Source organism: Anser anser (genome assembly GCF_964211835.1).
Source record: "Anser anser genome assembly, chromosome: 1".
NCBI lineage: Eukaryota > Metazoa > Chordata > Aves > Anseriformes > Anatidae > Anser > Anser anser.
Window position 1 is genome coordinate 144572270 of NC_139720.1, and position 132190 is coordinate 144704459.

The 132190-nt window shown below is 42.4% G+C and overlaps 1 protein-coding gene across 3 annotated transcripts; it reads left to right on the forward strand.

Moving 5' to 3' along the window:
* The first annotated feature begins 18211 nt into the window (after window positions 1–18211).
* NCK2 (NCK adaptor protein 2) lies at window positions 18212–103458 on the forward strand. 3 transcript variants are annotated; one of them, XM_083819371.1, is made up of 6 exons: window positions 18212–18525; window positions 20087–20179; window positions 50028–50099; window positions 73196–73437; window positions 93908–94629; window positions 102094–103458. In XM_083819371.1, the coding sequence occupies exons 4-6, from the start codon at window positions 73212–73214 to the stop codon at window positions 102286–102288; spliced, it is 1143 nt and encodes a 380-aa protein (XP_083675497.1). In that variant the 5' UTR covers window positions 18212–18525; window positions 20087–20179; window positions 50028–50099; window positions 73196–73211; the 3' UTR covers window positions 102289–103458. The 3 variants fall into 3 exon arrangements, with proteins under 3 accessions (XP_083675497.1, XP_083675496.1, XP_083675498.1); XM_083819370.1 differs by lacking the exon at window positions 20087–20179; XM_083819372.1 differs by lacking the exons at window positions 18212–18525; window positions 20087–20179; window positions 50028–50099 and adding an exon at window positions 57523–59177.
* Window positions 103459–132190: the final 28732 nt, after the last annotated feature.

Consider the following 132190-nt stretch of genomic DNA (forward strand, 5'->3'; position numbering starts at 1 on the left):
AGAAGCTGCACAAACAAATTAGGCATACAACTATACAGACCTCGTTCAAAAAACAAAATGGGCCATGTGTGGGTGTGTGCATCTAAATATTTTACAAGCTAAACAATCACCCTGGAGAATTTTAGGTTAGAGACAGATAAATTATACGTCCATCTGAATCTTCGTGTAAGCAAAGGTTCAAGGATGAACACGCATAAAAGCACTCGATCGCCATACTCTGAGGCGGTCAGGTTTGCTGGCACCCTCTGTGTCCTTCCTGGAGTGCTGTGCTCGACAGGGCTTCCTGCTTTTGCAGCTCATTTCTATGAAAAAAAAGCACCCGTAAGGTTAGTGCAGGTTAAGATATTAACTAAAAATATTTCTAGTAATCTATTTAACTGCTGCAGTACAGCAAACCTTAACAGTGGCATGAGCTACACCGGTAGGTTTGGCTGGGGAAGGCTTCACTGGCCAAATCAAGGCATCAGCGGTGCCTAAGACAGAGGCTTTCAAAGCTGTGGTTTTTGACCTAGGCATCTATATTCAACCATTTATTTATTTATTTTTTCTGAATCCAGGGCTTTCTCTTTTTGCATTATGTTACAGTTACAGGAACGGAGCTACAGCACCATGAAGTGGGCTGTCAAAGGCCAGTCTACAGCTAAGCAATGGACAGAATTTGTGGGCTGAGGCACATGCCGTGACTTAGCCCACAGCACATCGTTTGTTTTCCAGCTGCAGACAGCAGCCTAGCCTCACTTTCTGAGAGGCCTCTCAGGGTTTCCCAGATGACTAACGTTACCTCCTGGTGTTAAGAGCTTCCCTGCTGTACTAAGTCCTACCACGAGGCTAGTCTTCCGTATCCGCTTGAGATGATTATGGCTAGTATTGGAACACTCCCTTCTAATTAATGGGAGGGTTGATGATCTCATGTGTTTATCTGCAAGCAGTTTTGTTACTTTTTAATAAGCGGAGGCCTAGAGTGATGCAAAGCCACCGCGTCAAATGACTGCGGCTCTCCGTCACCTCCAACGGAGGACTGGGCTGTGGCCTGGGGACAGGCAGAAGGAGACGTGCTCAGCCGCGCTGCTGGTAACGTACACAGCCAGTTAGCAACTCCTGGAGTCAGGTCCAGCAAATCCCTTTGAAAGACGAACAATCAAGTAGCAGCTTTTCGCATGACACACCTATAAGCAAGCCTCCTTCATTCCCAAGATGCTGGCAGATTACCACAGTGATTCTTGCTGGCTTTCTTTCTTAGCAATTATGAATTTCTGTTCTCTTCTTTAACAACAGAAAATTTTCTGTTTTTCTAACATGAAGAAGGATCCCATGAACATCTTTAGATTTCAATTTCTGCTCATCTTTATCACAATGGGGATGTGAGTGTGTGGAAAGAAAGAGAGGAGAGGAGAGGAGAGGAGAGGAGAGGAGAGGAGAGGAGAGGAGAGGAGAGGAGAGGAGAGGAGAGGAGAGGAGAGGAGAGGAGAGGAGAGGAGAGGAGAGGAGAGGAGAGGAGAGGAGAGGAGAGGAGAGGAGAGGAGAGGAGAGGAGAGGAGAGGAGAGGAGAGGAGAGGAGAGGAGAGGAGAGGAGAGGAGAGGAGAGGAGAGGAGACACGACAAACATCTCCCTTTTTGCATTTCTCAGTGGTGGTGTCTGAAACAGCATATATCAAGCCCAGAAGTACAGCAGACTGGCCTCAGTACGGAAGCTGGAGCATCCTTGTAGAAATCTGTGAACTAGAAACTATGCACTTCCTTGTTTTGTTTTCTTTTGGGATTGCTAAGTAGATTGCCTCGTGCATTATGGTGCCAATGAGGCAGATAATTCTCTCTCTGGTTAAGCCCCATGCAGAGGGTTGTTAATGCAACCAGACAAAACATCATGTGGCGCAACCTGGCTGATCCTAAGAAGCAGCCCATGCCCACGAAGGGCTTCAGGAGGCTTGAACCTACAGCTTGAACCTACAGCAGCAGAGTGCACCAGAGCTGACTCTGAACTACTGGTCTTACAGCTCTCCTAGCATCATTACTAGGCAGTTTCTCTGTCCAGAACGTCCCCAAACCACCAAGGTTGGGAAACCCTGCGGGAGAAGCAAATCAAGCCCAAGCCCAAATATCTGCCTAAGTGATCCCTATGGGCAGCACCTGTGCAGGTGCCTCGCCACTTCTTCCTGCCCTGCCGACCCCAAAGATGCTCAGCCTCGTCCGTGGGGCTGGCCTCGTGGAGGAGGCTGAGCATCTTTTGTGCGTGGGAGGAATGTGGTCCGTCCGGAGAGGCTGCCTCCATTTATAGATCTCAGAAAGCATGTTTTCTTCATCAGTAAACAAACTATGAGTCACTGACAGTCACATGGGAGAAGATGAGATTACAAAGAATGTATAAGTAAATAAATTAGCTCCCTTTAGTCATGGCAACAACTCAGTGTTTCCACCCAAATGTTTTATTCCAATTCATCTTTCTGGCTTTATTTTTGTAACACTGTTGCCCTCATACTTTGGGAAAACAAAATTCTAATAAAGATTGTGCAGAAATGTATATTTCAAAATGTGGTTCTTGTGTTTGACCGCATTTGAAGGCCCGGTCTTTATTTTTTGACACCTATGTGCTGGGGGGATCTATAGGGGAAGGAACAGAGATTTGAGACCCCCCTCTTTCCTGGAGGTGCTGCGGGTGTTGCACGGGGCGTTTGTCACTTGACCTGGGAAAGGACCTTTTACCCTGTGGATAGCTCTTGTTCAGTGTCCCCCGTGTCATGTCCCCCTCCCCTCCAAAAAAAAAACCATGTGTATGAAGCTCTTTTTTACAGATACCACCCATAAGAATAGCTTTTGAGGTTTGCCCTGCCCCCAAGCACAGATGAAAGAATATTGCAGTCCCAAGAACCATGTATCTCTGGGGACATCTCTATCTATTTAAAAACGCTCTTCTGTTCCGATCCTTCTCCATTACATCTGAATTTTAGACTAGTCGATGCAAAATACTCTGTTTTCCACAAATCCTGCAAAGACAGAAATCTTGTGGGAGAGCTGGGTTTCTCTCCTTGTTTTAAGTTCTGTTCTTTGACAGGTTCTGCTACTAGGTAGTAAATAGTCTAAAAATTGTGTAAGCTCTTGAATAAATTGAATATTTATTACACCTCCTATAACCTCAGTCCATGTCAGAAGTGCTCTCTGAGGCATGGGAAGTTGGAAATAGTTGGAATCACATCCTGATTTAAATGTCTCTTAGCACAGTCCTCATCTATAGGCTGCCCCAAGTGGATGTTACATTTTTCAATATGATGGGGAAAAGACTTCAGAGACCGTTCTAGAGAACTGAATTATTTAAATATTACTTTTATTCATACATTTTCCCAAAGCAATTTTCCCATCAATTTTGTCCCTCTTTATGTGAGATTGAAGAAATTTAGGTAGATTGAAGAAATTTGGGGAGGTGCACAGCCACTTATTCTAGTACACTCTCCAATGTTTCCAGTGAAAGTAACGCTTCATTATAGAGTAATAATAATTTTTTTACTACGACTGCTTTCATATCTGAGAGATGTTGTTGCTTATGTGTCTTCTTACCATAGAACTCACTTGATGCTATTCCAAGCAGTTCAAGCGACGGTATTTTCTTGGTAAGAGAGACTGCGGAAGTATGCATGCAGCCAGCACAAATAACATAAATCTCTTCGTACTGTAAATGAGTCAGTTCGATTTGGTTTGAGTTTTCAGGTCAGTGCACTAAAAATATACATTCACCTTTCGTTCTGCTGTATTTCCCTTATTTCCGATGGCAGCGTTTTATTGAAAATATTGTTTTCAGCCACCGAGAAGAGATGATGGGAGGGGAGGAGAAGGAAAACAGAAGCACGGAAGGGGCTTTAGCCCCCGTGAGTATCATCAGCTAGCGCAGTATTTGCAAACGTAGCAGGTAATGGGCCTGCAGCTGTCTCTTCCCTGCCATTTAGACAAGGAGTCTTGTTATTCCCGGTCTTGTAAAGATCTTTAGGCTGCAATAAATTAAAACTACCCTGTCAAACTCTGAAAGCTCTCAAAACCGGGAGACAATGTTAGTAAAGGTTTAAACCAGGCACATAAGAGATTATTCATGCAGGAAACTTAAAAGGCTGTGGGATTTGTTCCAGTATGGTAGATAACTTTTTTCATTATTGGTGGTAGCAATAATCATCATCTTAGTTCCATGGTTCAGTTTATGGCGGTCATAATTTATGATGAAAGAGTTTACTTTGAACAATAAAAGTGAGGGGACAGCAAAATTCTGCTAAAGGTAATTAACTCCAGCCATGCAGAGCTGAAGGCCACACTGCAGAGCGCAGTATGAGTAGTGAAGGAAAAAAATCTATATGGATGATGGGTTTTATCCCCTTTCTGCTGAGGAGGTTAACTTTAAGGTGTCTTTATTTATTTATTTTTTATTGACGGTCTGGATGAAACAATTTAAATACTACAAAACCATGTTTAGTTCCTGTTATTGTTGATGACAAGGACATCTGACAACGAAATCTGAACAAGAACAGGTCAGGCGGAGCAATGTGTGGGTGAAAGCACTTCCTCTACCCAGAGCGGAGTAAGACAGACTGTGTGTAAACAAGTGATGATTCATTGTCTTTTCTTTGAATGAAAGGAGCTAATTTGGCTCTAAATTCTCCGTGCTTCAGTTTTGAGTGAAGAACTGATTCTCCGGCACTGCGAGATGCCTTCCTGGCAGACTGCAGCTGTTTGGACCCTCGGAGGGGACCAGACTGAATAAATCACAGATCCTGCTTTGCTGCTTGTTCTTTGCTTTTATTTAGATTTTATTTTTCTTTCAGGGACGGAAAATAGATCTTTATAAAGGAGTCTCAGGGAGGAAAAAATAAATTAATACATTTAAGGCAATCCATCTGATTTGAGCTGTTCATTTAATAGAGAGGAAAGAGATTAAAAACAAACTCTCCAAAGGCTGGCTCTGGTAGATCAAGGAGGTAAGACTTTATCCGTCTCTGCTTGTCAAGAGCTGATGCTATTAGACTCCATGCTGCTATATAACACATATGTGACATTAGTGGTTAAGGGATGGCTATTATCATTCATTTAGATTACAGATCAGGTAAGAAACTGATGGCTGAGTTTCTTTTCTGGAATACTTCTGAACTGCGAAAATCACTTGTAGCAAAAATAATTTTAATTCTCATCCTATAAATGTAGAATTATTTATCTTCCTGTTAAGACAACGGATGGGAGCAGTGGAATAAGGAGCTTTGCGGTGAATTTCATGTCTAATAATGAACTGCTTTCTGATCAAAGGCAACTCTCCTAACTGCTGTATGCCACAATTTCTTTGTCCTAAATGGAGCTCTTTATAAAGTACACCTGCCTCATGGGAAGCTCCAGGAGAGAGCAGAACTGTATATACTGAAAATACTGCATTAGTGCTATTATAGCTGATATTCAGGTTGATATTTTCTAGCCTAAGCATCTGAAACACTTTCCCCATTATTTTTTTTTGTCCTTATATGCGGCCTGTCCAGGCAGAATCAGTCAAACATTGACACTGAAAGAAACAGAGGTGTTTATGGTACAGTCACCAAAAAGACCAAGGTTTCTATATAAATATATATTTAAAATCATTTGTAGATTTCATTTTTATAAGGCTCTGGTATTTGCAGAATGTCTGGAAGAGTTTTGTGCTTCCCTATATTTTGTCTATCTCAAGGTGTTATATAGGATGTAAATGTACAAGCTATTTTCTGAGATTCCTGGACAGTCACAACATAGGGCAAAGGCCACCGTTAGTTACACTGGAAATGTAAAAACTTGTTGGCCTCTAAGTATTTGTTTAAGTAAGGAAAGTTTATGCACCTTATGGAAGAATAACTCTGCAAGGAAATTCAATTTCTGTAGCTTTTTTATCTCATTTCCTCAGTTACCCTGTCCTCCCCTGAGTTCTACCCTTTCTTTAGGAGCCCAGAGCAAACAGGGAAAAGTGTATTGAATTTAATGGTTGACTTGGGAAATTCTTCCAGAAAGGAATGTTTGTCCATTATAAGCGGCTGTGTGCCGCATTTATTTTATTTTATTTTGTTTTACTGGCTGGAAGGACATGGGTACTTAAATATCCTCTCTTTCTCAAAATATTGTGGTTTGGCTGAGTGTTTCAGACTAAACCGAGGGGTTATATCGGTACTACAGATGAGCATTTGTTTTGGTCCTTTCACCTGGGTGTTTCAGGCTGCATCCCTAACGTGAGCATCAGCTCTGCCAAGCAGCGAGTGCTGGGGCACGAGGATGTGCTCACTGCCTCTTCCTCTGCCCAGACCCAAAATCATCTGCAAAAGCTGCCACGAGGGGAAATTTGGAGATCGGTATTTCTGTGCTGCTTCTGCAGAATGCTTCTGCATTGTGCCTGGTGATCTCCTTTTCCCTCCCAAGTTCTCAATGTGTATGTGTTCGTCTTATGCAATAGGTTTAACATTTTATACCTGGTCCATCATCCTAATATCTGAACTAGTGAGCACTTAACCCTGAAGCCAAATTTTCCTATGTATGAATAAGACATGCATAGTTCCAGGATATATATCAAATGTAGAGGTGTCTTTTCTCTCTGCCTGCCTGAGCTGTATGAGATGTATCTGAAGTTTACGGTCATGTTTTATAGCAGATATATTTTATCTCCTCAGATTCAGTAAAAATGAATACAGCAATCAGTAATCATATTTGATTAATCATTTATATCCCAAATGGCAGCACTGCATCATATGGAATAGGAGGCAACATACCTAAAAAAGAAAAGCCAAAGTAAATTGCTTCTTGTATATATACTATTTATTCTAAGTCTGTCCTAGTGCGAACATCCCTCTTGAACGCTTTCTTTTATCAGACATACTGATTACATTGTTCATTCAGCAAGCAGTAAATGAATAGAAGTGTTATTAAACTCATTTGTTATATCAAAGCATTCAGATGGCGATATATCTTCTCTAAAAAATGAATGCTGGGAAGAACATTTTTTGAGTAGCAGCGAACAGATGAACTTTGCATGAGAAGTTTGACTTTCCAGCTGGACGCAGACGCGATGCTCTGGCACTTTGGGGCTCCCTGAATACCCGGGACAAGGCTGGGATGCCTGCTCAGATGGGTCATGGCATTGCAGGGGGCAAAGCAAGCCGCAAGCAAGCAGGCGGGTAGGGTTACCGCCTGCTTCCTCTCATTCCCAGAATTAGGGTCAGCCATGTTCCACTGACTTATTTGTAGGAGAGGAGTTAGGGAAATTCATTTGCTAATCCTGCCCTCAGCCTCCCTCTTCTTTGGCTCCAATCTTCCCATAATTTCCGGATATAGGCTCTACCTCCCTCTCTACAGCTGTTTTTTGTATTTTTTATTTTTGCTAACAAAATGCTGCTCCCGAAGGCTGATGCTCAGACTATTGTTTCTTCATCAAATCCACTTCCACCTAAAGTACGCAAAGGATTTGTTCCCAATACACGAGAATCTGTAAAATAAGACACTTGTGCTAGATTTTTCCTTGTCTAAATACAACTGTCAATTTAATCTGAAGAAATTAGACAGCTGCTCAAATAGGACACCAAATGTTCAAGAAAACTAGGGGGAATAGGAAGGTTGATTCTCCAGTCAGTCGCGAATGACAAGCATGTACCTTACTTTCCAGTAGCTGTGAAACAGTTGGCAGAAGTCATTTTTGGGCAGGATTTCTTACCATGCTCTCGCAGGTAATCAGCAGGGACAAGGTGGGGGCAGTGACTCTACAGGACATTGCTTTGGCTTCCTGATTGCATAAATGGAGCTAAATGACATGCTTAGGGCTGGACCCAATGAAAGGCTTAAGTGACTAACAAAAGACTCGTGTGTTATTAAGGTGCCTACACTCAGCATCCAAATCCACACCTTGCTGTCTGACTCCAGGACACCGCCAGCTCCGTGCCCAGGATGTCCCTGATGCTTTGTCTCTGAAGGCAAGGGCAAGATTTATGGGGCCAGAGTACGGGTGTGTGGTGTCATCGTTTAATGTACCAGGCCCTCACGTGGAAAAGAGTCAATAAAATGCACGTGAAAACAGAGATGGATCCTAAGATGCCCATCTGCTCATCCGCAAAACAAGTTTGTGCTCCCTTCAGTTTGGCTGGAGGAACAGGGGTGGGATCGTCAGGAGATCCCTGTGCCTCCAGGAGCTCCCTGCAGACAGTGCTGGCTGAGGACATCCTTACTGTCACCCTTTGCCCCAAGGATTTGGTTTCACAAGTCCTGGGGAGCCAAATAACCGCTTGGTGACCCCAAAGCCAGAGGTCCCACCCATGGACACCGCACAGTCCCACTCGGCATCTTGCAGTGACGCTGGTGCTCGTGTGTCGGCTCTGCACTTGAACCACTTCAGTTCAACAGCCTGGAAGAAAACAAAGCAAACGCAAACAGCAGCAAACCCCGTGCAGATTTACGCCTCACAAATGAGTCAGTGAGGAACAGTTAGGATGATGAACCAGGGGGACAGAGATGCCAGCCCTCTCCCCTTTCTTCTGAGCCGAGCATTTCGGTGGCTGCATCCACAGCCTCGCACCGAGGCTCCGACGTGTGACGAATGTTGGTACAACTTTATTAAAAAAAGATGAACGAGCATTTTCCTGAATGTAGGCAGCTGTCCAAGTAGTGACATACGGCCTAGATGGCGGCTGCTGGGGGATATGTCCGTACTGGATACGTTCCCTCCGAGCTTCAAATAAACTTTTCATCCCAGAGTATAAACATTTACAATTTAATCTAGGAATTAGCCCTAGGGAAACCACAAATGTCTAGAGTAAAGTTTTCATTTGTTTCAGATAATCAATTGTTGTTGGTCAGCAAATAATTAATCTGAATTAAAGAGGACTCGGTGTATTTGGGCTGAACACACGGCTTTGCACTGCTGCAGGAAAAGAATTAGGACCAAAATACAGCTCTGAACAGGGCAGGCTGTTCAGAAAAGGAAAAAAAAGAAAAAAGAAAAAAGAAAAAAGAAAAAAGAAAAAAGAAAAAAGAAAAAAGAAAAAAGAAAAAAGAAAAAAGAAAAAAGAAAAAAGAAAAAAGAAAGAAGAAAGAAGAAAAAAGAAAAAAGAGAAAAGAGAAAAGAGAAAAAAAAGAAAAAAGGAAAAAGAAAAAGAAAAAGAAAAGGAAAAAGAAAAAGAAAAAGAAAAAGAAAAAGAAAAAGAAAAAGAAAAAGAAAAAGAAAAAGAAAAAGAAAAAGAAAAAGAAAAAGAAAAAGAAAAAGAAAAAGAAAAAGAAAAAGAAAAAGAAAAAGAAAAAGAAAAAGAAAAAGAAAAAGAAAAAGAAAAAGAAAAAGAAAAAGAAAGAAGACTGTTGTGAGTTAATTCTTCAGCCATTTTCCTCTGTTTCTGAGCTGGCACTCCGTGATAGCATTTCCATTATGTGCTGTCCCTGGTGTATTGCTATCAAAGCACACAGAATTTTCCCATTGAGTGGAAAACTGGCAAGGCTTTCTTGTTTACAACTGCAAAGGTAACAACTCTGATAAAGTAATGGCCATAGTTAGGCCACTTTTAGCCAAATTGTGGGAAAAATAACTTACCCTTCTGTTAGCCTGGCCAGTGGAGCTGAATGTGTTGTTCTCAAAACCGGGATGGATTTTGCTTTTCAGAGACATCACCACTCAGAGGGCTGCACTCACTTAGTGACTTCCTGGCTCCAGCACATCAAAAAGCAGAAGGGGTTCCCCTGCAAGCATAGTTCATTTTTTTCACTGTAATCGGTGCTCTCCATAGGCTCGGCTTTGGCAGAAGAGCATGAAGCTGACTTCATTTCTGCACCACATGTTGAGGCAGAAAGTGAAATGTTGGGCTAGAGGGTGGCCAGGTGGTGGTAGAGATCTCAGAAGACTCCCACCACAGTCCCTTCTGGCCCTGCTTTCTGTTCCTTCTTCAGACCTAGGCTATTCAAAAGCACTTGAAGAAACACAGCATTGCCATTCCTTCAATGCTTTCCCTTTGTGGATGTCAAAGTGCTTCACAGACATTTGTTGAGCCTCAAAACCCTGCTGCAAGGGGTTAAAACATCGATGCTCTAATGATGAGCTAATGCAGTTTCTGGGTTTCCACATGGAGATACCTGGAAATTCTGAGCAACCAAACACCCAGACTGTCAACCACCACTATTCGGAGCTCATGACCCCAAATAAGCACTGTTAAAAGTGTGATGGGGGACTTATTTTTACTTATCTCCTAGTAAAAAAAAAAAAAAGTGCCAGTGATGTCCTGCACCTGGCAAAGAACAGCGTGGGGGCCAGCTCTTTAGGTCTCCATAAACAATACCATCGAGACCCAAGGCACAATTCATTCCCTCCAGCCTGGCTACCTCCCAGGAATTCCTCTCCCGTGGGTATTTTGGTGGGGAGGGCCCGGTGACTGGGAGGTTTGGGGCAGGAATGGGGAGAATGCAGCCACTCCCCGTTATCGTTTTGCCTGCCCGCCCTCCCACGGCGTGAAGCCTTCCTCCCACAGGAGCTCCGGCATCGGCAGCTGGCTACAGCTGTGCTGACAGGGATTTTGGGGACTGGGGGGGTGGGAGGGGGTGCTGCAGAGGCAAAGGACCTCCAGCTCTCTGCAGGTTTCCCTGTGGCCTGCAGGGAAGCTCCCGTGGTCAATGAACCTACTGCTTTGTGGGGTGTGGGGAAAGGACACGGGCTGTTGGCTGATTGATCTGAGAAAGAACCATCGAGGCTTATTGGTATTGATATAAAGTAAACGAGCTGCAATTAAAGTTGCTTCACAATGTGCCCTGCCAGCTAGGGACCTCACCAACCACGGCTAAAACCCCAGGAGAGCAGAACGATACTGTGGTGGCGAGCTCTGCAGAAACCCCTCCAGCAGGCCAAGAGGAAAACACCACGTGGATGCTTGTGAGAAACAACTCACGTCACGTACATTTAAATGTTAACGGGTTGGTGACTGAAAACTGAGAATAGACCCAGTCATTAGTATTAGGTCAAACAGATCCTAAATGCATTGGACCATTGCATTTTCTTTCTGGTGTTTTGAGTATTGCAGCACCTGCTCCGTGTCCCTCCTGCCTGATGGCTGAACCCACGGTCTCTGCTGAAGAGGAGTTTGGCACTGAAAGAGTCGTGGTATTTCAAATCGGGAATCTGCAGAACCATGTCGACCATTTGCCCAGAGTTGCCTATTTCTTGCCAGCAGCAGGATTTGTTCTAAGGAGCGCTGTCAGCTTCTCCTCCTCCTTTGGGAGATGGCAACGGCGCAGACGCACGTCCAGAATCTTCTTGTTTCATGCGCCCATCTAAGTTCACACGCTACAGTTCAACACAGCTTGACTTACATTAGTATGACAAAAGTATTTGCCTAATGAGTGTCAAAACTATAAATTCAAAAGATCCACCCCATATTTTTTTTTAAAAAGCACCTGACACACATCAGCTGAGTGCAGAAATTTTCAGCTAAATCAGAATTGACTGAGCTGCTGCAAGTCATAACACTAAAATATACTACCTGTATACAACACCCACCGTGCTTTACATCTACAAATTAGCCCTCCATCATCCCAGTGAACTATAATCATATAAAAGAGCGCTCCTATATGTAATCATATAGGAGGGCTAAACTGCCAAAGCTTTACTGACTAAGCTAAAGCTATACAGCAGTTTGGTGACAGTGACAGATAGAAAACAAAGCCCAGGAACACTGATTTCTGAATTATTTCTCTTGTCTCTAGACAATACCTGTGTGTAATAGAGATCAGCTAAAAGAATTGTAGTGGAGCAGATCTGAGGTTAGATATGCTCAACCATTTGCTGTAGCCAGGTTGCTGTCTCTGCAATAGCTGTTGAAAAATGGATTGGTTTAAAGCTAAAAAAAAAACGCCCACAAACAACAACAGCAAAAAAAGAAGAAACCTGTAACCACATTTTGCAACCTGATTATTTTTTCCAGCTCTTTTGTGACAACTAAAAAATAAATTTGTTCCTTAAAATAATTAAGCATACAGAGCATGAGTTCCATTTAAAATACAATCAACATTTAAAATAAATCTTACTTTGTCTTGATTTCAGTTAACAACCTATATTTATCATTTTGTATAGCTTAAAAGTCTCACCATAGTCAATTTAACAATTCAGTGTTTCTAGATTCTTTTACATAATATTTGTATTTGACCAGTGATTTTTACACTGCTGTCTTGTATTCAGTTTTCCTATTATGTATAATCATTCAGCAATTTAAATTATAACTGATGGAGTCACAGGACAATTTCTGCTTCAATCGCGTTAGTTCCTTATACTAGTTTTCTTTCAGCTAATTCTAATTTTAATTAGTTACAGCAGCAATTGATTGTGCTGATGTACTATTCAATTAATTCCGCAGTGGTGACTGAGGTTATTTGCTGAGTGACAGCAAAATACCAGAGTACACAGTATTTGACAATAATTATGTACCAGTTCTACTGGAAACAGCAGTATATCATCTTGTATATCCAAGTGATGCTTTTAAAGTCACACCTAGTTACACTCACTTCGAATGTTTCCCTGTGTAACAAACCTTGCTTAAAAACATCCTTGACAAAAGATGTGACAGACGTTACATTTGTCATACATTGTCTTCCTCCAATCTTTTAAAACAATTTTCTCATTAGAAAACAAGGATGACTTCATTTGTTAAGTGTGGAGATTGTAAGCTCTGTAAGATTAAGAAACAACTTTAAAAACTGGCCAAGCGATTCATCTTGAAGTCAAGTTTTTCATCAGAGGCAGGTGCAGTCTTGGTTTGTTACTACATATCCCTGGTGTTTTAGCTCTTGTTACTATAGATCTTGTAGATGCAGGGAAAATCATACTTTCCACTATCACCTTACAGTTACGGGCTTTTTGTCTTTTCATTCTAGATTGAAATGTAAAATATAGATTGCAGTTTCATATTGCCTGAATCAGACAAAGCAGATATGGCTATGACCTGTGCAGACCCTAGATGATGTTTGACATGTGTAGATCTGTGTGGATCGCAGACTAAAATGCTGTGTGCCATTTGGTAACAGTCCGCGTTACACGTTCAGATACAAAACGTTGCATGAAGCTAAATTTCATAGCCAGCCTGTAACAGCAGAAAAACACTTTCACTCTCTGACCTGATTCAGAATCACCAACCTCAAATACTCAAAATTCAGTCAGGACACCAACCATGAGACCAACATAAAGTCCTCATTTAAAAGCCCATTGATTTTTCTTTTATCTACAGGTTTCTAAGTTCATAGGGATATTAGGTTTCCAGACTTACCCTGTCAGTCATGGAGGATAAAAATATTTTTTTGAAAGTTGAGCTTCTCGCATACCCTTATGCTTCTTGGAGCTGGGGCTCTAGGAGACGCCAAATATTATGTATAACAATGGCAATACTACAATTGGTGATGCAGTTTTCAAAGGCGGGGCCATCATTTTTTATAAAAGACATGGGAAGGCTAAGAAGGAGTATTGTTTTCCGTCTCTGCAGTCTAAAGGTAAAGCTAAGGCCGAGTCACCTCACAGGAGTGCCCAGTTGCCCTTGCTCACAACCTGCAGCTGCTTTTCCAACCTCTCGGCCTGCACCGCTGCCACCATCCCTCTGCTCCGTGTGCCCGGGGCCCTGAGGTGACGGGACCAACCAAGGTATGTATGGACCTGCCATAGCCCTCCTGCCCAGCCCACAGCTGCCACACCAAAGTTAGGGGGGGCAGAGAAGTCCTTCCCATGCCCACGGCTGCTGCAGGGCTGCGGCTGGTGGTCCCCGAGCAATCCGTGGAGGGGGGGAGGCTTGGCAAAGGCCCACCACCAGCTTGCGCTTTGCCCTCCATCAGTAGGGGTACGCACACACACACACGCTGACAAATAAACGCTCCTTGCAAAGAAACGCACCGCTGGGCACATGCAACCTCTAGATCAGTCAGGCAGCCTGCTGGGGCTCCGAGTGAGGTGTGACCTGCTCTGTTTCTCTTCCGTTGCTTCTCCCTGCCTGTTTTTCCCCTCGAGAAGGAACTACCAGCCTCCGGCCTCAAGAAAAGTCCAGCGTGGCTAATAGCATTTCACCAACATCACCCACCTTGGTGGCAGGGCTCCACGTCCCGCGCAGCTTGCTCTCGACTCTTGCACGGTGCTGCCACGTGTCGGGGTCATTCTCCTCCCTCGAGAGGAGGCTGGAAGATGCAGTGCCCGAGTCGCTGCAGCCTGCCGAGCAGCCAGCTCTGGACAGGACTTGGTATTTAAATGCAAAGCGGAGATTACGCTGCAGAGTCAAACCATTTAGCAGCAGTATTTTGAATTTCAGAGCTATATGAAAGATCAGTTTTAACCTTTGAAAGGAGTTCAAAAGGCATCCCTCAGCACGCTTCCACTTTTAAATAAACAGTGGAATCAAGGGCCCTGACATTTCCAAAGCCCACAACACGGGTTTGTTTTCCTTGCAGAAATACACTGAATCTTAGCAACTGTCTACAAAAGATAACGATAGAATTTGTCATAATAAAATGTGATCTGCTGATAGATTTAGCTTGCAGTTTTACAGCACCTTTGGGTAGCTTTGGTCCATTGAATAGAAGAATTTGGATGTATGTGGAGCTCTGAGGACACGTTTTCCCCCTCAATGTTTTTTGTAAATGTCATTGAAGATGCAGCAGTCATGCAGCAACTGCGAAAAGCAGCCGTGTTACTGTCAGGCTGAATTAGAATCATTGTGCAAATACACTTAAGTGACTCAGCAGTAACTAATTGAGTATTTGGGATCTATTCTCCCTTGGTAGTGGTCTTGTAATTCCTCATCATGTACAGGGGAATCAAGCAGATGCTTCAAGTAGAAACTATGATGTGTAGCAATGTAAACCCTTTAAAGAGATGTTTTTTTTTTGAGGGAGAGAAAACACACTGATACTGCTTTCAGTATTTTAAAATTTACTTAATCGTAAGCTGGTATTTTTTCTTAAAGGTGTTATTAAAATGAACCTTATTTTCTTTTCAAATTAAAGAGAATTAGAAGCCACCCTGTGGTGTTTTTTTTTTTTTTTTTGACAGAGTACCTTGTGCTCCTTCACCTCTCCATCACAGTATTACAACACTGCATGTATATATGGAGTTTACTAAAATACTGTTGCCTTTAAAAGGCAGTTTTGTAAAGCAGGAGTAACAGTTTTTGAAAGAGGTGTACTTGGATTTAGGTGTATTTTCTCTGCAGTGAACTAACACAGAGGGGCAAAATGCCTTTGCTGTCCATATCTGATCTGGGCTATGCCGTTTTCCAGATTTTAACAGAAAGTTCTTCCTTCTGACATCCTCGCACGAATTTCTCACACCGGCCTTCAGGAACATGTATTAACTCAGAGTCTAGACCGGGCAGCTGAGAACTGAAGTATCTGGGTAAAGGGTGAGTGACTTGTGCAGAACGAGGAAGGAGACTTATCTCAGAGACAGCAATCCCATCCATGTCTCTCTGAGTTGTAAATGCATGACATCTGCAGGATTGGAGTTCGTGGCAGAGATTACAGCTGCATCACAGTCCTGGGGAACCTACGGCTCTGCTGGGCAATACAGCACAGGTAGCATTACACAGGGAATGAAAATGGGTGGTCAAAAAGATAAGAAAGGTAAATAAAAAAAATAAAAAAAAAAGCAAAAAGAAAAGAATATGGTTTTCCAGTGTCTTGTGCAAATCACTGCCATTAAGTAGTCACCTTTAGATCTGTAGTTTGCACGTAACCCTATTCTGAGTAGTGTGAGGCAGACTGCTTCTTCAACCAAGATGGAGAGACATCTTCCTATTGCTTAACCATTTTTTCTTTTATTTTTACTATACAGTTATAGCCTTAGGCTGGGAGAAATATTCATGCTGTTCTCTCCTGTGTATATAGTTTCTAAGGACTGTGCCACTCTTATGCATATGCAAAAGTATATGTTTTGCATATTTACTTTCTTTATACAAAATAGCATGCCCACCGCATCATGTACTGCTTTCACTTCTGTGCACATTCCCCCAAATTTATCATCTTCTCATATTTAGAACATAATTCTCATTAGAATCACAAGCAGTCAGATCTGTTTAATAACAGTTATTCCAGAGATAAGAGCTAATTATGATATTTCAAAAAGTGTACATTAATATTTCAGTAGGCTCAACATTTTGAAATACTACTCAAAGAAACATCATGGTCTTTTTTTGTTGGCGAAACAAAAGGATACTTCCAGCAGGCAATCTGAGCACCCTTCAACATACCACTCCTATCCCTTTCTACGGTGTCCTCTGTTTGTCATAAGCCACAGTATGGAAAAACCAGCTTTAATGGATCATTTCTTAACGTAATTAAATATATTTAACAACAGTATGCTTCAGAGTCCTCAAATTAGTCCTTTGCCTGAAGACAATGTCTTCATTCAAATCCTGTCTCAGAACATTTTTCGTCCATAAATCCTATTAGCATTAATCTGCCTGAGCTAGGTGTGCTTCATCGTTTTTATTTTATTTTTTGTTTCTTTAGGTACCTGGGAAGCTTTGAGCTCTACTGCCCTACTCTACTGCCACACTCTACTGGTGTGTTATGCTGCTGGACACTTTTGGAGGTCTCTTTTGGACTGGAGACTTGGCACCGTTCTGCCATCCTCCCCTGCACAACCTCAGCTCAGCAGCATTGTAGAAAAAATGACAAAAAAGGAGATTCTTGCATGATGAAATTAGCAAGTTGTGGTAAGGAGGGACAAAACTAAAAAAAAAAAAAAAAAAAACAAAAAAAAAACAAACCAAAACAAAAAAAAAAACAACAAAAAAAAACTGATTGTGCATTATAAATGTGAACTAGAGCTGGGTTATTCACCTCTCTACTATTGCCCCTACAGTGTATTTTATTCCAGGAACAAAGGACGTGTTTCCAAAAGTACTTCAACAGCCAGTTTCATCTAAATTTGGTGTAATCCTTCGCAGGCTGAAGCCTGGAGGGAGGCTGGAGCGAGGCCTCACCTCATGGTGAGGTGGAGGCTGTGGAGCAGAGTGCAATTCCCCTTCCTGGGACCCCAAATATTTCCCAGCTCTCAAAAAGCACGGTCAGATTATTGTTCAGAAGGGGAGATTAACAACCCTCTGAATCAGTCAAATGTGTGTACAAAAGGGCTTGAGTCTTTCTGTCCCTCCCTGAGGTGCACACTAAGTCTTGGAAGAAACAAGAGGCCACGCTTTTCTTTCGGTTTTATCTAGCAGGCATGCAAAAGGCAACCAAGGCTGCCGAAACCATCAATTAAACGCTGTAAGAACATGTAAAAGTTAAGAAGGGGAAGAGGGAATTATTCAAAGATTTCTGAACTATTTCAAATAGAAACACAGGTCAGTCTCGGGACATGTATTTCTGTAACTGGTATATGTAGAGTTGAAAATCTGCATGAGGTTATCCCCACTTTTTTTTTTTTTTTTCCTTGGTCGGGGAAAGCAGGACAGCGGTTTCTCGGCACTGATGAGTGTATTTTGGATTTGCATGTGGCTTTCTACCTGCTGGACCCCGTGGCCACCTCCACAAGGCCAAACCTTTCGTAGCTCACCACCTCACAGACCCACCCCGGGGTGGAGGTGCCCCATTTCTGGAGGTGTTCAAGGCCAGGCTGGATGGGGGCTTTGGGCAACCTGGTCTGGTGGGAGGTGTCCCTGCCCATGGCAGGGGGGTTGGAGTTGGGTGATCTTTGGGGTCCCTTCCAACCCAAACTACTCTGTGGATCTGTGGGGGTGGGATGGGGCTGGCAGCACGACAGAGGCCGTACCTGGCACCGCCATCTCATCCCTCCACATCACCCTTTCGACATCTGTGAGACCTCCCACGTTTGGCCACTGGTGGATGACCCACACCACGGTGTGCGGCGGCTTTTGGGATGACCACAAGCCTGCGGCTGGGGCTTTTTTTTTTGGCCAAGCCCCCCTCAACTTCGAGGGGGTGTCGGGGCGTCAACTTCAACACGGGGGGGGATGGTTGAGGGGGGTGCGTGTGCCGCGGTGCCCCCCTCAACTCGAGCGCTCCCGGGGGGGCACGGAGCCGCCCTGCCCGGCTCGGCACGGCTCGGCACGGCTCGTCCGGGCCTTCCTGCGGGGGGAGGAAGGGCGGCGCTCCCGCAGCGCCAGGGGGAGCCCGGGGAGCTCCTCCCGCGCCATCCCGGCAGCGGCAGCGGCAGGAAGGGCCGGGCGGGGGCGGGGGCTGGGGCCGGGGCTGTGCCTGTGCCGGGGGGGGGGCGGGCGGGCGGCTGCCGGAGGAGGGGCCGGGGACGGGGCCGCCGCCGGGCGCTGCGGGCAGGGAGCGGAGGAGCCGGAGCCGCCGAGGGCCGGGGCCTTGGACGCGTCCGGAGGAGGAAGAGGGAAGGGGGGAGCCGGCCCCCAGCGGAGCACGCAGCCCGCATCCGCTCCGGGGAAGGGAAGAGGGAAGCGGAGGGGGGGGAGCGAGCGAGCGGGCACCGCCGCCGAGGAGACAAAGAAGCGGAGCCCGCCCGGGCTGGGAGCCTCCTCCCCGCCCCGCTCCGCTCCGCTCCGCTCCCCGCCGCCCGGGCCGGGCCGAGCCGAGGTAAGCGCGGTGGCGGCGGTGCGGGACGGGCCCCGCGCCGCAAACTTGTGGCGAACGGGGGGGGGGGGGGGGCATGGCGGCGGGGGGAGGGGTGGGTGTCACCCTTGGGGGGGGCAGGCGGGCGGTGACCCCCCCCCCCCATCCCGATCCTAATCCTAATCCCAGTCTCCATCCCCCGACAGCCGCCGCTTTGTGTCCGGGGGAGGCGAGTGGAGTTGGCCCGGGGGGGTTGGGGGGTCCTTTGGGTGCGGGACCGGCCGCCGTCCCCCTAAAAGTTCCCGTGAGGGGGACCCCGATGGGGCCGTGTCCTCGACCCAGGGGTGAAAGGCGGCGGGCGGTGGGGAATATTCTCGCAATGCCCACCCCCCCCCCCCAGCCCCCCAGCCCTCTCTCCATCCCCTAGCTTCCACTTCAGAAGCCCGAAAAAGCAATGAGCGGGACAACGTACGACCCAAAATCGTGGGGTTTTGCCGTGAGCGGGACGACAGAAAGCTTTAAAACCCCAAAAGTTAACAGCCCCCCCCCCCCCCCCCCAGGGCAAGGCACGGGCAGGGTGCCCCACCGCCTCGCTGGGTTTTGAGGTGCCTCCGTGGATTAAATGCGGCACCCGCTCACCGCCGTCTTGTTCTTTTGTTAGTTTCAAACTTGATCGCTTCCCAGCGTGCCTCCCCTAGCCGGACTCCGCTCCTTTTGTGTGCCGTGAGGCAATATTTGCTCCCTGGGAACACGCCGCCTTCGTGGCCGGCCGACGGAGGAGAGCTGGGCTCGTCGTCCACGAGTGGCCTTTATAAACACGGACCTCCCCGGCCTAGCCACGCGTGCCTTATGTCATCGAGAGCCGGGGCCGGGAGCTTAACATGGAGGAATCTGAAAGGGCTGGCAGGGCAGGAGCTCGGCAGGAATGTCTCCCTGAGAGCGCTGCTTCTCCTCCTGCTTTTGAGGAATCTTCAGCAGCCAGCACCGCGTAGATGGTGGCAGGGGCACAGCGTGTGCGGGAGGGAGGATTAGAGCTTCTGGAGGAAAATTACTTTGTAGCTTCTCAGAAATACCCGGGTTTACAGCTCTGGATATTGAAGTCTCAGGGCTGGCCCCGGTCGATTTAAGCGGTCTTGTCCTCGTAGCTGACTTTCTTGAAACTTTGACAGAAGATGTCGCTTTTGGGAGCAGCGAGTAAACGTAGAGACAGAAGGCACCTGTACTGCTAAGATCAAGACAGTAATTAGCAAATATTTTAATATAGGCCATGAAACAGATATAGACTCATTGCAACGTTAGCTCTCCTTGCAGCTTTTCTGTCACTGCGCTGTTAGCTGCTGTACTAGCCTTTTACCTCTGCTAGATGATATTTCTGATCTCTGTTGTGGTACGGTGGGACTCAGGATCTCTTTTGCTGTTTTTCTCCAAAACCAACAGCAGAGTTAGTCACTGATGGATGGATGGTTGATTTTATTATGTCCTTGCTGCTGAATATATGATAAATCCCAAACTTCAGCCTTTGCCTTGCTGCTGCAATGGAAAGGGAACTTATCCCTTTTTTCTCCTTCCTCTCTTTTCTCTATAGTTTCCTGCCTAGCTGCTTGGGAGCGTTAAGGAAAGGTATTTGCTCTCTTATGTGTCACGTCACATCAACTGTGTGCTAAAGAAGAAGGACAAGGTCAGCAGCATCTGCTTTGTTTCCAGCCTTTGTATTTTTTTTTATCTTGGTGTTGCTATTGACATTTGTTATTCCTTTTCTCATGGTGCTCATGGCTTTCCTTAGCAGTTACAGTAGTGACTCAAAAGCGATGTTTGGGCAGTATCGTTTGCTGGTCATAGCCTCGAGCAGCAGCAGAACTACCTGAAGTGTCCTTCTTTTTCATGCCATACAAGCATAAAACCTGCTCCAGACTCACAGAGGCAGGTGCTCTATCAATTTACTTGCTGCAGGATCAAAATCAAAACCAAGATGTCTATGAATCTGATGGTTACGGATGTTCTAGAAAATGATTTCTGTTTGAGAGGACTTGTGGTTTCTCAGCCATGGCTCTTCCCTTCCCTCTCCTGTCCCCTGTGCTCTCCGAAAGGGGGGGTTGCTGGCGGGAGTTAGCAGAGATGTTTGAAAGAAGGTACCAACAAAACCAAGATGCTGCCGTATTTTGGTTAGTGTGGTCAGACCTGAGGTAAGGTGCTGGACACACCGCTGAGCTGAAGTAGGTCATTGCGCGTGGTCTGGTCTGCCTGTGCTGTGAGCTGAGGCGCGCTGCAGGCAAGCTGCTGTCTGCTTCTGCTGAAATAATAAACTTACAGACAATACCCTTTATCCTTCTATTTACCAGGCATACAGAAATGTTGCAAAACGATAGCTCCCCCAGAGCCTGAGAGTCAAGGATCCCTAGGAGTTCCTGGATTGGAAGGCCTTCACAGACAACAGGGGTGGCGTTTGTGATGTGGCAGATAGGCAGATAGCATTGTTTCTTCCTCCTAAAGCACACAGATGAGGCCTATACAATTAATTTAACTAGCGTACTCTCATGTGGTCTTTTGAAAAAGATGCTGGATGAGACCTGGTGACTTCTGCCTTTTGAAAAATAGCTTTTCTGTTTATTTTGCTTTGCAAGTACATGAAGGTTGGCCAGCCCAGGTATCCTAAGCTGTTTCCTGTTTTAAGGTGCTCCATTTAATTTTTTTCTTGCCTATTCAATTAGATCCACTAGTTTCCTCATTGTAACGTAGTCATCGGTGTTCTGCCCGGTTAAACTGTTGCTCTGTTTAGTGGTGGGTAAAGCGATTCTTTCAAGTGTTGTTTTTTTTTTTCCTAGAGTAATCTTTTTCCCCCCGTCATGAGCATTTTTAATTATTTCATAAATGCTAATGAAGTGAGTAAATTGGAAGTGCATTGACATATGAAATATATATTTTTATATCCCATTAAATATATATGACGCAACAAATGAATTTGTCTCTCTCCGTTAACAAACTGAGTACCTGTTTTAAAACCAGCATAAATAACTTGGTGTGCAGTGAGGTGGCTTGGCGGCGTACATTCTTAAGCCTTGGTAGAGTATTGTAAATTTAGGGAATTCCTACGCAGAGAAATAAATCTTGATTAGAGAACAGCGACCCATTGCATTTTACATTATTACAGGTATTGCACAATAAACCGCTGTCGGTGAAGTTTTAGAAATACTCCTGTTGAGAAAAACGTCTGTTAGAGTGGAAGCTCAGACGTGGCAGCATGTCCAATATCTGTTCAGAGGGGTAGAAACACACTGCGTGGCTTAGAGGCTTTTTCCCTCTATAGGTTTGTTGCCCTGCTTTTGGTCCTGATCTCGTTAACAAGTGTTAATATGGTAACATGTAACTAATGGTCATTATTCTCCGAAGCACAATGGAGTGAACGTGCTGGAAATTTTGCTAGATACCTGAATTCTGAAAAATGTTGCATCTCTCTTAGTCATGAGAATACAGATGCAAAATGAATGCAATACAGGTGCATTTTTAATCTAAGCTGACGAAACTTGATCCAGTTTTACTCAACCTTGACTCATTTAAGTTATTGTCTGCAGACAGCTCACAGCTATATAAATAGCTATGGAAATGTGAAAACAGGTGTTGAGAGATACCACAGGTAGAGTGTAGCTGAAACTTTACTATAGAAAACCTACTATATTTAGGACGTTTACAAAATCTGATAGTAACGTGAAGCAAAAGTCAAACAAAATACATTTTTAAAATTAAAAATGGTTTTGGAATGAAAGTGCAGTTAGATGGTAGCTCATTACCTCATAGGGTTTCAGGAGGCTGTGCTGAAACACATTTGATAGGTAGGACATTTTCTTTGTCTGTCACTTAGCAGGGACCTAAAGCATCATCTATGGAAGAGTGTGGATAATGTTTGCTGTGTCAGGGCCGGAGCGTTTAGCCAAAATGGATTAATAACCAAAAATAAATGAGCAGGCCTTCAGATTTTTTTTCCTTTTGTGGAAAGTCAAATTTTAGCCTTAACCCTTTTACGGTTCTTGAGGTCTAGAGTGTTCAGAGTATTTGTGGGGGCTGTAATAAGGAGAAATGTCAGGGATATGAAAGCAGACAGCCCAGTTTGCGAGAGGAGGATGCTGAGGCCCCTTGGTGAAGCAGGAGCGCTGAGGCATGTCCTGTTAGGGTGCGAGGAGCTGCTCTGAGGCTGCTTGGCTGCCTTTTTGTATGGGTTACGCTAGGTCAGCTTGGTGCAAATCTGGGGAAGCAGTCCAACTGCAGGACAGTGGGAGCAAGGTTAGCAAAAAGGTCTGGTCTGCATGGTGGTTTGGCCTTTTTTGTGTGCATTTTTATTTAAAGAAGATAAAAGCTGTTAAAAATAAGTCTAGTTCTCTTATGATTTAACTTCATTGTCCTTAAAGAGTAGTCGCTGAGCATGGTTTTAGAACTTACCCTTCGGAAAGAGAACAGATCATTGCAGGTTGGGAATGCTTTAGAAAGGAATTGCGTTTATTAAGTAAGCAAAATATAGGTTAAGTCTATGGTTGTAAATATAGGATTTTCTAACTTGTCCTTGTCCAATTTAAGATGACCAAAGTCATGCTTTTTTGTATACTGATTAAGTTACTTCACTATGTAGGAAAATAGTAGTCCCTTCTCAGGTTTAGGACAGAAAGAGGAAAAGAAGAGAAGGACAGAAGAAGAACACTAAGTCCAGCTAAAACTTACTGTACACATAGGGAGTTAAATCGTTGTATAACTCTGGATTTCTTTAGGGCATTCTGGACTAATCAAACATTTCAAGGAACAGCAATAAATTAAGCCGCCTGTTTAGCAAAGCCTGGCACTGATAACAGCAGGGAGGGATCCCAGGTATCGATCGGCACGACCTCCTGCCTTTAATGCACGGGGAGCACCCTCGGCACGGCGTGGTGTGGCTGTTTTTCCTTCCTGTCCTTGCAATAGCAGAGCGTTGGTTACCTTCGTTTTCTCCCCCGCCCATTGTGGGTCCTGACGTGGTTCCAGTGCCGCCTTGGGCTGCTGCTGCTGGTGATGAAGTTACTTCTGAGCTGACATCCTAACGCTGTTGTGGATGGAGGCGAGGGAATTATTTTGAACTTTGTAACGTGGAAGGAAAGATACGCAGCTGTATGATAAGATACGTTCTTGTGGTGAATTGTGATAGCTGTCACGACAACAAATCACATGCTCATTTCTCTGAATGGATGGTGTGCCTCCAAACATACGAGGGGTGTTACCCAATTTGACAGGTCTGGAAGGATGACGTGCCGGGGACCCTGGAGGCTGGGGCTGGATGAATGTTCCGTCTGGCTTCACAAAACTTATTGCAGGTTTTCCTTGGTTTTGAGCTCAGGTAAAAAAAACGAGTGCCCTTTGGGTTTCTTTTGTTTGTTTGTTTTGTTTTTTTGAATAGATTTAGTGTTTGTTGAAAAGTTACTTAGTAATTTAAGTTTGAGAGTTTGCCAAATTAACAGAAGAGAAAACATATTTGTACGTCATCTGGTCACTTTAAAGATCAGTACGCTTCGAATGCTTTCAGTGTTCTTATTAAGAACTTCAACAAAACCAGAAGGACAAGCGTTGAGTCCAGAGCAAGCACTTTATTTACTGATCTTTATTTTGTTTTTTCAGGTAGTGTTCCTGCTGTCTTGCCAGGGAGCGTGCAAACACCCGTGCTAGGAGCGCTGCGGAGTGCAGGGCAGGGAGCTCACACCTGTATAGATGGGCTGGGAGAGCAGGGACGGTGGCACAGACGTTTGGTTTGGTTTATTTTTGGCCTCGGCTCTTGTTTATTCATAACGTTGCACTTTCAGTTAGACAGCTGGTTTTGGTTTAACCAGACTCCAGAAGTCTTGTCAAGCTGAATACAAACCTGTAAATATTGATTGTGTGTATTTAGGTTGGGAATGTTATGCTGGGTTATAATCCTTAAGTATCTAGCACCCTGTGGTAGCCCTGACTCAACTGATATGCAAGCAGCAGTTTTTAATGAGTAGTATTTGACTTTTTTATTATTTTCTATTTTTTTATTTTGAGTAGTGCTTTGTGGTTTTTTTAGCAACACTGTCTGTGCCTGTACCACAAAAGAATTAAAAATAGGTATTTAGCTGCTGAAAAAGGCACCATTTTCGTATCCTTAGTCTTTCCTACCAGAACTGCACAGAACCCTGTTGATGCAGTAACTTTGGTACCGTAAGCTAAGGCACAGCATTTTTCCCAGTGAGTATTGAAATTTTGTGAAAGTCCATGCTATTTTTGGAGCTTTGTGGTTTTAATTAAGAATGTTTTTGTTCCAGTCATAAAAGAAATTGGCTACAGTATATCTTGCTTAAATTTGTTTTCCTTTAATCATTACGTCTTGAATAAAAAAATATGTAGATGGTGTTTGTAGGTATAAAGGCTGAAACTTTTTACATCAAAAGAGTGTAAGCCTTTTAGAGCAAAACATATTGAGCTTCACTGTGTCTGTCTTTTAAAAAGAAAAAAAAGGTTGAAAGAAAAACAATGATCAATATCCTTCCTTTATGTTTTCAGTTTGTAGGCACTCTTTCTGCTAGTGCTGTGGGGATAACAGAAATAATTATATTGTGGACTATTCATAAATTCACACTGTTTTGAATTCCATTTAATTCAAATAGAGAAAGAAGTTAATGCTAATATCCCAAATAATTAATGCAATAATAAAGGATCTGCCTTCCACTTGACACTGAATGACTTATGTTCCATTACATCAAAAGGCTTGAATCATTTTGAGCATTCAATATTAAAAATCTAGTTCATGAATATTAGAAATTTCATCAGATATCTCTCAGTGAGGACTGTGTGGATTGTATTGGGTTTAAACATGGGTAATAATAAAGCTTGTGTTTAGCACGAGTATCAAAATATGACACATCGTTTTTATGAGCTCTGAGGCTCTTAAGGGATGAGCGGGGAATCGTAATGAACTGTTACAGGCCTCCTATGACAGGAAACTATTGAAGTCTATGCAATGTTGTTCTTGGGGCTTTGTGAGCCTTCTGCCGCGAGTACTACCTTGTCATACTGACGGCTGTACTCCGCTAGGGCCTTTTCCATTTCTGCTGATCAGAGGTCCTGGCTGTTTATTTTGTTCAGATATTCCTTTTGTCGACCCGGAATGCCAGGAAGACAAGTTGTTAGAGCTTAGTCACAATGTTTTTTGTTTTTTTTTTGGATCCCAACTTTTCCTGTTGTTTCTGCGGCCCTGTGAAAATGCAGGCATGTGCTTAGCTACTGCTAGTGGTCCTATTGAAACGCCTGTCTGTATTTACAAAACACGAAGCTAAGCCCGTGAGTATGTCTTCTCGAGTCAAGAACCAAAATTGCATTGCCGGTCATCTATTTTTTTTTAAGCTATACATTCTTTAACTTGTCAAGACATGCATGTTAAATTATGTGCTGAACTCCTGTCTGCAGTGTCATACAGCCAGACTCAACACCTGTCCGCTAACTAATGACATAACCCTAAGCATTTCCATAAAATTAGTGGGGCTGCTGGTAGTTTAGCCTTATTTAATGAACGACAATACTGAGATATAAAAACAGGGATGAATCAGGCAGTGGTTGATGGAACGCCTGCTGAAGGTGATGGACAAAGGAAAGTCTTCACTGGGAAGAACAAGGAATAGTTTAGTTTGGTGTTTAATTTTAAAATATGGAAAGCTAGAACTGAAAACAGAAAAGCAGATTGTATGAAAGCAAGAAAAAAAAAGTAAAAAGCACAGTGCAAGAAAAGCCCTGAAATGCTTTGAGAATTCTCTCTTTTGGAGGAATTGAGATGTGTGTTAATGCTGATTGGGGAAAGTTTTAAAAACTACTTATTTCAACACATTTTAACTATAATACATTGTTTAATGGTGTAACTAGACATAGTTGATAAGTCTTTTCAGGTTGTCCTTGTGATTTATCTGCTGTGTTCTTTGGTTTTCTTACTTCTGGATGGATAATTTTAGTGGACAAGTAGTTGGGCATCTGGGTTCCTTGGAGGTAACACAAGCTACGTACTCATGTTTAAAAGATGATACCACCTGTAACTGCAAATTATGGTATCTGGACGAATGGATATTGTCTTGCTCTTCTGCAAAAATGGCATTCGTATGTTAGTAAGCATGCGTGTGTAGCATCAGAAGCAGCTTTAGTATTCAGTATGCTGTGCTTGCTAAGTAGCTAGTGTAATTTTAAATGCTGCATTCTTCAAAGATGGAAATCCTGAGGTTGATGCCAGAAAATCATGAATGCAGGTAGTCAAGGTGGAGTTTTACCAGACAAGATTATTTTTCTGATAGTTCAGGCAGAGCACCTGTTGCTATTTTATCAAGTCCCTTCAGCTACCAACAAATCTAGTAGGGGGTTGCTGTGCTGTGGCAAGTGCTTCCATTAAAAGTGGTGCATTCACTCAAAATGGCTTATGGTTTTAGATGTGTATGTGTCAAAGTACTTCAGCATGTTAAAATAAAATAACTTGAATATATAAATATAAGGTCAGAATATGGGTACTACAGGTTAACTTTGTTAATACTATTTCTGTAGTCTTTATTAAGCTTTTGAAAAATGGAAATCTCGATTTACAAGCAGTCATAAACTGTTTTCATAACTGCCCTATTTAACAGGTAATACCTAAAAATGGAAATACAGTGCATTTTAGATGCAACTATTCAAGGTCTTGGCTAGAATCGTGCTTACGTATTTAAATAGTCATCTTTCTTTACCTCCACTTTCTGCTTGTGTCTTTAGCTAACTGCAGAAAGAACGCATTTTTGAGATGCCAGTACCAGCCTGGGAAGGCGTGTGCGCTTCAGCAAAATAATTGTCGGCTACCCGGAGGTTGTAAAGTCTCTTTTGCCGTTGACTATGTAAAGAACAGCTTGGCATTTCGAGTTAGTTCCAGGTGCAGCTGGCAGTTTAAAAGTTGTTTTCCAGTGTACAAACTAGATGTGTTTGACAAAGGAGTGGTTGGGAATCAGTAACCGTGGGACTGCTGCGTGTCACCTCTGGTGTTCTCTGCTTATGTGGGAGGTGCCTGTGAAGGTCCAGGGCAGGGTTTGTAAGCTGCCAGCAGTTCAAAAACCAAGATCACGAAACATAGCATCACACAGCTTCAGTCACATCCCCCAGCCAGCTGCCACCCACCAGCTCTCAGCCCAGCTGGCTTGGGCCGGGGGGAAATAAATCCTATTTTGCCTTTCAGCTTGGGGAGTTTGTGAGTCTCTTCCTTCCTGCTTTTCCATTTTGTGGTGTTTTTGTACGTAGCTTTGAGTGGGAATAGACTTGAAAGCGAGTGCATATATTTTGGAGTTGTCTATATTCCATTCATATGGCGGAAATATTTTAGCAATTAAAAAAAATCATTAAATGAAACTAAAAACCAACCAACCAAAAAAACCCCTTATATCTAGCGTAGCATATTTCTGCTCATTTAAAAAGTAAATCAGCAAGAGCTGACTCAAACGCCACAGTTAAAATTTGTTAAAAAAAAAATAAAAATGCAGTGGGTGAGGTTTCTGAAATGAGCACAGCTTATCCACACTTTTGAACCCTTGTTTGCAACATTTCTGTAGAATTGTTTTAAGTTGGCTTCTTCTTCCTTTAATGTCTTCTGGCAGTGCAGCAGGACGTTGGGTTGGGCTCAGCTGGAAGGTGAGTTCCCACACGCTTCAGTCAATAAAAGGTTTTCACCAAATAAAAAGAAGCACTTTCACACTGAGGAAAAATCGTAAGGTTTTGCGTCGGTTTTGTATCGTTTTCAGTGCAATTGTTTTAAAACGGCAGTAAATTTGCAGACAGCTGAAACGAGGAGTGCTGTGTTTTTGTAGCAGTCCCGGGGAGAAGGCTGTGTGGCTCTGCAGCTGCGGTGCGAGCGCCGTGGCAGGACATTGTCTTTCCTCCCACCCCCTGCGGAAATCCCGCAGCCCCGTGCCCTAACCCCTCTTTCAGAGCATCCGTGTGTGCCTCCTGCCCCCAGCCTCCCTTCTGTTTCCTCCGCAGTCCCATGTGGGCGCTGGGCATCGCCTTAGAAATGCACGTGTTGGGATTAATTCACTTTCCGAGTGGCTGTCGAGTAGCTGAATGGCATCCTGCTGGCGTGTCAGAAGCCCCTTGTCCAACAGCCCCCTCATAAAGTCTCTGTAGAGGCTGTTACTCGTATATCCTTCACGTCCAGGGAGTCATTCCTTGAAATTAACAGCTGCAAAGAGGATTTGGCTGAAGATATTTTTGTTCTTGCTGTGATGGCTCACTATGCTAAGCCTGTAGTGCCACACCAGCCACAAAAGCACGGTCGTCCGCTTGCTTCATCTGTTTGGGATGGGAGTAAGTACGTGGTGCCTTATGGATTTTTCTGTCGGATATTGTACTTTTCTATTTTCTACTATTTCTACCGTATTTTCTATTTTCTACCTACATATGTGCATGCCCACAGCCTGGTATTTGGGAATGATTTGGTAAATCTGAACTGAATTTTTTAATATCCCTGTGGCCCATCTGGGGATAGGATTTAGCAGTGTGAACTGGCTTTGGGCTAAAATGGACCATAAACCCAACTTTCCCTCCCTCGGCAATGTCCGTCTCCTGCTTACCCACTCTCAGCAATTTTGTTGAGGTCCAGCTCTGGGTCTCAGTGCGATAGGGAGTTGCAGGAACAACAGATATGGTCTTGCCTAAGTATTTCTGTTTTCCAATAGCTAGATGTTCATTTCTTAGTAATATTCCTCATAACATTGTTGTTATGAAAAGTCTGTTCTTTGGTACTGAAACGTAGCCTTAGGTTTTCAGCTTGTATATGGGCTTTAATGTGCTTTGTGCCAGTCGCTGAGGATCCTTAGTGCACTCTGAAACTTTATTTCTAAGGGTAGGTACAGGAAAGTGAGATGGAGACTATAAAACTTGAGCTTAAAGAGACTGAAAAGAGGGATTCATGATTTACACTCATTAGTATTAAATCATTTTGTAGCTTAAAAAAAAAAGTGTGAGCGTACTTCTAAGACTGTTTTCTTCTATATTTATAAAAGATGATTCTTGGTGTGTACCATCTTTCACTGCAAAGTAGGCACAAGGCAGGTGGCTAAGCTGTTGACCCTTGTAATCAACAACTTATATATCTTCAGCTAGTTTAGCTTGGGAAGAAGCAGTAGAAAAGTGATTTTTATATGAAATCACTAGGTGAATAAACTTGTTCGTGAAGGAAGGGCTTTAATTTTTCTCTGGTATGTCTAATTTTTTATCATTATGTGTGGACTTACAGAATGTGCTCAGCTGAGATTGATCACTGGTGTGTGAAATGACCAAATTATAACAATGGAGAGTTTTCTGAGGTGGGTAATATATTTTCATATGTAGCTTCCAGCAATGAGTTTAATACACTGAAGGCCACATTTTCAGTGCTTCTGTTATTGAAATGTAGTGCTCTGATCGTTTTTCTACTGAACTTCAATTTAGAGCTTGATCTGGAAAACATCCAAGGAAAAAAGCATCAAAGGAAAATAGTAAGAATTGTCTCAGAATGCAGGAAGATCTTTAAGTGTAAAATTAAAATATGCAGAAAGCTTAAAAAAAATTGCACAGAACACCTTAAAGGCTAAATCTGTAAGTGAGAAAGGAAAATAGCTTTACTGGCTTGTACCTTGAAGTTGTAACAGTTTGCTAACCTTGGGCCCAGGAAGTGAACTTCTGCGTTCTTACTGTTTATGCCTTCATTTCCCATCTTGAATCTTCTGGCTTTGCTTCAGCTAAGGGGTTGTTACCATTTTAATGATAGATCCCCAAGGAGTATATTATTACTTGCAGAGCTCTGGTTTGGTTCTCTGCTTCAGTTCAAAGCCACCAGTCGAACTCTTCCAAAAATGTAATAAACCGAGTTAGGAAACTTAAACCACTTACGCATGAATATATTTAGTTAACTTTTCAGAGACTTAGATTTGGGACTTTGGGAAGAAAAAATATATGTGAAGAAGAAAACAGTGATTGAAAGAAGAGTATGCATAGCTGAGAATCAGTGCCGTCTTCTTAACGTTTTAGTTGTGACATTGTAAGAATTGTTTTTCTAGATATTTCTGTCTAGGATAGGTCCTTAGGACCCAGGCAAGTCCTGTATTGCTGTCCCAAATGTAGCCAGGCTAGTATCCTGCCATTGACAGTGGGTGTTAGCTTTTGCTTCAAAGGAAGGAAATCCTACAGACTAAAACCCCATTGTAATAGGAAGCCAATAATCTGCCTGCTGCAGAGCGGTACGATACTCGTGTATTTGTTAAATCTTAATTCTGCACTCAAAACAGCTGTCTTGTTTTATAAAACTTTGTCTTTCTATCCTGTAGTTACTCCAGAGAGCCTTAGGACAGACGGCTACCGCAGACTTGTAGCCCCTCGTGTGGCCAGGAGCCAGCCTAGGTGACGGCGCGGTTAAAAGTCGGGTCCAGCTGCGTGACCGTGCCTGCACGGGCAGCTGTAGTTGGAGCAATTCTGCCAACGGTGTGGAAATAGCAGTGGGAGGATGGCAGCGTGTGTGCAGCTTCATTAGCTGACTTCTCTTCTGCTTCCCACGCCGAGAGTTACAGAATGTGATAGATGGTGAATTTCAAACCGATGGCCGCTGTGTCTTCCTGCAAGCAGAAGTCCAGAAGGAATTTCTTCTGTCTTATCCAGAAACACCTCCGTGTATCATACTGAAGTCTCTCTCATTTCAGCTTCCCAAGTGGGATTTTCCTTTCTTTGCAGCAGGTCTGGACATGTCAGACTCAGTCTTGGGTTCTTCTTGAGTTGTTCTGGCAGCACCAGCAGGTGGTTTCCGTGCAACCTGCAAAACACATAGAAAGTACTGTAAAGTGCAGGGGTTTTGTTTGTTTTTATTCCACCTTGCAACGAATCTTAAAATCTTCAGGAAATCTAGCATACTTCGCTTGTCTGCTGGGCACAGTAAAACTTTGCTGTAGCATGTGAAAGCTGCTTTTCATCCCACCCACAAGCTCAGTATGCCTAAAAAGTCCAGATACTGGCTGAGGGGGAGAGGTCTGCTCATCAACCTAAATCTCAGCAGGCATGGTGACTTTTTTTTTTCACTTCTTCTTTTATTACAGAGGACTCGTCTGCCTGCTTTAGTTTCAACATTGTCTTTGCAGCTCAGCCCACACCTTTTTCCTGCTTTTCTAGGAATAGGTTCCCTAGATGGCAACATCAGCAGCTGGCAGCTCTGTGCTCATTACGCCTGGGGGAGAAAAGCACTGGCTTTCTCAAACCCCACTGCCTCCAGCAGCAGTGAGTAGATGCGCTGTCATCGTTAGCAGATGCAAGTGGCAGCCACGCAGTAACCTCGTCTCTGGGGAGCTGGAGCAGCTGAGTGGATCCTGGTTTGGGACGAACAGGATTGATGAGGGCATTGCAACAGTGGCTATGCAGCGGTAAATATCCCAGTTGCTGCTGCCATAAGGTGCTTTAGGTGCTCACGAGTGGTTTCTTTTCATTAGAATAGAAGTGCTGTTGTTTGGTAGCATCCTTCCCTTCTTTTTTGCTCATAGACGTTCTGGATGACTCTGATTACAGAATCACCTGTACTTGCTTTCAGTCTTTCCAGTACCTCCACGTTTTGGAGAAATTATGTAGTTCCTCTGCTTCCAAAACAAATTTTTGCTGTGGAATAAGCACATAGGAAGTTCTTCAAAGACTCTCGGATCCACCTGTCTGCAGTAAGATTTTTCTTGATTTATGTTTGTGTGTTTCAGAAAACTAAGTACCACCCCATAGCACCTCTTGTCAGCAGAGTTATTATTTGTTGTTCGTTTTCATCCTTGGGGTAGAAAGATATTTATTTGCTAAGGTAATTTAGATCCAAGAGACAACATAAGGATAAAAAAACAGGGAAAACTGAGCGTGCCAACAAAACAAAAGAATAATTGTTCATTTATGTCTATTGGAAAATACTATGATCTCTGATTTTGACTTTGCTAAAGAAAGCAAGGAAGAAAGTCATTCCAGCCATGGAATGTGATTTGAATGCAGCTTGCTAATCCATATTTTTTCATATTTTTTGAAAAAGGATCATTTGGTCACAGATTGCCAATAGTGGAAAGCAGACGTCCCTGCAAAGCAGAAGTTGTAGTGGAAGGATGAACTAGTTGCTTCGTACCTACGGCGCAGGACTTGCTCATTTTGGCAACAGCAAGATGTTTAGTTCAGCTCAGCCAATTTTTTGAAACCTCACCCTAAATTGCTTAGTTTGGAGACTATGTGGTTCTTTCAGCCAGCAGGAGATCTTATTTCTTTCCCGGGTTAAAAAAAAAATATTAAAATTATATCTGTTTGCTAATTGTTCTGTAATTTTTGAATGTTGTTTCATAACGTGCACCATTAAACTTTGTATGCAGGAACGGTAAGAAGTAATTATTTCTTCTTCAGTTGGTTCACGCTGAAATAGCCATAAAACTCTTGATCCCAATTCTCCACTCTTCTGCAGCGTGTAAATCATTTACTTGGTGCCACGAGTGCAACGCATTTGTATAATTTGGGTATCAATGTTTATGTATTGTTTCTGCTTCAGTCTCACTTAAGGAAAGTGTAAATAACTTTACGTCATTGTAAAACAGTAGGGAAATGGGCCTCCACGAGGTAATGCATTAGATTTATTTTCCGGGGCGAATGAAGAGGTTCTTTGAAGCCTGATCAGAGCCCGAGCTCTCCGGTTGTGTGCAGTATGAAGTTGGTGGCGTTTGGGTAGAATCTGTTGGCTTCAGGAGTTGTGGGCTTTTTTATTATTATTATTGTATCTTTTTTATTGGGATTTTATATCTCTGGAACCGATACTCAACATATTTCTGGAAATGACAAATGCACTGCCATATGGCACACCAGATTTCAAGCCACTCTGAGGTGCATGTGCGAATTTTAGAGTGCCTGGAAGAAATGAATGAAAACCACATTCTCAATTTTTATCTATTGCGGAGCTGTGTAGGCAGATGACGGGGGAGGCTTTGAAGTAAATTCAGCTTGAGGGATCGCATGCTTATTTCTGAGCTGCAGCCCTAATGCAGCAAGGTGTAGATGTAATTTATGTGCCAAAACGCACGCTAATTTCAGGACTGTCGGCTTATGCGAGGCTGTGTTTATTCTCACAGATGCTGAGGAATAGGGAGCCCGTGCCCTGCGCTTCTTTTTGCTCCTGGCAGCTCCATTACCATTTTCAGTCATTAATTTTCTACCATTTCTATGAGTTAACCTTTCTTTCAGGCTTTAATGACTGAACTTAATTCTTACGTATGGTTGAACTGTTATTTTTATATCCGCGTCTCCTTCAAAAGTACCCTATTGATTGTTTTTCCTGAGTAGCTTTCTTAAGCTCTCGTTGGTTAGCAAAAGCTGAGGAAGTTTTACCGGAGATCTTTGTCCCAGGGTTGTTTTTAATCCCAGAGAATCTATGAAAACTTGTTAAATGTAGAATAGATGTTTGGGGAATTTGGCTTAGGTTAGAAAAAGCATCTCAGTTGTCTGAAGAGGCAACTAATAAGGTAGTTCATTATTAAGATCAGTTACACACATTTTTGACAGAGTTAAAGATGATGAATTTTAAAATCTCATTTCTATATGAGGAGGGGGAAATCTTCTTGTGGCGTATGTAATTTGAATGATTAGTATTTTGCTTCAGAAGTCACTTAGCTCGTAGAATTTAAATTTAATTCTGTCTTCCTTTAGCAGTACGAGACAGTTCATTGGGGAAAGGGTTACTCTACTAAACCCTCTCCCCCCATTTTTTTTTAAAGCAGTTTTACCTTGCTACAGCGATTGTTCCTAACAGCTTCCAGCCCTGCTTGTAAGCTCACCCTTGTGTGTTCGACCATCTCCGTAGCTCGGTTCAGCGCCGTGTGCCCGGTCACTGCCGTTTCTGACCTTGGGAAGGAAATGTGGTTGTGCATTCCCACCGCAGAAGCAACATCAGCGTGGAGGGGTGCTGTTAAGTGATGCAGGGCAGTGATGTGTGTGTGTGTGTGTGTAAGTACCAGCAGTTCTTCCTTCTGCAGTGTCCCAGTGGAAAAATGTTTTTCTTATTCCTGGGAAATAATCGATTCGTTAAGCCTATGTTAATTAATACACCCGTTTGGCAAGGATGAAGCTTCTGCTGAGAAGGACTGAGAAGCAGGAAGGTGCGGTTCCTGCAGGAGCACCAGGAGCCTCTTTGGGGCATACGCTGCAGGCTCCCCTAGTGCATCCCGGGGTGCCTTCCCCACGTACAGGTACAGGTAGGTCACTGTTGTCCCTCCTGCTCCGGACATCTTATCCAGAACAGGGGCTGACACACAGCGTGCTGTTTGTTCCTGATGCTATAAGTGGGTCCCGTTGTGAGATGCAACTCTCAGATTTCCCTCTGTGCAGAAATGTTGGTTGTAAAATAGCTTAAGAGCAATGTTAATACACCATGGCTTTGTTAGGAAGGCGTTTTATTTTGTGTCTTCATCTGAAAACTCCTCTCTCACTTTTTCTAGAAAAGCTGTGCATGTTAACCTTTTAAGAGAAACTCTTAAAATCACCAAGTGAACGTGGATTCAGACATTGGAAGAATCCCTGTACACTGAACCTTTTCATCTTGTACCTTTGACTTGGATCAAAATTAACAACAAAAATCTCCACAGTTGTCTTCTGAAAGGCTGGCTTGAATATATTAATATTTTAGTTTGTTTTTCAGGATTAAATTTTAAGCTGTCAAATACAAAACTTCAGCTGAAACCTGTGATGTTTTGGTGCAATATTCAGTGTAGGTGGTCTGCGTTTTCTGAACAGTTGATAAATGTCTCTAAATTTATTAACTCTGAAACTTAGATGTATCAAAAAGGATGTCCTTCCCTAGGCTATTACCTTTATTTTCTGTCCGATTGTTCTGAATAATTTTAAAAATTGGTTATTAATGACATTTATATGTCATCAGCTTAATTGACAAAACAAAACTGCACAGTGCTTCTGTATGTGTTTTCCTTTCCCTTGTCTGTAAAAGGAAATACTAATTGCGTAAAATCTTTCTGCCTCTTTTTTGATGTCTTTTTGTCTTACATTTTGACCGTTTTTGTCCTGTTTCTTCCTCGGTTTTTGCACCACTTGACCTTCTTATTTATTTTCACACCATTATATTTTACACCAGTCTCTTGCTCCGTATCTTATGCAAGGCGTGGGATCTTTACCAGTCGCTTATTAAAAGACGAAATGAGTGCTTAGATAGCAGATTTAAAAGACATCAGCGAGAAGCAATTTGGCAGATCTCTCTGCAATAAAATTAAGAAATGATTGCATGCCCATTCAAGCTTTAATCTAGATATTGCAGGTAATGACAGTAATGAAGATGGGAGAGTATGGTCTAGCAACCAGAATATATCCCCTGTAGATTTGGTACTCTGGTTTACACTTTGGTGCTGTTTGCTTCCGGTCTCCAGGGCTTTTCCAGAATTCAGGCTGCCTTCAGGCAATCGATGTACAAATACTTCTTAGTTCTGTAAGTTTTCCTTGAAGCAATAGTGGTTTTTTTTTTTTAATTGTTTTTATCATTTGGTGGTAATTAGCCTGAGTCAGACTCAAATTTGGGGGGAAATCCTACCCGACTGAGACCTACAAAAATTCTATAGTTATATGGGGACTCTACAGTCTTACTCTGTTTTTCAGTAGCGCTTTTGTATAGGTGTGCGGGATACCTTCAGGGTTTGCAGATGTGTTCCTTAGTCTGGTGGCTCACTCAGTTGACCTCGTAAATTTGAGCAATAGGTGCCAAGAACTTTTTAAAGCTTGTGTTTGTCATCTTGCTTACTCTCTTTCTTGTTAGCATATCTATTCGTTCATCAGAAGGCCAAGCAGTTCTCTGGAAGTCTTGGAAGAGAATTTTTCTGCTTGTGGATATATTAAAAGGATTGATCGGGAAGCAATGCTGCCCTCCTTTGTGGTGGTTCTTCCTTCAAGAATCTGAAGCTTTATTCCGCTGGAAGGAATTTTCTTACTTTTCTTTTAGAGGAAGCCTGCCAGCTTTTAGGTGTTACATCTAAAACTGGCTTCAGAAACATAACTTATGCCAAGTGTTTAAGGCTTTGCTATATGTTTTATAATTGTAACACAGCTTTCTTCAAAACTACAGCACTGATCGGTAATAGCCATACGCATCCATGGTAGGTAATTTTGGTGGATACGCACTCCTGAGGGTTGCTTTTTTTCCTGTTCTCCTATTTCCTTTGTGTTTCACAAAATGAGATGGTAATCTGTCTGTAGTGAAAATCGGTAAGCCCAAACCGCTCTGTTCCAGGTGTATTTCGAAATGCTGAATATTGTCTTTCCCTTCTTGAGGTCATTAATATACGTAATCAGCAGGAAGGCTAAGGTAATTGTAGTTGAACAAATAAGTTTGCGCACGTAAACGTACTACAACAAGTTGGTAAAATGTAAGGTGAGAATTGGTTTTTGGCAAAGGAACAAATTAATGGCATACTTCATAAGGAGGCACAACCAGTATTAGATGATGCATCGTTCATTTTGCCCTCACTATTCCTTAGTGGTGGTGTGTTTGGTTCTGATTGTTGGACCGTCACCAGAATTTTGAATCCTGTTTGCACAGGATGTCTGTTCCTGAACTGATATTATTTATAATTCTTTGATACCATATGCCAAATGTGTTAAGAATTTGAAGCTTGTTTCACTGCTTTCTTGAGGTATCTGATGCTTCCAAAAATGCAGTAACTATAATTTAAGCACTTAGAGCCTAAATACAGACTACAGTGTTACTGTCTTTGAAACTCCTTGAGTTTTACTGGGAACTGTTCCTTTATATTTGTCAAGAGGAAAAACACTTGTGGCATCTGTGATATTACTGATTTAAATGGAAGGCTCCTCTAATTGATTTTTGAGAGCCAAAATTGCGTGTTTGCTTTAGTGATCGATGGGGAGCTTCTGAGGCTGTTACCCTTGGATGTCACGGCAGTAGGCTTTGTGTCCCCAAGGAGAAGTTTGTGTTCTTCCACAGCCGGAGAGGTGCAGCTTCTCAAGAGAGTATTTACCAGCGTAGGCTACTGAAGGAATGGTAAAATAAAATGAAAGCAGACGTGATGAACTTTCTCTAGAAATGAGGGGAAATCATTCCACTTCCTTAGAAGGAAACCAGAATTTTCCCAGTCATTTAAATATGCAAGTACCTTAAACTTAATGTTTTCAGTTCCTTATTAGATTTTCAAACTGGGAGATACCCTTAGCTGTGCTTTCAGGCAAGACATTTGAGTCAGGAAGTTGACACCTTCATATTTTTGTAGGTGAAGCCTACGTTCCTCAAGGTCTGTTACTTGGCTCAAAGCTGCAGGCGGAGTGGGATGGTAATTTGGGGTCTGTGGTCCTCAGCTCTTGTCAGGGAATTCCCTGCTACACCCTGCCCATATTTCTAGGTCTACAATGAAGATAAATGGGAGGGAGTGCTAAAGTTACTACTAAAATTATTTAACATGGTGACTGAAATATTTAAAAGCCAGTTCTGGAAGGGTTGAGCCTTTCTGTTCTGCAAAGTGTCCAGATTTGGGCACTCGTTTTGAAAGCGGATGGAATATGTTTACCTGGCGTTCATGTTTTAACAACAGATTGTGTGTGTAAATGTCAGTGTGACATTTTTATTTCTAGCCCACACGACAAAGACGATTTAGTCAGGTCAGCTGCTAAAGAATGAGCTATTCAACAGGGCTCTTATGCATCCTTTAGAGAGAGCTCCGAGTGTGGCAAGTGCTTACTACTAAATGATGTTGAGATTTTTTGTTTGTTTTTTCCCCACTGAATTCGTGGAAAAAAAAAGGACATACCTCTGAACATGTCTAACTATAGTAGTTGCTGGGTAGTGGGATAAGTTTAGAATACTGTAATGAAAGTAGAGGGCCACATGATTATAATATCCATAAAATAACTCCACTGAAGTGATGAAGTGTTCAGAGCTTCTGAAATGTCTGCAGATTTACTTTGCAATATTCAGCAATGAGAATTTTTTTTCTTTTCTTTTTTACAGCCAGTTAGGGTAAGAGCTTACCTAAAAAAAAAATAAATAAAAATCATATCACCTTTTCTATAGAGTTTCAGTTTGCTCTCCCCTTTCTACTTCCCAATCTGACGTTTCCCTGGATCAATGTGATTGCTTACCCAAGGGAGTTTAAAAGTAAATGACAACCAAAAAACCAACCAGTCCAAACCAAACCATGATGCCTTTGGAGTAGAAATTGAATTCAGTGGGTTGTGGTTGGTGGGTATTTTTGAATTCTCCCTGGAACACGTGGCAGACAGAGACAATTTGGAGCTGCCTTTGTTATAAATTAAATTTTATTAAGCTGTGATTGCCACCTATATCATACTGTAAAGATGGTTGAAAAGCATGCTGGTGTTCGTTTTGTGCAGTTTATTGTCGCGCCGTATGGGACTTAAATGAGATCTAATAGAGCAGTAATTGGATTTGCAGTGCATGTATGACAGAGCAGGATTCATGATACTGCTGCTCTGTGTGCTATGGAGAGCAAACGCAAAAATGAAATCTCTTGTAATAAAGAAGTGGCAACAAATAGATTCCTCGAGTATATTCTTGCTCCCTTAATAAATAAATTGGAAGCTGAAGAAATTTGTTCTCTAGGCTTTGCCTAAATGTGTCTGACAGGCTACTTGACTGCATGGTTCAGCTGGAAGTTATTTTTTGAGTAAACCGTATGGTGGGGGGTTTTTCATTGTAAAATAATAATTGAAGTCAGTCATATTATTAGGGATTTTAGTTAAAATTAAAGTCTGATATTCCACGTTATGCTGTGGCATCAGAAAACGTGTTAAGTTTCTGATTTGAATTTGGTCTAAACTTGTAATATCCCGAATTGCTGGCTTGGAAAGGGGTCTCTGCACATGCCTGTAGAAGTCGCTTTGAGATTAAACGTACTGAGCAGGTGAAGACTGTAGCTGGTCTTCACAGGCACTGATCTCAATTCAAACTGTCTGGAGTCGTATAGCACAACCCAGTGTTTGTGCATTACCCATTTCTTTGAATTATTTTTTAAAATTAGCTTCCCTTTCTCCTGAACTTGATACCATGTTTATAGCAGAAGCACTTATGGTATATGTGTGGTATATTCGTACCTTTCAAAGTGTTTACTCTGGTGATCCAGGATCAGGGTAAGAAACATGGTTTAAATCAGCCTGGTGCATTTCATCATCATTCACTTTATTTATTTAAAAGTTTAGTTATCTATTTGTAATTAAGATAAAGGTTTCTAGTTAGTTTTTAGTTAGTAACAACTTATATTCCTTCAGTTATTTGTCACCTGCATTTTTGTTAGTTTAGCAGCCAATCTCTTGGATAGCTTCATTTGAAACACTGATAGACTTGTACTTACCTATATTTTCAGAAGCAGTTACTTTAATATGCCTAAAAAAAAAAAGAAAAAATTCCTTCCCTTTTCTTCGTTGAATTAAAAGGCTATTTGATAGTTGTGTGTTTTAAAACCGCAAATAAACAGAATTCTGTGGTGAAGTTCAGCAAGCTGCAAATGCCACATAATTAAGCAGTAACAGACACTTCCAAAGGTAAAAGGGAAATCGGTGGCTGGAATAGTTTAAGGAAAACAACAAAAGCAGCAAGAAACCATATGCTTGAATTAAATCAGCCGTGACAAATGGTATTCAGGGTTTCAGTATTTAAAGGGGAAGAATTTTATTATTGTTATTTTGATTATGTAAGCTTTAGATCAATGTAGTTTGTGTTTTTGGGAAGGTAATTCCAGTAGTCAGACATATGCAGCCTTGCTACAGCAGAGCTCTCAGTTACTGCCTACCAGTAGCTTTCTAAAAGCCTATGGAAAATGTCGACAATTACTTGTAATTGTGGTTTATAATAACAGCCTGAAACTGTAGTCTAGAAAAATACATTGGGAGGGGAAAAGAAGTTTTGGAAAAAAATGCAGTGATACTGGAGGATGTAGAAGTAAGCAGAAATCTTTTAATTCCTGGAGTCAGTACACCTTATTTGTAAGAAACAAACCTGGAAGCTATTATCTTGTGGGGGGCAACTTTGGACCACGTAATTGGCTTTGACCTTTTGCCAGATGTCTAGTGGTTCTTTTTCCCTCTCCCTTGTGTCCAGATAAATGTCATGCGTTCAGGTTTTTGTTCCCTTGTTCTGGTTTCAAGTGTGGAGCTGCTTATGTAGCTAATCTGTGCTTACAATTATTTCCACTTCTAACCCCAGTAGGACTCTCTTTTGGGGTATTCAGACAGAAATGACATAATTGGATTTCTGCCCAGATACTGTATATAGATAGCTTTGGAGATGTCACTAATTTGACAGCTGCCATAGGAAATCTTGGGTTTTTGGCTATTGTTACAAGGCCTGCAAAATTCTCATTGCATTTTCATTTGTTGTCTTTTTTCACTGAAGTGGTGTGAATAAAATGAGTAGAACAAGAGACCATCAGATGTGGGCAAGACAAGAAAGGGAGAAAATCGGTGCTGAAAACATCAGAAGCTAAGCTGTTGCCAAATTTTATTTGGATATTATGAGTTTTGGGAATATCTAGTTATCATTCAAACAGCAGTAATAGCAGTGCCTGTGCTGCAGTGGTACCAAAGCTACGTGAACGTTTCTGTTCTTCCTGTCCACCTAAAGTGAAATTTCTCAGTAAGTACAGACAAAAAATGCTTCAACGGTTTCCGATCACAAATTTGGAAGAAAAAAGAGGTGGTTTTAGGATCTCTGTTCTTGTGAAATAAGTATCTAATAACTCAAGTTTTTGTTTCTTTTCTTGGATCTGAGGAACCTCACAGTTCGGTTTTGATCTGCAAATTCAAGGTGCTGACTTTGGTGACTGCCGTTCTGCAACGTCCAGAAAACCACAGAATCACAGAACAGTTTGGGTTGGAAGGGACCTTAAAGCCCACCCAGTTCCACCCCCCTGCCATGGGCAGGGACACCTCCCACCAGACCAGGCTGCCCAAAGCCCCATCCAGCCTGGCCTTGAGCACCTCCAGGGATGGGGCAGCCACAGCTTCTCTGGGCAGCCTGTGATGGTGCCTCACCACCCCCTGAGTGAAGAATTTATTTCTGATATCTGATCTAAACCTACCCTCTTTCAGGTGAGAACAAGGCCTGGTTTCAGCACTTGCCCCTTGCTATTAAAGCAGTTGATCGCCTCTTTGCTGAGGATGATTGGTTTTTGGCTCGCTCCCTTCCTCCAGGTGCACAGTGACTGGGTATGCAGTGATGCTGGAGGCATTGCCAAAAGCAGAGCATCTTTTTTCTAAAGAGTATGCAAGCTCTGCCCTAGCCTCTTCAGGCAAACTGCACCTGAAATCCTGGTAGCACAAACAGGAGCCGTTTCACTGTGAAGGGATGGCAGCAAGAGGTCCAGGCACCCTGGCCCTCAGGCTAAGAAATCCATAATGGCTTCAGCTGAAGGAACAAGTTAAAGAAATCTGTCTCAGAATTGCCACCGGCAGAAAGAGTAGTTTTGGCAATGATGAGCTGTGTACTCGGGCTCTGTATTTCTTCCACAGTAATAAAAAATGCAGGGGTGTAGAACTGGCATCAACAGACAGTAAATGGGAAACTGTTAGTGAAACTGGGGAAGGGGGGGGGGGGGGAATCCCGTAATTAAATTGGAACATACTCAAATAGCACCTGGTGGTAAAATCCAGCAATGCACTGATTGAAAGGATCTTTCCTGTGGGAGGTGCAAGATATTTTTGTCCCAACACATCTGTATATCCAAGGCTGGGAAATACTGACATTCCAGATGTAATATTTTTCCAAATGTCCTTTGATGGCCCAACTGAAGGAAAAAAAAAAAAAGCACAGAATCTGCTCTGTGCGCTTCCTCTGACTCCCGTCATCTCCCTGGAGGTTTCAAAGACAACCACTGACCTTGCCGTAGCCCTTCTAACATCAGTGTGTCTGTAGCTGTGGCACGGAGAGAGCCGTGGCACTGCTGTTGAAAGGCAGACAAGAGACTTCATTGAAAGCACACATACAGAAATAGGAAAGATTTTCTTTTTGACTAAGGAATAATGAGTAATTTAGCAGAACAGGGGCTCTGATAAGGGTTACAGTTGGACTTTAACATTGAATTGCCACTGAGCTAAGCATGCCTTGCTCCGTTCTACCATAATAGTCGCCTGAAAGCTCTCTGTAGCCCCTCTTACAGTCCATTTTCTGTTACGTCTCACCCCAGAGCAAATTTTTATCTGATTGCCTAGATGTGAGATTTCTTCGCTTACTTCAAACACGTGTCCCTAGCCAAGAGTGGTAACCAGGAGTGTCTGCTTCGTGTTGCTCTGATAATCTGCTAGTGACTAAGTGTTGCATCCTCCCGTGGTAGCTAATTCATCAGAATCTGTGGTTTTTCACTTCTCCAGAAGGCATCTGTGAATGCCTTTTTTCAGTGGAGGCAAGCATTTTTACTGAGATGTGCAGATCACTAGATTACCGTAAAGACAACATTGACGTGCTCTTTGTAGACATTTTCCGCAAATCTGAAATCCGCAAGTATTGAATTAAAAGCTCTGACTTGAATACAGATGGTGAAAAATTGGCTGATTCAGTAGTTGTGTATGTATTTTGGTGTACAGAACATTAAATGGCAAAGTTACAATAGAAGGTGTAGACTTGCTGGGGAGCTACTTGAGCTGATCACTTATTAATCACTGTGCAAGTCCGGAAGGGTTCTGAGCTGATCTTCATGGAAAAGACTGTCAAGGTGCAGTTTTTACAAGTAATAAATTAAAACTAAAATATCAACCAGAAAGAGGCTGAAGTTCCCATGGAGTAAATTGTTATGCCCTAAGTACAAATACTGCCTTCTAGATTGAGGTGGTGATCTAACTGTAGAAAGTTATCTAACTATACATTCTAAGATATTTCTTAAAAAACAAATTTATAGCTTGAATAAAAAGATATCCTGTTAAGGAAAGCAAATAGTTACCTCATGTTCAAACCACGGCCTGAGAACCTTGCTAAGCTAAGCACTGTGTCAGGTTTGAAGTCTGATCCTTCCCTTCCTCAAAGATCCTGTGATACAACGTTTGAGAACATCCTTGATAGGTGTTGTTGGGTTTCTGCTTATCTATCTGCAACTCTAACTGATGATTCAGGTCTTTCAGTGTACCTTTGTAAGTGTTTATGAGATGCCTAGAGCTGCCCTAAGCATTAATGGAGACCTTTGTTGCTTCTGTGGGCTTCAGGGATATGTATATGTGCACAGCGAGACTGCAAACTCTTAAATAAGGAAAATTAGAAAGGGTCTGAGCTCATATTTCCTGTTAGAAAAGAGTAAGTAGCTGAATGGAGATAAATTGGAGTTTGAATTTTTTTCCTTCCACGGATTGCTTTTGAATGGGAATGCTCAGCAGAACTCGGGCTGTTTTGGTGGCACACTGCCTTGCTTGTGTGCTTCCCGTGTGTCCTCTCAAAGCATTTGCACCTAAAGTGGGATGAGGCTTTCTGCCCTTGCTTTCATGATTTCTCCACTTCTGCTTTGTGGGTTTTTCTTTTTTCTCATGCAAGGACTGTACTGGAAGTTTGCAGCTGAGCATAATCAAATTTGAATAAGTTCAATATCAATAAGTATCAAGATGGAAAATCCTGCTTAAGCCAGGATTTTTTTTTTTCTTAAGTTTTGCATATTATAACGAGTTTAGGTAGTAATTTGGTATCAGTATTAGGTTATTTAATAGCTCGAACTTTTGAGGGAAACTTCTGGCTGAGATAATGTAAGAAATGCATGATTCCCTTAATAAAACAATGTGATTCTGTATACTGTATGTAGTAGACTTAGCAGATGCAATCAGTAATAAGTAGATAAAACATTCCTCATCATTTCTAGCAAAATTAGAAAGATGCTATTTATGCATGTACTTTGGATTGCATCTTCAGAGGAAGCTGATAATGGAAGTTGTTTTTTGAAATATATTTAAAATAAATGTCAATATTATTTAGAAAATGAACTACCTGTGTTTCAGTAGGGGATTAGGAGTTGGTGGTTGTGCAAGTAGATGTAAAATTGTTTGTTTGTTTGTTTTTGTTTTGGTCGTCGTTGTTTTTGGAAACATGCCATATCTATGCCAGAATCTGCAGAGGATATGGATTTGACTGCAGGATTCAAATGAGAATATAGGTCAGTTCGGCCTCTTTGCTTGTGGTGGGGTCAAGTGTGACCCACTGCATGCTTTCACTGTCTGTGTTCCTCCCCACGCACACCAAAAAAGAAGAAAAAGTACAGGTATATTATGGAGAAAAAATAAATGTTTGAGTGACCAGTGCTACCTAAATGCCTAATTGCTGCTTCTTCACCGCAGAGGGCGTGGACGGGAGGTGTACTGCAGCTCTTACGCCCCAGAGAGAGAGGTACAGAGATGATGCACAACTTACTGTCTGTGCACTGTTTGGGAGACAAGCACGTTTCTTAAGATTACCATCACAGCCTTTGGTGGTGGCTCCAAACCAGGACCATTAAGAAGACACATTTAAACACTGAAGTTTGCCTTTGCTTCAAGGGCTAGTCTCATTTTTGCAGCTGGCATACAGGCTTAAATCTTTTCCAGCGTTTTAAGTACCTGGCAATCTTGTCTGCGTGCAAAGCATTGAATCTGTTCTTTTGTCTCATTTTACTTGCTTACATGCATTTTAAGGAGCCACAGTCTTAGAGAAGAAAAGCTTAGCCGCAGAGAAGATACCAGATTTTGTTTGTTTGTTTGCTTCAGGATGTCGTACACATTGTAATGTAACATAGAAACTTATGACGTGAATCCGGTCTTATTTTCTGCTTTCTCTGTGTTGTATACCTGGTTGTAAATGTAGCATTCACTAATTGCATTGACTTATCTGAGTTAAAGAATAATTGCATATTTTAACTTTACCATTATCTTAGTTTCAGAAGGTAATATTAAGTGTGTTTTGTGAGGATATATAAGTAGGTCGTTAAAATACTAAGGATATACTGGAATGTTGAATACATTTTATGGTTCCTTTTCCCTTCAAATTCAGGCACTGAGCTTTTGAGTGCTTATTGCTGATCTGTCTGCTCCTGCATGGCACTGGGTTGTGCTTGCCCAATTGTCTGTACAGTTAAAATATTTTGAGCATAGCATATTTTGATGTAACTTCATTTGAAATATCTGCCTAATGGAGAAGTCTTAATGGAATACTTTAATAGCCCAAAGTGGTTACCTGCAATTGCTCTAGTGTATTTGAGTCAATTACAAAGGAAGGCAATATTTAATGTTGAAGTGGAGCTAGATGGTGTAATGAACTGGCAGATTGCCAGTATGATCTTCTCTGCAGGAGAATTTGTATTAATGTGGTGCTTTTCATTTGTTCTCCAGAAGGTCACCAGCAATACGTCAATTGTTGAATTTTATCGTAGTTATCAGAGTCACTTGAATGACTTATCATTTGAGTTAAAATTCCCAGTCTGTGCAGTACAGGTTTATGGTCAGGTCATTTCTGTGTATTAGCATATTAAGTATCAAAGAGATTATTTTAGCTATTTCATGTCAGAATTTAAATAGAAGGTGGCCGGGTATTGGGAAAAGAGCCTGAGAGAATTGTCATTGAAATAGTTATTGTAAGGCTGAATCTGGATTTTAGCCATGGGGATAAAGAAAATGGGGCACATTACAGCTATTAGTGAAAGGAAAGGTGGTTAATAACTTTGGAGGTTGCTTTTAAAATAATCATTATGAGAGCACTAATTTATTCTTAGAGTTGTAATCTTTGAAGATTACACAGATATAAGGTGCTTATTTCATTAGATGCTACTGATTCTTATCTTTCGATGCTTGTTTGGAAGTACTATCTTCAAACCCATTTTTGACCATTTAGAAGTGCTTTTAACTGTGGGATTTGAATAGTCCTTGGGTTTGGAAGATTTTGGTCTAGCAAACAAACGAGTGACTGAGATTGCAGTTCATATGTAGACAGCTTTGTTTTGCTACCTTGTGTCTGTAACCATGTGTTCACCTGGCTCCGCTACTCTGCAGTTTCCATTCCTTATGTTCATCTTCCGTGCCTCTGTTGTGGACCTCACAGTAAGTGTAGCATGTTGAGACAGTCGTGACTTGTAAGGGACCTTGGCGTACTGCATGTGTGAGCGTTGACACTCTTGTGGTAGTACTGGCATTAGAGAATCAGAGCACCTCAGGATGGCTGAGGCTGTCAGGGCACCTCTGGAGGCCACCAGGCCCAAGCCCTGCCCCAGCAGGGCCACCCAGCGCAGGCTGCCCAGGCCCATCTCCAGGCAGCTTTGGAAGGCCTCCAAGGAGGAGACCCCACAGCCTCTCTGGGCAGCCTGTGCCAGGGCTCCTCACCCGCACAGCACAGAAGTGCTCCTGGTGCTCAGAGGGAGCCTCCTGGGTGCCAGTTTGTGCCCAGGGCCTCTGGTCCTGGCCCTGGGCACCTCTGACAAGAGCCTGGCTCCGTCCTCTCTGCAGCCTCCCCTCGGGTATTTACAGACATGGATGAGATCCCCCTGAGCCTCCTCTTCTCCAGGCTGGGCAGTCCCAGCTCTCAGCCTCTCCTCCCAGGAGAGCTGCTCCAGGCCCTCCATCATCTTGGTGGCCTCTCTTGGACTCTCTCCAGTACATCCAAGTCTCTCTTGTACTGGGGGGGGCTAGAACTGGACCCAGCATTCCAGGCATGGCTTGGAGTTGAACTGAGATATGACAAATGGATATGGCATACGGATGTGACACCAAAAGGAAGAGAAGAAAGACACTGCTGATGTCTATGGAGAAGCCTGTCTAGCTCTGTGCAGGTGTTGGGCAGCTGTGGCTGTCTGCCGTGCATTCATTTCCGAAGTTTCCTCATGATTCACCAATGTGTCTTGTGGATGGACAGTGACTTTTCCACATATATTCAAAATCTTTTGGAGGTTTGGGGAGTTTATGTTGTGTTCTCTAAGCTTAAATATTCGCAGTATACCCTGGCTTTATCAGCAGATACAGCCTTCTAGAGTTTGGCTGCTAGAACACCACCAACCAAACAAAAAATCCCGACTCATGGTGCAAAGCCTGTGGCTCGGGGGCAGGCCATCTCAAACCGTAACCACTGTTTCCATTCACTGTGTGTGAGAAGGAAGATCTCAAACATCTCTAACTGAAATGCTGTTTCAAGGAACATATTTGGTGTATAAGTGAATTCTCCGTGGTGCATGTTTCCACCCTTAGTTTGAGTCACTTGGCAAGTTGCAGTGTTGCCGATGCAGCTTTCGGCAGGGGAGGTGTGATGGCAATAGATTCGTGTTTTGCGGGAAATGACTTAACAAGAGTCAGAGTAGAAATTTTCCTCTGGCTATTCTGTAGTAAAATGAAGATTTTTACCAGGAGAAAAACAGAAATAGAGGTCAAAATGTAATGGAATTGAGCCCAGAGAGGACAGACCAGTCTGCATCTCGTGCGTGTATCTGTGCATCCAAATTTTAGTTCAGTCAAAGTGTCAGTAGGAATGATTTTTTTTGGTGTATTTTTCTCCTCTAACTCTTTGTGCTACTGCCATTAATGTCCTCAGGTACTTCTAATGTGTGTTAATTGAGCTGTGAAAATGAGGCCTTTCTTGCTGTAGAAAATAGCAGTTGTATTGAAATACATTCATGACTCTTTTTTTCCTTATGTGTTTAGATAGGATTTGGACTTTTATTTTCACCAACTGTACTGCTTCTCCAGTTAACTAATAAATAAAGATTAATTTTTCATGTATTGGTGATTATCAATCCTGGTCTTTTTGCTCACTTTCAGAGGCAAGCTCTATACACTGATGTGTATTTGTGAAGTTGGAAGCAGTAATTGAGAAGTGTTGAGTTTTTCTTCAGAGAATAGAACCCTAAACCAAGTCAGAAGCTTGGCACAGTATTTTATTTGTAGATGTTGATGGGCAGTGGATGATTTGTGAGGTGGGGGGGAAGAAGAACGCTGTTTAGAAGATGATCTTGTAACAAAATGATGTGATTTTTATTTTCTCTCTTTCCCCGTGTTATTAACAATGTTCTTGCCTTATTGGCAGGAGAGGAAATGTACTACAAAACATTTAGCCAGCAGGAAAACAGATTTACCCTGCCTCAGGGTTTTAATGATGCTTCATTTATTAAAGTACCTTTTCCCTTTACAATACATCTTGAGATCTGTCCTGTAATTTAAAATATAGAGCAGTTCTTGTGGAGAATATAGTTCATGGAGAATAAAAGTACAGTAAGTGGGGAGGAAAATTGATTTGGTAAAATGTAGTTGTCTGTATCTACTGAGAACCCGGTGAAAGAGCCAGGCTGCAGCATACAAGGCATTTCAGCTCACACTTGTGCGCAAAGGAAGAAGGGAGGGCAGGTGGTAGGTCATTCTCTTCTCCCATCTGCTCTCTGCTGCCACAGGTGTATTTTCATTCATGCAGTGAACAAAACTTCATCGCAAATTGGCCTCCTGTATTTTTTTCCCTTGCATGTCAAGAGGGTGAGCAGCATCCGGCTTGCCTCGCAGCTGCAGTGGAGCTGTGGAGCAGGGACTCTCCTCTTGCTTTTCAGCCCGTAACAATTCTGGCTTCAATGTTTATCAAACTGGGGGTTCAGTGGTTCTCTTGCTCCATTTGTTAAAGGGTGGAAGTCCAAATCTCGCTTTTAAATGTCTGTGGAAGGTATTTATAATACTTCATCAATACTTTTTTTTAGCCCCCTTCCATTACGGTGCACTCATGAATTAGATGAATTCTACACCCTAGATGAATTGCTATTTTTAATTGAATTTCTTCATAGGATGCTTTTGTAGTGTGGCAACTGATTTGACTGTTCAGGGAAGATTTTGAACACAAACATTTGTGCATGCATAGCCTCCGAATGAGTCAGAGTTGTAACTGTGCGTCGTTACAAGCTAAGGGTTGAAGCACAGGAAGACATTCAGAATTTTTTCCTTCTGTTTGATTTGGATCTTCATGGATTTACACAGCCTGAATTTGTCAGACATTCTATGGAGTGAGGAGTCTCATTAGAAAATAAAAACAAACTGTTTAAATACTTTGAAGTCTCTCATGAAATACTATATTTATGGCTAGGAATAGTTAAAAGAGCAATTGGGGCCGGAGGGGACCTCTGGAGGTCGTGTGGTCCAGCGTGTGGCTCGTTGCAGCTGCCAGAGCTGCGGCTCCATCAAGGTGAACTTTTTGAGCCTCTCCCAGGCAGAAGCTCCCATAACACCTTGGATTACACACGGCTGTGCTCAGTGGGGAAACCCTTCTTCTTCATGTCCAGACAGAACTTCCCTTAAGGGACTTCTCCACCATCTGGCCAGCTTCCTGACCTCCCTCAGAGCTCGCTCGCCCTTGTGTTGAAGGGCCCTGGAGCATGCGGCCTAGCCCAGGCGCCATCTTGCAGGTGCCCTGCGGCAGTCCATCCCTCAGGCCGCTGCCTGTGCTCGAGTTCCCTTACTTCGTAATCTCTTAAGAGATTTGGGTAGTTTGAAAATGAAATTGCCTTGATAATGATCTTCAATTTTAGAGCTAAAACTAAAATGCGTGTTTGTTGTTTCAGATACTTGCGTACGTAACTTTGTTGGAGAGTCCTGCCTTTCACTGCCTGAATCCTTTTAACAGTGTGCCAAAGGTGAGTGATTCGGCTTTTATTTTTGTAACTAAAGATAAGGAGTTAACTAGATGTATTGTTTGGTTGTGCTTTCATGTGGTGTGGTACTTGTAATTTTTTTCGAAACTGCTGGATCATTTATTAAAAAACAGGTCTTTTTCCTTCAGTAACCTGAGATAAGTCTGATTTAGCTCCTGCTTTTTTTAAAAAAAAAAAAACCAACTTTTTTTTAAAAAATCCTCTAATCTTTTTAAAAAAATCTTCTAATCATCTTGCCTTTTTCTAAAAAAAAAAAAAAGGCAAGATGATTAGAAGATTTAAAAAAAAGATGATTAGAATTTTTTTTTAAAAGCAAGGCTAGATTATTAATTAAGCACTAGATATTGTTACAGCTGTTTTTTGGCTTCTACATCCTGTTACCTACTACTTTAACTTAAGGCAGTTTTCCTCTAGAGGAGCTGTAGATGAAATATATTGGTGTGGTCGTTCATAGCCTATTGCATAGCAGGCTCAGTATTCTTTCGTTTCTTAAAAATAAGTAATAACTTAGATGATACTGAAAGAAGGTTTGTATACCTGTGGTAGGTTTTTTGTCCTCTTTTTATGGTAAGAGTAGATCAGAATTGCTTTTAAGATATAGAGTGTACCTTTCTGGGCTGTCGCTGAAGACCTGAAGTAATGTTATGAAGCTGATGTTTTCCATAGGATTCATTTCTGGGGCAGTGTCTGGCTTCCTTTTGTTAATTCATGTACCTTGTTATCTGTTTCTAGTAACTGTAGTTGATCTCTGTGGTTTAGCGGAGATTTCTTAACAGAAACTTTTATTAAAATGAAACATCATTACAGCCGTACCAACAATACAAAAAAGGCAGAACAGTGAATGAACTTTCAGCATTGTACTGGCTGCAGCACAGAACAGGAAACCAGGAATCCTAGTTTTCAGTTTTACCTCATTACTTTAGCAGACAAATTTATTATTTCTTACTCAAGCTCTCTGTTTATAAAATAAAAATAATGTTACCCTCTTCAGAAGGAAGTTATGATGGATAATCATTGACATTTTGGAGCCCTTAGATGGAAAGCAATGTATGAAGTCCTTGTGTGTCTCGATTTTGCTGTGAGTTGTGTTAAATGGTTGTTCAGTGAAGTGTTATCAGACATTAAAATTAGACTTAATTTGTTTTATAAAATGCAGCTGAACCAGTAAGAATTAAGAATTTAATCCAGTCTTAAACTTAACATCTACATATATTTTTTGAAATGTTTGGGTTTCCTTCAAGGTAGAAGAGGAAATTCTGAAATACTTTGAAACAGGTGGGCTTTTACACTACATTTTCAGATCAATTGATTTTTGTCCATTACATTTAAAGATGCATTTACAACCCTAACTTTTGCAGCAGATTAGAGTGTATAGCCTTGAACAATAAATGAATATAACTGAAGACTAATATTGAGAAGTCTTTTGACTTAATTTTTAGATTAGAAGTGCTGGTAAATTTTTTGTTTGGTTGATTTTGTGTTTGTGCATTATGTAGGTAGCAGACCTACATAATAAAATTAAAAAGCTCTTGAAAAGTTTGTTAATGTAAATGGAAAACAAATAAAGAATCCCAAAGACAGTGATTTGTCAAACTATGAACTTAGTCATAGATAAATGATTCTAACTTTTCCACTAAAATTTCTACTCAAAATTAAGCTTTTTAACTATGGCCCAAATCTTGTATTAATTTCAAATGTTTAATATAAAACCATATATTTCTCTTGTCTTATTTCTGAGACATTTGGCTTATTGAATATTTTTCCTACCCTTCAAAACAACAACTTAAGAAAACAAACAAAAAACAAAACACCACAAATACTCAAACTGAAAATGTTTACAGCATGTGAAGGTTTTATATACTTCCCAAACAGGCTGTAAGTAGATAATAGCTTAGTAAGAGGAGGAGAGGAGGAACTTTGTCTTTGGACATCTCAATTTTTGCTCTGTTCTCACTGTCTATCTGTATAGGTACCCAGGACATGTGCTATGTCCAGTCAGGCAACAGTTTGTTTCTGTAGCAAAATTAAATCTAATTTCTGTATTAATATTTAACATTTTCTCTGTCCTTTGTGTGCACGTGTATACCAAAGTGCGTGTTTCTGGTGGCCTGTATTCAGCTTGGTAAAGGTGATTCTGTAGAACACAAAGCGTTCTGATACCTTTCCAAAACGGAAATTAACGCATGGTTGTAGATTCAGTAAAGCCTGTACCTGAAGTGCTTTGCAGAATCAGAATATGGTAAATTCTGTGCCCTTTGGTCAGCATTCGCAAATTACGCTGAAAATGTTCTTTGAACTTCACCAAACTGCAGACAATAGTGTGTCCTTACAGAGTTCTGTTGAGTCTGAGAGCTATGGCATAATTTGTACGTGGTTGTTGAATCCGCCGAGTCATCTTTTATCTAGCTGTGCACACTAGCTATTTTCAGCTATTTGTTTCTGTTTTTGTTTTTTGAAAAAAAGAGAACTGTATGGAAAGGCATCTTTTTTTTTGTTGTTGCTTGTTTGATAAAACGTTCTGTCACTTCTGCAGTTACATTAGTATGAAGTTACCAAGTGTAATGTTTTGGCAATTTATTGCAGTCATTCAGCTGCTGCAAATCTGCAACTATCCTAGAAGCATTTAACAATTTTAGAATGTGATACTGTTTGTAATAGTATTCTGTGCTTTCAAACTTGTTAGACATTCACTTACAGTGTCTTTGAATATAAAACAAACAAAAAAAATGCATCTTGTATTTCACAATAAAATACTTCAAAAAGTGATCGTAGTTTTAATATGTGCCTGTCAGTGGTAGTGTTTAGATAATGTTTTGGGAAATTTTCTTCAATAATACAATTTTTCATGAATAAGCCTGCCTTCATGCACCTTTATGGAATGTACTGTTTGGTTATGCAGGGGTCTGTGTGTACACAGAAGGGAGATAGTTTGATGAGATGAGAGCTAAGCAGGTAAAAGCGAAGTTACCACAGTCTTTCATACTCAGCAGGTTTGCCAAACTGAGATCAGGTGTCAATGGTTACAGTACCATGACGCTTTGTTGGAGAGCCAGGTCTGTGAGGCTAGACAGCAGCTACATGGGTGCATCCGTGTTGCAAGGCCGGGGACTGGCTTGTAGCATCTGAAAGATCAGCTGTCATCTTCCTGTGAAGAGGTAAAAGCACCACAGAAATTTCAACTTGACGCAACCGTCTGTAATCAAAGTCTTTCTTGGTGTTTTTCTGTGGCTCAGTGTGTTTGTAGTTGTTCATGGATTTTTGAGGAGTTTAAGCCCGAGGAAAATAGTAGCTATTCTTAATGACCCGTATGAGTTGGTTTCATGGGAAGTCTTTATTCTGACGGTAATTAAGTGATTGAAAGCTCCGGACTGATTAGATGTCTAGATTCCTTTTTCTAAGGAAAAAAAAAAAAGTCTTGTGTAATTATGTCTATTATCCTAAGTGCCTAAAGTGTTGATTTTAAGCCTTCCGATGTAACTTCTAATGTTACTGAAAATTATTTACGGAAGTTTAGTATAGTGATGAAATTCAGAGAACACTGCTGCTTTGCTCGTGCTGGTGGCATAATGCTTTCTGATCTGGAGCTGTGGCTGGTAAAGAACACTTCCGTTCCATTCCCTTGCCCTTGTAACCACTAGTAGACCCCCAGATACTTTGACTGCGTCAGTATATTGCAGAATAGGTTTTCATTGAACTAAGTAATTTTGGGGGCTTTTTTTTTTTTTCCAGATTTCAATTACCTTTTTTTAAATCAAGTTGTAGGTCTTTGCATGAAAGTATGATAAATACTGAGTAAGTGGGGAAAAATCATGTTTATATTTGCTAATAATATCAAAACAGAGTTAGAGGCATTTGTTTATATTTTTTCCCCATTTTTTTCTGATAGCTTCAGGTACAGCTTAAAGTCGCAGATACCAACAGTACCTGTTATGACCCCAAAACAGCCTTTGTGTTATACTCTAACTGTGATCCATATGGATTCCTAGTCACAGAGAACAGTTTCCAGCTTTCATCAATAAGTGTAAATTCAGTTCAGAAACAATTTAAAGGTGACGACATTTTCCTTGGTGGAAGTAGCTTTGTGGTCTGATAGCCAGTATGGACTTTGGCTGTCTTCTCATCCTGCGTGTCAGTCTTTTTCTGAGCCAAAAAAAGCTTTGCCTGCTGAAAAGAATCTGACATGTTACTTAAATTATGAACATTGCTGTGAATTAAGCTGTATATTCTTTATAGACACAAACACACACACGCTAAGATGAAGTTTGTGCCTGTTCATGAACTGACAACAAAATACTCGGTGACCAGACCGTGGTGTCTTGACCCGTGCTAACTGGAAAGCCATTGGACCGGTTGAGCCCATGTTTTCCTGGATTACTAAACAAACATATCCCCGCATTAAACCAGTTTCAATGCAAAGGCTGGAATACGCACTGCACTTCTGAGGGACAACTGGTGTGGTTTAGAATATGATCTTGAGAAACTCTTGCTGATAGCTTATGCAGTTAAGCTGCATTAGTGGAAGAGGATCCCGTGGCGCCGAAAGCATTTATTAGTTAGGTAAGTGTTGTATGTGGGGGCATCTGTCAGGGAAAGTCGACCGGAGGACTCGGGATGTGTGGATTGCTGGTCTGTGTGCCAGCGCTGTGCAGTGTGATAAGGCTGTATCAGCGCCGGGGCGGTTCAGTAATCCGCAGCCCTCCTAAAGGAGGAAACAGATTAGCAAGGCAGCCGAGGCTGGCGTTACCAAGTTTACTCCAAGATCTGGTTACCCAAAGAGCTCTGTCCTGCCCTTGAAGGAGCTGCTGTTATCTGCTGCCTGCAAACTTTTCCTGGAGATGTCCTCCCCTCGGTTTTCTGAGGGATGCCATGTGTGTTTCAGGGCTCTGCGCTTCGGGGGCTTTGGATCTGGGGCTTCACAGAGCTGGGAACACAGGCCAGCATTGGCATTGGTCCTTGTTATCAAATCAGCTGAAGAATTGTTTCTCCATTCGGTAATTGCTGGAAGACGGTTCTTCTGTTTGGGAGGTTTTGAGGGAACTTTAAATGATTCATTGTTTGTATTCAAAAAGAAAAAAGACATAATAAAAATGCAGCTAAAACTACACCTGTTCATGTTTTCAGTAGTGCTCTTAACATGTTCCATATCCAAATACATATCACTTGAATTTTATATTAAATATGTTATTATTAAATGTATTATGATATTAAAAAACAAGTTTACTTTGTACATACTTTTAATGAATGGGAAGAGACCGTACATGCGGTTCATCTTATTTCGTATCTGGTGGATGATCTTTTGTGTGTTGAAGAATTCTTGGTAACTGCTAAAATTGGTAGACGTCACAAAGCAAAATGTTCAAAAATTGCCGTGATATATTTGCTGTGGAATTCTGTTGCTAATAACTCGGTTAATTAATCTTGGATTGCAATTACTGTTTGCACTGCAGTAACAAAGCTGGGATTGTGCTAAGCAGAGGGGACTGAGAAAATGAGTTTGTCCTGTTGTGTATTTTTTAAGCCATTAGTAGTAAGAAACACAGATTACCAAGCATGCAGATATAAACCTTTTAAATTCTATTTTTCTGTCCCTGGTTTTAAGTTTGTGAGCCTCGTTTTAAGACATTGTAGGCTCCTTGCAGTCTCTTGGGTTCTACACCCTTCCCTTTGTGCTCTCTCTGCGTGACCTTTTGTTTCAGGGATCCCTGCAGCTCTCATCCTGTCCCTCCTTAATTTGGAGGCTGTTTCCCATGTCAGCTGCTCTTAGTTGTTCCCCACAATAAAGCCTCTGTGCAACATGTCTACCTGTTCTTCCACCTTTTTTTTTTTTTTTGTTTCCTCTCCTTTCTTTTGAATGCTTTTGGAGCATGCAACATCTGCATGCTCAATCCTTCCAGCAGGCCCCCTGCTACCCTGCAACTGTCTTGGCTGTTTGCACTGTTTTTTCCTTGCTGGTCTGAGTCCTTGCATTTCTTCTTAGCATTTCTTTTTCCATCTGACCTCTTGTTCCCACTAACCTAGAAAACTTACCCATAGCCTGAGACTTTTTTTTGTTTGTTTGTTACTGGGAAATGCTGACATCTTAACCAACACATTCCTATGTGCAAGTTGAGCTTTACCCCTGGTGCAAGTAGGCTGCAGGAGGCAACGTCAGAGAGATCCTTTACCTGAAGCAGCTGGTTGTTGGGGATCTGGATTTTCCTAAGAGGCTGGTGGTGAGTTCTCTGTCTTGCAGCAGAATCATCGATTCTTTGTCCATTGGTGCCCAGAACATTCCCTGATAAGTTAGGTTGTCTTGTACTGGTTCTCAAGTTACCATGTACCCTTCCAAAAATGCTGTTGAGATGAGGCTTAGACGTCTTTTTACATTTGATTAATGAATTTGTCTCTCAAGATTAAACAGTCAGATTAAGTATTGGTTTTCGTTCTTAGTTCTTCCTGAAGATTACTGAACGGCATTTTCTGCCAGCCCTGGATTTGTATAGGATCTGGAAAGGTCTGTTCCGTTGTTTCCGGAGAGAGTACGGCTTTATAATGAAAGATTGAGGTATTTCATGAGGTAAAGCATTTATCTCAAAATCAAAGGGTGTGACATCCTTAGTTTCACTTAAAAGTTTTCACTAGAACAATAGACCTTTTATTTATACGTGTGTGTATATATATATATATGTATATATATAAATGTTTATAAAACTGATTTTGAAAACTACCTTGTAAACGAGATTTTGACAGTTGTGCTCTTTGGAAGTGGAAAGTTTCTATCAGTGGAATGATGGAAACTTGCATTCTCAAATGCTGACTTGCACTTCAGGCACTCTTTGGGAGCACAGCTGCCACAATGTACATTGTGAAACTTACAGAAATCTTGAGAGCCGTGTACTACTATCATCATGTGGCTAAAAAGGTGGTGGTGGTGGGCTTTGGTCCCCTATGTGTGCTGGGTTTATGTCTTAATTGTGTGAGGAACAGCTGCTGCGATTCTTAGGAAAAAAAGGTGGCAGCAGAGCTATCAGTAGGCTGCTGCAGCCTCCTCCCTGGCTGTGGTTTAGGAGAAGCTGAGGAAAACGATAGCACAAAGCAAGCCCTGGGTCAGATCCTAGCCTGTAAGTGGTGGCTGGGCATCTCTGCTTCCTAAGTCGGTAACCTGACTAGTTCTCTCGAATCCTTAAAAATAAAAGAAGAAACACTGAAGGAAGTGTTTGATGCAATGCACACAGGACTGCTTACGTTTGTGGAACTAAAACTTGGTTTCAGGGTTGAGAATTTTTGAACCTAATGTATTACACACAGGAGGAGTAAGAATGTGGCGTCAATTAACACCTCAGTCCAAGAACTGTCCAGTCCAAGAACCTCAGAGCTTAATTTTCAACAAGGAGCGCAAGAACAAGAGCAAATAAACTAAAAATGCTCGGTGTTAGATACTTAAACATTCACAGGGTCTGTGATCCAGAAAAGGAGGTGTTTTCATACGTGTCCCTAGGTTCTCCCTGATGTCAAGGTGGGCAAGGGGTGCTTTTATCTTCTCCCCACCCACCTTTCTCTTCATCACCTTAAGAAGATGATTTGTGAATTTTTATATGCTTAGAGGTATATTCTTCATATACTTAGCGTAGTATTTTTTGGGGAGCCAAGGGGTTGTTGCTTTCCACTCCTTTCAGATGCTTCTCCGTAACTCCAGTATTTGTGTATGAATTCTTACGAAAAGTTAGTCATTGAGGCCTGAGACAGATTTGATAACACCACTGGCTTCTTCGCGAAGTCAAAGATACAGATAACAAAGAAATGGTCTACTTCTGTTGTAATATTCTTTACAACAGAGTTGTGTTTTACTCTTGAATTTTTAGTGCAAGCAATACTAAAGTACTACAAGAAGCTGTTGAGCACTCACTTCTTTATGTGGCTCCCAACTAAATTTATATGTGAAACAATGATGGCATAGTCACTTTTATAGAAATGCAGTAGCAATATAAATTTTTATTTGTATTCATCCAGAAGGAGTAAGCCTGTAGTTAAACTTCCAGTTTTCAGAGCTGTGTGATTCTGAACTTGTTTTTCTTCTATTTAACTTTGTTTCTAGCACAGATACTAATCTTCACAGTCTCTCTCATGTTTGGAAATTTGGCTACTACTGTTTCCCTTTCACATTTGTTGATGCCTTTTATTGTTATCTGGCAGGAGGAAGGATGAAAATGGGTGGTGAGAGCACAAGTATAGAACATCCCATCCATGTAAGGGTACCTAACATTTCTAAATGAAAGGGAGTGCAATGTAGCAACCAAAGCCAAATGTTTAATTTTGAACTGGTTTCCTTATTGCAGGCGGATTTTATCCAGAAAAGTGAGCTGAGGAGAAATTTCTGGCAGAAGATGAAAGAGTAGGAGGATATTTAGAGGAGTTTGGGAAGACTCAATTTTGTTCAAGCACGGGAGTTGAGAGTAGGAATAAAGGAGAAAAAGAGTCCAGCACTGCCAGGCAGTGTCGGTCTCTATTGGTTATATATTTCATTGATAGAAATGTAGGTTCTTGTAATGACTTATTTTTGGTTAACTGTTTGTATGGAACAAGTCAGATACTCCTAGTCTCTGCCTGGTGAAAGTTTGCTTTCAGAAGCTCACCTTCTGGAGCAGTGGAGAATCACGTTAGGGCTAACAGCAGTGCAATGACTTTCTAGGTTATCTGTGTAAGCGGTGTTAGAGCAGCTGACCCTTGAACCGAGAGGTAAGAGTTCAGTATCAAGTGCACTCCTTAGCTTGCTCACAGTAATCTGAGTTCTCTGGAGCACGTTCTACAGAACTGCTTGAATAACGTCCCTGTTCTGTGAATGGTGTTGCTTTTTGGTGCTGCCTTGTAGCCCTCCCCTTTGAGGAATTAACAGAGGCTTCCTGCTGTAGTCATGTGGCAGAGCATTCACAAGTGCTGTTTCTTCTGGAAGAGGAACTCATTCGAACTGGAGGAAGATATGTAAGAAATAATTTTCTTAAAATACATGAATGCTGCTAACGTTCCAGACCAAGAGCTCAGTCTTGACTTCAAATTTAAATGAATTTAAGATCTACAGGACAGGTTAGTTTGAAGCCTCTTTTATTGGGAAAAGGGGGATGGCTAGAATTTCACCTGCATTTGTCTTTTGGGAGTAGTAAGAGTTTTGACTCTGCAAAGTTATTAGCTCAAAGGGGGGCAGATAGCTTTAGGGGGAGACTCAGGCAAGCGTTTTTCACCACTGCGTATGCTTTTTGGGTTGTGCAGCATTAGCACAGCGGTCATTGATTTGACCGGCAAGTGACTTGTGATGTTGTAGCATGCAGTTACATCTCACACAAGATGCAAGAAGGTCTCTTCATTTAAATCATGCCTTCTCTGTGTACATCTTTTATCAGGAAATTAAAAAGATGGGTTTCTGAGTAACTGTCTTGGGTTGATTTTCTTCAGAACAACGGACAAATTTACACAGGAATAAATTTAATGGCATTAGCTGTCTTTTAATGAAATCTAATACAGCACCTTTCCAGCTGCCTCTTTGGTTACACACGTAAGCACAGAATCAAGAATGATGATATCTTATATCTAGCGATTATTTTAACCTGTAGCAGTCAAAGACCTTGCTTCTGGAAAGTAGCTTTCTGCCTAAGAAACTCTGTTCTAGATTTGGGCAATAGGCGTTAGGGTAACCATGAGCTCTGGTGAGATTCTGCACAGAATTCTGCTGTGAGAGTTCACTAAAGAAGCATTTGTCATTTGTCTTCCCCACCACCACACACACCTTTCTGTATCGGATAAAAATTTTGTTCCAGGCAATTTGGTAAAATAAATAAATAAAACCACAAGTGTAAGAATTTGTTCAGTATTTGAAAGAGCAGCAAACTGGAAAGCTCACAGGAACAGAGACTGGACAGGGACTTTAAAGTGCTTAGTTCTCTGTGAAATAGAAAGTTAAAAAATTGTTTTAATATACATATTTTTCAAAATATGTCATTAGGTAGATTGAATGAGGGTTTTTGTAAAGTGGTGGATAAATTGCTTAAAATTGTAAAGGGAGCATTGCCTAGAAATTAAAAATGTCCTCTTTTTATGCTTAAACAGCTTTTATTGGTGGGAATAAATGCTCTTTTGAACCGAAAAAAAACATCTCTTCCTCTTCCTAGTTAGGATATATGATTTTTCTATTGGGAACAGAAGGTCAGCAGTTCAATTTTATTTTCAGCATTTTATAGACAGTTTAAAGTGAAATCCCTGGAAAAGTAGGTAGCAGTGTTTCAGGGGATTAGCTGCAAAACGTAGCAATCTACAGTGATTCTGAGCTGTGTCCTTCTGTGTAGGATCAAGGTTAAACTTCTTACATTTGAGGACCGTTCTTTGTTCATACAGTGCGTAAATGTACTAGCCCTTCTAATGAAATATAATTCATACAGATCATTGAATGTTTGAGCTAAGGGAAGAGGAGAAACAGCGGAAGCAAATCATTCAAACACTTCCTTCTGAGTCCTTCAAGAAATTAAAGCGTGCGTCCTTTATAAAATTTCATAACCTTCGCCGTGTCCTAAGTGGCTGACTTGAAATTTCAAGGTGAGAGGGAAGCCTTATTGATGGTTGGTGTGAAAGTGAGACCATCAGTGCATGAGCGGCAGCAAGCTTAATTTGTTATTCCACAGAGCGTGTTTCGTCAGTCTGTCGTGTAGGTAATACGACCTAAATGTTGACTTTAAAACCAGTGTCTGTTTTTCTACGACTTTGTGTATTTGGCTTCCCGCACCCCGCTTTTGTAAGGGACCGGGGAGAGGTTTGTTTGGGAAGTGATTTCTCATGTTGTCTCATCTAGACACTTCGTGGGTGTTGTATTCTTCCAGGATATTCCCCTCTTTTCTATCTTGCTTTTGGTTTTCGGCTATTTTAGAATGTGCAAGTAGACTTAAGTCTTGTCTGCTGGGAGGAACGGGGGAGCTAATGGTCTAAACACCAGCAAACATTAAAGTTGTCCATATCTCTGACTTTCAGAAATAGCCATAAAGTAATTAGATGTAGAGCTTAGGGATATGGTTTAGTGGAGTACTTAGTGTTAGGTCGGAGGTTGGACTCGATGATCTTGAGGTCTCTTCCAACCTAGAGAAATCTGTGAATCTGTGAATCTGTAATTCTGAGTTCGGGCCATTCATCACTGCTGCTGTTTATAGAGCAGAGGCGAGGTCTTGTTGTCCACCCCCTACCCCCAAAAAAGTTTCCTTTAGCTAATAACCAGCTCAACTGCACCGAGTGGCTTTTCTAGAAGCGCTTTTAAAAGAATTCAGTAAAAGGTAAGCTGCTGCTCTTTTCTGTTGCTGTTGCCATATTTACCTAAGAGTAAGGCAGAGGTTGGGGTTCTGGTTGGTTTACTCTGCAGCCAAATAAGATCTCTCCTTCACATCTCCCTCGTGCTGCGTGCAGCTGAAGAGCCTGAAGACCTCCTCTCTGCACGGTGTGGGGTTGCACCACCGCTATCCAGAGTGCAGAAAAGCATTGCTCGTGATGGCAGTGCATTCAGAACAAAGCGAGAAGCAGCTCCTCGCCTGGTCGTGGAGGAAGTCACAGCAGAGCAGCTCAGCTGCAGTAGCTGCAGCTGCACAGGGCTCTGGGGGGGCGGAGGAGAAAGCCCCCAGCCCGAGGCACAGGGCCAGGCTTTGAAGGCAGGTGGGGAGAGCACAGGGGGCTGGGGGCAGAGGAAGCGATGGGTAAGAGGTGATGCGAGCTGGCTATCTGTGGTCGGAGATGCTTTAGTGTCAGACGTTGTTGGTTTTTTTTACTTTAAATTTATTTCTTGCAGCAGACTGAGACCAGAGCTAACTAAACTGATGCTCATTGTGTTCTCTGGTACATGTATATAATAAGAGGGACAGGAAGAGATGCAATTTTGTGTGGTCTTTAAGGTACGGAGAAATACCTACTTCCAAAAACGCCATCTGGGTTGGCTGAAGCACTTTTAAAGTCATCTAACTCCAAAAATACTGTGTCTTAGCATTTTCTGCCTGGTCTCGAGAAGATTGCTAGTAATGTCTGTTAATATTTGTTATGAAAGATTAACTAATAGAATAAAAATGCAAGTAAAGACAAATTTCTAAAGGAAAAAGAGAGACAAAACCACCAAGCTGAAATGTGGTGTTTTTTTTTTTTTTTGTTTGGATTGGTTGGTTTTAAATTCCTGAAGGTTGCCCTTGGGTGATGGCTTAATAGTAATCCCACCTGTAGGGAAAGACTTGAGATTGCTTTTTACTATAAACCCTTTGTCCTATGCATGGGTGACCATCCTCTGTTCTAGCTTAGCTAAGACCTGTGGGAGTGCTTTCTCCATAACTTCTATTATTCTTGTTTTGTTTTAAGCATAGGTAAGTTACAAGGCTCGGAACTAGTATTGCTGAACGTGTGTTAACGTAATGCCAACTTGTTCCTGTAGAATACCAGCTTTTGTCTTTTGAAATTTGAAATTTAAATCATCTGTCAGAAGCTAAAAATGAACACTGCCTACCTCACAATAGGCATGCTGTTCCAGAAGGGGCATAGAAATATCCTTTTCAGGTAAGACATCAGAAGATTTTTAGAACTTAGCCTTCCCAGAACAGCTTGGTGCTTATCACATAAACAGGAAAGGTAGTATTTAGCGTTATGTGTTTTAGAGTGTCATATTTGTTATGTGTTTGTATCTTGAAGTGTCCCGGACCAGGAAATTTTGGGTCATCGTGGTATCACTAATTGGAAAAAAAAGATAAATCTGAAATTGGGAAGATGGTGGTATGGAGGTTACAACGTGAAGCAGAGTGAATGCCCCATACGATTAGGGCATCGCTGCGTGAATTAATAGGAGGCTGGACCTCAGGTTTGTGTTCTTGGTTGTGGCCTGTCTGGTAACTGTCCAGGGTTTTCTCTCTCTACTTTCAGGTAGAGAAGGAATGCTTTAACCTGCTGCTTTTTCAAATAAATGGTACGAATTTATTCCCCACTCCCAGGGGTGAGAGCTGGGGGGCTGGATCCGGCCCCACAGGGTCCAGTCCCCCCGAGGCAGCCGTCCTTAGGGCCGCAGGCCTCACGCAGGGGGCGCGCGCTCTGCGGTTCGTGCTGCTCTTTCCTAAACGGGGAGTTCACGTGTTGAACGAGCATTTTGGTCTGTCCCTGCTCACTTCCTCTGGACGGACTGGTTCATGGGGCAGGCTTCACGAAAACATTGGCTGCAAGGCTTCTCTCAAACTCCTCTTTGCAGCGTGTTGTTTCATGAACGTGTATGAAGTGAGGCTTCGTGTTGTCGAGTGGTAAAAGGCCGCACTGGCTCCTTGGCAGGAAGGAAGATTTTTCTGGGTGTGTTTTGTTTGTATTCTTCTTTACTCCTTTATGCAGCTTTTTAAAAGGCTTCTAAACCACTCTTAAGGCAGAAAACAAGCTTAACTTTTGTGCTGTATTGGAGCAAGGCAGAAATTCGTTACCACCAAACCAGTCTTGAGGTTTCCTGTTTGCAGTTGTTTTGTAACCCAAGATGCAAGGCACCGTGGTGTAGCTGCAGCGTATTAGAGATGGGGACACCAGATACACGGTAGGGCAGAGAGGAGCAAGCGCTGGTTAAAAGCTGTCAGAGGCATCCGTTTGAAGAAACAAAAAACAAAACCTCACTGCACCGTGCCATTAAACAATAGATGGCAAAAAGAGGAAGAGGGTTCGAGATGTGTGTGGGCAGGGGTTTTGATAGCATCACAATAATGTTACTTAGCTAGCTTAGTTTCAAATTGCTGGTTGATTAAGACTGATCCTTCACTTTTTTGAAGATGCACAGCCCAATTATGTTTTAGTAAGAGCTGGCATATTAAAAAAAAGCACTTCCATAATCTTTAGAGCCGACCAGAAATGGATCATTGCAGTGAATAGGCCAAAAAAATCTCAAACGTAATTAACCAGTCCACCAGGTTGTATCGCCCTCCCTCAAGTATTTATCTGCAGTTATTCTTTTTGTTCTCCAGGTGACTCAAAGCTAAGTACTATTGTACTATTGTACCCGAGAGCAAGTGGCTCAGGGCCTTCTAGAAGCACTCGCGTTTTCTGCTGAGCCTTCCTGGGAAGTTATTCCCAGGAATAGGATCTGCCAGTCAGCTCGTGGATGTGGACTTAGGTAGATGCATAGACCTAAATCAGCAGCTGAAATGAAATATATATACATACATAATTTTTTAATATATATATATTAAAAAGTTTATATCGTTATGCCTGTCTTCCTGAAAGCCCTTTTAATAATTACTAACTGCACATCCGTAATGTGTTGATACTGTGTTTTTTGGGGGGATCCTTTGTCTCTTCTTTATTTTTCTGGAGTTAGACTTAAGCTGACTACTTGGCAGTGTTACCAAAGACATTCAATTTATGCTTTCAAATTAGCGGCACAGATTTAATTCTCTGGAACTTCTTCATAGCTCCAAATTTTCTTCAGAGTTGATACTGAAACTGTAAAAGCTTTGTGGGCAGTTCTGCTATCTTAGGGTGCGTTTGAGGATTAAGTGTTTAATTATTCTTACTATTTTTACTACCCTATTTAATGACAGAACAGAAAATAGTTGTCACTGTAGGATAATCCCATAGCGTAGAAATACATATTGAACACTTTTTTCTTAAATCATGTTTAATTTTTCTTAAAACATGTTTAAGAAACTTAATATTCTAATTTTATGTGAATTCTATTGCTAATGTTTAATTTATGCCAGACACATTTTAATAATGTTTTACAGTTCTTAGTTAGATGGACTGTACTTGTTTTGATACTTCAGTTTGCATTTCCAGAAACGTTTGTGCTTGTTGCTGTCAGACTTTTCTTTTATAAAAAAAAGTAGCATGGGGGAGGGGACACAGAAAATCTTCAGGGCTTTTGAGCTCATGTTTTTAAAAAATAGGCTGTCCTTTTGACCATATAATAGTTCTTTCATAAATGCAAAATTGTGAGAGTAGTTTAGAAAATGTAATAAAACATTCTTCCTTCAGAGTTAATCAACGTATTTACATCTTTGTTCACATTTATTCTTTACAGTTTCCATTCATCATTGTTTTCAGCTCTTGGAAACCGACCTCCTCCATAAAGTGTCAACTTCAGCTTCTATGGTTTGTGACTGTTTGGCCATCAAATGCACATCAAATTAAATTTAATGATAATCACTTGCACTTACTTAGCTATCATTTTTAGCTCAATAGTCAGTGCATCCTAATAAGACTTAGCATTGAAATATCCCTGAACTAATTGTCACATTTGCTTTAAAAGTCAGCAACTTTAGGCAGTCCAGGTATGTTTTTATACTCAACCATGGGTTCTGTGCTAGTATTTATCACTTTCCTCCATCCCCAGTCTGAAGCCTCCTTAAATTTCTGATTTGTTTTTTGTTTGTCTGCATATTTTATATGTTCAGATAGTATTCTAGGAACTGTTTCACTGCTTTCCAGTGAGATGTGTACATATTGGTATGTGTGTGAGATATGTATGAGGTTATTTATGTGTATATATATATTTGCAACAGGTATTGGTATCTGTAGTTACACTGTGATGCTTTCAGTATGCGTATAGATCGTTAAGCATTCAAATTCTGCTGTTCCTCGGTCACTAAATTAAAAGTATGAAGAGAGGTCTATGTTCAATTTCAGCTTTTTCTTAACTCTCCCTTTGGTAAAAACAATGCATCCATTGGTTTTAAATTTCCAGTTGTGAGCTTGTATTTCGATGGCCAGTCACAGTTCTTGAATTTAAAGCTTGAGATTGAGGGTTGCTGAGCTCAAGTCCAACAAAGCATCGACTGTGAGTCTCCATCGTGCTTTCTCTTCTACCCTGTTGCAGATTTTTCTGCTCAGGTATCTGTTTGACACCTCAAAACTGCATAGCCAGATGGTGAATGTTTGGTTGCTGTTTAGTTGAAACCTTCTTTAGAGAAGGAAGTGGGGGAAGTATCCTTGTTATAATTTTTGTTGCAGTGACCTCTTTCCAAAGAAATAATGTCTCCTGAGGTTGGCTGACACACATTATATACAGTATTAAAGTGTTAAGCTGCGGAAGCAGCTAGAAAAGGTGGCATTTATGTGATCCACCTCCACTTCTCTGAGCTCCAGCGAAGAGCTGTCGTGACAAAGCATCCAAAGGGTTTTACCAGTTTCAACAAAGGGCTGCTATTTGCTGTAATTTGGGTCGGCTTGTTTACTCTTTTTAAGCTTCTGCATTTTGAGACTATCTTGTAGCAATCGTTAGATATCTAACATTGTGCTTGTTTTATGTTAACTTTGGCTTTTGCATGAAGGAGATGGTATTTTCCTGGTTTTCCCCAAACATACATACTTTAAACATCAGAAATGCTACACTACTGGAAACAGCTAACAGCATGTCCAAAAAGTGTATTCTTTTTCACAAGTTTTCATTTGAATTTGCTTTTCTGTTCTTTTTAATTCCTTCTGAATTTGGTCTTTGGTGCTTTCCTGATCCTAAAGATCTGAGTGAAACTTAATTCTCAATGTAGAACAGCACTTTATTGAACCCCTTCTGCATGGAATGGCTGGTTTATCCATCCAGGTGCACATATAAAACAAACAAACAAAAAAACACACATGCAACAAATAAAACAACTTTAAGTGAAGATGAAGCTTCAAACCTCCTGAAGCAGTAGGCAGGCTCGAATAGATTGCATCTTCATAAATAGGAAGGCTTCAGTGTAATAAAGTATATATCAGATGAAGTGATACAATAAAAGTTATTTTATTAATTACTGAATATAGCAGGCCCATCCACTTACTGTGAAAGAGTCCCTGTTGGAAGAAGTGTTTTGAATGTTTATTTTCCACAGCTGTGTTGCCTTGGAGGACCAAGCGTTGCTCATTTGCTGTGGCCTGTGAAAGAGGAAATGAGGGGACAGCGTGTGGCTGGGCCTTCGGTACCACAGGGTGCAGGTTCAAAACCCAGTTTCAAAGTTTCAGGTTGGGAGAAGGGGAGGTTGTTCAGCCCTCAGGTCTTAGGGAAAACTCTGCTGTTTCATTAGTTATCTTTTCATTCTGCAGAGACCCAAGAGAATTTACTTAATATTGTATAGTGATTGTCTTATGTACATCAGCGTCACCTAAGAGCCTCTGTACCAGTTAAGCATAATGCCTCTCTTTTCTTAGGAGCACATCCAATTCCAGAACAGTCTGTTATATGCATTGTCACCACCTATTAATAGAATTTTTGCTTGTTCCCTTGCTGAGGGATTACATTTCAGGCATTACTGTCAGTCATTTTTCAGTCATGTTCCTTTTTGCAAACCGAATCGTGCACAGGGGGAGAGCAACCGCTTCTTTTCTCAGGGTGCCTTCAAAGCTCAGCCGTGCCTCCTGCGCGTGCTGTCCTTGCTAACCCTGTGTGTCCCTGCACGGCCCCCAGCCTTCCTCCTGGAGGCAAGAGAAGGTGATGTTTTGCTGCCGGTTGGGTCCAGGAACTCAGCTGGTGGCACTCTGTGCCTGTGTCAGGCTCAAGCAGAAGGTGCCTGTTCAAATGGCATACCGGAGTGGACCCGTCTCTATTTATCTTTGTGGAAGAAACCCATTATCCCTGTCTGGAGAGGAAAACAAAGAATCCTGGCCTGGGGAGCTCTGTAGAGAGTGAGATCTGTGTAACAACTTTAGGAAGTTTTATATTGATGATGCTATCAACTGACCAAGTAATTTATTTCATATGACAAATCACTAGTAGTTTTACAAGTTTGTGGGAGGGAGCAAATTAAGTTCCTCTATGCTGAAGTTCCCACAAATAGTGTTGCTTCCATGGTTCAGTGCTAAGAGCATTGGTTCCAAAGACTGTAAGGGGATGGTTCTTTTTTTTTTCTCCCTCAACACTGTTAAATTCTTGAACCACTGATAGTTATTGGATGTCTCCTCTTTTCCAGGTTTTCCTGTGATAAAGTCTGTGCAGGAGCAGCAGTATCAGGTGTTCGCCTTGTTCTGCCATAGGGTTAGCTAACGTCCCTCACCTGTTTGAGCAGACTTAAGTACAGTCTATTTAAAACTGACTTTAACTTGGCTGGGATTTTGTTCACTGCCATCCTAGCCTAGCAGAGTTTCCAGCCTCACTCTCTCCCCCAGGGATGTATTTGTGTTACAACATTTGCATGTGGGCTTCTGGAGTAGTGCAGCTGCCACTGAAGGAGGACTTTGTCTCCTAACCAAGCCATCAGCTGGAGAGAAGAGACAAAGCTGTTTGAAACAGCTGAGCTCGATCCAATGCTTACACGCAGGTATTCCTAGCGTTGTTGCACTTTTTCTGGAAACCGATTCAGAACCACCCACATTTAGGAACAGAGTGGAAATTCTGGTAGCTGTTGTTTTTATGCATGAATTAGAAATCCATTCTCAATAACTCATTTTTTTTCCATCTCACTTTTGCTTGTCTTCCTTCCCCAAGGCGTGTGTTTTTCTGTAGCTGCCAAAAGCTGCTCTTTTACTTCTAGCTAAATAATTTTTTTAAAAAATAATTTTCTTGTACCCAAAGACATTTTCCGTGACATTTATACTTCAGTAAGTTCTGTCTTCAGTTCAAAGACTGCAGCTCTTTTAGTATCGCACAACATTGTGCCGGAGTTCGCTGTTGAGGTATTTTATCTTTGGTTTTATCTGCTAGTGGCTGCTTGGGTGAAGCACGGTGCAGATGTTACCTCTCGAGTTAGCTGCTACCTTAGGAGCCATAGACACAGAAGCTCGTGGAAAGATAACTTGGAATTTCGATGGTAGCATTGATAGCATTAATGAAATTGCCATTATAGTGGAGTTGCTTGAGGTCCCCTTAAGAAAACCACTTGTCATTTCAATGCAGTACCCACTGGTCAGAGTTTTCTCCTGCAAAGCTTTGCAGTCATTCTTTTCACTTTCTCCATGCTTCGGTTTTAACTTCTGGCTATAATCTCCAGAAAGAAACATGGTGTATTTTCTAGAGAAATCGGGTTTAAACAGCCTCGTTTTCTGGGAAAGAGATAGTTTTTATTTTTTGGACTCTCACAGCTGTGTTGGGGATATAACCAAAGCTTGCCTGGTTGCTCTTGTGTTTCAGTGCTTAGGCCTGGCCAGTAAGGGATGTGCTCCCGTCCAGTTGGAAGCCTTGCCGTTTACCACTCGTTTTTGTTGTTAGAGCTGGATGCCATCTCCAAAAGCCCTTGTCTGCTAAACAAGCTTGGCTTTAGCTTTTATAGTCCATGAATATTCAGTGAAAGCACAGAACTGGTGGTTTCCAACTGATCGGTTCCAACATTTTGGCAAATACAGGGGTGGTAAAACCAAGTAGCTTACCAGCCCTGCTAGCAGTGGAGGCAGAAGAGGGGTTGGAAGTGTTACGTCCTGTAGCTAATACAGAGATCGCCTTTTGAAGGTCTGGGTTGTGGATGCAGTAAGCTAAAAACCCAAGGCCACACACACGCTTTTTAAAGCAAAACAATCCTTTGTAGTGAGAAGTGGCTATGTCGCATTTGATGAACTCGGAGTTGCTTGCATAGGTATTTCAAAGCTTTTTATTGGTGCTTTCTGAAGTGCGAGATGCTGTCATATCTGATGTGAGGAGGAGGTTTGGTAATTCAGCGTTAGGACTTGTGAGCTTTTTGCAGAGGAACGTGCCAGAAGCTAGCATGCTCCTAGCAGTAATGGGTTTTCTTGATATGAAAGAGTCATGTTAACATTAGAGTCTGCGGGAACTGGTTTTGATTGTGCAGTCTAAAAGCAATATACTGAAGAATTTTTGCCTTCTGAGTGCATGTTAAATTTATATGGAACACTCAAATGCTTTGGAAGATTGCATTGTTTTTTGTTCCTTACATTTTCCCCCAGATCTAGTTATGTCGTTGCTTCTAATCCTTTGTTTGGCACATTGCTGTGCGGCAGAAACATTTCAAAACCATTAATTCTGCAGCCCCTCTCCTGGAGAACAAATGTGTCCGTATTCACTTACAAGGAAATCTTAGCTCTGCAAATGTCACAGGAAGAACTGGATTGTCCTCGATGGAGCAAGTCGAATGAAGCAACCCTAAGAAAGTAACTTTAAGAACTTTAATACTGATCCCTCACATTTAAAAGAAAAAAGAAAAAAGAAAAAAAACACAAAGTAAACCCCTCCACATGTATGCAGACAGCTTTAAGTGGACAAATGTTTAACTGCAGATGTACGATGCATTTTGACCCTTTATAAAAAAGGAGTAATTCCTGTCTACTGTTGGGTAGAGATGCTTGTGCCATTAACATGAAGCAAAACCCAGCTTGCTTTACTGAGTTGGGCTGTGTATGAGCATGCCACCTGAGAAACTTGGCCTTCCTACATTTCTACAGATGCGAGGAGTCTGCTTGTGATGTGATGGCAGTTCTCATTCAGAGTGGCAGTCCTGTGTAACGCCAAGCTGGAGCTGTGGAAATCAGGCAGCTTAGGGCCCCTGTCCCGAGGGAGTTTCCAAGGACCCTATAGTTGACCTCATCAGCCCTGACACATGTTTTTTCTTGCGCTTCTCTTCTGTCCTTGCCCAACACTCTGGGGAAAGCTCAATGACTCTTACAGCAGCGGACAACTCAGGGATTTTTTTAGCTTTAGAGGAATGGGAGGAGTTTAAGAGTTTTCCATTGGTCACTAGTGCAATGTTATGCCTAATGTGTTATTTTTAATTAACAGATTGTAATACGGATAGATAACTTCAACCTGCCTGTGTTGTGAAAATAACCATTTTAGAAGCAGAACCTGTGTGGGAGCACCATCAGCCAGCTGCACTGTTAGTGCTCGCTTTCTTCACGTTCTCCATATCCCCAGGAATAGTGCGAATTGACCATTTTACAATTGCCGAGATAAAATGAATCGATCTAGTTTGGAGAGAGAGTTTGTATTGACGGCAGCGGCATCCAGCACACGCTTGATTGCAGTCTCCCCATGGCTACATCAGCGCATCGATCTGGAGGCTATCTGCCCACTGCATGCGAGTCAGAAACCAGGGTGCTTTATGGGAGACGGCGTTCCAGAGCTCAGGCTCTCCTATGTCTTTGTCAGTGTCAGACAGCGTTACTGTTTTAGGGGGGGATTTTTTTAAGGGTATAATGATTTTTCTTGTAAATATCACAATTCTGTATGCGTACGCCACAGTCATTTTGAACGGAAAGACTTCTGTTTCTTCTTTCCTGTTCAGAACATCACAACTTTTTGAATTCATTTTGGGGCTGTCAGCTGCGTAGACCCATACTCAAATTGTGTTTTTAACTGCTGTATGTTCCTCTGCGTTTTTTGTTTGGAAGGGGAGGAAGTGTATGTGTGTACCTACAAATTGCAGAACAGAATGCAATATCACTTCTGAATAGAAGTGGTGTAACTTACATGCTGAACAGAACAATTTCTGAATGAGGTTATGGATTTTGAGTTCTCTGTCAAGTAGACTATTAGAGTGTCCATGTTTACCCTAGGTTAGTGGACTGGTAAGGATTAGGCAGCAAAGTCAAATCATGCTAAAAAGATCCTTGGAGATGAATAATTCAAAGTAGTCTGGAATCTGCTTCTACTAAACTGTTATTTATTGCAAATGCACAGCTTTCCCTTTTAAAAAAAGTAGTCTGCTACACTGATTTTCAAATAAATTCTCATCTCCCATCTCTTTCCTGACCTCCTCCTCCACCCCCAAAAGCAAACAAACAAAAACCCAGCAATCAGAAAACTTGAAGCAACTTCTCAGAAGAAAAAAAAGATTTAACAAGGAGTGGTTGAAGGAATTGGGACTGTTTAGTGGAGAAGAGGAGGCTGAGAGGAGACTTCAATGCTCTCTGCAGCTACCTGAAAGGAGGCTGCAGCGAGGATGGTGTCAGTCTCTTTTCTCAGGGGACAAGTGATAGGACGTGGGGAAACAGCCTCAAGTTGCACCGGGAGAGGTTTAAATGGGATATCAGGAAGAATTTCTTCATGGAGAGGGTGGTCAAGCGTGGGAATGGGCTGCCTGAAGAGACGGTGGAGTCCCCATCCCTGGAGGTACTTGAGAGATTTGGGGACGTGGCGTTAGGGTACACGGCTCAGTGATGGGGCTCAGCAGGTCAGGTTGATGGTTGGACTTGGTGGTCCCTAAGGTCTTTTCCAATCATGATGATTCTGTGATCCTAATTTATGGGATAAAAGTAACCCTGTTCTGGTTGGCATTACAATATGCTGGAATGTCGGCGGTACTGGCCTGGGACTCCTCTCTTCCTTGCTCGCTGTTGTGCTCGCTGATTGTCACGGAGCTGCTCTGTTCCTGGCAATTACCTGATGCGTAGGAAACTGTGGAGGCATGCGGATGACAAATAGCTTCTGAAAAGATAGTTCTTGCTACAGATAAGTCAAAAAAGACTATTTGTTCAGTCTTCTCTGGCACTCTGGAGAAGTTTAGGGTAGAGAAGAAATGGCAGCAGGTCCCAGGAAAATGCAGTGGGTGCTCATCTTGGCAGCAAAGCAGAAGCAAAGGCTTCTCCTAAAATGGCACTTGTGTGCTGCCTTTACAAGATGATTTGGACAGAGGCTTACTGAAACAGTACCCTCTTGGTGGTAGAGACTTCCCCACTAAAACACATTACCCAATGTATTGAATACTGAAGTATTTTTAGCTTCCTACTTAAAGATGGATAACTTTAAATGCAGAAAAATTCTAAGTAATATGTCTGTTTGACTGTGAGTATAGGATTTATGTATTAAGTATGAAAACTAGGATGGAAGGAAATACATTTTTGGAATACTGCTATATTTTTTTTCTCAAATCAGAACTTCGAATGCTGGGTTTGGGATAGTTTTATAATGCATATAGCAAAAACTGAATGGGGATTGTAACTTACACTGTGTTAATATGTATCTGCATAATATTTCATATACAGCAAAGATCTTATGACTAGACTTCATTATCAGGGTGTTGTCATATTTCAGTGGCAGAAAAAGCAAGAAAGGTCATCGGGACTTTCCTTATCTTTAAAGCTTCTGAGATTTTTTTTCTCTGTATGGCTTTCTTGTTTTCCCTTCCCTTTTCTTGCCTATTTCAGAAGAGCTTGAAAAATTTGAGCAAGAGTTGCATGATGTAATTTATTGATGAACATGTTCCATTATTTTGTTGCAGAAGGACTCCATGAAAGATGACAGAAGAAGTTATTGTTATTGCAAAGTGGGATTACACTGCACAGCAGGACCAAGAACTTGACATCAAGAAAAATGAACGTCTTTGGCTATTAGATGATTCGAAGACATGGTGGAGGGTAAGAAACGCGGCCAACAAAACGGGATATGTGCCATCAAATTATGTGGAGCGAAAAAACAGCTTGAAGAAAGGTTCTCTGGTTAAAAATCTAAAAGACACATTGGGTAAGTTCTTTTATTTTTTTGGAATTTTAGTTGGCTTGCTGAGCTTCAGATTGGCAATGTGCATATAAATATTTTTAACGTCCTTCTTTCCTTAGGTGAAATGTTGGATGACTGAGGGGGGAAAGGAAGGAGAGAGTGGGGGTGGGGAGAATGGTGTGGTCTCTAACTGGTTTTCTCACATCACATCCAGGAGAATGGTATTTTACTTCTGTTCCAGTTTGTCAGAGGTTATATATTTTCAGTGGCTGAAGATCAGTGTTTTCATTGAGATACAAACTGTGGAGTCCTCTCCTCTCATGCCAAGTCTTCTCAGAAATAAAAAGGTGTAGATGGGTTGTTCAGCATAGCTGTCATAGCAAAGCCAAGTCACTTCACGAATGGGGTTATGTAGTGTGGCCGTGCACAGTGTCAAGGGGTTCTGCTTCTGTGGTCTGAGATGACAATCATTCTGCTTACAAGTTGTTAATATGTACTGCGTTTTGTATTTGCATTTATTTTTTTCATGACAGTGTATCATCTTATATTATAACATACCTTTCAAAAACATTGAGTGTATTTAGAAGAAATGTATTTGAAAGTCAGGTGAAATGAGTTTGATCTTTGATTTTGCAATGATTTTGTGACTGAAAAATAAAGGGCTTTGCATAGGGCTGGTGACAGTTAAACGTAGTGATAAGTGGTTGTTTTACATATAGAGGCTAAAAATCCTGCTGGTGGTGTTTAAGGATGTAATAAATAAAACAGTGTACCTGGAGGTGTTTTGGAAATGTTTTTGCATGTGTTTGGATTTCTGCCTGTGTTTTGCAAACTCTTATGTAGGGAAAACTCATTCTGCTGCATTTTTCTGTAGAAAATATCAGCTCATTAATAGAAAAATAGTGGTTGGATTGGACTTCTTAGGAAATGAAAAGGTTCACTTAAAAGTAACATGGCAATAGCTCATGCAGGTTTACTTTGGGTGTCAAGTGCTAGTGTTGTTGTCCAACAGCTTAGATTTCTTGTTCACTTTGTCATTATCATGTCCTCCATTGCTGAGCTGCCGTGAAGCATATGGAAATCGAGGACAGCAGAATGGGTGGCAGGCAAATGAGGCTATCACCAAATGTACGGTGGTAATATTTAAAACAATAGACCTTTCTGCAGTTTTTTCTTGTGATGTGTTCATTAAAATGCCAGAAAATGTGATTATGACTCTCCGAAGATTTGTATGAAGAATAAGCTCCAACATAAGTTAACTAGTTGAAATGCAAATCCCAGTTTTGATTTTAAGCTCCTTTACATGGACTTAGCTTATTTAAAATATGTGTGTGTGTACATATGTGTGTATATATTGTCTGAAGTTATTTTATGTACCAGTTGCATTTCTGTTGTGATAACGCATCAAGTGTTAGAGTAAAATGTGGAGAGCATTTACCTGATGAAAACGAACACATTTTTTATCTATATCCAAGAGCAATGTGTTCCTCGGTTTCTTCTCTTTCCTGTGAAGGAGCGCAGAAGTGTCCTAGCATGTGGTCACGTTTACCCCTTTGACCCTAAGAGAGGTGCATGCTGCAGGGTGCTTTGTTGCGTTACGGCGGTGACCAGCAAAATGGCGCGAGAAGAGCCTTGGTGGTTTCGTGTCCGAACCTTCCCTCGTGTCACGTCTTTAACCCTCAGCCCTCTGAGTGTAGCTGCACAGCCTTCTAAGTTCTGAAGGACCGCAGCTGCAATCTACCGATTCTCCTGTGCTTGTAATTTTATCTGTGTGTTAAGTTTATTCAGTAGAGGCCGAAAAAAACATAACAGCAGAGGCCAGGGTTTTTCTTTTGGAGTGACCACGTGTACCTGCTAAGCGTAGGGAGTGCAAAACAGCTCTCGTGCTACATCCTGTGATGGTGAGAAACTGCCTTAGCCATACGTAGCCCACAAGTTGGCTCAAGTTAAACGTGACATCCCCTCACACACAGAAATGCAGATGCTTGAGTTTTCTTTCTTTATGGTTTTAGTAAAGTGAACTGCTTAGCATAACGAAACTTAAATCTGTGCTGTGTGCCAGACACATCTGTACAATTTTCTTTTTACCTTTCCTGAGCTGAAGTCCACCAGTAAATCTTACTGTACAGCAAGACAGGCAAGACTTAAGGACTAATTTCCCATTCAGAATGAGGAGAGTGCATGTCCTTCCTTAGAGGATCCTTTGTTCAGAGTGAGCAGCAAGAATGTGCTTTTTTGTGCTTTTCTTTTCCTTTTTTTTAATTGAAGACTAATGTTTGATCTAGTGAAGCAGTTTTGGGAAGTTTTGCTGAGTCCAAGGAAACAAATTCTCAGGTTCTCCTTAGAGGAATATGTCTAGCGCCTCTCCTAAGATCACAAGAAAATTCACGTTTAAAAACCGACTGACCCAGCACGGATGGGAATGGTGGTCATGGGTGTCAGTCCTTGCGCCCCAGCAAGTGGTTGTGCCCTGGAGATCTGCTTCTCCTGACCTCATCCTTAATTTATAGCATTTCTTTGTATTTAAACACAGTTTGTGTGAAAGCACTGTTACCACACAAGTGATGTAGTGCATTGTCCAGTATAGCACAGACCCATAGAATGGTTTGTGTTGGAAGGGACCTTGCAGACCACCCAGTTCCAGCCCCGTGCCATGGGCAGGGACACCTCCCACCAGACCAGGCTGCCCAAAGCCCCATCCAGCCTGGCCTTGAACACCTCCAGGGATGGGGCAGCCACCTCATACATTTGCCTGTAACTATTTGCCAGTCGTACGGTTATCCACAGCAATTACCGGTGGCTGATTTATACTTCCCAGTTTTCAGTAAATATGAAAAGCGCCAGTCATAGTTCAAATTGTGAGAGACCCCATAAGATCTATGGCTGTTTAATTAATAGTCTCCGTAGTTGGCTGTTGAAGATGCATCAGCTAAGCAGTTCTTAATCCGTGTAATGTGTGTTCTGATGAAAGTTTATGGCACCAGTTAATACATCGGTGTCTCATATAGAAAAAGCCAAGTGCACTACGAAAGTTTTATTACCTCTGTGCAGTTGCCTTTATCAGGAAAAAATTTAATCTCATCAGAGAATTAACTCATGCATGTTTGATGATAAAAACTGATTTTCCTAAAACTGTTGACTGTCATTAATTGAATTTCAGACCCTTAACACTTACTAATGGAATCCCATCAGCTTTACTGTTGTTTGGCTTGGGTTTCAGGGGAGTGAATGTACCTGGGTCATGCAGCTTGCTATTTTAAAATACCTCCCTTTTTTCAGCACTGTGGTAGTCTTCTGGAATTTCCCTTGTACTTCAGCATCTTGCAAAAAGACTATCAGCAAATAAAACGCCTTCAGAACCAGCTCTTTTAAATGTATCAGATGCAAATTAGAAGGCTGATTAACACTTGTTGGCATACATTCGTTAAATCAGTTACTTCTGGACAGAAAACCAGCTCACTTCATATCCCAAATGACCCCCAGTAATTTCTGACAAGATATCCTACTCTTTTTGCAAAACAAGAGCCTTTTATGCACCACTAACCTTTTTTCCTCCTTCTAAGGGCTTACCCTGTTATTTTCTATCTTCTTTTAGTCCAGCCATCGGGGAAATTTTCCAAAGATTCTCTCTTTCATTAAATGACTAAGAGATTTCAAGACTTGTGATTTTTATGTTGATGGTTGTCTGTTTTCATCATTTTTCTGTTTGATATTACTTCTGTATTCTTAAATCTCTTTCTCAAGTGAACTCTCCTACACACATAGCTACAACTGACCATTTTAATTAAGGAAATGTAGAGTATAGGCCACCTACTAAGTATTTTAAATGATTTAACTTCTCATTCCCTTTTCTGTCTTAATTGAGTAATGCTGAGAGTAGAAAGTTAATGGCAATTTAGCCATGTCAAATTACTGTCTTCTGTTTGCTCATATTGAATGAAATCTGGTAATTATTACTATTCTTTAGGCAAAAGCCAGCTTCCAGGCCTGTGATTAAAATTTCATTTTCATTCATTGTAATGAAGTTTAAAATAGTTTCCTCGCACAGTATTTATTCTGCGGGGAGGGTATTTCTTATACGTTTAAGTTAAGTCATACTAAGCAAGAGACCTTCAGCACACATCTTCCAAACTGAGATCTTCTGTAATAATTATTCCCACGCATTGGAAGGTTAGAAGGGATCCTGGTTCTGGTTGGATCCGAATGGGTGTTTGCCAGTGCCACCCCAGAGCTGCCTCCAAGTTCTCTGAATCCACAGCCACAAGATCCCTTTTCTGTGGCATCAGTGATCTGCATCTTCTGGTTCATCTCTGTCATTCTGAATAGAACCATTACCTGAAGAAAGCAAAAATATTTAAGAACTTACTTGCTTGTGTAAGCAAAAAAAACACTTCAGCATTTTTTTCACACATTTACAGATCATTTTCCTAGCAGCAGTACAGCTCCTCAGACAGCAGCCTGCCAAAAGTGAGTGATGAAGGGGGTCAAGAAGCATTGTGCCAGTGTTTCGTGTGAATCCATGATTTTCTGTCCAATACTTTTGCTTCACAACCAGTGCTGTAGGCTTGTAGTTTCTTAAAGGTGTCTCACCTTGCTCCCTTTAATAAACAGTCAAATAAAAAAACCCTTAAAGGATTTTTTTTTTTTGGTAGTTTTAATGTATTGTTTTAACAGATGCCCAGCAAAAGAAAACAAAGGTTTATTAAAAGGCAGTGAGATTGGACATCACCATTACAGGACAAGTGTATGTGGTATGTGTAGGAACAATAGAGACATGCTAGGGATGAGTGTTGATAATGAAGGCAAATAAGTCGTCTTGTGAAGATGTCATGGAAGTGTCCAAGTTGTCTGAGAGACTCCTCAGATTTCTTCTTTACTCAGCTTACATATTTCAGCAAAATGTTTCAGTAACTTTTTTTGATTCAGTTCACTCAGGATGCCGGATGTTTCACATGGAAAGTAAGAATTGCCAGACGAGATGTAAAGCACAGAAAACCTTGCATCACCGTTCCGTGTGCGTTATTTCAGCGTGTTGGGAGTGTACAGGACAATTTCCTGTGTTTGTCAACCTCCGGGTTGTGTACCCGTGTCAGTTTGGAGATCTGTGCATCAGTTCCCGAGTGCTTATATATCATCATTTCTAGAAATCGTTGGTTTTACACCTCTCCCCTCCCCAAATTGTTTTCCTTTATATATATGTATTTATTTAAAAAGCTTTTTTTCCACGTGTATTCTTAACATTTTCCCTTATGAGGGCAAATTAATACAGCCTTTACTGGGTCTTTCTGGAAACTGCCAGGGGAAGTTTTTTTTTTTTTTTTTCTTAAAACAACCTCATTTTAGTAAAATGTAGAAATACAGAATAGGTCATTTCTAATGCATTACTTTCTTTAACACTGGAAAACACTGCTGATTAAGAGGCTTGGCGTACTTCCTTTTTTAGTACAAATATTTCAACTCAAAGCTAAACCATTGCCATGAAATCTAATTCCGCAAATATGTCATCAGCCTTTAACTTGTGTGGGGGTCAGTCTTTATTTCTTGTTTTGGCTTTGAGGATATAAAAAACAAACAAACAGGAAAAAAATGAACTCTTAGTGTCCAAACTTGGGTAGTTCTGGCATGTTATGTCCTACTTTTTTTTCTTTTCTACCCAGATTCTGACAGATGCCAGCAGCAGCCGAAGGTTTTTTCAACTAGCACATGCCCAAGATTATTTTTTTTCCTGTTTGATTATTTCTAGTTAGGCTGCTGTGTTTTAGCCACAATACCTTACAGAAGTTTGACCCTTCTTGACTAAAAGGTTTCAGAAAATATCCTCCATCTGTAGTTAAACCTCATGTAAAAATTTGTTGTCTTACCTGATTTGCTCTAGCTTCCATTTGGCTGTCACTCTCCATAACTCCTTCCCCTAGATTTAAGAGCTATCTACTAACAGAAAGCTCTTCTTTGTTCAAGGTTGTATTCCGACATTCATGAAATCACTCCTAAATCTTTTATTGAGTCCTGAAATTAGATTACTACTTAAGTATTTCATTGGTGAAATTTGCTTGCTTGACTTTTCCCTGTTGTGTTTCTTACCTGAACGTTTTCCAGTTTTTCAACACTATTTTAAAAAGTGTAATCATGAGAAATGCACGCAGTATTTCTGTCACAGGCCTGGCTATAAATTGTCTTCCATAAACTCAGCTTGATAAATTTGTGGTCATTTATCTACAAACTGCCATAGCCCTATTAGCTGGAGTATCACAGAAAACACATTAAATTAGCAATATGACAGGATGGTCAAGTACTGCTTTGAAAATATTTTTATTAGTTCTTAATAAGCTGTCTTCAATTCCAATATTTTCTGGACACCTGGTAAAATTTACTACAGAATAAAAAATGGTGACTATAAGAATAAACACATTCTTATTGTATAATAAATTCATTTGCGTATATCACAGTCTCTTAAACCTTGCAGAGCTCGTTTTAATAAAAACAGCCCTGCCTTATAAGACAAACATGAGTTATTTTATTCTCTTCAGAACTGAGCTCCCAGTGTTGTTGGACTTCCTTGTTGCAGACGTGTAAGAAGTGATAGTCTTTCCACTCAAGAGCAGGCATTTAATAAATCTGATCTTTTAAATCAAAACAGCATTCTGATTTTTCTCTACAGAACGTAGCTGGTTGTCAAGTTATTAGTCATCTATGAAGATTTCAAAGAAAGAATGATAGGAAGTCTTTTGTTTAGCCAAGCATGCGATGCTGTTTCCCACAGCCTTCTCCTGGAGAAGCTGGCTGCTCGTGGCTCGCACGGATGTACGGCTTGCTGGGGAAGAAACTGGCTGGATGGCGGGGCTCAAAGGTCATTGTGAATGAAGTGCAGTCCAGTTGGCAGCCAGTCACAAGTGGTGTTCCCCAGGGCTCGGTACCGAGGCCAGCTTGCTTAACGTTTTTTATCAGTGATCTGGTTGAGGGGATTGAGTGCTCCCCCAGGACGTTTGCAGATCTGCTTGAGGGCAGGAAGGCCCTGCAGAGCCACCTGGATAGGCAGGGTCAGTGGGCCAAGTCCAGTCGCGTGGCTTTAGCAAGGCTAAATGGCACGTGCTGCACCTGGGTCACAACAGCCCCAAGCAGCGGTATAGGCCTGGGGAAGAGTGGCTGGAAAGTTGTCCCACAGAAAAGAACTTGGGGCTGCTGGCCAACAGCCGGCTCAGCTTGAGCCAGCAGCGTGCTCAGGTGGCCAAGAAGGCCAGTGGCATACGGGCCTGCATCAGAAATGGTGTGGCCAGCAGGGTGAGGGGCATGACCGTCCCTCTGTACTTGGCACTCGTGAGACCACGCCTCAAGTGCTGTGTTCAGTTTTGGGACCGTCGCTACAAGAAGGACATCGAGTTGCTCAAGCATGCGCAGAGAAGAGCAATGAAGCTGGTGAAGGGATTAAAAACAAATACAAGGAGTGGCTGAGGAAACTGGGGCTGTTCAGTCTGGAGAAAAGTATGAGAGGGAACCTCTATAGGTACCTCAAAAGAGGTTGCAGCAAGGAGGCTGTCGGTCTCTTTTCTCAGGTGACAAGTGATAGGACATGAAGAAATAGTCTCAAGTTACACCAGGGGAGGTTTAGATTGGGTATTGGGAAGAATTTTTTCATGGAGAGAGCGGTCAAGCACTGGAACGGGCTGCCCAGGGAGGTGGTGGAGCTGCCATCTGTGGAGGTCTTTAAGAGACGTCTCGATGTGGCGCTTAAGGATGTTGTTTAGAGGTGGACTTGATAGTTAGGTGAATGGTTGGACCTGATGATCCTAAGGGTCTTTCCAACCTGAATGATTCAAGGATTTCTCTGAAATATCTCTAGCTGAAATTAGCAGTAAAATCCTCCCGTAGGAAAACAACAGGAAGTATTTTTCTTATATCACTCGATATTGCTTCTAAGTTTTCTAGCTTGTCAGAAAGTGTAAGCGTGACAACAGTGGTGTCTTGTCGTGTCTCTTGGAGGACTGGCTAAATCAGTGTGTATCAGCACTTCTAAGCAGCGGCTATGCAGGAATTTAAGCTCAGATGTAGAGAAAAGCAGCAGTGGAGGTTTTCATATGCAGTACAAGTTCTTGCTAAGCTTCCTTGAATGTGGTTAAAGTCGCTTATTCCATAGTTGTATTTCCTTCACAGAAGCACTTCTGCTGCTGCACCACATCCTGCTTTTTAGTTGCATTGCTCAAAATAAGCGTGCTGGTTTGTGAGGCAGGGTGGCAAAACTACTGACTCCACTGATGATGAAATTGAGGAACATGATGTGGTGGTGGTGGTGGCAAAAGCAGATGGAAACTGGCTAGGTGTGGTGTCTTTAGCGCTTTTAAAAAGGAAGCTGGAACAATTGCGTTTTTTTCTATCTTCACAATAAAAATAAGTCATTAGATGCCAAGAAGGGAGAAATGGGAGTAGCTTGCAATGACTTCACAACGCTGGGAATACAGCTCTTCCATTCCCATCTGTAGCATGCAGGGTTAGGAGTTAGCGGTGCTGCTACCACTAGAGTGGTAGCAGATGATGTGCTGGAAATATGTCTGCCTCATGATCATCATCAAAACATGAGTTTGCCTTAAACAGCTATTTTTAGTCCATTGATGACCTTCGAAGGCCTGGAGACAACGAACAGCAGTAGCTCTGTCCATGGGCCATGATACAAGAGGATACTGCTGACATGGTAGGTCTGCTATCTCAGTGCTTGATACATACGTAATGGCAGAAGAATTTGTTCATTGTATGCTAGAATAGTAACCCACAATGCAACAGAAACTTAGAAATTCCTTGGTTTGGACATACAGTATGCCTGTAAAAAATCATATAACTTTTATGCCAAGTAAACTATGTCCAGTAAATTCTGTGGAACTAAACCCAGACTTTCTCAAAAACATCAGGTTATAATTTCGAAAAGAACATGTGCTAAGGAGGAAAAACCCCTGAAACTCCAGAGCAGACTACTGGGGAAAAAAACATGAAACGTGGCTCTTTTTTGTTACCTGCAGCCAAAAGACTTGAAAGTAAAGCCAGCAGGTAACTGTTCGGCAGAACTCAAGGCGCAGAGCACTGCTGCTCCTCACGCCGGATGCGCACAAGAGGCCCTTTATCTGATGCGAGGTGTGAAGTCAGGGGCGGTGGCAGCAGAAGCAGAGCCTGCTGCTTGTTGCAGTGCCCCTGAGCTCCGGCGTTAGCTGGCACCTGGAGCACAGCTCGGCTGTTGTTGCAGTTGACACTTGCATACATTATGTTCTGTGCAGATCGTTTATTGGGATGGATTATTAAAGGATTTGCTGCTTTAAGAACTTGAAAAAAAAGGCATATAATGGAAACCAGGATGTGCCCTACCTTTCAGCAGATCTTTCTAATAAGCCAGGTGTCATGAAATGTCAAAAAGCTGAAGGCGTAAAGAAATCTTGCTGATTTTAAAAAATTTGTTCTTTGCTTTGTATTAGAAGCTTTGTGTAGTGGGTACTTCTCTCCCTGCTCCCTATGCACTGTGCACGCGTGCTTGGAGGTGCAATTTGACACATACAAACTGCAGAGCGAGCCTTCATTTTAGTCTTTTAACACGTTTTGCAAAGATAAAATGATCACCTTAACGCAATGTGGTGGTTTCTTTGGTGCTATCGCTGCCCTAAACTGACACAGTCTGAGGGCCTTGTTTGTGCCTCTTTGAGCCTTACGTTTCAACACCTGTTTGCATTTGGCCTTGGAGCAAAGCCCCGAAGTGAGATCCCAACTCATCGCTCCCTGTGGAGCAGAGGCATCCCAGGCAGTCCCTGGTTTGCCATGCGGAGCTGTGACCCCTGTGCAACCCGGGGGGCCGTGGCTGACACAAGCCCTGTGCGTGCGAGGTGCACGAGGAGCGCTCCCAGGGACACCGCTTCCCAGCGCACGCCAGTGACTCAAAGGGTGAGCTATTTTTCTCTATTGCTGGGGCAGTGGCTGCTCTTTATGCTCTCGTAGCATCACGGGAGGATTTCCTCCGATTCAGATACAAGTATTTCCTCCAGCGTGCATCCCCAAATAATTCTTTCAATATTACTGGATCTCTTCGGTGATTTTTTCTTTTCATTTTCTTGAGGCCTCAGGCTGTGTTACACTGCATCTTCCAGGGACTCTCAGAGCATCAGTTCTTCTTTTTCTCTGCATGGGTCCACTTGGGTTCCACAGTTCTCTGTCCCTTGGGTTTTTTTGGAAGACTTGGACAATAGGTGCCCATCCAGTGATGTACTTTCATACTGCACAAAGTTTCTAAGCTAGCACTCATGCCAAAAAGCAATTGGGTTTTGTCTTAGCATGTACAAAAGAAGATTTCCTTCCTTTTCCGGAGTCTCAGAGATGTTTCATGTTGCGGAGCGTGCCATCAAGCAGCAATCGAAAAGCAGGCTGTGTATGCAAGCATACAGCAGATGAAAAACCTGGTATGCAAGAGACAGTGTCCACCTCTTGTTTTGAGAAGTAGGATTTCTAGTGACAAAGATGGCTTTCTTTGAGAGTCACTTCAACATTAAATATGACTGCTTGTAAGTATTTTTAGTTGGTGTCCAAATCACAAACAGATTTAGGCAGACACAGTTCTTAATGTGAAGGAGTGTTGGCTTTGACCAGGTGGGTATTCAGGGTGCTGTTTCTGCTAGGGGGGGACTTGTTGCAGAAGCTTGAACCAGAAAATTTACTTAGGACTTTGGCTATAGGCCATATAAACTATATGCAGTTTATATATATGTGTGTGTGTGTGTGTATAAATTTTTATATATATATATATAAATGTGTATATATATAGTTTTTATATATATATATATATAATATATTGCTGTCGATCCTGTTTAGCAGTCTTTGGAACCTTTTAAATGAATGGGGGGAAAAAAAAGAAAATGTATTTTCATGTAGGGAAAAGTGCCATTCAGAGGAAAATACGGAGGAGGAGACGGGCTGTTTTGGTAACTGAGCCATTTTCCCCTGTGACTTCTCCCTCTGTAGCAGGAAGGTCTGGTTTTGCATATGTAGTAGCAAGTAATCTGAGAGCCCTTGATTAACGAAGCTGCGGACATTGACGTTCAGAGAGGAAGTTAGTAAAGAAAAGGTGGGATTTACTTTGCTTTCCTTTCATAAAAGGGGCTTTGAATGAAACTGCACTGTCTGTGAGATGCTCCTAAATGGTTTCCAAGGAGAAAGAGGAAAAAAAAAAAACCCTTGGATTTTCTTGTACCATGGTACTTAGCGCTTGCAAATCTTAGTTTATTATAGCATTGTCAGCCTGACCTTCTTGTAAAATGCTGCGGATTTACATCACGCTTGGTTTTGATTCTTGCACCTTCAGGTGTTGGTATGGGCCAGATGGACTAAAACATTCTTAACAGGAAGGCGTGCCGACCATGTCAGCTTCAGGGCAGGCTACCTTATGAGCTTGATGCTGCGAGTTTCCTCTTATTCAGTCCATGTTTGCATCATTCTCTCCTAAAGATTTTTTTTTGAGTTGAGGAGCTGTATGATGAGTGTCTTGTAATTTATCTTACTAGATTTGGGCTTGACGATCTGAACTTCAATCTGTATTTGTAACAGCTATTAAGCCTTCCATTTTCACATATAGAATTAAGAACAAATTTGAGCTAACAATAGTGAAAATACCGTGTTAATACTATATTCACCTATATCCAAAAAATAATTATTCCCTCTCAGTTATCTTCAAGAGCCTTTAAGCTGGAGGGTCATCATCTCCCATTAAGTGTATTTGTATACCTTTTGCAAATACCTTTCTATTTACAGTACTATTTTAAAAAATAAATAAAGATTGTGTGTGTTCATGGTAGCAAGTTGGATTTGTATCCAAAGCTGTCCTGTGCACTTCTACTTCATCTAATAAATGTGAGATACCTGAATGCAAATCATCGTTACATTAAATGCTGGAGGCAGATGGGAAATGCAATCTACTTTATATGTACTGAGGGATAGGCACATGTATTGGGGTAGACGCGTTGGAGCACCTCTTGCATACTTGTTTTTGTGGGTTTTGGAGGCGGGTCTGTCAATATTCTGATAGTGTTTGTGAAGGTGAGGCAAAACTGTGCAGCTTTCGTTCTCTACGTAAGGGCAGAGAAGGTGTTTGGAAGTCCTGTGGGGCTACTGTGCCTTCTCGCCATACCTTATAAATCCTTTTTTTCTTAACCTATTCTTAGAATTATAGGGCTACCTTAGGTTAAGGTAGTCCTGGTTATTTTTTCTTATCAGGGCATCCTACAAAACCCAGTGGGGCATCCTTAATAGGATTACAAAGTAGGTGGAAACATTTTAAAACTGTTCCTGTTCGAAAGCAAAGACTGTATTTTAAAGTAGGCTGTCTTCAAGTTTGTAGACAGAAATGGGAACCACAGACCTTGATAACTTTGAGAAAGCCCGTTCATTTTATATGACTCTTTTGGGTTCCACAGGGAATTTAAAATCCCAAGGCTCTTTTGATTTTCCCCAGTACGACTTAATCCACTCCACTTTTGCACTGGAGTAAGAACAGACATGAGGCCATTGATGGAAGCCTTTTAATCTAAATGAAAAGAATTAAAGTAGTCTTTGTTTTTAGTGCAGTTGTCGGGTTGATTTCTCGTGGAAACCTCCGTACCACAGTGTTTGATATGTGGGAAACTTTGACAATGCCTCTTCCTGTATGTGGAGGGGAGGGTGGGGGTGGGCAGCCGGCAATAAAGCAGCCGGGCTGTAGAAATGTCAGAACTTCGCTTTGACATTTAAAGAAGAGTTTCCATTTTCTGATTTGTCCTAGTGAGACTTCTCTTGATATTGAGCTTCTTAAAGAGCAGAGAAAAAAAATCGTTACTAGAGCTGTGAGACTTTGTTTCTGTATCACGAATTCAGTTGGAGATTTTTTGGGGAAATTTACAGCAGCAAATTCCTTTAAAAAGTGTGCTGTTGATGGAGATAGTCTGAAATACTGCCTGTCCCATATGGACACTTGGCCTTTGAGCATTGTTTTAGGAGCTGGAGGGGGAGAAGAAGGTGGGAGGTTATATATTGAAAATGTGCAGAAACTTTTCTCTTTCCATTCAATGTAAGAAACTTCAGTCTACTGAATGCCTTTTTAATAATGAAGCAAAGTTAATTTACAATTTTAAAAATAATAACCACTAGCATAAAGCTCCAGGGATGTGTGATCTGCACATTCCAGCTGTCAAGAAGTTATATATTTACCTCTGTAGTGGCTGAATTAATTTAAGCAGTTGCATTAAATTGTTTTATATATTTCTTAAGAATTTTCTTGAAAAGTTAATTACTTCTTTCTTAAAATAATTCGGTTTTTGTTTAAGAAAGGCACTGTGCATTTTGCATAATTATTAGCTGTATGCATTCATATGCACTTATTCAGAGCCGTAGTCAAAGGAAATGAATAACTTATTTGGTAAACAGAAAGGGGGAATTGTTTTAACTCCATGTGTGTGAAGCCACGCAGAATTGCAATTCTGTTAAAATGCACAAAAAGTCATGATTTTAAGTACCTTTAAAATTAGGTAAAATGTTGATTAAATAATGTGATTAATGTGTTTTTAACAAACTTCCTCTGGTTACGCTGTTTTTAAGGATTTTAGAACAAGATCTGTTCTGTATAAATGGTTTTATATTTGAGGGAACGAAAACTTATTTCCATTTCAGCTGAAATTAATTTCTTAACTTTTTATATAAGTCACTGAAATCAATTGAAATGTTTTCCCAAACAATATTTTACTAACTCATTCAGAGATTACTGTTACTATTAAAGATTTAAATGAGCTTTTGCTCTAGGTATTTATACCAGGAGTTCTGCTAGCTTATTTGGCTTCCTTACATTTTTCAGCCTCAAACATATTTTGCTTGAACATAAATATACGTCGTCTTAATAGATTGTGTAATACTACATTTTTCAGCTCTGGAGTGCCTAATTTCAATTTGAATTATAATGGGTTTACTTTCAAGAAGAAAAACATTAAAAAAAAATCAGATTAAAATGAAAATATTTTCATGAAAAAGTAGTACTCTGCTCATGTTTTCTGTGCCGGTTTCTGTGCTGAACTTTGAACCATAAAGCAAGTAGTACTGTTTAAAGCCTTTTATTCTAAAAGAGTACACAAATTGAAATGTATTAAAAGATGTATGAAAAAATTTACAAGTAAGCTTAGGATTTTTTAATTCAGAGAATTATGAACAATATAAAGAAATTTCAGTTATTGAATTATTTGCAACACCAATGGGAGATCCTTTTTAAATTATAATTTTTCCCCATAAATGTATTTTAAATTGTCATTCATGCTTAAAATCTGAGTTTTGCATGAGAGTTGTGGTAGAATGGGTAAGATTTAAGGCAGTAGTTGAAGACATCATCATTTTTCCTCCTCTTTTCGTACTTTCCTTTTCATGCGTTAGTCGATTTGCTATTGAATAGCAATGTTGAAATGAAGCATCTTTCTGAAAGGCGTTGTCACCGAGCCTAAATTGGGAAGTTGGGCAATAGCTCTAATCACATGAAATCACTGAGTCACCCGGCCCTGCAAACCACAAGGCTCAAGTCCCAAGACCAGGACTGGTGACAGCGGGGAACCAAAGAAGATTTCGGTGTTTGGCCGATGCATCAACGTTGGGGGGGTTGCATTGATCTCACTACAGTCAGGCCAGTTAATGAGCAGATTTTGACAGAGCCTTGCGTAATGCGTTGATTTGGGGTACTAACCTGATTACAAAAGTCTATTTGGGTGACGGAGCCTGGCACAGGCTGCCCAGAGAGGCTGTGGGGTCTCCTCCTTGGAGGCCTTCCAAAGCCGCCTGGAGATGGGCCTGGGCAGCCTGCGCTGGGTGGCCCTGCTGGGGCAGGGCTTGGGCCTGGTGGCCTCCAGAGGGCCCTGACAGCCTCAGCCATCCTGTGACTGGTACAGGGTATCTGAAGGACACTGTCCATTTAGTAGAAATCTAGTGACTTAAAGAGGAAGTAATTTCCAAGAACTCTGTTGTTTTGAGGCACTTCTGTTGTTGCAGCATTTTTAAGAGTTTAAAGTTTACTTGCTTGGGGGACTGGGGAGGCAACTGGAAAAAAATAAATCCATCTTTAATTGTTCTTGATATTTTAATAATAAATTTTTGGCGGTTTCTTAAGTAATCATACGTAGCATATTTAGTAACATGGTCTCTTTCAATGACTTCTCGATCGAGAAATTCTGGTTGGGAACCTGTTTAGCATTGCCTTGATGATTTCTCAAAGCAATACAGTTTTTTTCTATTACAGCTTTTTTTATTAAAGGTCCTTTTTTTTCCTTTTTTTTCTGTATTGCAAAATTGATAAGTTGATTTGATATATAGTAAGCTACAGAATATATTTTTATCTGTGTTTTATGTATTAAAATCAGAGAACGTTTTAGAAAGAATAGGTTGTAAGAATTTAGATGACACTAGTTTCACTTGCCAAATATTTTTCAGAAATGGGCTTTGGGAATTGTTTGACTTGATACACATAAGATGGGAGGAATGGACAAGTCAGTATCTGCAGTATCAAACAGCCTTCAAATTCCTTTGGAAAAGAAATGCAACTGTATTTGGTCTATTTAAAATTAAGCTAGATGAAAGCTGTAGTAAAACTTAGGGAGCAGTCTCGGGGAGGAGGGATGCTGGGCAATTTGACTACAAATACCTTCAGTGTGTAGTGGATGTTGTTCTTCAAGAGAACTCAATAAAATAAATGGAAGTATTGATAAGCCAGTGGAGATGCATTACGCAGCCACATCAGTGAATCTGTTCTTTTCACCTCTGGGGATGAGGAAAAGCAGTTAAAATGCAGAACGTAGCAACTCATCAGTTTCAGGCAAAGACGCCAGCTTGCAGGAGCACGAAAAGCCTTAGCAAATAAGTCTTACTGAAATGGAGCAAATATATCTGCGTTGTAAATGGGCGTTTGTCTGGCAAAGACGGTGAGTAATGTAAACCACAATTAGCAAATGGAATATAAGTTTTCAGAAAGGGTTTTGTTTTTTTTTTGCCACTGGTATACAAGCGTTGTATGTACATTTGGTAAAGTAGGATACAATTTTAAGCCAGTTGAACTTTTCTATCCTAAGCAGCAGTTCTCAGAACAACGTGTAGCTAAGCAGCCTTGCTTTAGTGCCTTCACTGGAGGCAGGAGGAGGAAAGAGAAACCCTCTTTTTGGTTTCAAAGCTGGACTGCTCAGGTAAGGAGCATCTCTGCTTACTGTCTTTCAGTCAGCAAAGCTTTGGGCAGGTTGTGTGGCCAGGGGCAGCAGATTAGGGCTGGGGAATTGACAGTGCCACAGCGTTGGGTCTGAGGGGTGATCAGGAGGAAATTCCCCTTTTGTGAAGTTCAGGATAGGGCCGCAGGACCCCCGGGTGCTGCGGCAGGGACAAGCCAGTAGTGAAAGGGTGCAAAGCTGGGCTTTCCCAGTGGGGCCAGGGAGACAGAAAGCAAATTCATAGGAAGGAGGTCTTCCTCCGTGCTGCCGCTCAGAAAACAGTCTGCTCTGTAAAGCTGTGACTGAGAGAGGAAAGGAAGAGGGTAGGTGAGGTGGGAGGCACGCGTCTGGGTCTCCCTAGTAGTGTTGGGGCCAGATGGCTTGGTTCTCTGTTGAGAGAAGAAAGATTTGCAGTGGATCCCTTCTATGGATGGGAACATTATCTAGAAACGGTGCTAGCTGGTTTTGTTTTTGTTTTTTTATCTCGGCAATATGTCCACCTAAACATTAAACCTACTCACAGTACTTGGCAACTTGTTTGTAAGAAACAAAAGTGAACTAGTTTAGCATGGGGCAACTGTAAATTACGAACAGTGTTATTTCCTATTAGGCACCGTACCATGAAAGAGGCTCTCTGCTGTGCTCCCGCTCGTTTTCCCCTCATGTGAAAGCTAATCCATCGGTCTGGATTTCTATTCACAATTATTAGTTGTGTTACAAGAGGATTATCATTTCAGGTGAACTGCAAGCAGTGAGTTGGACTGTGAAAATACCGTTGTGTTTTTAATGCGAACATATCTGCTAGGGCAACAAAGACAGTAAGAAGGCCAAAATGATGGCTGCAGCCACAAGATTACTTGGCTCTTTCAGGTATGACTCCTGAAGTGCCCAAATGTTCAATTTTCCATGAAATTTCTTACATGGGCTTCGTTCAGTTTGGAGACAGGAATAGGGGTACCCTTATAAATAGCAGTAAATGAAGATTTGCTGTTGATTCTTCCAGAGATTACTCACATAGAGCATAGTTTTTTAACGGAGTTGTGATTTTTGTTACGGATATATGTGAAATTTATAATGGCCCTAACTTCGTTCTTGCTTGGCCATCCTACTGACTCGTATTTTTAGTCTTGCTTCCCAAGGAAGCGAGGCTTGCACTAAGTCATGCTGTCACAGTCAGCTGTCATTGTCCATCCATCTGCCTACCCTCGATAACTCAGCCAATTTCAAGCAAACCTGACAGACTGGTGGAGGCAAAGGAACAACTTCTGTGCAGCTCAGCGGCTGGGAGGGTCGCTGATGGTGTCCCCCCCTTGACACCAGCAAGCCCAGCTCGTGGCTCCACCAGGGGAGCCCGAGCGAGCCGGGCACGGCGCGTGGCCAGCCGGTAAAACCCCAAGTGGGGAGATGGAGCCAGCTTTGGAGGCAGTTTGGAGGCTGCAGCAGGGGGCCGCAGGTGTGAGCAGGATGCGGGGAAGCAAAGGCAGCTGTCTGGTAAGGGGGCTGTGGCTGAGAGACGGGGCAGGCGGCGGGGAATGGTGCGGCAGGCGGCGCGAGGAGAAAAACAGCAACAGATTTCCTTCGCTCTGCTCACAGAACAACCTGTTTCCTCTTCTGCCATGGACGCGGCTACGGATGTTACAACCTCGCATTAAAAATAGCAGCAGATAACGCCGCGTGCGCCCTCCTCTGTGCTTGGCTGCGGATGGGGCTCGGGATGGTTCCTTACCTTAACCAGCCTGGTTGGAAACCAAGGCTTTGGTGCACCTCACTGCTATTGCAGAACGCGTGTTGTTAGCCTTAAAAAGCTTGGCTACGTTAAACGTTACAGCTCAAACTGAAAAACTCCAACTCTTTGCCCTAACTGATAATGAAAACCAGCAAAATTTCTGTTTTTTTTTTCTTTCCTATGTGGTCACGGTTTGTTTTGAATGGGGAGGATGGAAAAGCATGCTTAAAATGTCAGGCACGGCACTGGAAAGTTTGTGGAAAAAGTTGCAGCTTATGAAACTCCAAGAAAGTGCATGGATGATAACCTTTTCCTAAAAGTTTAGTCATCTTTATCAGACTTCAGGTTGTTGATTTATAATTTTTGTCATTTTTTTTTCCAACTGTTTGTTGACTTTTTGTTTGTTTGTTTTCTGTAGATACTTCTGCTCGTGGCATTCTCTTATCACACCGCATCCCTGTATTTCATAGTTATCTCTGTGCTTTGATTTTGAAGTAGTCATATTCTGGCCAGCTACTCCATCATCTGCTCTTTTTTTTTCACTTTATTAGTTCTCCTGCTATAACCCAAGGCGTGGTGCTGCACATCTCCCTTACAAACTTCATCAAAGCCTAAGCTTTTAGTTGGAAAGGTTCAATGTTAGCACAGGGCTTTATGCGGATTGGATCTGTTGAGATGCAGTTTCTTGTTTTGCATGAAGTTGTAACGAGGATTTCCTAACTAAGCGCCCCTCAAGTTGTGTTTGTTTATATTACCCCAACTTAATGCCCCGTAGTTCTGCTATTATACCTCCTTGCCTTTTGGTTGAAAATGCTCTCTAAACTGATGAAAATTTTCACTCTTGGCAGAAATCTGCCCCTGGCCAATTTCCGATTAGAGCTCGCTTGGAATAAAAGCTCTGTTTTCCTGCGATTGTCTCCCCCAGTACAATAAGTGGGTCGCTGTCATTTTGCCCGAAAGGGCAGCCATCGGCTCTCAGCTCCAATTATCTGCTCAGAATTACATTAGGATGTAAGCAGGCTCCAACAGGAAGCAAGGAACTGTTTGGGAAGGTCAGGAAACACTTCAGGATCATCGTAATTTTCTGCCGTCTTCTGAGATGTTAAGGCTGTGAGTTAACATGGTTAGCACTTGTAGTAAGCATTAAGTTTGTGGTCACGTCTCCACTGTTTGTGTGTGTTGTTTGGCTAAACCTGTGAAATATGCCAGATAGTTTCAATTGCACTAAACAAGACAATAAAAATAGTTTTGCAGAATTTATTTATTACATGCCAGCCCCAAAGTGGTCTGGCAGCTGGACTTGGATCTCCCTAGGTCCCTTCCAAATGAGCTATTCTGTTCTGTAAATGTGTACATGTATATATAGAAATATAAAATGCACACGCTTTTCAGCAGTGGCACAGCCCGATTTAACTAGTCCTGAATTGCTAAAATGAAATTGCATGCATCTCTTTCTAATAAGACTATTTAAAGAAACAAAAAGTTCTGTCCTTTTCATTCAGTCTTCCATAATCAGTTTGTATTCATCATGTCTCAAGTGACTGTGTCTTCTCCCGGCAAGGATCTAGAAGCACGAAGAAAAGTACAAAAGCCCTGATTTCTATGTTGATTTTTTGCATTCTGTCCAAGGCATGACATTTTGGGTGTTGCTTGGTTTGTGATATAGTGAGATTTCATCTTTTGTATTTATCTTCTCAACTTTTAGAGCTGGATTTCAGAATAGAAGGCTACTTACTCACTTTATCTTTCTGTTTATATATAAGCTGTTAAGCAGTCCTTGCTGCAAAAGTTTGATAGTGAATTGTGTAGCACTCCTTCCATATGTAAACTTACATTAGCATGGCCCCTAAAGAAAAGTTATGCATTTAATGATACTGGTGTTTATTCTATATGCTGTATTTCATGCTGTAATTGAAGCCGTGACAGTTACAGGAGAACTTACACATTGTAGGGGGAGCGTACTCAAATAGTCACCTTGTGAGATTTGCACTTCTACCATACGTGGCTAGGCTTTGGAGAAAGAGGTGCAGAATTCATAAGTGGGCTTGCTGTTGGAAATGGTTGCGGCTGTAGCTGCCTGGGGACTGAACCAAAGAATGAAGAAAGCAGAATGTAATCTGTAGAGAAACGAAAGTTTTATCACTCGTTTATTTTTGCAGAGGGTTTTTATTTTCCTGTTTTGCTTGAGCCAATTAAAGTTATCACTAAAATGAAAAGGCATGATCAGTTGACTGGGTTTTTAGATATAACACCAAGCTATGCAAAGCTTCCAGTGATTCATAATGAATAAAGTATGTGTTTTTAAGTGTGTGTTAAGACTCTGGTACTGTTGGGAAGGGAAGAAAGCAATTTTAATGCCAATTGCACCATACCTAATGGTGTGTAAGCTAGATGTTAAAGATTATCTCTCAAACGTGTTGACATTTCCTGACTGTCTGCAGAGTTAGAAATGAGCTCTCCGATAACGAGATGAAATTTGGAGTGACGCAAGAGCCGTCTGCAGCATGGGGAGGACGTTGAGTGACCGCTTTACGCTTCTGTCTTTATTTAACAGGCTTGGGAAAAACAAAAAGGAAGACGAGCGCGCGAGACGCCTCGCCTACTCCCAGCACAGATGCGGAGTACCCGTCCAACGGCAGCAGCGGGGACCGCATCTACGACCTCAACATTCCTGCCTATGTCAAGTTCGCCTACGTGGCAGAGAGAGAGGATGAACTGTCCCTCGTCAAGGGGTCCCGGGTCATCGTCATGGAGAAGTGCAGCGATGGCTGGTGGAGAGGGAGCTACAACGGACAGATCGGCTGGTTTCCTTCGAACTATGTGGTAGAGGAAGTTGAGGAGGCCACTGCAGATTCACCGAGCTTCCTGAGCTTGAGGAAAGGCGCTTCCATGAGTAACGGCCAGGGCACCAAAGTACTCCACGTTGTTCAGACACTGTATCCATTCAGCTCCGTCACAGAAGAAGAGCTCAATTTTGAAAAAGGGGAAACAATGGAAGTCATTGAAAAGCCAGAAAACGACCCAGAATGGTGGAAATGTAAAAATTCCAGAGGGCAAATTGGTCTTGTTCCTAAAAACTATGTAGTAATCGTTAGCGATGGTCCTACCATTAACACTTCCCATCCACCTCAGATAAGCTACACGGGACCATCTTCCACCGGACGATTTGCTGGAAGAGAGTGGTATTATGGGAATGTTACCCGACATCAAGCAGAATGTGCCCTAAACGAGAGGGGAGTGGAAGGAGACTTCCTTGTTAGAGATAGTGAATCCTCGGTAAGTGCTATTCAGCGCCGCGGTCTTTGTAAGACGTGATATTTGGTTTAACAAGTGTGGAAGCTCATAATGACCATATCCTTAAAAAAAAAAAAAATAAGGGCTTTTCATCTGTAAAGAAACAAGCAATGCTTCAGTGGTACAAACTGATACATGTACAGAGTGTGAGAATCAGTCTCTCAGAAATTCAGTGACATTTACACTGAAATTTAACAACTACGGACTGCATTATCCAGGGCTTCTTAATTAGCAGACAAGTAACTAGATATTTAAAGCTTCCATCTGACTTTTCCTGTATTCCTCATATGCAGTCCTCAAATTTACGGCACTCCCAAGGAAAAAAAAATCTTGCAAATTGCAAATTTAGTCATTAATTTGAATTTAAAGCCAGTTTAAAATGGGATGTTTGCGTTGATCAGTTTTGTTTTGCCTTTAATTAACATAGGTTAATACTGTAGGTTATATAAACTATTGATTAAAAACTTATTTTCATGTGTTTCTGCTCTACTTAGATGATTTAGGTTGTAATAGGATAAAATTATTATTACATCTAACTGTTAAGATTATGATGCACAACAAAAAAGGCCAAGTGAGTAGCTCGTATTACTTGGAAATTGAGCCTTGATGACATCAGAGGGATGTTAAGTAATGCTGATTAGGGATTATTATAATTCCGAAAGTTCAAATTTAAAGTTACCCTGAAAGGCCTTTCATGTATGCTGAAGCCAGGGAAAGCATAGTTAAAGCACTCAAAAAATAATTATCCCTTTGCTGTGATTTTTAAAAGATGACAGATTTTGATAATTCCCAAACACCTTTCTAACACTACAAAAATATATATATGTTGAAGATAAATGGAATCTTAATTTGGGATCAGGGCTTTTCAGCATTCGTTGCTTCAACTGTAGGACCATTATTCCATGAGGACAAATCGTTTCATACGTGCTTCCACCTAAGTGTTTAGCTGCTTGAGGTATAAAAATTCAAAATCAATACAGTTATATCCGCTCAGCCTTTTAATTTGAGGGTACACAACTGCCAAAATACAGTAAGCTACAGACATCTATCTCTATGCTACAGTTGTTTCGGGTTTTCCCCATATTGTAGGTTGCGCTGGTTGGCAGCGTGGATTACAAATAAAAATTAAAGCAGTGTCAACTGCCTTAAACTTAATTTAAAGCGGAGCCATCTTCTTGACTCCGCTTTGTCTTCAGGAGACTGTACTGATCGCATAAATCACTTGTGGTTAGAACTGGTGGTAGTCTTTATCATAATTGCCTGTGAACGGAGGAGAAGCTGCTCCCGTGTGCTGTTCCTAACGTAAGTGATTTCATTAACCAGTCGATAGGACGTGTTGGCATGCCTGTGGTGTGAAATGAAGAACGGGCTCTAAGTAATGGGGAGAATGAAGCTTGAGTTCAAATCTGGAAGTAAAGATCCTTTTAGTTCTCGATATTTTCTGAAGTGTGTTTCACATTTTTCACTTGCTGATTTTGTTCTTAAATTATAATCTCTACTACTCAGAAGAGGTCCCAGGATGAAGTCAAAATCTCAGGTAGTACTAAGGCAGAGACAGGTAGCACACGCTTTATCCCCTCGGAATACGACTTCTTTCCCTACTTTAATAATCTAAAAGGCCGCTTTTTAGTTCAGCAGAATATCTTCTGAATTAACAGAGCCTGTATTTCTAATGTAACGACTGAAATTTGGAATTGGCTGGCTTGTTGGCTCTTGGCGAGAGAGATGAACAGAGGCTTATAGTGACAGTAGAAAAAAAGCATAAAGACAATGAAGTTGTTAATTTTGTAGAATTTTTTAAATCCAAATTAAACATTGCTTTCTGATTTTTGAAAAACATTGGTAGTTCACTATTACTGTTTCCTTATTCCCTGAAATTTTGACATCATATTGATGAAAATAGAAATCTGTAATATTCCAGAAGTTTTTCTGGATAGAGAAAATGGTCTGAGTAACTTTCAGGCATCATTTCTCAATTGATTTTCTCTGCAGCAGACACGTAGCTGTCAGACTACTTTCTTTGAAGCTCTCTTGTTGAGTTCCTATTTCTGCTGTTAGTTAACTGTAAGCACAAAATGAAGACAAATGCAAGTAAATCAGGGAAGACTGGAGAGAAAAACAGGTTAAATGAAAATAAATCAGAGGAGACCCAGAAGGGAAAAAAAAAAAAGTTAGAAAACATGACTTATGAACAGAGGCTGACAGAACTGAGTTTGTTTAGCCAACAAAAGACAAGACTGAGGTAAGGGCATAGAGTTTTCCAAATGTGGCAAGCCACTAGAGGATGATGGTGACCATTAAATTGCTCTGCAGCAGTCCTGACGTCCCTTCAGCCCAGCACCCTGGCTGCCAGGTCCGTCTGTCCAGCAGATGGAGGCCGACTTTCAGATCCGGATGCTGTATTTTGGGTTATCCTGGCTGGTAGTGACCAATGGTCTTGGACAGTTTGAAGATGGATGTGTTACTTAAAATACAGAAATGCACACCCATTTCTTGGTGTGTGTGCTGTGTCACACTGACCATTGCGTTACACCTCGTTTCCTTGCGTTTAGCAGCCTACATCTTGAGTAAACTAATTTCCTTGAAAGGACAAGGCAACCTTTTAATTTAATATGACATCGTAACACTAAACACATTTGTGTTCAAAGCATTTCCAGACTCGTTCTCTTCATTGTTACTGGGGAAATCGTTGCTTTTTGAGGCAAAAGATTCATTCAGACTGCGTAAGTTGTTCCCAGCATCTAACACCTCTGGGAATCCCAGAGAGTTTACTCAGTTCATGTTACAGCAAGGTTTTTTTACACAAAATAAAAAATAATCTGATCTGAAGAACTCATCGTTTTTCTTTTTCCAGTCTTGATCTGGACTTGCAGATCCTGTACGTGGCTTTTTTAAGCAATGAGAGTCTTTGTAGTTAGGCATGAAAATGCCTACTTCCTTGTGATATCACTTGGGAATTTCATTTTTTTTTTTTTAGATTTAAAGAAATATTTTACTATATCCCAAGCTTTTTTCTGCCCTAATCTTTTATGTATATTGTATTATCGTATAATTTCTTAATGTATGTTATTCGTAAAAGTATTGGGGACTGCTAGATTGTTTTCATTTTTCTATAAGTACCAGGAATCGTCTAATAAGCTAATGGATGCACTCGATAGCATCAGGGAAAATCTCGCTGAGAAGGACGGGGCTGAGCAGAGGGAGATTGCTGGCTCTCCCTTTGCTCAATCTTCTGCCAGACCAGCACTTCCCCTTGCATTGTAGTATGAACCCACCTATTAAAGCCAAAGGTACAGGGGATTTTTTCCTTTCTAAAGAGGCCTATAGATAAACCAGAGTCATCCTGGTGTTCTTGTGCCTGATCTTTGATGTGTTTTTTTTTCTGTAGCCTTCCATCAACATAATTACAGAAAGTCTTAGATTTTTTTTGAGTTCTGTGCTCCCTACTAGCTATGACGAGCTCTGTTTGGATAGGTGAGGGTTTATGTTGTTCTGCATTCCCTTGAATGAGCGGGAGACTGTCATTTTTTCCTTTTAAAACTTCACTATATGCAATATTTTACAATATTTCTCTAGATTTGACTTACCAGTTGTTTGTCTCCCAGCCAGATTCCTTTAGCCAAAACTGCTGTCCTCAGTTATGCTCAGATCTAAGGGGTGCTGCTGCACTGGAGAATACCCTGAGATGAACTCCTGGGTAGCTAGCAGTCTGATTATCTTCATTAATTACGAAATACTATTATTAGAATCATAAACCTGTTTGAACCATTTAAGCCCGCAGTTTATGTAACAGGCACAGTTACCTGCTGCTAAGTTTTTTGCCAACTCTGTTACACGGAGGTAATGTCACCTTAGCTTTTGGTGTTGAGACTGAAGCAGAGCACAGAAAATGGCTTTATTTATTCTTCCTGTTGCAGGCTGCTCGGCTGATTTAAGGAAAAAAAAAAAAAGTTTGTCTCTTTTAAGTAGCACTCTTTAACAAATAAGGCAGATTTAATCTCCGCAGAGTCTCTGTAGAGCCACTTTTTACCTGTTCTGAGTTGCAGGCGGTCAGATTTGTGCTTTCACTGCAGCACCTGGCACAAGACGACGTCTGGGCTCACCCTTTTGGGCGGGTGATGGTCGTGCTTTGAAGATCCAGGACTTGGTTTCTGCTGGGGAGAGGAGCAAATCTGGAAGGAAGATCCTGCTGCTGCCGGTGCCCTGAGGCCCAACGGGAGCTGCTGCCAGCACCTGCGGGCCCCTTGCGCTCTGCTGCGGCTGGGCCTGAAATTGTGCTGGGCCCCCGGTGAGGCAAGGCTGCTTCAGAGTGACAGCAGAGTAAAGAGGCGTAGGCCGAGAGCTTGTATGCTTTTTGAGGTGCTAATTTGGTAGCATTCAGGGTGTCCCATGTTATTATCCTGGAGTTTCAATCCTGCAAGTGTCAGGTAGAAGCGATGAAACGTGGCAACTGTTCAAAAACTGCAGCATTTGTCGTGCTCCGTGACGTGCTGTGATTGACAGCTACGGCAGAGAGAAGGAGGAAGCTTAGCTTTAAAACAGGCTCGAGGAAATATCCCAGTGGTTTATTTCAATGGAAAAATGGGAATTTTATTAGAACTGCATTTGAAACCAATGGAGCTGGTTCACGTTTCTTACCTGTGTAACATTTACGTGAGACCGTGGTGGATGTTACATAAAGAAGAAAGGTATTTGTGTATATCTGAATAGGGTGGGAGGGGTAGATAAGCAAAGTCTAAACCCTCCCAGGTTGTTTTTTCCAGCTTGGCCACAGACCTTTGAGCTATAACTTGCCTTTTTTTTTAATGTGTATGTGACTGAATTAGGAGGAGGAGCGAGGAAAACCTGGGCTTGTAACTTGAAGGAGTTGGGGAGCGGGCTCACGGATTAACCTGCAAAATGAGAAAATCTTCCATGGAGGGAAAGGTGGTGCTAGGTGAAACTGGACCAAACAGGAAAGTTAAGGGATGGGAGCAGTAAAAGGCTTTCAGAGGGGAGTATTTTCCCAGCATCGCCACTTAGGAGAAAAGTGTCTTGTTTCATTCTCAAATGGAGATTGTAAAGAGGGTACTTTCTACCACGGTTTGCTTTGTTTTCCCTTGTAAGACCAAAGAAGTAAAATTAAAGGAACATTTTCCTGCCTGATGTCTCCCACGTGCACCAGCAGCCTATTGTTGTCTTAGTCACTAAGCAAGAGTTGAAGTAAAGGATTCTGAAAGAATATCAGAAATTTCACACCTGGACTGAGGAGCTGCAAACACATAACGGCTAATCTTCAACGGTCTGTGGTAGGAATCGATTTAACTTCAGATTTAGGTCTTCCCAATTATGACAGTTCAACAGTATTCCCAGGTTCCCTGCCATGAGGCTGTGCTCTGTAATTCAGTTGCAGAGTCATCAAGAGCCCCATAGATAGCAGGGATTAAAGCTTAACTTCTGATGTGCCTTTATTCAGTGTACGTGAGGCTTTTATTCCTGGAAAAGTTCGTGTGCAAACATCCAAATGGAGCAATTAATTTAAGAGGGAGAAGGGAGAAAAAAATTGGCCAGCAGTTGAAACAAAATAGCTTAAACAGTAAATAAAATAAACAGGCTTGGAGCAAGTCCAAGGAGGACAGCAGGGAACCGATTCAAGCTGCATCGAACCAGCATATTTTGGAACAGCAGTGTTAAAAGCACTGCTTTATCTACAGATTTTTTTTATTTTTTGAGATAATCTTTTTAATCATTTTGCATATTTGTTACAGTGGGAAAGTACCAAAATAAAAGGAAACGCAAGGCCCGGGTGCTTTTGCTGTTTGTTCTCATATCCTGGCGAATTTACTAATTGGAGGCCAAGAAGGGGTTTCGGGGCTTTTGCAACAGCTGTTCAGGCTCTTCCATCTCCTTGCACCGGATGATGACTCTCAAAAGAGTTAGATCAGCCTTTCCGCTATTTTAAAAATTAAATTAGAGGATGAAAAGAGCAACTTTGTAACATATATTCTGGGAAAAAAATCAGCAATAATGATATCTTCTCTTTATGCACGAATCTAATTAGCAGCTCAGAGGCTGGGAAGAATGGACAGCAGTTCAGGAGGACATTCATTCATTAAAGTGTGTAACCAAAATGGCAGGAAATGTGTTTAACATATTGTGCAGGCCACCTCACAAAGATCTAAGCATGGCCAGCGCCTGGGAGAGGGGTCTAGGGGCTGCTCCGGCACCTCTCTGTTCGTCAGCGCTGCCACCTTGCTGGACTAAAGGCTACGATTCTTAGCGAATACAAGGAAGTTGGACAACCCATACTGCTGGCATACTGGAAACAACTGCTTGGTTAGAAAAATTACAACTTTGTGAAGCACAAAGTGGTTATTTCAGTTTTTAACCTTTGTCGTAAAGACTCTTCCTATTTCTAAAAGCAAACAAAACATGGTTTTGGTTCAGGTTATGAACTTTCCATTTGTAAGCTCTTCCATTTAAAATGAGGGCCTTCCAACCCTCATCACCCAGTTTTCATCTGACATACGATCACCGTCAGAAGCACCAGCATCCCAGGGCTTGCTCAGAGCTTTGCTTGTGCACACCTCTGCTTCAGCCCCGGGCAGCAGTGCTGACAGCCGGCTGGTCCCTCGTGGGTCTTGTTCTGCCTGGGTGGGGGTGGGAGCTGGGGAGCTGGCACCTTCCTTCTTTTCTGCCTCTGCATGTGGTGCAGAAAGGGGAAGGGTCTCATCCCTTCTCTTCGTTAAAGTAATCAGTTGTGAAGACTTAAGAAATTTACCGTGCGAAACTACTCTGTTCTGGATAATTTAATTAGTGCTGAAACTTTGTCTTTTGTGGTTGGGGACTTGACGGTGTGGTTTGTGTTTTAATTCTGTAGCTTTATCTTATTAAGAAAAAGGTGTACTCAGTAGGAGAAATTATTTCTCATACATGTGGTGATGAAGATAAAAGGTGTTTTTTTTCTTTTGCAATACAAAGCGAGAACGGCCCTCTAGTGGTCACAGATTTAAAAAAAAAAAAAAAAAGTGATGGGGGGATTTTCTTCACCTCACCCAAGCAATATTGCAATAATTGGTCTCTCCAGGGCACTCTAACTAGCAAAGAAACCAAAATGATGAAAGTTTTTTCTCTTCTCCTCGACATTCTCATGCTTCTAGATTGAGGAACTAAGACAATTTTTGCAATTTATTCGTGTAATTGGCAACTTCAGACTGTGCATCTGGGGAGCTTTCACTTAACTGACTTAACTGTGCATGTTAATAACAATGGCAATTATTTATTGAATAATAGACTATTGGGTTTCTTAAGTAGCTAGAGCACTGAGCTGTGGAGCACAAAGACTAGCATAAATTACACCGTCAGCTCTGTTACACAGTTTGTTCCTGAAACAGCAAAATCCAGCCTTCTTTTTGTTGACTTTCTTGTAATTCTCTGTTTCTTTTCTTTTTGAATTCTTCTCAACAGCCCAGTGACTTCTCGGTATCTCTAAAGGCATCGGGGAAGAACAAACATTTCAAGGTGCAGCTCGTGGACAATGTCTATTGTATTGGGCAGCGTCGCTTTAATACTATGGATGAGTTGGTGGAACACTACAAAAAGGCTCCCATCTTCACCAGTGAACACGGGGAAAAGCTATATCTTGTGAAAGCACTTCAGTGACGTTGAAGATGGACTCGGCCGCCCAGGCCTCTTATAACTTCCAAGCCTTAGGTCCTAAATTCACTTTTATAGAGCAGAGCAATATCTGAAGCAGGCTTAAAGAGTAGGCTCTTTCCAACGTGTTTGCTCTGTTGGTTGTTATTTGTCCTTTTTCGTTTGCCTACTTTTGTGTTTCAGTTCTGTTAATCTCAGATCACCTCCTTTCAGGTCGAGCCGTTCACTAGGTGGCCGTTGCGAGCGCTCACTTCCATGACCGAGTTCTAAACCCCCCTCCTCTGCGTACGTTTACGGAGGTAGCTCGGATGAGAAGGAGGGGGGTTTGCAATTCAAAGCAGTGTTAACCTCTTCCAGCGGCTCACGCAGACAGAACTCTTCGTTAAGAGACATCGGGCACAGCTTGAATGCACTGAGGCTGCAGCTGAGTGAGTGAGATACAGTAGACATGACGGTTGTGGCTGTGAGTTCTGTAGCTATTTTGCTTCCCGTATTACAGAAACTCCTAGCTCCTAGAAGCACTCTTTACACTGTACTCTGCTATTACATTGCCTCTCTGACTCTTCGCAAAGAGTACACTAATTAAAGCATTTTGTAATAGTACTTCCTAAACTACTATGGTAAGATTGTAGTAAAAGAAAACTATCTAGTGTATTTTGGTCTGTAATTGCAACAAAGAGAAATTTTATTTGAAAGTTGATTACTAGAGAAAGAATCATTGAAATGTAAAGACTGAATGTTTTGGTAATCTACAACCAAATGTGCCATCCACATAATGCTTTTTCCTCTTGCCCTTCTGCTTGTTTGAATTAAACAGTTATGTATTTAATTCTCAAAGTAATATGTATCTGTAGCTGATTGTTGACACTAATACAGAAGATTAATAAAAAATGATCTTGGGATGGGTGGGGCGGGCTACCAACACTATATATATATTTGCTTTACAGAAAGAAATCTTCAGGTTTTACAGAGGATGGTGTGATTGGTAGGAAGAGACACACAGAATGTTTATGAAGAAAATGCATTTCTCTCTTTTCTTTACATTTAAACTCCTTTATGGTTTAAATATACAGTCTTTAGATGGCACACTCCTGAGATTGAAGAAGGGGATCTTAGGATCTCCAAATCTTGCATACTCAGTTTTTTGGATATTGTAATAAAAAAGGTATTATGTCACGATGGAGTACTGCATTTATCCTTGGGTGGTAGTCCCGGTGTTCCTTTAGCAAGGTGAAATAGAGTAAATTCTGAGTTTGTTTCTCTTGGAATTTATGTGACATAAAACAAAAAAAAAATTTGCCACCGTAGAGTACAGTTTGATATGAGGCAGCGTCTAACGACCTCCATGGTGATTCTTTCTGTGATAAGTCTGTTCATAGCTTTAATGAAAACTGCAAGAGGGAGCTGTTTTCTGGTACCTTTACTCAATTAAAACACGTTCCTTACAGATTTTATATTTCAGCCAGTAGTATTATGTGCGTAGCTGCAGCATAGGCAGAGCAGACACCGGTCTGCTGTGGTGCAAACCATACCATTGCCAGGAGACTGCACTGGTACCTCTGGGAGTGAAATCACCCTCTTGCTCAGCCCTGGCAGGCAAGTACGATTTTTCAAGTTCTACATGCATATTATTTTCCCACCGCTCTTGAAATCTTGTTTCTTTAGCAACTGTAGTTTTCTGTATGTGTTAACTAAAAATTGGGCACTGAAACTCCTGCTTGGTCCAGCCTCATGAAGGAAAGCAGAGATTCAGGACAGCCCAGAGCAGTTGTGTGTTGTTCTGGCGAGCACTACCTATGGCTGTGTTCCGGGAACAGAGCAGCTTTCCTTAGGGAGCTGGTGAGAAGTGCCAGTTGTTTACAGTCTGCTTGCGGAAGGACAGCACAGTGGCTTCCTTCTTAATCTTCACAAGAGAATTCTGCAGAGAATGTAGGTTTTTTTGCCGTCTAACATCTAGTTCTTTATTTAGGTAAATCTAAGCGTGTACCTTGAGTATGGCAGTGATGTTAAGAAAGTCAATTATACACTTGCTATATTTTGTTGTTGTTTTTTTTTAAGCAAACAAAAAATCCACTTTTTTCTAGTTTCTTTTTACAAGCTCTGATAGTTCCTAACCCCTTTCTAGGCTTGATAACTTAGAACTAAATAAAGTAGACTTCCAAGTGAAGTTTTTACCATATGCCTTATGCTTTGAGGGATTTTTAATCTTGTTGGTTTTTGTTTGTTTTTTCACCTGGTGCCTTGTAAAGAGCTTCTGTGTATAGAGGTGCAAATTGTTGAAGTATTTTGTTTTGGAAGCAGTTAGTTAATTTATGACCCAGCACTATGAAACGACTAGCTCGAATTATTTTTTCTTGAAACAAGCTTCATCTTGTTTTTGCCCACGCTGTATTTAATCAACATGCTGTCTATTCAGCGGGCTCATTAATAGGTCTTCAGTCGTTCCCAGTCTTTGCTAATTAAGATAGGTTTCTGCAAGTTTTGCTGCCTTTTTGACCTCGTTTTCTGGATTGGGCCTTAAGCATTAAAAATCTTCAGTGGTAACAGCTTAATAAAGGTGTAGTATGACATGGATTTTTTTTTTCCCCTCATTTTCTACCTCCCTTTTCCTATCATTTGACAAAACTGCATTCCTGTTTTTTGACTACTTAAAGCCTCTTTACCAAAACTTAGGACTGGGATGTGAGTTTTGTTGTAAGATTATAGGAATTGCGGTTACCTGAGTTTCTTCAACTGCAGTTTTTATTAAAGGCTCATATAATTTCTGATGGCAAAAAGACGGTCAAATCCTGTCACCTCTGAACTTGCACATCCTTGCTCTTCAATTCTGTAGCACTCCTTTCCTAAGGGTGTTATATTTAAAGGATGCTGTGGTTACTGTTCTTCCTAAATATCTTAGTCCTTGGTGTAAGCTTTTAGGCTGTCGAGTCTTACAAAAGTATGTGTATGTGCAAAGTTTCCAGATGGGTGGGGAGTAGGGCCTGGCTATCACCAGTGCTTTGTTTTATTTTTGGAGGGGAGACAAAGAGATGTTTTGCTTCTGTTTTCTGGCCGCTTCAGAGCGGTGCGTAGCTGGGAGCTGGTGCTGTTTGTCATTGAGCCTCCGCTGCCATGCTGCTGTTACTGATGGTGGTATTTGGCCAAAGTGCTGGGAGAGCTTCAGGGTTTACTCTGTTTTGCAGATGAATGCACACAAGCTTCTCCTTAGGCCCCAAGCCAGGCAGTTTCTAGCCAGCTCCAAACTGGAAGAAGCATGAACCTGGAGCATGACGCTGAGTCTCAGCCCGGAAGGCTTGCAGAGAAGTACAGCAGAAACTGTTTAAGACTGCTGTGTAGCTTTCAGCTGATTTAGGGTGTCTGTCAGCAAAATACGACACAGTTTGGTTCCAGATAGCCACAGCCGACCTGATTTAGTTCTGAAGGTAGTCACACAGCAGTTGCAGGCAGATTATTGAAGGATTAAGCGAAAAGTGAACCAAGAGCATGCCAGGTGAACTCACTTTGGTCCTACTGTACTGTAATAGCAAAGGGTTTGCTTAGCCTTCCCTTTTGGGAGAGAAGAGGTGGTTGGTTAATTAACATGAATATGGACAGTGTGAATGGACTATAAGTCACGGTCTTGAATAATTCTATTTAGTGTTTTCTTCAGATTTGTTTATCTTACAAATTTATCTGGAATTTTAAGTGTACAGCGATTCTTCCAAGCCTTTATTGTAGCTTTCCTATATTGTAAAACTGACCGCCTGGTTTAATGCTTTCACTGAGGGCAAATCGAGATCTACACTTAAATGATGAGTTTTGTTATAACAAAGCTGAAATACTATAAAACCACGGTACAGTTTTTCTTAGAAAAAATGACCAGGTTTTGCCTAAATTCTAAATAAATAAAACCAGAAAAGGGACCACACTTCTTTTGGATTAAGTCTGGCATTTTGCTTGGCAAAACCTACTAAGTAATTGGAAGGACATTTGTTTCTTCTTGGTCTTAAACCAGTTCAGTAATTTGGAAGTAAGGGAAACCTGCGCAATCTCTCCGGAATCTGAATCTGATGAGTTCTGTGTCCCTACTCCAGTAGGGTAGGATGACTCATTTTTAAATGGAAACTTGTTAACATATTCATACTGATAAGCTATGAAAGATAAATTGCTGAAGTAACACTCAGCTCTTGAAAATTGCACTAGGAACCGTGAGCCTTCCTACTCCTTTCTCTTCAGTCCTAACAAAATGTGGTGCTGGTTTTTAAGTGGAAAAGTATAAAGCAGCAAGAGTGCAGAGTGCGCGGTCCTTCGTAGTGCTATAGATCACCTGGACCACGTGAATAAAGGGTTTCAGAGTGAAAGGAAGATGCAGGTAGATGCTGCTATTCCTTTCACTCGTTGCTCCTAGGCGGATTAGGCTGTTAAGTAACAAGTAGATCAGCTGTGTAGTACTATCCTAGAAGGCATACTGCAATTCTAACCCAGCATGCACCAAGTTTAGTATATAATAATGCCTTGCATTTGTACCTTCTTGTGCTAGTGTCTTGCAGAAGCAGTGGGTTATTGTCTGGTTTAGTTGGGTATTCATATCCGTAACTGTTGGACATAAAATATATACATATATATATGTATATAGACTCACACACATACAGAGAATGTTTATGCACCTCAAATTACCTAATGTGAAATATTCCAGTTTAAGCTGTATTATATAGAGGTCCTTTGCTCTGGAGCCCTTTGCTGCTTTGATATTTTAAAACACCAGTTTCTCTTGTATGTTTTCTTGATGCTTCTTTTCTTGTTATAAAACAGATTTTTGTCTCCTCTGTTGTTTGAGCTACCTACCCAAGCTCCTATACAGAAGCTGACTAAGAGAAGTGGCATTTAGCCTTTCACATATTAGACAAGTTTTTCTTTGCTTTTTCTTTCCTATGTGGTAATATTAAGTGCTTTAGGAGTGGGAGGTTTAAAAAAAAAGGTCTTTAAATTGACAGATTATCTTCAGTAGTGGGAGTCCACAGTTATGAAGAAAAAGTTACAGGTAAGAAATGTTCTCTTCTATTTCCTTGTGTGAATTCAGTTTGGAATTCAGCTTGACATCGTATGGCACTGATGCATGAAGCATTAGAAAGGTTAACAAATTAATGTGTCACATGTTAAATCTTGCTACTGTATCTCTTATTGATGAAACAAAGCACTGTGTGGTTCTTGAACCACTTGAAAGGTGGTTTTGCCCTGATAGTGACCACTAGCTGTATTTCACAGATAAAATCATAATAGATTAAAAAAATATATGTTGATCTCAATGTCATACTCAGAAAACAATGCTGATCTTCAAAAGGGGACAATTTTAATTTTGAATTTTTTGGGGGAGTGGGGGGAAACACTTTTGGAAGGAAGGCCTATGAAGAGGTGTTTTGCTTCAATTTTCAAGCCAAATTTTGCATCTGAACCAATTTTCTGTTGCCTTCTGAGAAGCATCTCTTTGGGTGTGAGCCAGTCCACAGGTAACAACTGAACTGAATTAGCCTCCCAGCTGTAATTGAAACTGTGGTAGTGAATAATGGGTTACATTATTATTATTTTTTTATTTTGATTTCCATCAGATAGGATACATACATCTATATGGTAATTGATCAGTGGATACTGTGGGTTACTGACTTAGCTTTTCACCTGAGTTCAACTCCATAAAGTTGAAATAAGCTTGGTAATGATTATTTTTTTGTTGTTCCTTTTTATGTTGCAGAACCAGTAGTGCATTCAGAGCAATTACAATTTGTAATGCAAAGAAGTCCTTCAGTTGTGGTGGCTGGTATGTTTAGAATACTAAGTCTGTAGATGATGATAATACAGCAAAGAAGGAGTCAAGGGTAAGGGCGCCAGCAGACAGGCAGTGCGAACAGGCTCCTGGGATCACGAAGCAAGTATCTGAAGGTTTCTGTAGAACGTTTATTTCCATCTGAATATGCACAGCTAATGTATGAAAGTGAATACGAGTACCGATTTCTTTGTGCCAGCTTTCCTACTGAAAATCCTTTTAGGTTTATATCCCAGTAAAAAGTGGGATACTCAGTGTTTACCTGACTTTGCACCAGTGTCAGCCGGACCTCGTGCTGGCATAACGTGTCTCCATTAAGACAAAGTGATTGTCTTAGAGCAAATTGCCATAATGCAGTCGAAGCACTTGTACAACTGACTAGGCACAGAGTTAAGGTGAAGAGCAAGCTGGTGAATGAATGTTCACCAGTAATAGATGGGTACCGTGGAGGAGTCTTTCAATCCGGTTACTTTTCAGTCCTTTACCCTGGCTAACTGAGCAGGTTAGCCAACGCTGTCAGTGTTTGACTGTTCTGTGTTAATAAGGCGCAGAGTAGTTTCTTATGCTAATAGGTAGCTTTGATCAGGGGTGCCACTTTTCTGGCTTCTCTCTGAGAAATTATAATGCCCTGAAGTTCAGGACAGATTTTAAAAAATTATCATTACTTTTTTAACTTGTCATTACTTTTTTAACTTGTTTCTGATACAGTATATCACGCACTTATTTCTGATGTACAGCACGCTTCTGATCTACAGTATATCAGGCACCAGCCTTCTGATGCTGGTTGGTGTTACCTCTTCTGCAAAAGGGAGAGGTCTGAACGTGTTTCAGAACTTAACCATCTCAGCTCAGTCATTTGCCACGTGGTGAATATTTGTCAAAATGCCAGTCATGGTCCCTTTGATGGTAATAATATCTCCTGTTTTTAACTGTGATCTTGGAGACTTGTGTCTCTAAATTAACATCAAATTTGTTTTTTTCTCCCTAGTCTCTTTTCTTTCCTCTCTTTTCTTTTCCTCCACTCCAACACTTTTTCCATGAAAACGCACATGCATTTGTCTTCGGCATTCCTCTTGCTTCCTGGAAAGTCATCTTGTCAGTTCTGAAACTTTGCAGACCACCTGCAGTGACAGAGTTTTCATTGAATGTTGGCTTAATGAGAAGTAATGCCATTCTTGCTGAATGGCACGATCCTCTGGTGAGGTAAGTAAGAACTGGCAGTGCTTTCCTACTTTATGCTCGTCCTTTGAAGCACTTCATGCTAATGGAATGAACTCTGGCCATTTTTCAAAAAAAAAAAAACCAAGGGAATGAGTTCAGTTCTGGTTTAAATCAAATCACTTTTAAATGCATGTGAATCGTTTTAAAACTGTAAAAATGAAGAAGCTTGTTGAATATCTCAGAGCAGGGTGTAGCGAGGTGAGGGTCAGTCCCTTCTCCCAAGCAACGCGACGAGAGGAAGTGGCATCAAGTTGCTCCAGGGGAGGCTGAGGTTGGACTTGATGATCTCAGAGGTCTTTTCCAACCTAAATGATTCTATGACACTGCAATGTCTGGAACTACTTTACCAAGGGAAGGAGGAGACTGCTTTCTTCAGCATTAACAGGATGTTAATTCTTCAATACCAGTAGGACTTTTGAAAAATAAAACCAACCACATACAGAAACACGTCTAAAACCAAGCTGTGCGTAATAAATACAATTCTGAACCTTTGAGGACAGGATAGCACGCAGTCATCTAGCTTAATATTTTACTTATTTTTCAGTTAGTGCAGTGATTTTATTTTTATGCTTAGTTGGATGAATGATTTTGTTTGTGTGTTTTCTAACGCGGTTCCATGTGGTCTGACATTGCTTCCATTCGAGTGGTTGAGTTTCCAGGTATCCTGCTGCTCGTGTGCTTGCTCTTCTGTACTGACTTCCTGCCCCATTTGCATGTGGTCTCCCAGGCCACCTTTTCTCCTTGCCCCTATTTAATCTCCTTTGCCCTAAGGTTTCTCAAATTTTTCAGCTCCTCCTTCCTTTTTTAGTGTGGACTATCCCTCCATTTTCAACCGTAATAGTTAGAGCCTACTGAACAGACAGGAAAGATTGCTCTGCTCTCCAGGCTTGTTCTTTTTACATGCAGGTTGTAGAGAAGCAGGCCCACGTCCCTGGTAGAGGTGTGTTTGTGTTGTGGGCACAGCAAGCAGTAGGTCACCAAGCAACTGTATTGTTTGAGCAAACCTGTTCTCATCGTTCACAGGGGTGGTTCGTTGGACATGGTAATCCCAGCCTAAATCAGCGACCTGGCTTGAGGGCTTCAGCGCATGTGTTGGCAGCATGGATCACTTGGTGCTGAAATGGGCCAAGTGTCTGCAACTCTGCAACAGGGAGGGGAAAAAGACATGGTCAGTATTTGTGTGGATTTACCCCAAACGTCTCACATCATGCTCATCAAAATGAGCTGTGAAGTTCTGGAGTTATGCTGGTATTTTAGGGGAGGAGGAGTACAGCTGCATTTGTTTTGTTGTAAAGAAAGGAATTTAGTGCCCATCCCTCCTTTCCTGCTTGCCTAAGCTTCTTCTCCCTAACCTACTGGATGGTGTTTGCTGGCACTGAAGAGAGGAAACGCAAAGGAGTCCTCCAAGAGAGCTGTAATTCAGCAGTAGCTGGTTTTGTGAGATCCGATTTGCTTGAAGTGCATTGATGCATGGTTAGTCTGACATAGTGGAGATGTTCTACTGGCATATAAATAACTTTTAACACTGTGTTGTAGCTGTAAATGATAGTTTGTGCAGTTTATTGGGACTATTATAATTATGGGGCCTGCTACAAATCCTCATTCAAGAACCATATACGGAAAACAAAACCCTTTAATTAACAAAAAAAAAATGCCCTCAGCCCACGTACAAAAGGAAGGAACAATTCAAACTGAAGAGAGCAGCCAAAATAATTGCAGCCTACTGTATAATAATGATGGAAAGCAGACAAAGAGCATACACCGAGGAGCCATGGAGATGAAGTATCATAAAGGACTGGTGACAGATAACGCTATTAGGAGCGCGCTGGCCCACACGAACGCGATGATACATGTGTTGGCACCGGAGAGCAGGAGGGAAGTTGAGAGCGATTGCACAAGGCGTTTGCTAAGAGCACAGACGCCGCGGGCCCGTGCGGGAGGAAATGCAGTTTTGTTCTGAAGCGGTTCTTGCTCTCTCTCTTGAGATGCAGAGACTGGCTATAAACAACAGCAGGCTTGAATAAGCAATCAGTCTCTGCTTCTGCAGCAGGAAATGAAGACATCTAAGAAATCCCCTTTGTCCCAGATAGATGTGTGCACGCAGGCTTACTTTTCGTCCATTTAAAAGCCTTCTTCAAATTTGAATCGTTCTAGAATTAGCTTGCTTATCCTTTCAGAGTCCGTACACACCTTTCTGCGGCAGTGCGATCGCTGGGGAAAGGTTTGATTGCATTTGAACATGTGTGCAGACTTGCCCTGGGCTGCAGAGGGGTGACTAATTGTGGATGAGCTCAGTGCTCTCTGAAGGGAGGGCCGGCATTGGAACAATTGCAGTTGTGCCCACAATTGCCTTCAAAGTCCTCTGTTCCTCCACCTTCCCCACCACCCTGGTTGCTTTGGGAAGCATATCCCTTCGCCTTCTCTGATCTGTTTGGCAGCTCTGCTGCTTGTCCAAATTTATTCCAACTTCTAAGTCTGATGCTTGGAAGTAAACCTGGATCCTGCTTCTCTTCACACCAGCCTTTCCCTTTGGATATGGAAAATTACCGGCTTTGTACTCATACAAATGCCAGCCACAGAACCTGGTTTTCCACTGCTGTAACCAGGTGGACGTGTGATGTTATGCCTAAAAAGCACCAAAATTCACTGTGGTGCTTTTTGTAAAGCTGGAGAAAATAATAGTGAATCTTCTCCTTACCTTCAGTAGGTTGGACTTTTTTTTTTTTTTTTCCTTTTGTTTATCATCTCCTTCACTTCTGGACCTAAATACACCTTTCTTGTTACTCGTATTGACCGAGCCTGTCTTTTTGGTGGTTCCCCATCAGTTCTTGTGGGGCCTTCTGACTTCTCGAAGTAACCCACCTCCTCCCAGGCCGGTCACATAGAGGTGAGTTGTGAGCTTCCAGCATGCTGCTCCAAACGGAGCCATTCCCAGGCCCTGCGCTGCTAGCCTTTCCAATTCATAGGAGGGCAGTTTCTGTGCTCCTCTCCTTACTTCATGCCCCAGAGCTCAGGAAACAGGCTGGTCCTGCTACAGTCTTAAGGTAAATGCTTCCAATTTACACTCACCACATATATCGGATATGCAAACTTGTTAACATCAGCAAGACTCTTGTACAGCCATTCAAGCACAGACACAAAACTGCTAACCCTCAGCGATGCTGTCTATGCTGGTACGCACACAGATGCCTCCGCATATATTTTCTGAACACTTTTCTTTCAGATGTTAGAACATGATAGTGTTTACTATAAAAACACGCCGAAAATTAAGACTTCTACCTGAACCTTTGCATATGTGGCTGTTTTCCATACCTAGATACTATCCTTCGTCTGGTACCAAAACATTGGTAATGTTTTAGTTTTAATAGACAGTGGACATGAACTGAGATGCAAAAACGGAAAACAATTTATAAAGAGAATCACAACATTCATGCAGTAACCACAGAGAGCATAGCACCAACGTTCACTGTGCGTGTTTTCCAAGGACTTACACCAAGGCAGGTTGAAATTTAATGGAAAGATCAAAGGGACTACAGTTGGCTTGGGATCAAACTCCAGTACAATTTGTTTCTTACTGACTTATGTTTGATATCAGAAAGTACTAAGGCATTTACCTTTATGATTTTAGGAGGCCTAATTTTAGGGGATAGAAGGTATCAGAAATGTAAACTTCTGTTCTGGAGAATCTGACCGAATCATGTTTGTGTTTTCTAAACTATTATGCAGGAAGTATACTTTATCAATGGGGCAAAAAGGATAAAAAAAAAAGTGGAGACGGTGCCAAATTGGCAAAGAAAATGTCCTGTGAAAGAGGATTTCGTGCTTGCTTTGCTATAAACTGTTGCAGTGTTCTTTAACTGAACCTGACTTTCTGTGTTTTCTGCTGTAGAATCACTACGGCTTTTTCCAGGATTAAAATTCAGCCCTCCAGCTCCAGAGCTCCCTTTCCTAATGCTATTTTACCCTTGCCAGAGGAGAGTGTTCTAAATGATGGATATATTTTTATCAGACAAAACCTTCCTAGTAAGAATTTAAAGGGTATCACGCTTCTGGACATACAGACCTCAGATTGGAGGAAAAAAGGATGCTATTGCTTTCGTGTTTTATTTATTTCAACTTGCAAATGAAGGAATGCCTGTGTGTTATCATGCCTGCACTCTTGGACCTTACATTCACATCCCATAGGGAATTTGCACATTTCGTTCACCTATAAAAAGGAAGCATTAAAAAAAAGGGGGGGGGGGCATGGAAAGCTATTTCCATCAGTCTTCTGGAATTATACAGCAGACAGTCGCAGTTTCAGGACCCGTGTTCAAGGTAGTCTCTTGTTACATTACTGTATTGAAAACTTCATGGATATGTGAATCAACTACAAAAGCGGATTATGAGTGATGGGTTTCAATTTGTTTATCTCCTGGGTTTTGATTTTTATCTTTGTTACGAGCTAGTGATAGAGCATAAAGTTTAGACGAAGTTTGGCAGTTTCAGCGTTGTCCCTCTGGGTTTCTCTTTGTTTCACCTTCACAGTTCTTGCTGCTTAGCAATGCTCTTTTCTTCTCTGCTGTTGGGTCTGACTGGATTCACACCTTAATATTGCAGTAATTATTCCAGAATTCATTATAGGATTTTTAGTATCAGAGCTTGGCTACCTAAAGGGAACAACGGTGAGTTTTTTGTGCAGGAATCAGGTTCTGGCGACTGCTTGCAGAAGGATCTAGCTAGTTTACACCTGTTTATCTGTTGCAAACCAGTCTTCTTTTTCCTTCCTTTTGCTGCTACTTTCCCACGTCTTCAGTGACTCACAGCCTCCTACGCCGAGGTCTACTGGGACTGCCAGAGATGGCTTTGTTATTAGATGATGTTTCTTGATGACCCAAGTTTTCCTCGTAGTCCAATTCCAGTGAAGCGCTGGTGTCAGCCCTCTGGGTCTCTGGGGAATGGCTGGAGTTGCACACACTTAAGAGAAGCTTGTTCAAAGTGACCTAAAAGCTTAGAAGTCTCAAAGCAATCATCGGTTGTCAGTTCTGGGCCCCAAAACACAAGTTACTGGAGCACTGCTGTTACATGCCCAGGCTCTTCTGGACGTGTCGCCTCGCCCCGTGCTCGGCAACTCTGCTTGCCTGTGCACGAGCTTGATAACCTCAAATGTCCACACCACCCCTGATGCTTCTGATATCATGGCCTTCTCTAGTGTCTGTGGGCTTAAAATGGGAGATTTCTAGACAGCATGTTGGACAAAAAGCACAATTTGGGGGGTCTGTGTGTGAGATACCGTTAAAACCCTCCACGGACTTTTGCTTGCATCAGATAGATGAACACTCATTTTCTTGACAGAGTGGTGTGTTTCCTTTAGTTATGATAATGAATAAAAATATCCAAGATTACTTCTGTACACTGTATAACCTTCTTATAGACCACACCCCCCAAAAAAGCAAAAATTAAAAATGGAATGAGAAAGATAAGTGGTCCTCTGTATCTTCTGCTGCCTGCTGTCAGAGCTTGCATTTCATCCACATGCTTTGCAGCATGAAGTACGGGTATTGCTGGTCTCTGTTTTTCACCACTGCATAGCTGGTGTATTCCTCCATTGCAAGAGTGGCCTTCAAAGTGATGAATTGCAACAGAGAATGGACTTGAAATTGCACCAATGCGGAATTGTTTCATAGAGGTTGCTGATTTGCTGTCATTCAGTTAATTAGCAGAGCTATTAATCACTTGGTTTTGCTGCTGATCTGAGCCACACTTTAGAAGGAGAAGAAGGATGCAGAGGCTATTCAAGATGAATCTGAACTGTGCAATTCTCTCTTTAGGTGCATACTGTCAAGATGCAAGGGAATTAATTCCCTTGTTGCTTCTGGCACAAACTGGATTTAGTGCAAATTGAGAAACTTCAGCTGATGTTCAGTGTTTTATTGTGTGTCAGACAAACCCAGAAATTTTCTCCATGACAACTGTGTGTGCTGTTGACTGATGAAATATTTTACCCACTTCTACAGTGGGAGGTTTTTTAATTAAAGAGAATAGGTAGCATGCACTATATCAAACGCTTTAATTCTGAAAACTTGGAAATGAGAATTAATAGATCTTTGCAGAAGTGTGCTTACAGGGGATTAATGACTTTTGTTAAGCTGGTGATTATTCATTTCTATTTGAATACATTGCTCAGAGATCACACTCGGAATCCCAAAATAATAATGGGAATGTGGGGGCTTGAAAGCAGGAAAGTCAGGACTGAATTGCTTTTCTTTCCAATGGCATGGAATTAAAAACCCTTGGCTGATGCTTCGGGTAATGGTTACTGCCATTTCAGCCCCGTGCTTGGAGCAGATCGAACCCACCTAGTACCTTATAACCCATTTTCAAGTATATCATAAAGCAGAGATAGGGCTTAAAGAGAGTGGTAAAAATAAGAGGTGACAAACAGAAAAGCGCTATTTCATTTGGACAGTTGAAGGAAATGCACAATGAAGATCTGTCTGAAGATCCCATGGGCTTTGGTGTCATCCAGCTCTCCACCCAGAGTTGTCCCACAGGTTCAGAGAGCTGGGTCAGACCTCATTTTACCTGGATGATCAGCACAACCCCTTTTCTTGTGTCTTGCATCATCCAGAATGAAAGAAATTGCCCTCCCAGTTCTAGGATTGGGATTGGAAATAAATCAGCAGTAGTAAACAATACAAGTAAGCCCTTTGAAGGAGGTGCCCTCTAGAATAGTGTCTGAAGAAAAGCAGACCGTGGGGTAAGAATAAGGGAAAACCAAAGCTTTTGATGCAGCTGAGACATTAATGCTGAGAGGTTCAATGCAGCGTACGTAACTGAGGCTGTGCCATATTCTCAACTACAGTAAGGCAGATTTTGTTTTTTTCTAGTGCATTTTTAGCTCTGTCAAATAAAACATTCCCATCCACTAACCGTCCGTCTCAGCCCTCGTTAAAGTTGGTGGGAGCCTTTCCACTGACTGAAATGGCTGTTGGCTCAGCCCTGATCCTCCATGCTGGGCGTAGCGGGCGCATCCTTTCTGCTCAGAGGTGAGCAGAAGTAATTTGATGGCTGCAGAGTCTGAGTGAAATCCCAACCCCGCAGCATCCAAGGGTGAGACTCCCATTAACTTCATTAGTGCCGGGATTTTGCCACGAGACTCAGCATGGAACAAAATCACTGCGGTGAGAGGCAGCGGGCTGGTTGACAACAGAGAAGCTAGGTGTGCTTTATCTGGGGCTGGGATGCCGAAGCCTAAACCATTTTCGCTGATGAAATTTCATGCTGCCGTTTCCTCTGATGCATGGGAACAATGGAAATACGAGTGAATTACACACTGCTGGAGCTGCGTGTTTTATACAGAGAGAATCTCAGGAATGGTACGTGGTATGGGTTTTATTTCCAAAACACGCTCCCTCTGCAGTTTTCCCCTTTATCCAGAGGTGGCTGTATATATAATGCACAGCGGATAGCTGGAATATACTACTCGTCTATTTAGCTTCCAGCATTAGAGACCGTGTCCCAGATCCATGCACAGATGGAAGAAAGAACAAAGCAGGAGTTAAAAAAAAAAATAAGAAATTTGGAAGAAAATAAACTTCTGAGAAAGTAATGAGCTGTACCCCTCCAGCTGTGCTATCTGCAGGGAAATGATGTATTTTTGAATTGGAAAGAGATGTGTGTGTAAGAAGGAGAAAAAAAAAAAATGATTGGAAACACATGCGAGTGGAAAGGGTTTTCACCAAATTCTCCCCCAGCCTGAACAGAAAGCTGTCCATTATAATAATTGCAATGTAAGCCCCAGAAATGTGCTGCGCTGGAAGGTCAGATCCCTCCCCGGAGAGAGTGCCGGCAGAGACGAATGTAAAAAGGAGGCGCAGGAGTTCAGGGGCAGGTCAGCGCAGAGCTCCCAGCTTTTAAACAACTAATGTAGGATTTTCTAGATAGGGCTGAAAATCTATCTCCCTTAAGCACTTGGAGTTGAACTCCAAAACCCAAGGGGTCTGGAGATCTGGGTTGCTTTCGAAACTGCTTTGTGGTCCTCGATATCTCGTCCCGGCCTGCTTGCCAGCCTAGGCCTTGCTGCTGAGAGGGGCTCCTCTGCCCCGGTCCCCTCCCAAAGCAGGCTCCGAAGCAGGAGGGGCTGTGACCACGTCGATTCCCCTCTTATTTCAATGTAGTCTCAAGATGGCATCCCCCATGGCCACCAAGATCGCTGTCCCTCAGGAGGAGCGTGTAGGCCCGGCTACCCCGTTGCAGGGCCTGTGTTTGGCCTGCAGGTCTGGGCCTTCCTGTGTTAAATGGCTCGTCCCTTCAAATACTTTTCTGTCAGCAATGCCAGCTGTGGTGTTCGTGTGTAGGATTGTTAAAAGGGGAAGGTTTTTCCCCCTCCTTTTCCGTGTGGTAATGCTGAACGCCTTCCTCCCCCCTCCCTGCTGGAGCCATCCATTTTCCCTCCTGAAGCACCCGGACAGCATGACTTCATCCGCTTGATTATCTCGAGTCCCGGGAATGCTGGCTTCATCCCAGAAACCACGGGAATGTGCTGAGCAAACACCCCTCCTCGGCAGCCGGCATCGGGGCTCGCGGCTGCAGCCTCCTCTGCAGGAAAACTTCCCCGGAGCTGCTTTTCCCTGAGATCATCCGTACTGACACGGGCTCGTCTCATCTGCTTAGCTGGATCGAACACCACGAGGGCAGCGTCACGGCCAAACAAAAGAGCTGTTGTTTGGGAGCGTGTTTGTGTAGCTTTCTAGGACAGCCTGCTCGCACAAAAGCGGGCACTCGTCGTGCGTTAAATTGCAGTTCCCTCTTCTACACCGGCGGCGTGCTTTCTGTCCCTGCCAGCGGCTCCAGTGAAGTCTGCAGCCGATTTTAAAATGTTATGGGGGAAGAGGGGGGGTGCCTATTCTCCGAGAGCTTTGGCAATGTGAGCTTCTCCTTCAGCAGAACCACGACTTTCCCTCAGCTCCTTTTCTGTAGGGCAACAGGGAAGGGAAGGGAAGGGAAGGGAAGGGAAGGGAAGGGAAGGGAAGGGAAGGGAAGGGAAGGGAAGGGAAGGGAAGGGAAGGGAAGGGAAGGGAAGGGAAGGGATTTTTTTACAGCTTGCCCTGACCCTCAACCTGTGAAGAGCATCTTGAATTTCCTCCCCTAATATTCCAGAAACATGGGCCTGCCGCTCTTCTTACCACAGCGGAGGTGAATAATGCAGATGGCAATTGCAAATGCTTTCCAAATCTCAGTCGAGCATGTGCTTATTAGTTTGAGCAGTGTCAAGGTCCTGTCAGGCAGCGAAACCCCTGCAGGGTTAGGAGCTGCCAGTGCATGTGAGGACACTTGCTGCTTTCTGCCATGGTTCTCAGGGTGTGTGTGAAGCTGAGCATTGCCCCGGTGTCATGGTGATCGCTGCCAGCAAAGCTTTTTGGGGGGTGAATAAATCAGCCTGCTCAAATTAGGAAGTGATCTAAGCTCTTGCTCGTAACCCAAATCAAGTAAAACAAAGCTTTTATTTTGGTCTAATTTAGGAGAGGTTTAACTCTCTTTGGCATGAAGCCCTCTAAGCTCCCTCCTAGTCCGTCATGCAGGCGTCAAAGAAATTTCTATAGCTCAGCCAGAAAAGCTTTCAGCTGTTCTAAACCAGCAGTTATTCCTGTGGAGCCGAGAGGATGAGTTTGGGCAGCACCGAAACCCACCTCCCAGGAACCTTTCAGGTGGAAATGTTGAACAAACCCTTAGGGATTGCTCTTGAGACTCACATTCAAGCCAATGCTAATGTACAGGGCTTTGTATGCTCTAGAAAATAGGAGGTGGAGCTGTAACACAGGAGAAGAAAGTCAAGTATTTTTCCATCAAGGCAGCAACTAGAGAAGGTTACACAGGACAGCTGCTGCCTAATATTTTAGAGTCATCAGATGCAAGGAATTCATATTAAGGAGCTGGAGAGAGGAGCTCTTTGGAGCTCTGAACCCTGCTTTTTAGTTACCGAGTGGAAAAAAAAGCTTTTTGTTAACATTTTAAGATGGAGTGATGGCGGTTGATACAGGTCTTGATGTTGATCCAAAGCAAAATAATGGAACAACTGAAATAAGACTCTTTAACAAAGAGCTAAAGGAGGACCACTTGGTTAATGTCGATCTACCTGACCTTAAGGAAAACAGATTTTGTCAAAACAGCTTGGTGCGTTTTACTGAGATTGCAAGCTTTTCCTGATAAAAGGCGCAGTAGAGTTGGAGCATGACTCCTTTGCATCTTGATCAAGAGAAAAAAATGAACAATATCCAACAGAAAGTGGTTTCAACACCGACAGGTCTCCACGCGGAGAAAGATGGAGGGAATCATCTCTGAGCTGGTGTGTGTTTAGCAGGGGTCCCCGGGGGTCATTTGTTGGCGTTTCACTATTTAACACTTGCGTCGATAGCTCACTCGAAAACAAAGCCATTACCGATAATGCTTGCAGATGTGCACACAGGCTGGAGACTGCTGAGGTAACAAATAACTCGGCTCGCTGAGGAGCCATCTGGATTATTCGATAAGCTGGGAGAATGCAGGAAGGGCTCATTGACGGTTTGCCCAGTAAAGGGGCTCGTATTTAGCGATCGGGGCAGCAGGTCTTTTGGGGCCTGGGGCTTTGGTTCTGGAAAGGAGTGACTGGGGGATCCTGACACAGAAAAGGAAATATAAATCCTGATGCTTCACCAACATGTAGCGTTTGATAAGGCACAGTTGCAGATGTGGAGGGAACCGTTAGAAGGCTCAGCACAGTCCTGGTAAAAGGAAGTAGATTGTTTACAGAGCCACTGCACATTGGATAAAATCCACTTTTGTGCAGAGGACTAGCGCAGATAACATCTAGGTTTTGAATGAGATTTTCATCTTAGGCTGCCTCTCAGTGCAGGGGTGGAGTTTATCCTTTGAGCCCGTGTGTGTAATGGCGCTACAGCAGGATTTCAACTCTGTATTTGCTGTTTTCCTGGCAAACATTTAGGTAAATGTTGCATTAAGCAGGCATTTATTTTTAATAACATCGACATTTATCTTGCTTCTCTCCTGACATTTTTAGCATCTTCCCAGATATCTGCATAGCTATTTCTGTTCTAAAATTTGCACTAATTAATTGCTTTTCTGTGTATCTAAGGGAACAGCTATCAGCAAAGAGAAAGGAAGGCACTACAGTTACGCATTTTGATTAAAGATAAATTGAAATACTTAAAGACGTGGTATTTAACTTAGATGCTTTAGGGCTGAAAGCCTACATCCTGATACCTGTTAAAAAATACCTCGCTCCCTAAATGATCTCTATTCCAGGCATTTCTGACATGACTAAGGACAGTCGTGGAATGTGGCCCGCGGTAATTACTGTTTTGAGACAAGGGGGACGCTTTCTGCTCACCCAGAAATAAATCATTTTGATCGCTCTTCTCCTGTCGCAGAGCTCTGTTTGTATAATTTAAGATGCGTAGCAGAGCAGGGAAGCCTTTTAGAGTTGGACCATGCCAGCAGTCAGCAGCAAGGCAGCTAACGCGAGCGATGGGCGAGTGGAGCAGCGGCAAAAGCTTCTGGAGCCGGCTAGCCTCGGGGATGCTGCGCGGTGCCACACGCCCTGCATCTTTCAGGCATCAGCACTGATCCTTCTGGAGGTGAGAGCCAGTTTGCCCTGATGTGGGTGAGCTTCCAAAGCAGTTCAGGATCGTGGCCCTTGGAGTGGTCTAGGAGAGATGAGAGGAGCTGCAGTCACGTCGAGAGAAACCCCCTGTTGAGTCAAGTGCCAATAACGGGAATTAAGTCATCCTGCGAGCACAGTTTTGGAGTATGAACATGTGTAATCGGTTTGGTGTCTCTTAACAGGCCTGTGTGCCATGGCTGAGTGTTGCTGGAGAGGCTTTTGGAGAGGAAGGAGAGAGTGCCCCCTTTGAGAGCACATTTGCTGAAAGCTGTGGATGGATCCGCTCCATACACCCATGGGGTAGGCTCAGGAGCAGAGAGCTTCTTGCTGAGGTATTAACCACCCCCTTGGGAAGGGTTTCTAAAAACAGCTTTTTTTTTATTACACGGAGAGCATTTGAAACAAACCGTTTAAGGCAAAAATTGCTGATGTGCTTGTATTGATTCCCTTTCTGGGGCTGTTTCTTCTTTCATTAGTCTTGAAACTGAAATGCTCTGGGAAATCTGAGAGCTTTTTCCTTCCTGCCTCGATACAAAGTGGGCACCCAGCATCTGCCACAGGCAGGATTACTTCATCGCCTTCTCTGTGTCCATTTGAAAAAGCAAATGTGTTTTGCAGGTAGTTTGCATGTCTAATGCAACTTAAGTAGGCAGAAAGAAAAGACCAAAAAAGGTGTCTTCATTTCTGTTTCATTTCTGGAGCTAGTCTGCTATTGTGTAAAATTGTGTGATTGAGGCATTCTTATTATAATTTTGCAGATACGTATCTGTAATGCAAGGCATTCTACACCTTTTTGTTTCTTTTATAAATTTTTTTGCTTTCAGTTCTGAAGTAAATTAAAGGTTTCAGATTGACAGTTCCCGATTTAGATGCTGTCTGTTTGTAACACAGGCGCTGTACAGTAGCAGAATTGAACTGCCAGTTTAATTTCACTTGAGCATCTCTCCCCTGATCCAAAGAAACCTTCATGTCAGCAGAGGATGTTAGCAATTGTGCTTTCAGTGTGAGCATGAACTTTTATGAAGCAGAAGTTGTGCAGCTGACTGAAGCGAACTAACTGGTAGCATTGCTCTCCTTCCATCTCAGCCCTCACTTGCTGGTCATAAAAACCTGCTTCTCTACCCCTCTTCATAGCAGTTTTCCAACTTTCTGGATCTGGCTTCAGTAATACATGAAAATGTGAACATTTTTTGTTGTCTAATTCTTAAGGCTCATGCATTTTATGCATTTTCTTGTCATTTTGAAGAGGAGAGGAGAGGAGAGGAGAGGAGAGGAGAGGAGAGGAGAGGAGAGGAGAGGAGAGGAGAGGAGAGGAGAGGAGAGGAGAGGAGAGGAGAGGAGAGGAGAAGAGAAGAGAAGAGAAGAGAAGAGAAGAGAAGAGAAGAGAAGAGAAGAGAAGAGAAGAGAAGAGAAGAGAAGAGAAGAGAAGAGAAGAGAAGAGAAGAGAAGAGAAGAGAAGAGAAGAGAAGAGAAGAGAAGAGAAGAGAAGAGAAGAGAAGAGAAGAGAAGAGAAGAGAAGAGAGAAGAGAAATCTTGGATCCTAGCAGAGAGGCTATTTAAGCTGTGAGTGTAAGTTGGGGGCTAAACCAAACCTTGTCCTTTAGAACCATTCTGTGGGTGGTGCTGCTTCTGTTCATGCACATTCTGCTTTAAGTACATTTATAATGCAAAATTATTTCCAGCAATAAGAGTGCAAATAGGGCCAATAATCAGTACTTATTTCTAGGCTCTTTCTGTCTTCCCATGGGGGAAAAGAAAATCTTTCCAGAGTTCATCTGAAGCTGAGCATGATGGAAAGATCAGGCAGACCTTTCGTCTTCTTTCTGTCCTGACACTGGCCATCTTCTGTGCTGGAACATGGGGGCAGTGGCACATGTCCAGCATGTGGACCAAGGTTTCTACGTGCAGGGCCTCAAGTCCTGCCACCCCTGGGTATCTGCTTGCACCGGGTCATGTGCAGAAATCTTGGTCTAGACAAGAGGAGGGAAAAAAATGCCTGCTTTAAGGAAACCTGGAGCTAGGAGAGGCCAGGAATGTCTCTCTACCCCCCATCCAGAGGGTGGCTAGCCATGGGGCAGGCACGCTGCATGGGATCCCCCTGCCCACTGCCTCCTTGCTGGGTCACTGGCAGCCCCCCTGTGCCACCCACTGGAAGTGTGCTGGGTCACGAGCAGAAATGACAACAGCTTTTTATTTTTACCCAAAGCATGTGTTCAATCAGATTAGGCAGGAACCGTGCGCTGTCTTCAGAGTCATTTAAAACCGAATTAATGGAGTGCGCTTGTAAGCTGAGGCACAGGGGGGCAAGTAAATCCTTTTTCCCCAGTCTCAGAGGAGCTGCTGTTTCCCTGAAGCATGTAGTGCCTCGTGCGTGCCTAAAGTGTCCCGTATCGGTCACAGAGCTGCTGTTCAGGTGACACCACGGTAAGTGTGCAGGTTTCATCCTTCTTAACCTAGTGATGTGTGCGCCCTGTCGTCGTCACCTCCCTTTTGTTTTAATAGGGACTAGGTTACGCCAGCAGCATGATAATTTGTTTCACAGAGGTTTCCATTCATCTGATGATGACATTTAGAGAAAAGCTGGGGTTGGATTGACAGAGGGGAAACTGCTAGACTAGGGTCTGGCCTAGCCCATCTAGCCATCAAAGCTGGTGCTCCTGTTGCTTTCTAGGATCAATATCTGGCAGATGCTGCAGGCTGGGTGCAACAACACTATTGATGCAGCTGGAGGTGCAGGGAGGTGTTTGCTGCTCCCTCCTGCACTTGTGCCACCTGGATGGGAATCTCTGGAGTGACGGCTTCTGGGATTGCCCTCAACAAGAGCCTGTTTAAGTCAGCGGCAGTCAGCTGAGGGGTAATTTCTGTTCGTTGGTGTGAAGTCTAACATGACTGGGCACAGAAAGCTATCAGCCTCCAGTTGTCCTCAAGTAGGTATTTCTGGCTAGGGCAACTCCCCTCTGGGAGAGAGGACGAATGGAAACTAGGTATAGGGGGTTCCAAGGGAAGGCAAAAATAAAAGCAATTTCATTGTGGAGTAAACATTTGTGTTGCAGAAGTAACTAAAGTATTTTGAGCAACCGTGTTTGTAGGATATAAACTAGAAGAATGAGCTATTTTATGCAATGAAAAGATTTTTGATAGATTCTGAGTGCGAGACTTTATGCTGAAATAAATGTATACCATCTGTTTTGTTCAGAAAATGAGATTTTTGTAAAGGAATCAATAGCAATACATTGTCTCTTAGAGACAGTGATGAAGGAGGGGCTTTCTCTCACCCTGGATTTACACCCTGATTTTTTTTTTTTTCCCAGCAAATATCTTGACCGAAAACCCAAACATTTTTAATGCATGCTCTGAACACTGCTCTGCAGTATACTGCACAGAGGAAAGGTAGCTGACTGAAGTAGACCGATGGGGAAAACATAAAAATTATTGTACAAAGAGAGACTGTTTAGATATCTTTATTTAGCAAGTGGAGTACGTTGCCAATAGGAAGGAGAAAAGTGGAGACTCAGCTGTGTTTACAAAGGCGAAAGAAATTTTCCTGAAGTGAGGCCAACTCTGATATGAGCTATTAAGTTTGCTTGATTCTGTGGGGCTAATTCTGAATAGGATCCCAACGTTGTGTTTTTGAGCTAGGGCATAACCGACGGACCTCTGGCTCACGTTGGCTTTGCACCCAAGCCTCTAAGGAACTCCTCTTGGTTTGGTACCTGCGGGACAGCCCCGATGATTGCAGCACACCCCGAGACAGGTCGCTCCCTGCGTGGGATGCACCCATTCTGCGTGCTTTGGGGAAAAGCTGGGTTTGTGTGGCTGCAGAACAGCTGCTTAATGCTAACCCTGCAAGTGCCAAATGCCTCGCTTTGATCACCTGCTTCTCCTCCTTCTCCTCTCCCATCCCAGTGAATGTTTTCCTTGTGGCCTCGATCCAGCAAACCGTTTAAGTGCACGCAGGTGCAAGTACATGACGGGATTACTAGCACATCTTACTGTGTAATAAACTGTATTTCCAATGAAAAACAACCTACAAAACAACCCCTGTGCCCACCTGCCCCTGCCAGCCCTGGCCTTTTTTTAGTGCTGAGCTGTGAACATCTTCCCAAAGCACCACGCTCAAAGAGGCAAACAAGGAAATACTAATTTAAGGTACAAGTCCCTACAGTGCTACCTCTGATATCTGAAGGTGGTTATGGCTGTTGGGAATCAACCGCGGCACTTTGGCTTTCTCCATGAGAATGGTTTTACCGGGTGCTAGAGGAGGCAGACCTGTTCCTGGGCCTCATCGTGCCATGAGCACGGCTCTCCAAGCACAGTTGGGCTGGTCATGCAAGGCCACCTGCGATGTTTGCACCATCGGTGATCCGCATTGTGGAGGTTGTCAGCAGCAGGCACAGGTGGTGGTGACTTGGAGATTGCCATCCATGAAAAGCTAGATGAGGGTGGTATTTTTTTTTCACAGGGTTTCCTATTAATCACATTTTTTTCCTGTTACCTAGGATTATGTAGGCAGTTGCTGACCTTATGTAGGTGTGTGCGTGAGATACTGCAGTGGTATGGTGAAGATAAAGGATGCTACGTGTTTCTGAATGAATTTTAACATTGGTTGTGCTCAGCCTTCTAAATGCTTGGAGCGTGAGGTTTCTGATAAAGATGTCATAGACCTGTTATCTGCCATGAAAACCTGGCAAGTTGTTACCCAACGGCTTAGGTATCTTTAAACGCATAGGAGATACCAAATCTGTTTTTGCCTCCAGCCTGCCTCAGGTAAGAGCCGGACATGAGCATCCTTTCTTGTCCCACTAGACCACTCAAGCACCTGACCCATTTGCTATTAGCTTGGGAACTTCGTTCTTTAGCCCCTTTCCTACTTCAGATGCAGGTGAGAAGCAGCAGCGGTTCTGAGGGGTCTCCTCTGTCTCATACCCACTCTAATCATAGCATCATAGAAAGGTTTGGGTTGGAAGGAACCTTAAAGATAGCTAATTACTATCCCTTTCCTTAAATAAGAGCCCTCGGCCTTCTTGTTTCCCCTTACTGATTCCTTTCCTAATAATTTCACCCTTCCTATTATTCCCTCATTTCTCCTTATTCCAAAATTTTCTGCCAGGGAGAATTTATTTAGCTTCAAGAGCTTTTTGGATTTCTTGCAGTACTCAAATTACAGGTCCTTGAAGTAAGCCCTTCCTCTCCTCACCACCTTCGTAGCAGAGCCAGACTCCAAGAGCATGCTATTAATTATTTTACTTCCTTCCACTCCCTGCTTGAACACGCAGTAAATATTATTTAGGTTTCAGGGCTGTTGAACCCTCCCAGTGAAAGAAAAAAGTGGAAGGCTTTTCATGACCTGCTCAAGTACATGTACTGTGGCCTGTTTGGTTGAATGTCTTGCCCGTATGACTGCCCCTGGAGTGCTGTGAGCTATAACCCAAATCAAGAAGCTATCAGGGAGAAAATATTTTTGCAGCCTCCCTCTTCAGCCCTGACTCAGCTGGAGTTCCAAGATTTGTCCTTCTCCTAACCCTAACCCTAAATGCTGACCTTGCCTTGAATGTCATTGAGGAAGACAAGCCACAGCAGAGATGAAGGAGTTGCCAGTGGCAAAATCCTAATGAACCCCGTCCCTCCCCCTGAGGGAGTCCCTTGGCAGCCCCACACACCATGGAGCTTCAAGGTTTGATCTTCTCCCAGAATTAACCCAAAATCTGAGCATTTGCTGAGGAGACCAAGCCATTGCCAGGATAAAGAAGTTGTCAGGGGAGAAAGCTCTTTGCAGTCCGACCCCCCCGCCCTTCCTTCTGAAGTGCACTGACAATCCCATGCCAACTGGAGCTGTAGATCTTGTAGGTGTCCCCACACTAGCCTTAAGCTGAGGTGCGGGCTGCTCTGTCGATGTGAATACTCAGCCATAACAGACAAAAATTTACCAGGTGAGTAAGTTGCTTGCTGTTCAATCCAGCCTTTTCCAAACCATTTGACATGCCAGCTGCAGCTCTAGACTTTGTCCCTCTTCCATCCCTAGCCCCATTCTAGCCCTAAAGCCAGAGCATGGCTGATCCATAGCCGGGCACCCCGGGGCAAAGTTCCAGATGAAAAAGCAATCAGAAGATGTCTTTTTGTGCTTGCCTTCAAAAACCCTTTTGCGTTGCTGAGCTAAATGGAGCTTTAAACTTTGTCCCTTTCCCTACCTTTAACCCAACTCTAATGCTGTGGGGATGAGCCCTTCGCCAAGGGCCCAAACCAAGCTGTCAAAGGAATGGAAGAACCTTTTGGAAGAACACTTCTTCTTTTGGCAGCCTGTGAAAAACCCAACATCGACTGAAGTTTTAGGGTTTCTCTCTCCTAAAGCAAAGGCCTGACTGTGACTTGTACTGTAGCCAGGGACAACCAGCCACGGTCATGATGAAGATGTCAGATGCACAGTCTTTTAGAAGTCTAACTCATACCTTAACCCTAACACTAGACATGGACTGAGCCCTGGGCCGAGACCCTCAGCCATCATTTAAAGGAAAAGAAATGTCAGGAGAGAAATATTTTTGTTGACTGCTCCTTACTTTAGAAACCCCATGGCAGCCCCATGACAACTGGAGCTCCTCTCCCAAACCTACCCCTACCCCATGCTCTTACCTGAGCTTATCTACAGCCAAAGGCCTGCATCCGTGGCCCAGGTGAAAAAGTTGCCAGCGGATACATTTTTTTCAGCCTACACATTGCTTTGACAGTCATATGCCAACAGGATCTGTAGGTTTTGTCCCTCTCCAAATCATTAGTGTTACAGTAACCCAAATTTTGACTTTTACCCTATCCCTAAATTGGGGTATTTAGGGGATAACCAGGCTATTCTAGTGCTGAGATATTGACAATTTCTAGCCTTCATCCTAGTTATGAGGTGACACCCTTTTACGTTTTAAGGCCCGTCTTCCTTTTGACTCTGTTTTAGTACCACAGCTATGCTATAAAAGTTATAGGTTATTAACAGAGCCATGTGTTGGAAGTGCTTTTGTGACTGCTGTTTATGGTTCATTCTCTCTAATTTAAAAAAAAAAAAAAAAGTCATCTGCCAGGTAGCACTGTTGTGTCTGTGATTAATTATACGGAGGATGGAAGACCAGGTATCAAGTATCATCCTGTCCATTCGGGTGCAGGGCAAGCACCATTCTCTCCTGGCGTTCAGCTGGGCAGAACAGAAGGATCCAACCAGCTCTGTGTCCTTTTTTATCCGTCTCTCGTTGTTCCTACTGTTAGAGCCGAGAGGAACAGCCTGTTTATTTACACGTGGTGTCTCCCACCCATCAGCTGGAGCAAGCCACGGATCCCTGCCATCTGAATCCTGAGAGCACTTTCCCTCTTCGACTCTGTGTGCCCATGTTGGAACGTAACTTAAAAGTAATAATAATAATGAAAGGGAAAGCTTCCCATATTTGGAGAGAATATTCTCTGTAACTCTTGGTACGTGTTCCAAGACACTCAAGACACAGGAGTTCAACAGGGGGCCTCTAGATCGAGCTCGCTATTTTCTCTGTAGTGTTTTAATGCTGGGAAAGCTGGGGCATCCATCCCAATGCGATGTACTGAAGCCTCAGCACCCATCTGCCCCGGGATGGTCGCCACATGGAAGGGCTGCTAGGAGGTGACACTAGTGAGTCATACATGAACAAACACCCAAATCTCCCCTCTGCCCATCAGGAACAAGGCTGTGAAGATATTTGGGCCTTTTTGAGGTCTACTTATGAGCTGTGTGATCCCTGTCACCAGATGAGATGGCTGCTTTCCTCCACGCTGCCCGTCCACAACCACAGGGGTCTTCTCTTCTGTGCAAGCAAATCACCAAATCCTACGTACTTCTGCAAGCGAAGTCATCCGTTCCCAGGATGAAACTGTAGGGCCGTGAGTTACCTGTTATTCTGAAAAAAGGGAACCCAGGAGATGGTGTTGGGCAGCCAGAAGGCAAAAGCAAGTGTTAAGAGAACTAGTTTCCATCAGGAAAGTGAATGCAACATGTGTAGAAAGTGGAACAGCAAATGTTAACAAACCCTTGCCCTGTTGGTGTGCCCGGTGGAGGTTATTGTTTCATGTTTCTCCAAGTAAGGGTTATCTCCTGTGGCTTCTCAGATCCTTATCAAAACAAGGAAACCTGGTTCTCCAGATCCACCCAGCTGTATTTAAGGCTCTGAGTCCCTAATCTGAGCCATGACGCAAGGCTTGAGGACTGAACCTAGACCAATGCAATGGGAATTAGTGTAAGCCTGCAGCAAATGCAACTGCTTTTTCAGAAGGCTTGAGGGTGTGAGGCTAAGAAGGGAAAATGAGCCTGAAAGTTGGAGGAAAAATGGAAAAATTCACTGACATGGAAGAAAACTGCTGCGTTAAGGGTTCCTGTAGGCAAATACCAGGTCAAGGGCTGATGAACGGTAAGTGCCCACACCTCACCCGTGGGCTATAGTGGGGTGGAAATTAACAGACTACGCGGAGCACCCTCATTCAGCAGGGAGAGCCCTGCTGCACTTTCACTTGACACACAAGGGCTTGCCTAAGTGGTTTTGGTAGTGCCTTACATACATCTGTTATAACTGAAGCAGGACAGCCCTCTGGCACGGGTGCGGTCGCACTGGCAGCACCCAATTCCCACGTGCCTAGCAGAGAAAGCTACGTGGACACGAACTGCTCCCAGCTGATCCAGCTACAACCCGCATGAAAGCTCGTACTGCGGCGATGACACCGGCAGTAAATCACGACTCCCTGCCCAAAGGTAGTAAAGCTGTTAAAACAAAAAAAGCAAACACAAACAATCCATGTATCACAGAAAAAAAAAAAAAAATCCTTGTTTTGCTGCATTTTTTATCTTTTCAGCTCCTCGGAGCCAAGAACCAGACTGATGAGGGGAAAGGTGAGGTGAGTTCGTAGTGAAATCGCCAAAACCGTGCCCATTGCTGAGCTGTCGTGCAGTCCCACGTGCCGTGGGAGAGGAATAGGGTGCAAGGCAGGGTTGGAAGAGGCCGGAGGTGCCGTGGGGCTGGCTGTGAGAGGCAGCAGTGGGAAAGGCAGGGAGCGGAGTAATGTGCGATGGAGCAGGCGTGCAGGTAGAGCAGCCGGCAGGGCATTGGAAAGCAGTAAATCTTCAGCCCCGGCACATGTCTGTTTCGTTTGCTCGCTAGGTTGATGATGAAAGGCTTATTTGTCAGGTGGTTGCATCCTGAAATGTGCTGTGTTATAACAGAAACAACACTTTGGAGCAAGACACGTTATTTACTCCCAATCCTTTCACCACAGCCAAAACATTTTTGTGTGTGAGGTAAGTGAATTAACAAGCAGGCTGTGATTTGGTGAAGCGGTGATTTCATCCAGGGACGAGGTTGTCCTGTCCCAGGGCAGCTCGACACCACCTCTGCTGTGCTGACCCCACTGCTGGGGACGGGGCTGTGCTTCGAGGGTCAGAGCTGGAAGGGAAGGGAAGGGAAGGGAAGGGAAGGGAAGGGAAGGGAAGGAAAGGAAAGGAAAGGAAAGGAAAGGAAAGGAAAGGAAAGGAAAGGAAAGGAAAGGAAAGGAAAGGAAAGGAAAGGAAAGGAAGGGAAGGGAAGGGAAGGGAAGGGAAGGGAAGGGAAGGGAAGGGAAGGGAAGGGAAGGGAAGGGAAGGGAAGGGAAGGGAAGGGAAGGGAAGGGAAGGGAAGGGAAGGGAAGGGAAGGGAAGGGAAGGGAAGGGAAGGGAAGGGAAGGGAAGGGAAGGGAAGGGAAGGGAAGGGAAGGGAAGGGAAGGGATAAAATGAGTGTTTTTTGGTTTTTTTATGGGTGTTGAGATGGTATGAATTAGGCTAGGGTGGGTGCTTTAGCTGGTATTGCTGGTAAGCCCATGGCATTGTCAAACCTGAGTAAGCGGTCACACAAAGGAGAGAGAAATAGATGAGGCCGCAGCAGGAATAACAATTTGCTAATAGTTGGCACGACACATTTCAGTTATCAGCATTTGCAAATGCTCACAAAAGATCACAGCCTACTCATCGGACCAAATCAGCTGAGGAACATTTTGTCTAGAACAGGAAAAAGGCTGAGGATAGTGGCTCATATACCCACAGCAAGCAACATGCCCGTTGTCAGTGCAGAAGTCTGGTGTATGTCCAGAGGTCCCGCTGTATTACTTTTAATTGTTAGGAAGCTTATAAACTGCACTTCCAGCAGGCGGCACAAGGGACTGATGACCACCACTGGTACTGCAAGTTGAAAATGTGGTAGCCACTGCATGCCCTGTTCCCCAGTGGGGCCAGGAGTGGGGCATTCAGGGTCCCCCCTGCAGCACAGAGAGCAGGGAGCCCCCAAAATGCAACATGCTGGAGGACGGGGCTCATCTTACATCCTGCTGCCTTCACCCAGGCTACAAGAAAGTGTCACGCTCTGCTTCACAGCCTTGGCTCTGGATCGTAAGCATTTACCCAGCCGCCCTCCTGGGAAGGTGGGCTCGCTTCCTCCTCCCTCCCTGGGGCTCCCCAGGTGCATCTCTCTCACCTCCCTGTCAAAGCTGCTCCACTTTTGGTTTCACAGCAGCAACTTTGCAACCACCGTCAGCTGCAGGGGTCACGCTGACCTCCGACTGCTTTTCTGATCGCTTTTTTTTTTTTTCCTGAGGGAGCAGGGGATTTGATAGCCTGACAGCAAAGGGTCCCCCAACACCCTTCTTCTTCCTCTCCATCAGAAACAGAAATGAATGGGGAGAGCCTGTCCAGCCCTGCCTGGGGGAGAGCAGAGCTGGTGCTCACAGAATCACAGCATCATCGAGGTTGGAAAAGACCTTTGGGATCACCCAGTCCAACCATCAACCTGACCAACCAAGTCCCACCGACGTCCCTTGGTGCCACACCCCCGTGTCTCTCAAATACCTCCAGGGATGGGGACCCCAGCACAAATTTCAGATGTAGGGAAATGACCAGACGGGAATAATATGGAAAGGTGCTGGAAATGGTCAGTATTTTCAGGCACAGAAGTTGCCTGGTCAGGAAGGTGAATGGTTGGGCTGAGGTGGACGCTGAGCTGAGACAGCACGGGGAGTGAATGTTTTCCTAGCTTCGCACGCCGCCACCCTGGGTTTGAGGAGGGAGCAGATGGGGAACATTGGCAGCAGTGGCTCTTACAGCCAAAAGCAAAACCAAAAGAAACCTCTTACAGAAGCTGAATCCTGGTCCTGCTCTCCCCTTGCCCTCGCCCCGAGATCGCTAACCATCGGTCTCGGCCACTCGAGGTTGAAAGGGGAAAACGTTGAA

Coding starts and splice junctions, on each gene's coding strand:
- NCK2 (XM_083819371.1), top strand. CDS start 73,212: ATGACAGAAGAAGTTATTGTTATTGCAAAGTGGGATTACACTGCACAG. Junction 73,438..93,907: donor AAATCTAAAAGACACATTGG/GTAAGTTCTTTT, acceptor TTTATTTAACAG/GCTTGGGAAAAACAAAAAGG. Junction 94,630..102,093: donor TTAGAGATAGTGAATCCTCG/GTAAGTGCTATT, acceptor TCTTCTCAACAG/CCCAGTGACTTCTCGGTATC.